Genomic DNA, 144,179 nt, shown 5'->3' with positions numbered 1-144,179 from the left:
TGCAAAGGGTAACATTTTCTTCTTTTTTACAGCTGAGTAGAATTTCATTGTGTAAATGTTCCATGGTTGTTTTATCCACTCATCTACTGATGGGCACTTGGGCTGCTTTCAAATCTTGGCGATTGTAAATAACACAGCACTATTTTAAAAAGGGTCACTATATCAAAGGAACATTATGGCCTAATGCCAGGTGACCAAAGTAATTTGCAGAACTATTGTAACTATGAAACATTTCCAATTACAATGAATGATGACCGTAGTAGCAAATGACATGCCGATGAGCAGTAAGATATGTTTTTTCTTAAAATCTATTTTAAGTCCTATTGTAATACAGCAAATATTCAGGTTAATTTCCTGGGTGCATTTCTGAAAACTTCTTTTTTAATATTACAGAATGTATGTGACTTTGCCAAAATTGGTCCATGGTGGAGAATGTGGCCCTTCAAAACTAAAATTTTAAAAAAATGACATAATACCTACAATGTCACATAGATGTCTAATCTAGTAACTATTTTTGTAGAAATAAAAGATACTAGAGCAAGTAAATGTTGAAACCATCAAAATGAATTTTCCATCTATGAGAGGTATATGTGTGATACTTTTTCAACAAATTATTATATTCTAGAGAGTTTGAGTCCCTCATTACTGCAAATAAAATTAAGATTTTATGTTAATTGACCTGATTTACATAAAACATACCAAACAACTTCATTTTTTTGGAATTATTATCATCTCTTCTCCACCCTCACACCTCCACTCCCACACCTATACCCATGGCATCTCCAACTTAATTCTGTGATGTGCCTAATCATCCAAACAAAACTGGGTGGGGTTTTCTTCAGCAAAGTTCTTAGAAAAAAAAAGAAGAAGCTTACGAATAGCTTTGCATTTGTTGAGAGTGAAGAAATATCCCCTGAAATCAGAACTTTGAATTTTTTTTAAAAAAAATTGGCATTAGGGATGGGAAAGTACTTTCTTTTTCTTATTCTGGTATAAAATGCACTACAGCTTACCCTGCAACAAAAATATTTAGCTCCCCTCCCTATCAAAAAAATACCATCAAAATGGCAGAAAAGATATAAGAATAAGATAAATGAAGAAGGATGCCATCAATGGAACAGAAATTTCTAGGAATTCCTAAAAGACAGAAATCCGATGCACTTTTGTTGATGACGCACTTAGTACAGAGAAGGCACAAACCTAGACAGGTGTAGCGGGGAGAGAAGACATTTATAGAGCTGTTTTTCCTAATGGTGCCCTGGGTGAACCTGTAGGTCCAGGTTCAGAGACTCTCTGGGCAGGATTAGGTGCAGTCACAACAAGGTCATGAAAGAACCCGGCTCCAGGTAGTCACCTCATCTCACCTGCCCACCATCCCAAGAGACCAAACATGCAATGGACAATGGCCCAACTGCATTTTAAAAAAGAATTCTGACCCCAACCTGCAGCAACCTGCCCAAGATACCAACCCCCTTACTGACAGAAACTAGCCCAGGAAGCCAACCAGCTGGAAGTCAGAGTTGGAGGAGGTGGTACTGCTCTCTAGAAGTAGTCCAGGAAACTAAAACAGTAAGTTCTGTAACAAGTTGGCCTCAAAGGGCAAGGACTTAAATATAGCTGACAGCTTCCCTAATTTTTGTCCCAACTTTTAACTTAGGGCCAACCAGAGAAAATCAAATACACACCCCCAACCAATCACATAAGACACCCCACTTCTAGTTAGCCCACCTACAGCATCTCCACTCCAACAGCCCCCAACCAGGACACACCTGGAGGCTTTTCTTTTTTCCATGATTAGGCTTTCCTACTCCCCTCCCTGCCGTAAGTCCTGCCAAACCACGTGCGAGAGAGCCTATCTTACAGCTCTGAATAAATAACCTTTGCTTTTCTCATTGGGTTGGTCTTTGTTTATTTCCACAACCCAAAAACAGATCTCCAAGATAAGTGGGTACTTGCTTCACAGAGCTCCCACCCAGGGGGTTAAGAGTTGCAGATGGAAATGCAAGTTAACTTCCAACTCTACTACCTGCCCAGTGGGAATGAAAACATAGGTTGCTTCCTCCAATAATGGATTGCAGAGAAGTCTTTCTCTGGCAACTGTGAGGGCCTCATCCCGCCTGCTTACTATCCACGAAAGACTCATGAAGAAAGATGCTGCTGGCTGTCTGCCCGGCCTGCCCATCACCCACACAGTCCCAGAATCGGCCCTCCCATTGAGACCGTTGCATGGTTTGCAGTTTCCCTTTAAATACACTTCAGCCTGGGCAGTGTGGTGTGTGTGTGAAGCATGAACACTTGAGCATAGCTTACTTGACACTTGACGTGTATTTTACTTTCTCTAATCAAGACTACACTCTCCTTAAGTAGTTAGCTCCTATTTGAAGCCCTTGAATCAGAAGACGCCCTCACTCCAGATGCTACTCATACAGGCTTCAACTATTTCCATCTACATTGTAAGGATCGTTCATCAGCATAAGAGCTCCCGGAATTAATTCTGTGTTGTTAAAATGAATACTCAAGTTGTGGAATTTGCCTAGAAATACTGCACAGGAACGTTTGCCCTTGCGCGGGCTGGGATACGGGAACCTGAGGAGGGCAGCTGCCTATCCCCGTCACAACTCCTACTCCGGGGCTCCAGATAAGACCCGGTCACACCAGTTCATAAAAGTCACCTGCTCTGACTACATGAGCTAACTTCTACGGCCACGATATGGTCACAGTTAGTGACCCTTCGTGCTAGGGAGTCACTGAGCTTTTAAAAACAGATTGCACAGCTGTTGCTGCGCTGGCTCTCTACAGGCTGTTCGTGTGGCACAGTTCAGCCTAAGCCTTGCTTTCAAGGTAACGTGTACTGATAGGTTGTGTGGTGATCCTCTGACTCTCTCCTAGAGTAGTCTCCACTCCCTGGAGACCCTGGCATCTCCCCAAAAGGACCATCTCAAATGGGCAGGTTGGCTTAGGCCAGTTTAAATCAAGAGGAAAGGCTTGTTTTGGAAACATATCTACAAAATGTCTGAGAAAATCTTTGCCATTTATCCATATTAATCAACAACTTTCTAAATTTCTGAAAATTAATACATAACCAAAGTCATCAAGCGGCTGAAGAAAACCCATAGGATTCTTTTAGCATTTACCGTGAGCATTAAATCAGACAACATGGATGTAATGTTTAGTATCTGTCATTGGATGAGTTCTCTAAGTAGTATTTATTACTTTTAATAATTAAATGTAATGTCTATGAAATAGTCAACAGAGACCTTAAATTTTTTATTTACTCAATAATTCTCACATAAATGCAACAAATTTTTAAAAATTCCTGCTATATACTAGGTACTGGGGTGGGGGCAGGGTATAGCAATGAACAACAGCAAGACCCTGCCCTGTAGAAGTTTACATCTTAGGGTGGAGACACACTACCAACAAATAAATACACCATCCTCCAAATTAGCATAGAGCTGCTTCAGGGATGAACATAAAGGGACAAGGTAATTAGCATGTTTGGGAGAGGCCTTCCTGTGGGGTCTCTGTGAAGGATGTGAGGGAGCACACCATGGCAGCATCTGGGGGAGGAGCACTTCGGGTGGATAAAACAGCATGTGCAAAGGCTCTGAAGTGAGATAAACTCAGACTGTTCAGAAAGAGCTAGAGGGCCAGTGAGGCCCAGGCACAGTGTGGGAGAAGGGACCCAGAAGGAAAGGAGTGAGATCATCTGCTATCAGTTTTTATAGGGCCTGGAGGCCATGGCAAGGTGCTTGAATCGTGGCCTAAATATGATGAGAGGACATTGAAGAGTTAGAACAGAGAAAGGCCATGAGCTGGTTTACATGTTTGAAAGACCCACTCAAAGACACTTCAGAGGTCCAAGGAGAGAAGACGGCAGTTTGACCTGGGGTCTTGGCCCTGGAGGAGGTTTTAAAAAGTCAGATCAGGGATGTGTTTCAATGGTAGAGCTGATGAGTTGTTCATGGACTGGATTTGCGATGTAAGACAAAAAGAGAAATTAAAGACGTCTCTAAGACTTTGGACCTGAGCAATGGGATGAGAGGTGGGTGTCATTTAGGAAGATGGGACAAGACCAAAGTAGAACTTGGGGTAGGACAGGAGGCTGCATGGTAATCCCAACCCCAGGCTTGGATGTGTCGCAGGGTTCTCTGCCATTAGTATAAAGGTCTCGACCAAAGAAAAGCGGCCATTCAGATTTAACAAGAGTAGGATTCAGAAAAAGAGACCATGAGGAGGTGAAATGACCAGAGAACTGGACCCTCTGAGGCAGAGACCTAGGACTGAGGCAGAACCATCCGGTAGCAGCTCCACTGTGCTTTGGATGAGGAGGAGCATGGGTTATTATGTAACCGCACCGTGTGTTCACTGTAACTTACAAAATATGTATCTGACTGGGGCACAGATGGCATGATGGCAGCATCCCCGCCCTCCTCCCCATGACCTTCTGAGGAGGACTCTGCCGGCCTGCTGTACTCCTGGGCCTTTTTGATGTTCATCAAGAAAATCAATGAAGAGAAGATTTGGCAGGAGCTAGAAAAGAGAGGCAAATTTACACGGGGAAGGGCAGGAGCCTGCAGAGCTAATCTGAGAGTGAAGAAAGGAGAGAAGGTGGCTGATGGGAGGAAAGAAGCAGCGCGGGACTGTCACGGGATCCTCCGTGAATTTCCGACCCAAGACGGCGTGGAATGCCGAGCTCTCTTCTATATTCTAGAAGTTCCTCGTGAGTACATGCTTCATTTCCAAATGCATTTCTCAGTTTTTATGTGTTCATAGTTATCTTTTTCCAATTTTGTCACCATAATAAATTGGGTTTATAGAAAAATGTAAAAATTCAAAATAAAATTAGTGCTTATAGAAAAAGAGGCAACCTGAAATGACCCTCAATGGAATATATTTAGGACACCAAATAATTTACAGTGATGAAAATAAAACTTCAGTAAACTTTTAGACTTTACAGTCTGTTCTGCTATTGTAGGGCTATTGGAACAAACAAATGGGAAATACCTTGGTAATTAAGGATGTTCTTATAAAATAATCAAGAAGCTTTCAGTCAGGCTTGCCTTACAAGGAAAGTAATAATAACACCTAATATTCATTGAGCACAGATTATTGCAAAGACCCAGAAAGCTGTAAGTAATTTGCCAAGTCACCCAAGCAGGAAATGGCGCGGCGTGAAAGCCAGTGTTCTTAGTCAGTACACCAAACTGTGAGATTTGTTCCGGAAGTACAGGAAACCCTCTCTTTCCATCCTTGCCCATTTGAATAAAATCTATAAAGCAGACCAATGCAAAAGGAAAAACAAATCCTTCACCATCGATCAACCAGAACTTCCCTTGTCAGACACTACAGCACCCTAACCACTAGATGGCACTGTTGGCTCAGAGAAGCTGACCGGCTCCCCACGAAGGACCCTTACAGAAAATTCTGGCACAGAGGCAATGAAACGTAGCTCTTTACAGCTTTTCCAGAGATGATTTTTGCTTTTGTCTACATAGTGACACTGTTCCTCTATTCTTTTATAATTTCTCTCTGACCTTTAGGCATTAAATTGAGATTTGGAGCAGAGGAAATGCTAGGAAACGTAAGGTTTCACAAGGTTTCTGAGTAACAGTTTGGTTGGACGCCCTTGAAGACAGACACAGGACATGCAGGAGAACAGAAATTAAGTATGTTTCTATGTCATTTCAAAACTTAAAACGTTCCTTTTTATCTTCATTTACTTGAAAATAGGAGCAAAACACATTTTGCCTATTACGGAAGAACTATCAAGTCATAGAATTTAAGTACAAGAAGGTAATTAAAATTTAAATTCTTCATTATATTACAGACTCACTCAGGTGAAACACCGTGAAATGACATAAATAAGATCATTTAACAGAAAATTCCTTAAATCATTTGTCCTACGTAATATAAAAGTTTTTGTAAATATTTACTTGCCTCATTTACATTGCGAGGTACTTGATTGCGTTACTGATTGCATTATTCAACCTATGTTTTCCACTAGCAGTAGCAAAAACCCCTTTTGTAATGCATTCCTGTCAACGTTGCCCTAAGTGCTGAGTATTGCAGGGAGTCGCTGTGCCAGAACTGAAGGAAACTTCTCCAAGCAGCTGTGTTTCAGGGTTCAAGTACTAACTTATATGGAATTACCTGCTGCTAATGTCAATCATGAACAAGTTTACACAACAAATACCTTACTTCACTTAGGACTGATTTCTTTTTAGCTGGCTGTACCTATTTTGAGGTTAATTGTTCTAGGGTTCTCATGACCTATGTTGGTACCACCAAATGATAAACTTGTTGAGTGACTTATCAATGTCTAATATATATGATAATAACCAGTGATTCATCTTCCAAAGTAGGTGATGGAGAACTTAGGAGTGGGTGTGAACTTAATTTGTTCATTCACTACTTCATTCAATAAATGTTTCCAGGCACCCAGATACTAAGTCTAGAGGGTTGGGAAAAAAGCTATTATTAAACCTCTGCCATTGAAGGACTTGCATTCTAAGTAGATTATAATGAAAGCTAATGCTTAAATTAACTTTAAGACACACTTGCTGTTATAGTAAAATTATACCGACTGCCTAAAGCAAACTCTTTAAGTCTTCACAATAAATTTCGGAAGTTAGTACTTATTTACATCAAGTGAACAGTGAGTTGGCTTAGTATCTGGACAGCAGGCATTATGACCTCAGAAATGAGTTTAGCCCTGGCTGGTGTGGCTCAGTGGATTGAATGTCAAAGGGTTGGCAGTTCGATTCCCAGTCAGGGCACATGGCTGGGTTGCAGGCCAGGTCCCCAGTAGGGGGCGTTTGACAGGCAACCACACATTGATGTTTCTCTCTCTTTCTCCCTCCCTTCCCCTCTCTCTAAAAATAAATAATAAAATAAAACCTAAAAAATTGGGGGGAAAAATAAATGGGTGTAAAATTTCCTTTTCAGTTGTCAAGAAATACCAAGTGGGTAATTACAAATTATCTGTGGCTTAGATCAAACTGATTTATGTCAAAGAAAATTTATTGAACATCCAGTATGTCCAGATACTATGCTATAAATTAGTAAAGAAAAGTAAAATTAGTCCCAGCCCATAAGGAACATATACTCTGGTGGTATCATTGTATTTATTTTTATTCCCCAGTTTAATATTCCATCTACTGAGGAGACACTGACACATCCTCTCTCGGCTTCTTATTAAAATTCTTAGAAAAAGTGAAATATATATGTAAAACAACTCTCTTCTCCATACCCATGTTCCTTTTAGTACCTTTTTTCTTATATCCTTTTAGGGCCTGCAACTGGAGGGATACAATTGGACAAGAAGGAGGGACGTCCTTGAATCTGGGGACATGGGCTTTCCTTCACTAAAGTGTTACAAAGAGAGAGTGCCAGCTCTGGGGGGCATCATTTTTCAGAATGAAGCTGAAGTCGTCATTGGTAAAGATGCAGCAGCCGCGACTACTCCCCAGGCAAGGGGGATGCTTGGTCCTTTTTGTAATTTGGAGACTGTGTATGTTTTTGTCTGTGCTCAGGCGTGAATGCAGAATAGATTTGTTTTTGTCTACTCTGTCACAGTCACGGTCAGAGATGGCCTTGTCTGGTAATAATGTCCTGTGAAACTGTTCCTATTCAACAGAAAAGGGCAAAACTTAGCTGTGATTTGCAACCGTGAGCGCTAGCACGCCCAAGACCTAAGTGATAGTACCAGGCCAGCTCCCTGCCACCAGGGCGCTGCTTTCCTCATCCTCGGCCTACCATTTTGATCAAAGGTAGATGAAATTAGGTCACAGGACATGAACTTGTGATTTCCAGATCCTCTCTATGGCCAAAGTTCTGCTAATTAGGCAGTTTTGCAGGGAACACAGTCCTTATTTCTATATTTGAACTATTTTAAGTCTTCAAATTTAGCTCTTACATAACTCTCCTTTGAGCAGTGTGAAGTTCTTTTTCATTAAAAAAAAAAAAAAGGACAACTTTACCCTAGTTTAAGAATTGCTGGTAGAAAGTCGAAGTAAAAAGTATACTTTCAAAATCTATGAAGTATTCAATTCCTGTTTTACAGAGAGAGAAAGGCTGATTCCACTCCTCAGAGAGTGAAGGGCCAAGGGCGGTGCTTGCATGTCCCTTGGATACATGGAGCTTTCCAAAGCTCCATTATTTTTGTTTTATTGAGAAGTTCTGACTTACTGTGATGGTGAGAATTATTTCTCTTGAGTGTTCAGGAAGCGTAAAGGAGTAGATGCTGGGTTTGGTCATTGCTGAGAAACTTTTAAATCAAAGCTGTGTGAAGATCAGTAACCAAAGGATATATAAATCTACTCTAAATTGGGATGAGGGAAAGAGTTTTGTTTTTGTTTTCTTTATGAAGTGATGAATATACTACTTCATCATGTTTCAACAGTAGACTGGACAAAAATATAATATCTGACAGAAATTCTCTGCTTTGATCATGAGATGTATCAACATCGAATAATGGCAAAATTTAATAATTAAAGAACGTTCATAATCAAGATATTGCTTCTCAAATAAAGTCATCATTTTGTTGAATTGTACTTAGTATTCCCTTAAAATAGGTACCTCGGTTGAACTTTATTAAACTCCAAACGTCACTTTTATTGTATTCCTTTCATATTGTTGCTGATCAAAAACCTGGTATCACTTCAGCGAGACGTAGAATGATGGCTTGTCTGTTTAATTAAAACCCCTTCCTCCACTTCCTCTTCCCCACTCCTGTGAGGAAATTTTGTAAAAGAATTTTGAGAAGTCAGACTGCTTTTCAGTCTTCAACTATGTGCTTCTGTGGCTAATAAATTTAAATTCAAAAGAACAAAGCAAGAGTCTGTAAATCCTAACCTTAATCTCCCCCTCCCCTTCTGAGCAAACCTTAAATATTTTATCAGCATTTGGTCTACGATTCCATTGTTAATAGATTCATTTCACCATTGAGAAAAATAATACATAAATACAATAAATGCAATAGAGATGGTTAATATTCTACAGTTAGAGTCTTAAAATCATAATATAGTCAAACTGTTAACATAAGCAGACTTGGGCTTTCTGGTCTGGATATCGAGAATAACGCTGGATAGTATGATGTAGCTGAAAGACCCACCCTTGGTCAGATTGGGTTTTATTCTTCACGGGCTCTATGGATTTAAATAATGTTTCACATACCCAAGTTCCTCGTCTATGGAGGCAAAAAGATAGCTCGTGAGGATCCAGTGAGAAAGTAGATGCCAGACATTAAATATTAAATATTATTTTAATTCTTTTCTTCTTAATTTATATCAGTGTGGATTACTTATGCGAACTCTATAACAGAAAACATTTATACAGTACTCATTGCACCAGGCACCGAGAAACATAACATAGTTCATCAAAGTGGGCAAAGATTATATAAAGGAAGGGAACAGAAAGGCCCCTTAATTCTCCTTTTTTCATCCGTCCCTTTCAGATCTTCTATCTGCCTCACTGTCTTTTTGCCTTAACTTCCCTGGGTTCTCATTCTTTGCCCTTTCAGACTGAGCCTCCCCTACACGATCCCAACGTGGGTTCTGTGGAGCTCCTGCATCTCGGCCTTCAACTCAGCCTCTAATAAAGTGGTTCTTAAATTTTGGACCAGTTAACTTTTTTTTAAAAATAAGGTTGACTGTAATAAAGCTGCCCAATTTTTAGTTCAAATGAAAATTTTTTTAAAGCTACTGCTATTATCACCACCATTCATGTTTTATGAAGGATATTTTAAGACCAAAGAATATAATATCAGAGTAAAGAACAGTCCTTTAAAATTAGTGACTTTACCTTCATGAAAAACTCTCTGGATGGTTTTTATTTTGTTTTAGTCTGATTAAAAGTGGGGTGCAGAGGCTGACTTTAAAAGTAACTTTCTGCTTTTCTTTCTCTCCTTTTCTACCTCCTCTTTTTTTCTCCTCCTCCTTTATTCTTTTCCTTCACTGTTATCAAAACATAACTGCCTTTTGTTATATTTCTTGAAAGACGACCTAGTGACAGGAATTAATTAAAAAAGTCAAAGTCATGGTGAAAAATAGCTGATGTTATGCCTTCTTTAAAAATGTTTTTACCTACTTTTTGGCTCAAATAATAAAGATGTTACATATGCTCCCGAAACTCAATTTCAGAGGTAGACTTGCAAGTTCCACGATGTACTTAAGAACCCAGCATCTCTCCCCTTCTTCCTCTAACGGAGTAAATCTGGCTCCCCTGCGAGTTCACAAGACGTGGCCAACACAACCTGGGTAACCTGTTTCCTCACCCATGTCCAGGAAGAAAGCCTGCCCACGGTTTATATATAGTTGTATTTTGATTCTGGCTTTTTGATTCTTCCTTTCAAAGCGGACTGTTTTGAAAGTCATGTTGAATCAGACTACCTTCCAGCAGGCAGCTGCCTGTACGAACAGAAGGTCCACTTTGAAGGGGACCATTAAGAATTGACTATTTTACAAACGGCCAGAGTCCCATCTTTCCAAAAAAATCTTCTTTCTCTTAACACTTAGAATTACTGAAGCTCTAGGACTAAATCTTTAATGACACATGAGCAGAAGAAAGAATTATACTTTTTTATCTTTCTCCTCCTTTATCAATGCTGAATTTTAAACCAACCCACTAAAAATGCCTATTATTTAAATTGCAAATGCTACTTTAACAAGGTGAGCAGGATAACTTTGGGAATATTTATTTGCATTTTATTGTTTATTCATTAGGAAACCTGATGAGTGAGAGTTGTGTTTCCCCGTTTCACACCCTGAGAAACCAGATGCTGACTGTGTGCTCGCTCCATCACTTCCTGGATACTGCTCTTGCAGAAAGAGAATGGAAAGCGCTCAGAGTAAGTCCTCCCTAACTGAACTGTTGTGACAACTTTGAACCTCAGCATCAGACCCAGTGGTTCCTTGGCCTTGAGACTGATGGGATTACCTCTTTAGGCTGCTCTCCTGTACAGGGTTCCTTCCAGATCCATCAGTTACAATCCTCACTATGCACTTGGTCTATGGTATGCTCCAGTATTCTAAGGTACACCACCTGCCCCCATCACGGCCCTCTTTCTCTTCCTGTGTTCGCACGTGGCTTCAGCTTAGTCTTTTAGCTTTGGCTTTATAAGTATGGCTCACAAACATCCCCAAACACTAGGAAACACTCATCAAGCTTTCCAAGGCTGTCTCTGAAGCCCTTCCCACTAGGCTTGAGTAAAGAGGAAGCAGCCCTCTCCTTGTCCCAATGAAAAGAGCCTCAGCTTGCCAGTATTTTTTCAAAGGAACTCTGTCTTCAACCTCAACCTCTTCGGCCCTTTGGTGGATGTTAGGTTAAGATGTTAGGATAGGTCAGGAAAACAGCTCCTTTGCAGCACCTCCTTTGGGGATGTGAGAACATTTCCACCTATTATTTTCTAAATTCTTTTTTTGAAGATTTTATTTGTTTCTTTAGAGAGAGGGGAAGGGAGGGAGAAAGGGAGTGAAACATCAATGTGGGAGAGAAACATCGATTGGTTGTCTCTCACACACCCCCAACTGGGGACCTGGCCAGCAACCAGGCATGTACCCTGACCTGGAACTGAACCGGTAACCTTTCGGTTTGCAGGCCAGCACTCAATCCACTGAACCACACCAGCCAGGGCCCCACCTAGTACTTTCAACTCAACCTTTTGAGGCTATAGTCAAAATTGAGAGTGAAAGTGTTCCTTATTATAAACACTTTGTACAAACACAAAAAGTAGGGTTCCTAGTACTCTATTATTTCAAATCCAGAGTCCTTTTAAAGTAAAGGGGTTAGTTGTCTGGTTCTACATGTTGGGCAAGTGTGTGTATTACAAATAAAGAAATGCAGAGGGGACAGCAGCCCCACCAGGCCATGAGTAGATTAGAGATTTTGATTGATATCTGAAATCCAGACAGAAGACTGGGGTGTACTGTGTTGAATGACAAGGCAGGCCATCCAGCACCTTCGAACAAGGCAGCTGTCCCCTTTGTAAGCTCCAGGGCGTGGGAGGCTGGTATGTGTTTCTGCAGAACTGGAGGTAGTGGCAGCTTTCCCATCTATCTTCCCTCACCTCACACTTAATAAACAACCAGCTACTGTTGTCTTTAGTCCTAGGGAGAAAAACACAGACATGTGGTCGCTGAAGAAAAAGAGTGACCTATTGCACTGTGGTTTGGGCTCCAAGCGTGAACACTGTCACATCAGAGTAAAGCCTTAGTCTTTTTGGTCAAGAACCACTAGACCATCGCTCAAGAGATGCGGTGCACACCAGAGGCTCCATGTGGTAGGTGGGGAGGACCCTGGTTTCTCACATCCTCTGGAGAGACATGCTTGATCTGGGAGCAGCTGAACACATGCTGGGCTAGGCTGGGCTCCCACAGAGAGATCCTGATTTCTGTTGCTCTTTACTAAAGTGGGTATGACAGTGGAAAATAAACATCTGGCCCGGAGTACTCAGAGTTCTGAGCTTGGGTGCCATCCATTTATTAAGGAACCCCCTGGAAAATGCCAGCTGTCCACATCTGAAAAAACTTGAGGGGTCCTGCTACCATGAGAAGTTAAATCTGGGTACCAGCCTTCCCAGTGGAGGCAGGCAGAGTACTTGATTACATAGAAAATTTCAGGCTCTGCCGTTGAGAGGCGTGAACCATCAGTCTCAGCTAGCTTGTTGCCAGGTAACCAAGAGCAATTTTCCAAAAGTAATCTCCAAAGAGAAGGACCAAGAGGAATAAACAGAATGACTAATTATGGAGAAATCAAAGTTTGCCCAGGGAACCCAAGAGAATTAAAAAATAGAAGATATTGTGCCCACCACACTCCCACAATAACATCTGCCTATCTACCTGCCTTTAGAGTAGCAGAGTTGTCAAAGCAGACTCACTTGAATAATAGATCTCATCCAGCACCAAACTTTACTGATAATTCAAAGACTACAAGCCCTGGCTGGTGTGGCTCATTGGCTTGAGTACCTGCCTGCAAACCAAAAGGTCACTGGTTCGATTCCAGGTCAGGGCACATACCTGGGTCAGCAGGCCAGGTCCCCAGTAAGGGGCGCAGGAGAGGCAACCACACATTAATGTTTCTCTCTCTCTCTCTTTCTCCCTTCCCCTCTCTCTAACAATAAATAAATAAAACATTTATAAAAAAAAAAAAAGACTACAGGAAGAACCAGGTACAGATGTGGCATCTTTTTGGAAGTAGCCCAAATTGGTCAAACTCATTGCTTTTTAAAAATGTCTCTTTCACCCTCATTAGAGTGTATTTTGTTCTGAGATTAGCAATTGGGTTTTGAGCAATGTACATGTTTGTTCCTAGCCAGTCATGCTGCATAACCCCACCAAATCCAGGCTTAGCTACAGCAAGCAACCTTGACCTGATCCTTTTTTTTGTTCCTCAGGTTTAAGTTCTGCTGAAGTCGATCCTCAGTACTTTTCTTTCCAAAAGGGTAAATAGTATAAAATATTCTGAGGTATGCATGTCTGAAAATGCCTTTATTTTGCTTTCAGGTTGGAGTAATGGTGTGGGTTGTTATATAACTCGAGGTTGTCTTCTCTCTCTCCTCAAGTTCAACTGTCCCCCTCCCGTGTCTCCTCCATGAGGCCATATTCCTGCTATTAACCTTTTGCTTCCCAACGACCAACCTTCGTCTTTTTATAAGCTGTCTGTGCCCCTTTCCACTGTGCATCAGATCCTGTTGTCCTTTATCTATTAAACAGTTGTTCCGGCTTTGTCCATTTTCTCTCCTGAATCGCTGCATCTTTTCCTCTTCTTTCCCAGATCTCTACCACAGCACAGAAACACATGATGGTGTTACAGAACCCCAAGCCTATGCAGTTCTGACACAGTCGTGAGCGGTCCTAATACCCACCGCCAAGAAGCAGGAGTCCCAATGCCAGAGTTTAGTGAAAAGGAAAGGAATTTTTTACTTAAAAGTTATACATATTTATAGTGATCTGGCAGAATTCTGCCTTTAAATCCCACTCCCTTCAAAACACCCACAAACACACAAGCCTGCCCCCTTCTGCCAAACGAGGCCAGCTTCAGAATGTGCCAGTCAGAGACACTGTCTTCCAGAAAAACAGAAGTCCGTGGCTCAGCATTCCACATCACAGTTCAGCATTCAGGTATCCCCCATTAATCCGCGCTTGGCTGGATAGGTCCCGAGATTTCCAGCACCATCAGCCATATCCCCGAGTTCTCCAACTCTTCATCCAAAACCACGTGGCACCTCCTTACACACCAGACCTCATGGCAGGCTGATGGGGCCCTTCTGCACCCTTTCAAACTGCATGGCAGAGAGAAAGCCTCATGGCTGCCACGCCTAATTTAAATCTTGGCCTGGAGCTCTTGGCGTGACCCTGTTTCTGACTCCTCCCATGGTGGATTACTCATTCTTTGTACAGCTCACTTTCTTTCAGCTGCCATGTTCAGTCCAGGCAGGCGTGGCCCGGTGACTTGACCTGCCTTCCTGCCTCTCTGTGCAAGCACTGCAAACCCTCCCCACACACCACGAGTCAAAGTCAAGCCCATCTCCCTGGCCCGAGCGGCAGCACAGCTTTGTAACACACTAAGCCAGCCAAGTTGCCCTAGACATGCAAGGCACCTCTCAGTCATCGTCCTCTGCTTCCCTCATCCCCCCAGGGAGGTTTGTGGGGAATATCCTCTGAACCCTGAACTCCCTTATAATGGAACCAAAATCCTGCCACCCTGAATCCGACCTTTGGTATATTGACTTTAAGCTGTTTATCAATAAACAAAAGACTCAGAAGGAAACTTTGATCCTCCCCTCTGTCCTGCCCAAGAGATTCAGACAGAGAAACCTGCTTCAGGAAGGAGAATTTAAAATGTTGCTTTAGCCTAATTGAGTTAAGGAGAGTAAACAAGAGGGCTTCAGGCAGGCCTCTCCCAGCTAGATACTCCCTGTGGCCCACTGTTCGTAACTTGCTCAGCAAGGATTTTCTTGCCTTATGTGTTCTACTCTTTCTCAACTATCTGTAAATCATCCATTCTCACTTCTGAAATCTAATACCCACCCCCTCTTCTTCTTAGTCCAAAATGTTGCCTCACTGTCTCTGGAATTTTTATGGAATTATCACTCCTATGTTTATTTCCCATGTGCATGTATTAAACCTTTATTTTCTCCTGTTAATTGGGTTATTAGCCCAGCCAGAAAAACGTAGAAGGTGGGAGGAACAGTATTAATATTTTTTAGCCCCCACACATGTAGTAACTTTTCACATGTCCAATAATCTCTCCCCTGATCCTGCATCCTTGCCCAAAGCCTATCCCATTCACTCTGGTTCTCTTCATTAAAAAATTCCTACAGTATGTCAACTATTTTTCAATAAAACTGGAAAAAATTAATTAATTCAAAAAATCCATGCCTCCAGAGCATTGTCTCTAGTTTCTGACTCTGGTTTGCCTCTTCCCATTCTCTTTTCAACCCACTCCAGAAGCCTCCTACCCCTATCCTTCTGTTGTCCGTGGAAATCAGGCTCTTTCTGAGATCATGAGGAAAGTGTTTCAAGGACCCAAGCAAGGGAGACTGCTGGGCGGCAAGATGGTTTATTCTTGTGGAAGGCTGCCTCGGGGTTTCCAGTGTCCCATCTCCCCCCCCCCTCCTGCCATGAAAAACGTTCAATTGTGCCTTCAGCGAGACCGAAACAAGAGCCAATGTGCAGAGTTTCTGCTTCTCATTAAAGCGTGTAGTCCTTTCAGAGCCCAGGCCATCTGCTGCGGGCCCCAGTGTCTGATAGGCCCACATCGCCATGTGCTCCTGGGCGAGAGAAAATTAGTGAAAAAATGGGGTGAGTAGGGGCCACTAGAGAGAGACAAATAGAGATAGATAGAGAGAGAGAGAGAGAGATCAGAAATCAAGCTTCTTTTCCCCCTGGGATTATATTTGCTTGGGTTTGGGATGGAACAGGTGATTTTTCAAAATGACCAATTGACTTCCCAAGCTTTTGTGGACTTTTTGGTGGGCCCACCCCCTCGTTAGACTGACAGGCCTCTATAGCCAAGCACTGCCCCCTGCACCCCCCAACAATCCAGTACTGGAGGGAGGAAAAGATGAGTGTTAATTCCCTCAGTGGAGCAATGCTGTGATCCCCTGGGGTGTGAAGCTATAGCTTCCTGGTGAAGGAAACAGGCTTATGCTCCCCAGTTTATTAAATTCAATGTCCAGTTCTTTGCTCTCTTTATTAATAACTAGCTAACTACCTACAATGACAATTCCACTAAAAATGTTCTTGCCAAGGTCACAATGTTCCCGGGTTGTTAAATAAAATGGAAGGGGGGGTGGCGGATATCATCAGTTCTCATCTTTCTTGACTCATTAACAAATAAAATATAGTTTTAACACGTGTTGACCATTTCCTCTTCTTTGAAACACATCCTTCTTTAGACATTCAGAACATCACAATATTGTGATTTTGTTCCTACTTCATTGACCTCTTATTGTCAGGAAGAACAGGCAAATAAAGGAGAAGGAATCTTCCAGAGCACAGATTAAAGAAAAAAATATTTAAAAATGAAAATGTGTATAAAGAGTAGGGGGTGATTAAGGGAACTGGGATGCAACAGACAGATGCTAGGGCAGCCCCTCATGATCCCCACCTCCTGAGGTTCATTCTCTGCTGTAATCCCCACCCCTCTAGGGTGGGCTGAACTTGGGATTTCTTCTAGTGAACTGACAACAGCAAAGGTGATGAGACGTCACTTTTGTGATTTTGTTACATTATATAAGATCCTTTCTTGCTCAAAACAAGTGCTAGGGATTTTCTCTCCCCAGCTGGCTTAAATAAAGAGAACAGCCATGCTGGGAAGTCCATGTGGCAAGTAGCTGAGGGTGGCTTCTAGAGCAGAGAGTAGCTTCTAGCCAACTACCAATAAACCAGGGGTTCTCAGTCCCTCAGTTGAAAGGAAATGAATTCTGCCCCAGAATTGAAGATATTGAATATATTGAAAATATATTCTTCCCCAGGCAATCTCCAGATGAGACTGCAGACCAGTTGATACCTTGAGTGTAGCCTTTTGAGACCCTGAGCAGAAGGCTCAACTAAACTGTGCCGATTCATGACCCGTGGAAACACATGTACTAATGTGTTTTGGCTTTAAACTGCTTTTTGTGGTAATCCATTATCAGCAATAGATAACTGATACAGGAAAGGTCAACCTCAAATCTGCTCAATGGGAGTTCCAGAAATAGAAACTAGAGAAAATAAAGATGAGGAAATAATAAATACAAGAATACAAGAATACTTCTAAAATGCAAAGAAACTTAACAACTCAAACTGAAAACTGCTAAGAGTGATTGATTAATAGATGGGGAGAAAAATATTCATATAAAGATAAAAATTATAGAGCACCAGATTTTGAGAGAGGGGAAAGAATACCACAATATCTCTAAAGGGAATGAAAAAATTGGTGGCCATCCTATTGCTGGATGGCTTCAAAGTTCTAAGAACAGTTGTTTTAACCCAGAGTTATATACCAACCCACACCATTACTCCAACATGAAGGAAAAATAAAGCTATTCTCAGATATGCGTGGCTCAGAAGGTTTTTTACTGTTTATACTTCTGGAAAAATATTGAGAGTATATTTTAGGAAAACTTAAGACATTAATTCAAGGAAGAAAGTATGAGGTCAAGGGAGAGGAAACTAACCCGTGATCAAGATTATGCAGCGAACCTAGAAAGCAACTTGTTCGGATTAAAACAAGAAGTAAACGTTCAGTGGATTTGCCTTGACAAATATCATTAAGAAGCTAGATTACCTTAGTGAGAAGGTAAAGGTATATGCTTCTTTTATGAAAATACAAAGGCAATTAGAAACTAAAAGAAAAAATAGACATCTATGAGAAAGTCAAGTTTCAAATGTGAAGCACTCTAAAATGTGGCGTAATTTTGAGCATTTGCTAGAGTATAAAACAATACATTATTTGATTTTAGCATTTGGACATATTTTTCTTCTGGTGTTACAGCTCTTAGCGACACGAGTACATTTCTTTCTTTATGTATCCGATCACATTACTTCATTTCATTCTATGGTAAACAATTACATTCATAATCATCTTATTGTAAATGAGGTATAGTAAATACTGGTTGTTAAAAATGATCTATAGACAAAGAATGAATAAGTTAATAGAGGTAGAGGCACTAAAAACCTAAATGCTATAAATATTGAGAATTAAAATTAAGTTTAGTTTTAAAAGTTGGGAGGTGCTGTAGTGACAATCGGAGGCACAGGGAAAAATCCAATAGACGACTTAAAAATAGCTGTAATGAATTGGAAAGAGACAAGAGGACTGGCGGGTTGGTGAAGTGAAGGAGCCAGCAGAAGTGAAATTCATCTGCTCTTTGCTCATTACCTTTTTGTGTGAGAGGGACAGCCTGGGGCATCTCTTTCTAATTTCCACAAGGACTGGGTCAGGGAGAGGAGTGGCCTCTCTGGGTGAACCTAGACTCAATCCATTCCTCAGATTCTGCCAGCCTTGCCCCGAAATGTTCAGATAGTGTGAATGCGTTTGTGTGTGTGTGTGTGTGTGTGTGTGTGTGTGTAGGGTGAGGAGCAGGTGTTGCTCCTCTAGGTGTGGAAATCACAAAAGCCGCCATTCCCTTCCCAGTTCTGGAGGGGGGCCTCTGGAAAACCTTCCTCCTTTACAGTTGCTGGGATCTTTTCAACTCACTCCACTTGCTCTTCCTCTTAGGCAGCTTAATTCTTCTCAATCAGCCCAGGCACAGGCAAGACAAAAGCCAGGAGGAGGGGTGTTTCTGGGTGCCTGGCAACCGCCACTTCCTGCAGTGCCACACAAAAGCCCACGGCTGCTGGAAACACAAAGGCTTGGCTATCTTCTGGGATAGGGGAGGTAAACACACCCTTGCAGCAAGATTGAAACACAAACAGATATTTTCAAAGAATGATCTTACATCATTCTATTCTCCCTCCTGCCACCCCACACGATGTTGAAGTCTCTGAAAACTATTTCCTACCCTGTGGCCGCTCCAAGAGAACCAGGTCTAAGTTTCCCAGGATGTTCGTTCCCCCACCAAAGCAGCTTACCAGTGAGAGAAGGATCTTCCCCAGATGTCCTCAGTTTTACAGGCAGGGCAGCCTGTGAGGCAACTCCCCAACTCACATGTAGCCAGGCTTAGAATTTTCTTAATCTGCTGAAGCTTGGATTATTGCCCTCAAGTCTGGGGAATCAGTGTTTGGCTTAAAGGAAGCTGGGGAAGATGAGAGTCAATTTTTGACAAAAATAGATCTGATTTGGAGTTAGGGGACGGTGCCTTCATCTTCTTCACTACTCCCCAGTTTGTTAAGTTCAATGTCTAATTCCCTTTGCTCTCTTTCTTATTAATAACTAGTTCACTACCTACAGTGACAATGTAGAGTAACAGAGACAACTAAAGGAGGCCACTCAGCCTAATTTCTTATTGTTCAGAGTGTTTCCACTACCTGAACCCTCCCCAGTTCTCCATGGTCACCCATCACCGTGACCACCATGAGTTTCCTCTACACCATAAGGAAAGCAAAGATAAGGCCTCTGGCTTCCCTAAATCCTCAGTGGCTTGCTCTGAATCTTCCCACCATGAGGTACAGCAGGGCCCCCTGTCTTCACCGGAGCCACTGAGGGCCTCCTCCACATTACAATAGCTTCACTTGTGTTCCAGGACACCCCTTCAAGGACCAAGTAAGAACTATGTCTCTTTGATGGGGTACCAGACCAGAGGGTACTCTCTGTGCCTCAGCATCCAGCTCCCAGGAGGCCTGAGGAAGGATGCTCAAACCAAGCCCCCCAAAGCCTGCAGGGGGGTCATTAAGGCTTTTGGCTGTGGTGGTAAATTCCCATTTATCACAGCAGGCAGGATATGGGCCACTGAAGTCAATCCACTCATTCCTTGCCATCTCAGCAAAGATCTCTGGGTCCAAGTATGACCCCAAAGCAGCAAAATCGCCTCAATCAAAAGCCATGGGGATTGTAAATAGGAATCCACAGTAATCATTGTAGACCAGTGACCGGGGTCCTCTTCAACATTGTGATCTCCACACCATTTACCCAGTCTGGGAAAGAAAGAACCTGCAAATAACAGAGAATTTTTTTTTTTTTTTTTTGCCAACTGGGGCTTATATAGCAGATTTATAGAAATTCAAGAAATGTGGCATTTCCTATACACCGTGATGTAGAACAAAATTCATAACAACTACATGTGAGAAATAGTTCCAGAACTTATTTGAATTCTTGTACAATCTGTGGCTGATTACAACCCAAACAATGGGGCATCATTGATTTTTTTGACCAGGCTTTGACCCTTTTGGAGAATGGATCAGCAAGGCTACATGAGGACTTTCATAAGTCACTGTTGATTTGGGGAAAACCAGTGAATTTTGAAATAATCTGGTTAAAAAATAAAACACAAACTATAAAATGCTTCAAAACTCCTGGGCAGACACTAAGCTAGATGATCCACAAAAATATCACAAAGAGAACACAAAGCCAGCCTTGGCTGAGTTGTGGAAGAGATTTATTTTGCCACGTACTCCAGGAGATCATCATGAAAAGGAACGGCACAGATGGAGTTCTTTAAGGCCGATATCTCAGATTCTGGATTTCTTCTAAAAATTAATCTTTTCCAGGAACACAAGAGCAGCCCCAGTGTCCCCCAACCTGGCCATGCTGCCTGAGCCTCAGGCTAAGCTGTTGGAACTGGTGGTGGAAGAAGCCTGTGATGGGAATCAATCAGAGAAGGAGGGCTGTAGATACAGGCTGAGGGAAGTGGGAATTTGCAGTAGATGGTGCCCCAGTCACAGATATCAGAAATAATGTCAGAAATAATGTGAACTATTGACGTTAAGGCCAGAAATAACTTCAATGGATGAAATATCCCAAGTGTACCAGTTTTTAGGGCTGCTGTAATGAAGGACCACAACTGAGTGGCTCACACAACAGAATTTATTGTGTCAGCTCTGGATGCTAGAAGTCTGACATGACTGTTCTTCCTTTGTTCAGGCCTCTTGCCCAGCTTCTGGTCATCCCTGGCTGTGACGGCATAATTCCAATCTTTACATGATGTTTTCCTTGTGTGTGTCTGTGTCCAAATGTCCTCTTTTTATAAAGACACCAGTTTTGTTATACTAGGGGTCCACCCTACTCCAGTATGACCTCTTCTTAACTAATTACATCTGTGAAGATTCTACTTCCAATAAGGTCACATTCTTAGGTCCTGGGGGTTGGGACTTTAATATATTGATTTGGGGGAGTGGGCACAAGAGGGACTTTGCTCAGAATCTTCAGACATTGTGCCAAGGAGCCAGAGAGCCATTGTGCCGGAGGCCCTGGCACCACTCTGGGGCCCTCTGGAGGAGGCAATTGGGATCCCTAACAATTGGGCATCACAAAACCCTCTGCCTCTTCGCTGAGTTCTCAAAGCCCCACTTGGGGAGGGTTGCTTTTGACTCTTCAGCCCTGTACTGAATTGAATATTGTCCCATCCTTCCCCAAATGTATGCCCTTCCTGCATCCTCAGGATGTGATGTTATTTGGAAGTAGGGTTTTTGCAGATGTAACTATTAAAGATGATGCCATATTGCAGCTGGGTGGGTCCTAATCCTATATTACTGGCATCCTTATAAGAAGAGCAGAAAAGATGCAGGCATAAAAGGAGAACACCGAGTGACAACGAAGGAAAAGGTTGATGTGATGCGTGTCCTAGTCGAGGAATGCTGAAATTGGCCGGGAACCACCAGACACTAGAAAAGGCAAGAAGAGTTCTCCCCTGGAGTCTTTAGAGACAGCATGCCAACATGGTCTCAGATTTCTAGCTTCCAGAAAAATAAGAGAATAAATTTCTATAGTTTTAATATACCCAATTTGTGATACTTTATTAACAGCAACGCTCAGAAACTAATTTCTGTAAATTCTAATCAGAATTTATAGAGTAGAGAGAAGTCAGCCTCCAGGCCCTCAGAGAGCTGCTGCTTCCCTCTCAGTCTCTGTCCTCAACTATAGCACAGACCACTGCCTCAGCTCCCCATGATGTAGCTGTGACCAGCTGCAAACTTTGGCCAAATCTGTAGACAATGTAGTCACCAAGAACAGCTCAGAGACACGGGACTGGCCTTAACTCCACTGCTAGCCATCCACCTGCCTCTGGATGCAGAAGCCAACTCCCCTCCATCCCTGGGCCTCCAGTGGGAGTTCTCGGAGCACCTCCATGCCTCTGTAGCCACACAGGAGCTTCATTTCTGTACTGTGACTTTTTCCTTAATTAAAGCCAGCCTTGTCCAGTCTCCTAGGCCCCTGACCCACTTGCCTCCTTTCAGCCAGACCCTGCTACCTTTGCACCTGCTGCAGGCCCACTCCCTTCCTTGATCATTAGACCCTTAGGACAGATTCTGGTCAGCATCAAACAGTCTTAGGAACAAAGCCTACAGTCTGTTGATGACAGAAATAGAGTTTTGGTTAAAGTAAAGATAACGTCTTGACTTCCGTGGTGTTTTAGCCCCGGGCTCACGAAAGGGGAATGACCCTACTGACCACAACCTCATGAAACCAGACAGAATGACGCCATGGCTGATATCAGGACCTGATACAATGGTCAACTAAATATTTGCTACCCTGACCGCCACAAGCCAGTACAGTCTACACACCACCTCCCTTAGTTACCGTGCGCCAGGTTGTAGTGCACCAGCTCGCCTGTGTCTCTGGGCCTGGCACCATTTCCTTCAATAAACCTTAACTTGTTATGCTGCAAACTCCTGTTCGCGTTCCCTCAGGCTTTGATGCACAGGGGCAGACGAACACCCTTTAGTTTAGTAACACCTCTCTTCCCTGCACCTGTCTTCCCCAAAGTCCAAGAGAAAGAACATTTCCTTCCCACCTCGCCCAATCTCATCCCTGACCTCAAAGTTTTTGTTTTTGGTTTCTAGGTCTGTTCTTTCTCAGGATGGTTGTGGGAATTTCCACGTGCTTCCTGGAGTTGCATCCCCATTCTAAAGGAGTTAGCCTTCGTTTTTGGCCTCAGAAAAACAATGGCATCAGCATTGACGTGGTTCCCCAGGCCAGAAGGATTTAGTCTGGCACTATGGCACCGGCAAGGCATTCAGAGGCCAGTTGAGATTGAACTTGGTTAAATGTAGTACCATTGCTTTTATTTTTTTAGACTTTTTTTAAATAATAAGTTTAGATTCACAGTAAAATTGAGCAGAAAGTGCAGAGATTTTCTTTTTAAAAAATGTTATGGTTTTTCATGTTTTAAGGTTTTATTTATTTATTTTTAGAGAGAGGAGAAAGGAGGGAGAAAGAGAGGGAGAAAAACATCAATGTATGGTTGCCTCTCATGTGGCCCCCAGTGGGGATGTAATAGGGTGCAGCCAAGAGGGGGCCCCAAATAGGGATTTGTAATGGGGTCCAGAACTCAAGGTGTCCAGGAAATATTAGAAAAATATATGTAGGATGTCCTCACTGCCACACGCCTGAGCTGGGGGAAGGGACGCATGGAGCAGGGCCATTCAGAGCTGTTTTGTATATCAACAGCTGTGCAGCTAACCTCTGACATGGCCATTTAACATAGATATAACCTTTAACTGGTTTCACAGATATGTTAAATAGCTGTGGCCAGGCTTTGAGCCAGGGAGATAGGAGTGACTTCTACCCAAGATGTAACTGGGAGGCAACTCCCCCTGGTTACAGCACCTTCGTGAGAGCTTGGAGAAGATTGGCTCCATGCCATGGAGCCATGCCTGCCCAGACTTACTATGGCAGCCCAATAAAGCTGGAAGAATAGGGAATGCTAGCAGGTGTAACTGATTGTAGGGGGAGTCAGAAATGGGGCTGCAGGGGAAGACTGGCGCTGGGATTTAAACCCAGGAGTGGCAGCCACACGGAGGGAGAGGACCACACAGCTTTGGTAGAATAAGAGGAGAGGATCACATGGCTTTGGTGCCAGGAGCCTGAATCACAGACTTCTACTTCTTTTCCTGAGATGCAGTACCCCAGACTGGGCAGAGGGAGAAGGAAGGACTGTGTGCATCTGTGGGTATTCTAAAGGACTTTAGTATTTGAATGAAGATATTAAGTCATTACTCTAAGTCCATATAACTTTTAGATAAATAATTCCTTTCCTTTTCACCAATCTCTGGCATTAAGAGATGTCTTTCATCTGGTGGCAGGCAAGGTGAACCTAGTAGGTGGGGGGACCCCCAGAGAAAAGGGGGAGTCCTTTCAGTAATAGTATATCATTCACCACCCCCCCCAGTCCTGTTCTGTAACAGGGACCTGGCCCACAATCCAGGCATGTGCCCTGACTGGGAATCGAACTGGCGACCCTTTGGTTCACAGCCTGTGCTCAATCCACTGAGCTACACCAGCCAGGGCAGAAAGTACAGAGATTTTCTACATTCTCCCTGCTTTCACCGTCACATTCCTCACCCCAGTAGTCCATTTATTACAGCGGATGAAACTACACTGACTCATCATAATCAGAGTTCATCGTTTACATTAAGGTTCACTCTTGGTATTGTACATTCTATAGTCTTTGACAAATGTCTAAAGACAGGTAGCCACCGTTATAGTACCACACAGAGCAGTTTCACTGTCCTGAAACTCCTCCATGCTCTACATATTTATTCCTCCCTTCCCTCAGCCCTTGACAGCACCTGATCTTTGTATTGTCTCCATGGTTCTGCCTTTTCCAAAATGCCATTAAAGTTGGAGTCATCCAGAACATAGTCTTTTTATATTGGATTATTTTGCTGAGTATATGCATTTAGGATTCTTCTATGTCTTTTCATGACTTGACAGCTCTAGGTGCTTTTGTAACCATCTTCTAATGTGAGATAGGTGTTGGGCCTGCCTGCTCTTCATGCAAACTTCAAGTCTCAAGTTCCAGCTCATGCCAATCCCCACCCTTCTTTCCATCCACCATCGATCTACTTTCAGCAGTGAGAAGAATGTCACAGGAGATGCACATTAATGAGTTTAAATATTTCCTGCTGGAAAATATTATTCAACTGTTTGGTGTGACACGGAAGCCTAGTATGATATGTGACAGACATTATCCACAGGCTGAATCTATAGTTCCTTATTTTTAATGAATATAGTTAAAGAATATAGACATTATTGAGTACTCTGGAAAATATTGACTTTGTAACTATGTAAATTTATGGCAAAACATTTAGATGTCAGCTTTAAAATGTGTGAAGAGGTAGAGGAGTTTTCAAGAGTTTTTCAAAAATTTAAGAGGTACTTGAGCAAAAATGTCTGAGGGCCACCAGCCAGAAGCAGAGGCGTGAAGGAGCAAAGTCAGTTTCGTATTTCACACATCAGTTGCCCTGCAGGGCGTCACCGTTCAGCAACTCAACACACTCATTCCCCACAATAAGGCGGAAAACATTTCATCTGTTCCTGCCCTATGTTGCCGAAGGCAGGGTGCAATACATACTAGAATAATGATTAAAAGAAAATTTCCTTTAGAAGGTTCATCAAAAAATTTACTCATCATTCAATTTCCTGACCATAGCAAATATGGCCATTCTAGACATTTTTAATTGTTTGCTATGGTGTTTAAATATTTTAGTGTGTAGAGGAGGAAATAGGAAGTACCTGAGAAAATAAGGCAAAAGAAAATTATATTTAGCAGGGCATGATGTTAATCTTTGTCCTTTTCCTTACCTGCCGCTTGACCTTGGACTTGTCCTTTGTGAGGGACGAAGCAGGGTGGAAGTTGAGTCCGCAGGGCCCATGGCACAGCAGCCCCACATCAGCGTCAGCAGCACAAGGAATTTGGAGTTAACAAATGTTTTTTAAAATAATTTTAATAATAAAAGGTAATACAAAGTGAATAATTCTACTATATAATAGTTAACTGTTTCCTTTGTAGACCAGTTTTCTTACTCAATAATGCTTATGCATCAGAAAAAAACACTCCTTCTATGCCTGAAACTAATATAAAATCATATTGAATCTCAACTGTAATTGAAAAATTAAATAAATAAATAAAATTATTTTTAGAAAAAGAAAAAACTCTCCTGAGCCCTAGAAAGCCTCATGCTCAGGATGATAACACTTTTACGCCTGAAGAAGTCCATTAGATTTTTTCCAAGAGCAAATACCCTTCCATGCCCAGGGTAGCTTCAAGTGGTAAATTCTCAAATCTCAGTCTAACACAATGAAATGAGAATTTCAGAGACAGTGAAAATTATACTAACCATAGAAGAGCATTTATGACTGAAAAACAAATGTCCTTACTAAATAGCATTTGGGATCTGGAAAACTGTGAAAAGATGGTCATTGGATGTAATAGAAGAAAGAAGTTTCAACTGAAGGCTTCAGTCTTTGAGATCCATATTTAGAAAGGGAGGATATGAAAGTCAAGGGGAGGTCAGGCACAGGTGCAGTGAATGAAGTCAGGCAGTCTGGAAGAGTCTCCGGTTCTTCCACAGAAGTGCCTCGTACACTGTTCTATCCCTGTCACCTTGTATTGTACGAGGCACACAGTAAATGTGCCACAGATATGTGTATGGATGGATGGATGAGTTTTTGAATCAATGTCCATATTCCCTTTACTCCAAGGCCCAAGGACACCTGGCCAGGTATAGATGCAGCACAAACAAGTAGCTAACCAGAGCCACAAAAACTGAACAGAAGAGTTGACAAAAGCAATGCCCAGGATTGACGGGGTGCTTTGCTCTGTCTTTTCCCAGTAGACACTGACAGCCACCTAACTGCCATCTCAGCCCCTTGCAGCTGGAAACCTGCTCTTCCTTCCATCTATCAAAAGGGGGCAGCAGAGAAGAGCAAATTCAGGTTTGAGGCCTGCTATGAGCAAAGCCACCCATTCCACAAATGCTTTCATGCAGATTTTCCAAACTGTGCCTTCCTAAAAGTGAATGAAAAATAATTTTTTTGGTGGAGAAATGAATGATCTAAAATTAATGAAGTTATGAGAAGCGTATATTAAAGTTATTAAGTGTCTATACTGAAAATTTTCTTATAAATTAAAATGTTTTGGGTGACTCAAGAACAGCATACAATGTGGAGAATTTCTCAAACTTTTTAATAATGAAGGAGCCCTCAAATGTTTTAATTTCTCAAAATGCCTACTAACATTTCAAGGGACATCAAAGCTCTGTAGAAGACGAAGTAGGAAGTGCAGTTCTAGCAATTTTTTTCCCTTCTCAATGCCTTCAGGTGTCAGCTGTATTTGCCAATGAGGAGGGAAGGATTGCAACATTGACCTCTACCACTCTGTGAGTAATCTCTTGTAGTGAGCGAGAGCAGAGCTAACTCTTTGGCCAACTTGACAACCCAATATGGAGTCATTGTCAGCCATGACAGTTCTGTCAAATGCTATGTCAAGACTGAGGTAATGGGATATAGTGGGATTGCCTTTAGGAGGGGCCCAGGGAACACCCAAAGCCACAAGTCTGGACACTGGGGCAAAGATTCCATCTGTAGACCAATGTGAGTGGGACCCTCACGCCTTGGGGGCTCTAAGAACTCAGAGGTCCGTCCACCCAATACTTGAGCTTGGCTGTACCATGGGCCACGCTTGGAGCCCTGGCAGATTTTCACTCCACCAGACACTTGCCGCCACCGTAGACCCCTGGCTTGAGACCAAGGCCCACCTCTCTACCTGTGGATGCAGCCCGTGACCAGGATTTTGTGCCGGCAAAAGCTTGCTTCTTACTAAGCTTGCTTCTGTCAGGTAAGCCCCGCTCTCTGTGTGTAACCTGTGTGGGACTGTATTGGCTTATTGTGGAGGTCTCCCCTAATAAACCTGGCATTGTGGAAAGACACAAATGTGTGGGGTGATTTCTTTCAGGGAAGTTCCCTTGCTCACAACACTTCTCTAAAGATGGAGGTTGAAAAATAGAGATGGAACCCCCATCCTTTATACTTGGCACTTTCTCTTCTCACCTTCTCTCCTGGTAGGTAAGGCCAGCCTCCAAGTTTTCATCTGACAGTTAACAATCTGACCACAGGCCTCCAGCCGGGTAAGCGGCTCTGTGAAATGTTGAGTCAGGTCATGCCTTTGTGAAGGCTGGAGATCCGTGGACCTTTCTGGTTTATCACCACTGTATCAGTTGCCAGTCTACTGGCATATGCTGCTTCCATTCCCATTTAGGAAGAGAAAGCGTGATTGACTGGATAAACAAATAGCCTGAGCATTAACTTGATTCTCTTCTACGGTCACTATTGCTGTCCCGTTGATAAAAAAATTATATTTACACAGCACCTTAAAATTTTTTAAATGCTTTCAAATACTTTTCTGATTTCTTTTTCTTAACTACAATCCTTTGAGAGAGTTTATGTTAGGGAAAGTTTGGACTCTGGCCAACACTAGCCAAAAATGAACTTGTTGCATGTCTTTGAAGTATTTTGTAGAACTGAAGGAAAAAATAAGAAGAACAAAGTCTTGGGAAGAATCAGGCAAGTTCTGGAGAAATAAGTAATAGGAACTAGTGGGCGGTCTTTTCTGGGTTTTGCCATGGGCAAGGACTGACTTTTCCAGCCAGGCTCAGCCTTCTGTCGCCCCTCAAGACTCACATTCCAGAGACAGGACATTTGAATGTCATGGCAGGCGGTTACAAGCCTGCCCCTTGGTTAAGGGATGGTCCACCGTAAAACAGCATGTAATTTCCCGAAAGGCAATTGTAAGAACATTGCCAAATGAAGGGAGCTTGGCTGCTTGGCTAAAAAGTAAAAATAAAAATTTGGAGCTTTAGGCAAAACAAGTGTCTATCTCCCTATCTTAGAGTTGAGGAAATGGAGGGATGATTTGAATCGTCCAAAGTCATGTGGAGGACAAACAGGAAATCCAATGTTAGAATGTATGTTGTCTTACTCTTGAACCAGTATTTTTTCTATTATTACCTTATATGCTATAGTCCTTTGGATGCAGCAGCAACAAAAGCTATCATTTATTGAGGATCACTGTGGTCAGATACTATTCTAAGTACTTAATTCACTTATTCCTCATAAGAACCATATGAGATAGGTGCAATTATTATCCCATTTTAGAGATGAGGAAAGGAGGCATAAAGAGTTTCCAGAGCTAGTAAGTGGTACAGTCCAATTAAAACCAAAAGTAGTCCTAGAATCTATTTTCAAAATCATGTGAACAACACAAGATCAATTTAAAGTTTTATTGCTTACACCCTCTCCTCTAAGTCTTTCTCTGCTCTTTGTTTCAGCAAATATTTTGTGTGCACCGCAAGCTTTCAGACCCCATGCTAGACTCGAGGGGGTGCAGTGCACACGGGGTCACCACGTGCCCTCGCTGGCTTTACATGTCGTGGGGAGAGCAGGTTAGTAAATCATTACCATGCTCTGTGCTAGCCCCACATCAGTGCTGCACTCTAGGCCATGGGCACTTGGCCCAAACTGGGGAAACAGAAGTCAGAGAAGCCTGAAGCACCAGGCAGAGGGGGATGGGTAGGGAGGGCAAAGGGATGGAAAAGATCCTACCACCCAATCCCTCAGGGTGAGTGTAAAACACAGCCAGGCCTCCGAAACAAACAAAAAGACCTTTCTCAAGGGGCCATAGAGTTCCACCTCTCTGCCTCACTGTGATTTTCTATTCTCCTGCGCTCTTTAGGCCCGGCTTTCTCTAATTTTGCACATCTCCTTTGTTCCCTCCACCATAACTCCGGCCCTGACTGCAGGCCTCAACTTGTATGTTCTATAAACCCAGCCATTCACTATTATGGTGGATACAGTGGAGTGGCCCTCTCTACCTCCATTCCACCCTCCTTCTCATAGGGAGATCAGAAAGCTACATTTCCCAGACTTCCTTGCAGTTTAGTGCTAAACCTCAGTTAGATGCATCTGCATGAAGGTACATGTAATGGGGAGGCTATTTCCTTGGCCTCTTCGGAGGGGTTCTGCCAGCCTATGGGATCAGGCACTGACTGAGCTGTGAGGGAAGCAGCCCCTAACTGAACTTGGAGGAAAAGATCCGTAGGAGAGGATGCTGGTCTATCCCGTTGGCTTCCTGACCGTGAGCGTCGTGGTGTAGTTGGTTAGCTATCCTGGGGGTGATGTTGGGGCAACAGGCGGTGGGGCTGCTCATGTCAGGAAGCAGCAGGAGATGGGTCTGGAGTGGGCATCTTGACCCAGGTTGTGCAGGGAATCTTAGGCCACATTAAGGAATTTAGACCCAGCTTAAGAATAATTGGAAGCTGGTGAAGGGTTTAAAACAGCTGGAAACCATTTAAGGGACTAGAGTTTTTAAAAAATCTTCTTGGCTGCAGTATGGAAAGGGGGCTTCAGGAAGCCAGAATGCAAACAGGGAGCCCTGTCAGAGGCTTTTGTACATGTCCACGTGGGAGGGGGACATGGCCTGAAGTCAGCACGTGGCAGTGGGGATGAAGGGAGTAGATCGGGGAGATTTTTAGTGAGCACAGCCATCTGGAAAGAACTCTGTTTCCATAACATATTCAGGGCCAGATCCAAGTTCTGCAGGGCCCAAGTTTATAAAAATTAAGGGGGCTGTGTCCTATTTTAACAAAGAAGAACACAAAATTAAGAATGAAACTAAGTATTTACTTGGATAAACCACAAATGTTAAAAGCTGCCAAGTATTATAAAATCACACAATCCAAGATGGCCTGATACATCCCTGTAATATTTTCCCCCTCTCCTCTTTATACACAATGTTGTTGTTTGTGTGTGTGCGTGTGACATTATTTTCTACAGAGAGACTAGAAGGAACCCAGTCTGTCTTCTAGCATGGCCCTCCTCCATGGCCCACATACTCTGGGCTCCGGCAGCCTTGGGAGAGATTCACATTGAGAGCCAACCTCTAGACCTGTGCCTTTTTATCCTCGTTCTCCTCGTGCTACGTGAGTGATGATGTGGAATATGTGTGTCACGTGTTGGCACATACATAGCGGGAGAATTCCTGGAAGACTTTCCTTTACCGGATGAACTAGCAACAGTTAACTACACACTGAAGTGCCTGTGAGCCATCTAAATGAAGCCCAAACCAAATATTTTTCCAACTTAACTGCTGCTAAACTGGATCCCAAACATTCCACGGCCACTCCCATGTCACCTGACACAAGGAAAATGTGACAGCGAAGATGTCAGTGTCAGGGTGCAAAGAGTTAGTGTTCTTAACTGATTGCAGTTTACTATTTGACTTTTGCAAACCTTACCAAAGTGCATGACCCCATGCCTGCATTGCCGGGCCCCTCCCAGGGCCTGGCAAGGGCCCGTGTGAGTGCGGGGCCCTGGAGCTGAAACCTTGTTAGCTTTGTGATTCATCTGCCTCTGCGCATGTGAAACAGAATTCAGCTAGATAAGTTCAGAAGCCAGATCCAACTTGGGAGACTTGGCAGTCAAAAATAATATCCAAAATCCTTCTCGGAGCTGGTCCGGCCACCACTGGGCACAGCCGTGAACGCTGGACATGCAAGATAGCCATAACCACTGCCACCATCATTGCTAGAATGAGGCTTGCCTGTCCTGCCAGTTTGTGCTGCAGCTTTGGGTGCACCCTCCGGGGCGTGTGATCTGCTTGGCAGAGCTTGGTCCTAGGTGTAAAGAAAGCCAGAAAAGGTCTCTTTTCCAGCTTCTGTGTGGAGACAGTCAGTCTCCTATGCAGTGCCCTCATCACTGACCAGCAAATTGGGAGACAGGTAATGAAGGTCGACCAGAGCTCCCAAGCTGATAGAGGCTGCCGTGGTCACACAGCTCGGAGCAACTTTCCCGTGGAATAAAAGGAAGGATAGGCTCAGTCATTGAGTAACTTTTTGGGGATTGCCTCCATTCAAAGAGCGTGGTGATAGTACTAAAGATTTAAAAATTAGACATGATTTATTTGGAAAAATTAGCCGATCAGACAGAGAATGGTGTTCGTGTAATGTGGTTAAGCAAGCAGAAGCAGGCTTAGACCAACCAACAGATCAGACAGTGCCATTTAAAGGAAAAGTGTAACGTGAACAGCCCTATGAGTTGGCCACATACATCTCTGAGCAAATTAGAAAAAGCTGCTCCCTCTTCATGATTTTTGCCATTATTTCCTGGAAAATCTGTTTTATAAACAAACACACCTCTGCTGTCTGTGAGCTGGGGATGGCCCACCCTCAGTTGTGCGGTGTATAAACTAGACGTATATGGCAGCCCTAAATTTGGAGAACTTTTTTTCGGATTTATATTTAGATGTATAATATTATAACAACATTAAACAACATTTTTTAAGAAAATGATTTTTATGTGTCATTAGGATTAGTCTAAATTCCTTAATGTGACCTAAGATTACTATTCTAACGTATTAGCTATTTTCAGATTTTCCAAGTTCCCTTCTAAGTCTTTACCAATAGGCACATAGATTTTTTTAAAGATTTTATTTACTTACTTTTAGAGAGAGGAGAAGGGAAGAAGAAAGAGAGGGAAAGAAATATCAATGCACGTGAGATACATTGATCGGTTGCTTCTTGCATGTCCCTAAATGGGGACCTGGCCCACAACCCAGGCTTGTGCCCTGACTGGGAATCGAACTAGTGACCCCTCAGTTTGCAGGCTGGTTGCCAGTCCACTGAGCCACACCAGCCAGGGCTGCACATAGATTTAAAAAAGTTATTCTAATGGTAGTCAGCATGCAATTTTCCACTCTTATTTTCCCATTTAAAATGATAGAAATAGCATGTTTTTATATTGCTATCTTTTAATGATTTATCATATAATTTTACAGCAAGTGGTCATATCAATGAATTTAAGAATACTTCAATCTGAGGAGCTTTAATCAATGTTATGATTGGTATTATGAGAAATAAAGTTAATTTTAGAGAAAAAGAAAACTTAGAAAAAGGAGTTAGTTAGATAGTATAAATAGGTGAAATAATTCCAAAAATCATAAAATGATGAATGTTTTATTAGAATATGGTTAATAAAGAGCTGAATTTATATCTGGATATTTTTTTGGCCTAAAGGCCATACTTCCCCATTTGTGTTTACACTGTAATGAACCATTTTCGGAAAAAACTCCCGAGGTACATTTTACATAACACAGTGCAATGGGATGCACCACAGAGAAGCAACAGGGAGCAGTGGAGAACATGTGGATTTTGGAATCAAATGGACTTACACCGCTGTGCTTTGAAATGTTATGTTCTGCAAAATGACTTGTACAAGAATGCTTATAACAGCTTTATTTATAATAGCCCAAACAAAACAGCCCAGGTGTCCCCCACTAGGAAAATGGATAAACAACTGTGGTATAGTTGCCCGTGGAATACTATTTAGATATATGCAGAATGGATTACTAATACAAACAAAACCACGGATGAGTAAAATTATGCTCAGAAGTACCAACTCTGATTCCAGTATATGAAGAGCTAGAGCAGGCGGAGGTGGCCCACGTGGAAACCCATCAGAACACTGGTGTTTCTAGAGGTTGAGGTGGAAATTTACTCAGAAGAGACATAAAGGAGCTTTCTGAATGATGGTCATGTTCTGTAACTTAATAGGGACTTGGATTATACACACATGTGTACTTTTCTGAACTCACATAATGGTGCCCTTTGGGTCTGTGCACTTCATTGTATGGAACATGTCTCAAAAGATAAAAAGGGACCTCAACAGATATCCAGCCCCCAGTGATGATACACACCCCGAAGCATTTCCGCTTACTTTGCCAGGCACGAGCAGTACGACGGATCGATGGACGGCTAGAGGAGTGGGTACACCGGGAGCTGGGCAAAGAGCACGCACAGTGAAATGTTGATTATAGAATCTAGGTGTTCCTTATGATTGAAATTTTCACGTTAAAACATCGGATAGTGGTTTTTGATCTGAGACATGTGCCATAAATGTTTACATCTCAGTTTCTACAAAATGGAGGTCACGGTATTTACTTCACAAAGTTGAAAAGTGTCAGGAAAAAAGTGCCACCAAGGTAGGCCTGGTTATAAATGTCCACGTGCTGTGTGATGTTGCTTGCCTACTCTTTCATGCCCTCTTACCTGTCTGGTCAGTTTATAAGTGACAACATGTAATTTTTTACTTTAAAACAAAAACGCACTATGTGTATGATCCTGTGGGATGGTTGGATGGCGTCTCCACTCTGTGGTGGTGACCACTGGGACAACGCACTGCTCCATTCAAGGGGCTGTTCACCTGGGACTGCAGTTTCTAAGACAGCTACCCTCACGTGCCTGGGGCCTCAGCTGGGTTGGGGTTCTGGAGGCTGGAAGTCCAAGCTCAGCGTCACAGGGTGGTTAGGTCCTGGCTTACAAATGGTCACGTGCTTGCTGTGTCCTTGCATGGCCTTTCCTCCGTGTGTGTACACGGAGTCAAAGAGATTGCTCTCACTCTTCTTATACAGCCCTGCACATTGGTGTTTGTTAAATGAGTAAGAACAAAATGGTTCTGCTTCTGTGGTACAAATCATGTTGCCAGGCAAAATCTTCCCGGAGCAAATGCTCATTATGCCATGCACTTACTGGTTTGCACGCTTCCATCACTGCCAGGGATGGAAAGTCACTGCCAGGAGTCACCGTCAGGAATGGAAAGCTCAGAGACTAACTTGGTAAGGTTTGGCCTCAAACCTAAGAAGACCTCCCCATAGGTGCTCCCCATAGCCTTGTTCCTCCCTATGATATGTATGTTTGGATTTGACAGCATTGCCTGTGAACAAGTGGTCAAGATGGTATGTAGCAAAATTAGTGGTGCTATGTGGGGTGCACTGTCTGTCTGCTGATTATACATTGTTCGGATGGAACAACAGTTTTTAATGATGGTGGTGGCTCAAACTCCATGGAGGAGGGACAGCCTGTGGTGACACTTATTTTAAAGAGATTGACAGAAAGGAGGGAGAAAGGAAAAAGCGTTATATGCAATCTGCATGTGGGTTTTGCTATTAAAAAACTGAAGAGTTATTCAGCTGATTAAAAGCTCCATTGTGAGTGCTCGTTTACTTACATATTTATTGAGGGTCTACTACATGCCTGGCATTGTGCTCGGAGATGAGGATACAGAGATGGACTAGTGCACGAGACCGGCACGTGCCTGTCCTCTTGGAGCTTATATCCTGGTAATACTAAAGTTAGTTGGTTTATAGGGATTGTGACTGGACAGGGGACCTGGCCCTAAGAAGGTCTGCATAGGGCCGGTCTGTAGTGTGTGGGTTCTGGACTTTGTTCAGGGAAAATTCCACAACACGAGTTTAGGCGATTTTGAGAGTATGTTTATTGAAGCTGGGAACACTAAAACAAAGAAAGTAGGAGAAGCAACAAGAGAGCCTAGGCAGGGCTGCTTTAGCTCTCTAGAAACCTTACAGAACACACATGAGTCTAGGAGGGGGTTCTTTAGCTCTCTAGAGACCTTACAGAACAGACATGAGTCTAGGAGGGGGTTCTTTAGCTCTCTAGAGACCTTACAGAACAGACATGAGCCTAGGTGGGGTTGCTTTAGCTCTCTAGAAACCTTACAGAACAGACATGAGTCTAGGAGGGGGTTCTTTAGCTCTCTAGAGACCTTACAGAACAGACATGAGCCTTGGTGGGGCTGCTTTAGCTAACTGGGAAGTCAGAGAAAAGGGGGTCTTGGAGACAGGTTCAGGGGGTTAGGCTGGGACAAGCTGCTGCTGCCCATTGCTCCTCTGGTTGCAAGTCTCATGGGGACCCTGATAGTTTAAGGGACAATTCACTCTAAAAGAAGATTCAGGTGAGTGTGACCCTTTGGAGAGTGTGCCAGCTTCCTTGTCTCTAGGGGTTTTATCTCTTTTTCCAAAGGTAGGGATTTTAGGGGGGGTCTGGGAAGATCTCAGTAGAATATTCATCAGCTTTTCCAAGGTCATGTTGTCTACTGATTGGTCAGCACTAGGATAGGGGGGTCTTAGCCTCATGACAAGTGATACACCAGTGGAGGAAAAGCCACAGGGCGGTGGACAAGGTCTGGCTGACCTTCTGTACCTGGCTGTGAATTGCTTGGCCAGTTTGTTCAGCTATGTGTCTCAGTTTCCCCATTCCACTTGCCAAGAAATTTTCCTAGCTTTTTACTAACCTGCCTCAGGATCAGTTTTTTAGCAAACAAATATTCGCTTTGTATTTACTCTCTGCCAGGCACTTGGATATCATAATAAACCAAACACAGAGAGTACACATGCTCATGAATGTTACTATCTAGAAGATTAGGTAGATGTAATAAAATCACTGTGTGTAACTATAATAAGTACATTAGAAGCATGCACAATACTGTGGAGGGTACTTAAGCAAATTTAGGCAGGAGAATATTCCCTTCTAGGCTGAGTAAAAGTAGTTTTATTCCTAAACTTTTTTTCTGAGTTCAGAAAGTCAGCACAGACCAGAGACTGGGATCTCTGTGGGCCCTGCCGAGCCAACAATGGAATGTCAACAGAATTTGATGTCGCAGGGAGCACTGCGGCCAGTCGCACTGTGTGCTTAGAAACCTTTTCTTTTCTCGTGCGTTTAAGCCTTGGGAGTCCCAGTATGGCTGGGCTATAGGCAGCCAAGCGAGAATTGCTGAATTGCTTTTAGCCAGTATAAGAAATCTGGAATCAGGTTTATCTTGTGCCTAGTCAAAGACTACACAAAACACCCCAACACTTCCATGGTGCCAAACAGCTGCCGGAGAAGCAGAGCCTGGGATTAAAAACAAAGCAGTCATACAATGGATTCTTGCAAGAACATGCCCCCCTCCGCTGAGGTCATTGGTTCAGAACAGAAAGGAGGTAGAAGTCAAGAAAATATGGAGACCTGATGAGAAATATGTGTCTGACAAATAAAAACGGCTGCTTTTACAATCGTAGCACATCCTGGGTGTAAATAAAAACTAACGCATCATTACACTGCACATTCCCGAGTTCGGACAAGCTGATTTGTGCAGTTCTGAACTACTCACCTCTTCATCAGGAGGGGGCTGGGCTATGTTTGGAGACTTTCAGTTTTCAGCGCTATTAGCAGACGCACAATAGGTACGTAATAAGTACTAGTTGAATTATTACAGGTTTGTTTTCATTGGCTACCTGATTCCCTGAAGGATAACAGACATAGAGAAATATCTAATGATCACCAAACAATGTACGAATGATAAATTAATTTAAAGCTGTGTTATGATTCAGCCAAAATACTGAAGGTGAGTCCCATGTGGGTTAGCTTCTGCCTCTATAAGCACAAACTTGTCCACAGGAATGACTAGTCTGAAAGCCATAATGCATGGGAGGGTTAAGATAGGCTGAAAGCAAAGCAAGCCAAGAAAATCGGAGAAGGATAAGGTTGGGAATTTAGGCTCTAAGACAGCTATGGCATTGGACACCTGCTTCACAGTCTCAGCTCCACCACCGACTGGCTGGGAGATGCTGGGCAAGATCCTCAGCCTTCATTTCCTCTTCTGTAATAGGGACTTCTGCCTCACAGGCTTTCCTCAAAAGAATCAACTGAGTTCATGCCCTTATCACTATTTCTGGCACATAATAAGGTGCTCCATAAATTTTAGTTTTCACTCCTAATGGTTTTCTAAAATAATTCTAATTTCTGCTCAAGATTTTTCAATAAATATGATTTGCTGAATACATAGCCAAAGGCAACTGTCAGAACTCTGTAAAACCTTTTATATAAATACACTCAAATATCAGAATAAAAATTATTTTCTCATGGCCTGATTTTGTTTCAGGTAATGGGACCGTCACGCCCACACCAAGGGGCATGTAGTCTGGCCTCCCTGAACTGGAAATGCTTGCCTCCGAGAACCAGGCCATCACACAACCTGGAGGAAGACTTGGGGTGGGCTCCTTCCTTACAGATAACTGAGCACCAACAAACTGGATTACTTTGCTGTGATCCCAGGGTATAAGAAGTCCACAGAATCTCTGTGTTCTGAGTGTGTCCCTGTGCTTGGTCTCAGGCCTTGGTTTGTCTGGCAGGCCTTGGAGAGTGAGTACGTAAAGCATTCACCTGGAGTAAAATCAGGTTGAAACAATAAAGATGTTTTATGCTTTGTATAAACTAGTGAGTGTCACGAGTCTTGGCATAATAGTCTTGCTGAAAATTTGACACACTTTCCCTTCTGGTATGTGTTGGCATAAATTGTTCCTCTCTCTGCAAGATTAACTGATACCATCTGTGAGTATTCTGGGCCCTCACTCTCAGCCTACGTTTGAATCTGCCTGTTTCTTTTCCGTGCCTCTTTTCAAGGGTGCAGGACTCAAGCGTTAATGGCCAAATGTAGAGTCGGAGCTCGGTTTCTTCCCAAGCCTTTTAACCCCCAGCGCCCAGCCCTGCGTCCGAAGGCACAAACAGTCCTCGGAGACAGGGCCCTCCCACTGCCTGTGATAGGCTGCTTGGAATAGCAACAGCCTGTGTCACCGAAAAGGGCAAAGCCTTCGGAAATAGAAACAAAGTTGATCACAAATCACATTGGCTTTGCCTGAAGTTTTTTTTTTCACCTTCTTAAGCATGCGACCATGGGGAAAGTGACCACTGTTGCCACGGGGGGAGTGGTTTGGTGCGGAGGCAAAGGCTGTAACTTCTACCATGGTACCTGTTGAAAATACAGAGGGCCGCGGTCGCCTGAATCCGCAGGGGAGACCAGCCGAGACTGATGGCAGCGACAGAGCCAGCGGCCGCCGGCATCCTCCCTGGGCCAGAGGTAAAGTGAGGCAGATGGGCTCCAGTGACCCGCTAGAGAAGCAAGCGGAACTCGCGCGCGCCCGCCCGTGTGTGTGTGTGTGTGTGTGTGTGTGTGTGTGTGTGAGAGAGAGAGAGAGAGAGAGAGAGAGAGAGAGAGAGAGAGAGAGAGAGAGAGAGCATGCTAGGTGCACGGGGAGGAGGAGGCGGGATCTGGTGGGAGGAGTGATAGGAGCTATAATGCGAAGATTGAAGTCTCGCAGTTGCTAAGCGGGGTCCCATCGATGGTGCTGACAATGTGAGGAGTGAATCCTTTTTTCACTTTGGCACGATTGACCCGGTAAGATAATCACATGTGTGAACACACACGAGCCCACAGGGGCACACACACACGTTTTCATTTGTTGTCACACATAGGCAACCTGTAACAGCTGGACATTGTAACAGCCACTTTTAAAATCAGGTGAAGTAGGCTTCATAAAATGATTAGTTACATAATCAATGAACACAGCTCTGTTTGTAAGCTCCCAGCATCTGTTTGTAATGAATTGGAGCTTTATTCTGTTTGGAGCCTAAAACCCTGGCTTCCTTGCTCCTAGTTCTTTAAAACCAGCCTTTTGAACTGAGGTTTAGTACTTCTTCTCTGAGAGGTGAAATTCAGAAGTTTTTAATTCATCTCCGTTATGTTGCTACACCAAACACTTTCTTCACTTCCACGTTTACAGTTCCCACCAACGCATTGCATGGTTTCAGTTGCCTCTATCTATTCATTCAGTTTGTTCTCAAAAGAATAGAGATGAATGGTAATAGAAATGAAGTCAAACACAAATAATTCTCTCCTTCCTATGGCTTTTCTCAACTCTGCTCCCCACAACTATGTAATTCATTCCCAGGCCATATATTGGAATTTCATGAAAAGTCCAAAACACCAAATGATACCAAAGGCATTCACCTTGGAATGGACCTGTCTGCTTCCTTTTGCATTGGGGGTTTGTCTGACCTTGGAATTCAGTCCGTGACCTCTCTCCTGGAGGCACCGAGTGGTATGTCCTGGGGAGCTGAGACGCTTTCATTCTTCCCTGCCCTGCTCCTTACTCAGCCCTCTCTTGATTTCCCACTTCCACTTAAGAGTGAATATTACCTGGGGTCTTCTTTCAATACAGCCTAGGCCTGTCTTAAGCAGACCTTTCTCTAAGCGTGTTCTGTGGCTTCCGAGTCTAAGAGCAGGCGAGGGAATCTTGTACTTGGGGGTAAACAGAAAGAGTTACAAGGTTCGTGCGAAACTTCTCAGGATTGAGCTGAAGGACAAGCTGAGGCAGTGACATCAACAAAAAAAGGTGAACTAAAATAGTGTCAGTGATAATGGCACAAAGAGGATGAAGAGAAACTTTTTCCTGGAGGGAGCTTCACTGTAACAACTAAAAATTGACTATTTAATTTTGATACGGCTTTGAAAGCACAGTGGACTCTGAGTAGGTTAAACCACCCAAGTTCACAGTTATCACGAGGGAAAATAAGGTGTGTATATTTGCAAAGGTTAAATACATGCATAGAATTTAAAGTGCAACCGTTTGTGTTGAAAAGAAATTATAAATGAATAAATACTCTAAATTGTCTTTTAAATGAAACTTCATTATATAGAAGAGGGAGCCTAAATGTTTCTCTAAAAGTTTAAGTGAATACAGCTTTGATTTGTGCTATGTATAGTTTATATTCAGATGAATATAAACCTTTTATTATTACTACTTTTGTAATTCTTCTAAGTTGTGAACATCTCTTGGTACCCAAAGGCAATTATATATACATATGTATATAATGAACGCATAGTACAGACTCACTACGGTTTTCACAACTTACTTAACTTCAGCTATTGGAATTATATTTTAATCTGTTTTATGAGATGCTGAGACTTAATGAAATAATATTGACAAATACTCCTTTTGACTTCTTTGTATTTTAAAATTCCCACAGTTTCATTCAGCATATGGAAAATATGCTTAATAATGATCATACTATTCCTGCATTTGAGGTAGCAAGTCTTTCTCTAATCCTAGATGGAACAATGAAAGCACAAAGAGGAATGAGTTTTATAGTCCAAGACGAGGTAATTAAATCATCTGAGGTACGGAAAAAGGAAGTGGAAGCTCTGGCTCTGTGACTGCACCCCGATGCTGTCACATGCAGTAGGGTTAGTGGTTCCTCCTCCGCCGACGCCTCGGAACCGGGCAGGAGTGCTTTGTTACAGTGACTGGAAGCTAATGAAGTGAAATTCACTTTCAAAAATCAACTCCAAGTGGGTGTATTTTTAGTGAATTTTTCAGTATTCATAGACATTTTTTAAAGATTTTATTTATTTATTTTTAGAGAGAGGGGAAGGAAAGGAGAAAGAAAGGGAGAGAAACATAAATTTGTGGTTGCCTCTCGTGCACCCCCTACTGGGGACCTGGCCCACAACCCAGGCATGTGACCTGAGCAGGAATTGAACCGGCAACCCTTTGGTTCACAGACCAGCACTCAATCCAGGAAGCCACCAGCCAGGCCAACGACTTGTTATAATTGACTCGAAAAGGCATTGTTGAGCTCAATTGAAATCCTGGTGCCTAGAGCCAACAACAGATGTAGGTGAAGTGAGAAATGTGGTGTCCTGGCACATCTCACCCAAAAATGACAGGAGGCCAGAAAATGTGTGATTGGCCCAAGTTCATGCAGTGGCTGGAGCAAAGCTGACCCTAGCCACCTCTGGCCCAGGCCAAATGCCTGCTCCTCTAGTCAGACGCTGGGTCTCCCAGGCGCTTCAAATTTCATGACTCAAACAACTGTCTCGGGAGGCGATTCCTTAAGCCCCTGTACACCCCACGAGCACTGCTTTTTCCCCTTGGATTTGCCCTGAAGGTCAGAAACCAAGGACAGCATTCATTGCATGAGTACAGGGTCTCAGCACTGCAGGTCCAGCTGCCGGGCGCACTGGAACCCAGTCACCAGGACCGGGCTCGCTGACCCAGCAGAAGGAGCTGCACTGCATGCTCTCTAACACCCTTCTAAATCTCAGATGCCACAGCCTGACATTAAATAAATGCACACCTCCGCTAATCGCATAAATACTCTGAGGCCTTCTCAAATATGTTTAAAGTTGTGAACTTTTTACAAACTGGAGCAGGGTAGGTAGGTGGTCAATCCATAAGACAGGTGGCCATGGCCCGCTCTAGTAGAAAGAGAGGAGGTGGAGAAAGGAAGGCCCTGTGTCCTGGCTGCCTCTGCTCCCTCCCATTCATTATAGCCCTGAGCAGGCAGGCTCCTGGTTGGGGATCCCACTGAGCAAACCGCAGGCCCACCAGTACCCTGGTTAAGCAGACATGTTGTTTTTTTTTTTGGTTGGGGCATATTTACTGTTTCCCCACCGAGCACTGGGATCCCAGATTTAGCCTAACCTTGCCTCTTCTCTCAGGCTTCCTTGGGCAGCCCGAGGGAAAGTCTACTTGTAAGAGAGATGGAGGAGAAGTTGTCCCCAACTTCTTATCCCCAGGGAAGAGAAAGTCAGGCCAACCAGCTTGACCTAATAACAGAACATTATGTCAGAGGAGCAATTCCAACAACAGACCAGTCACTTTGGAAGCACAAAGTGCTTCCATTCCCAATTCTGCAGGCTTTCCATATATTAAAAGTGAAGTGACAAAATCCATGCCAAAAATGATTGTGTTTTAAAAACTTGTATTGAACACATCAATGTCTGATCACAACAAAAACAAGTTGTGTGTAGCTCGACATTCCCAAGGATGTGACCAGATTTGTAGACATGTGAACTTATGAGGGACTTAGGGACTCTTTTACATGGAAATAAGACCAGATTTAAAGTGAACCATCTCCCCCTCTCACTTTAGTCACTTACCTCTTGTTGACTGTACACTTAGCCTCACTTGGAAATCACCTCAAAAATCTAAACTGGAGGCATTTCATGATAAAGCCTGGGCAAATGGCTTCTCCAACATCCAGGAAGGGAGAAGGCTCTAAGCAAACATGGCAGCAGCTGCTTCAGGAAATTTCTGGGTGGTGTTGGGCTCACTCAGATCCTAAAGAGCTCTTGTTCCCCTTTAAGATCATGTCACCAAAAAGGGCAGAGAGGTTGCTACTTGCCACAGACTACCTCTTGGCTGCCACGGCAGGAGCAGACACACATTGGTGGGAACTTGTGGTGGCAGATCCTGACACACGTGGACAAAGGCAGGCTTGGCTGGCTAGCTCAGTTGGTTAGAGCATCATCTGGTTATGCCAAGGTTGCAGGTTCGACCCTTGGTCAGGGCACATACAAGAAACAACCAATGAATGCATAAATAGTGGAACAACTAAGTAATGCTCTCTCTCTCTCTCTCTCTCTTTCTCTCCCCACCCCTTCCTCTGTCTCTCTCGAATCAATAAATAAAACTTAAAAAAATTATTTAAAAATACCGTAGTACCCCAGTACTCATTGCTAATTCATTCTGGAACTCGTGACGAGTGCCGACACCGATGAGCACCAGACGATGAAGCAGTTTCTCTTGCGGGAGGTGTTGTGACTTGTACAAGTTCTAGCAAGGGCGACGAGTCCCGAGCAAGGGCCACGTGCTGACACTTTTTTTTTCTCATTAAAATTCAATGAGTACAGGGTTTGATGAGTTCTGAAGCCAACGAGTACCGAGGTATGACTGTGTTTTAATTAAAAACAAAAACAGACAAACAACAACAACAAAAAAACATGGACAAAGGCAGGCCAAGGAGCCGCAAGAAGTGCTGCTGCCCTAGATTGGCTGAAGTTAGCTTGCAGACGTTAGTTGGTGGCTGAGGACTGGTTTTACAGTCGATGTCTATTCTGATAGGTCAGTGCCCCTGTTCGAGTTAATTATTTTAAATATTACTCTCTCTCAGTAAGATTATCAGCAGCGGCTGAGGCCTGGAGATCCCAAGAACACACCTTATGGTAGCTGATAAGACCCTACTGTGAGCCCTTGAGACGTATTCTTTGCGAATTCTCGAGGGGTAACTTTCTAGTGCTCTAGATCTTAGAGTAGTTGGCAAAAAATAGAATTAAAAATGCAATGAATACCCCCTGGAGTTGCCTGAAGAAACTTCAATTTACATGTATATGTCAACGGCAAATCGGCCAGTTAAAAGTGCATTTTTAATTGCTGTAGATGTATGGCATGATATTTTTCACTCCGGAAGAGTTAGCTCTTTAACCTGGATTTGTAGGCAGCACTTTCTCAACAGGAGGAACCCGAGAACTATTTAGCCTCTGGGTTGAAAAAGTTCTGAGAGCTCCAAACCTCCCTCCATCGGAGTGCAATTAACTTGGGCTTCTAGCAGCTGAAGCGGCTATGACTCAGATTTTATAAGCACAAACTGGTTCTATAAGATTCCAGTTGGAATCTTAAGGTGAGTGGAATTCAGGCTCCTAGTTCAGTTTTGTTTCTCCAAGAGGCTGAGTTATTGATTAAAATAAGGAAATGACCAGGTCCCCGGTGAGGGGCATGTGAGAGGCAACCACATGTTGATGTTTCTTTCCCTCTCTTTCTCCCTCCCTTCCCCTCTCTCTAAAAATAAACATAAAAATAAAATCCTTAAAATAAGGAAATGAAAACCCTGTAAAAGGACACCAACTTATGGTGGTGAGAAAGAGGAAAAGTGGGAATGGGCTTATTTCCAAGGAGTTATTCCCTCTTACCTTTCTAAGTTCTGGCTGGACCAATAATCAAATTAACATGAAAAAGATTAGCAGGAGAAAATGACCAAATGTATTATGTACGTACACACAGGGGCCCCGCAAGAATATGAGACCGGAGGACAGAGGAGGCAGTTGAAGCTTGCATGTCATCTTCAGCTGAGGAGGACAAGGGATGTGGTGGTGGGGACATCGTGGGGCAGGAAGGTGATTCACATGGAGAACAAAGCAAATGTTTGGTAAACAACTGTTTGCTGGGCCACATTTAACAATGGGACACAGAGGAGACTCTGGTCAAAGGGGCCTTTGCTAGGCTCCTCTCTGTCTGCCGCACTAGTTCATCTGAAACTGTAGTTGTTCATAATGGTAGCTCACTTCCTGAACCAGGTCCTTTCTCTAAATTCTTTTAGGTAGTTGGGGGAAGGGCAAAGATTTTTTCCCTGAATCTTTATTTTCTTAAAAGTAACCAGCTTAAAATAATCAACATTCCAAAAGGCATACTTTGGGGTGTCAAACCCTTCTTCCCCTCAGACCAAAGACCAGATAAGAATGATTTCCCATCCGATCTTCCCTCAAAAAGTAGCCAATCTCAGTTAAAGGCATAAAACCTGAATTTTCCCCCAAATACTTCCCAGCTGAAACTTTGAGTCAAATATATCACCTTTATAGTAAATCGTAAATTAATATGGATCTTTTTTTCTATTTTATTGTGGCTCAATGGCATCATTTTCCTTCCTATGTCACAGCACACTCATTGACGCATTTGCTAACTGGCTAGGCCTCAGTGATAGACAATTTCTTCTATACAATTTTAGTAGAAGTAATAATAAGACTAGGGCAATTTATTACATTATTCTAATTTTAGGAGGTTTCATTCTTCTTGAACAATGACTCACTTTATACTGTTTTGCCAAAATACCAGGGAGAAAAATGCTGTCTTTCATTTAACTTATAGGAGTGTTTTTCCTTAAGTAAATCAAGCAGAATTTACCTTTAAACTGTTAAATTTTGTTTCCCTTGGAAGTAATTGTTTCTCAGAAGCACTTGTGACTCAGGTCTGCCTGGCATTGTTAGGCTCCGGGACTATTCACTATGCATTATTTTATCCAAAATGTTTTGCTCCTGCACACACCTGTCACCGCAACTTAGGGAAGCTGGAGTCAGGACCCATGTGCATGTTAATTTTGTAACCTGCCTGAAATGGCATCTCAGAGGTGCAAGACTCTTGGTATCTCAGCCCCCCGTGTGCGAGGCTTTTTAAGAAAGTTGCCATGAAAATCAATTTAATTTGTACAGCGAGAGAACTTTCCCAAACTAATGAAACATTTCACTTCCATCGGAAACAAACTGCAGAAACCCCAAGACAAAATCACTGGAAAAATGTTTCATGCTGTAGACCCAATTGCATAGGTACTACCAAAAACAAAGGAATTCAAGAATTTATAAAAAGATACAATTTTAATGGTGGAAACAAGGTACATTTTACTTTCTTTGCTATCAGTAAGAGAGACTGTTTCATAGTTTTAATTCCGTGTTATGGAGATTTTACCCATCATTCAGAGTAAACGGACTTTTGTTGAATGATTGTGGGCCAGGAACGTCTATTACTACTTTCACTTCTTATCTTTTCAACACTCCAATGAGGTAATATTACTCCCAGTTCACAGATAAGGAAACTGAGGCAGAGAGAGCAACAGCTAATGTTTACTAAGCATTTACTACCACGCACCAGGGGCTCCTCTATCTCGTTTATTATTGTAACAACTTTATAAAGTAGGTGATACTATTACCTTTAGTTTAGGAATGAGGACACAGAGGAATAGAAAGGTTAACAGGCACATCGAAGTCTTGCTGGAAGCTAATCAGGCACCCTGATCCCAGACTGTACCTTCACCGGTAAGCCCAGGTGCTTCCCAGAGAGGAGTGAAGTGACTTGCTCCAGGTAGCACAGGTGTTAGGTAGCAGCACAGAAATCCAAACCTCAGAATTGTCCCTCCAACTGGGGTTTTGCCCACCTGACCAGGCGTCCAGCACCGATGTCTGCTTCCTGCTCTGTTCTGTAATCTGATCTGTGAGCCTGGGTCCCCAGTTACACCCCTTTCAGAAATGTATTGCATTGTATTTTAGCTCGTTTCCTAATTTTACATGTAACATGTCTTTCTCTATAGATTGTAAGTTCCCAGGGATAATATGTATTCTTGGATCTATCAAAGCTCTGAGCCAACTGCCAATGTTCGGAATGTCCTGTGCAATTGATGCCTTTTCTCTGCATTCCCATCAGGGATCTTATGCATGTGGCACAAGTGCCACCATCTCATGCCACCAAATCCAGATGTAACCTAGAAAATGCCTCAACACACTGCTCACAATAACCACCCTAGGGATTGCACTGCCCACCCAGCTGAACCTGTCTGCCACCTGTGCCCAACACAGTGCTGGCACATCTTACACGCTGAATTGTTAAACGAGTAAATGAGTGAAGAAGTGTTGGCTGAGCTGAACGAAGGAGCATTTTAACTCAGTAATACTTACTGAGAGGCGCAGTGCTGGATATTTCAGGGTGCAAAAACAACGCAAGGCGTTATTCATGTCTATAGATTTTACCAACTCATCAGAAAGGTAAGAATCTAAATAATTACAAGATAATTATTTAACAAATTTTGAGGGTCTACTAGGACTCAAACATGAGTGTAGACCCTGGGTCTAAAGATGAACAAGAGACTTCCATGCAGTGCAGATGCATATTAGCAACGGGTGGAGAGACAGGAGAGATCAGGACACCTGAGCAGAGGGGGCAGCCAGACACATGATAATATGGGAGCTCAGTGGGTTTCAAAGGACCCTGCAAGACAGTGTTGCTAAGCCAAGTGAGGAAAGTATAACTGAGGCCCATAGGCTTACAGAGAGCATTCTAAGCAGAGGAATCAGCTGTGTGCAAGTTTGGGGCAGAGAGAATGGCATGTCTAGGGAACTCCAAATATTTTTTGTGTGATGAAAACACAGAGTTCAAAGGAGGGAAAGAAGATGACAGCAAGATCTGAAGATGTAAGCAGGGACAGTCGCATGAACCTTTGTGTGCTAAGCGCCATGAGAGGAGGAATTCTTAGAAAGAGACCATATCAGTTTAAGAAAATCAAGAAAGTTTCTGAAAGCGTTGGTAGCGTTGGCAGAATTAGGGGGTCTTGGAAAATCTCACATGCATGTCTCCAAATCTTCCCACTTTATGGGCTCATCATTCTTTTACTGTTCAAATAAAAATAACTCCAGTCCGCTGGAAGGTTAAACTCACATACCTCCTTGGTCCCCACTCATCCTGCTGTCTACAAACACACTCCGTATACCTCAGGAGATTTGTGGTTCTTCTGATGGCTTCTCGCACCGACTTCCAGTTCCCGCTGGATTCCTGCCATTCCCACAACTAGTCTTCACTCTGTTCCAATCTATATGTGGACTGCAGCCCCTTTCCCCTCAGGTACTGAAATCCCATTCTCCCAAGCTCTTTGTAGCTTTTTACTGATGATCTGACGAGAGCTCAGTGCAATTAAGTATCAGCTGGGCCCGTTCCTGAAACCATCTCGCCACACCCACCATAGGGAACTTCTTGTAAACCAACTCGAAAATAGCCACAGACCTCTTGCCCTGTTTTTCCTTGGGGTTCTCTCCCCATCCCCCTCCCTGGACCCTAACTTGACAACCTATTCTGACCTTTTCTCTTATTTCTGGGCCTTTTTAGATATTTATTCTCTCTCTCTCTCCTCCACCCCCATACACACACACTTGTCAAAATTCTGCCTTTGTATTGTATAACACATCTTGGCTCTTTCTCTCTCCCTCTTTCCCATAGTCAGCCTGTATATTAACAACATGGCCCATGGGATTCTCCCCTAACACTCCAGTGGCCATCCAAGCATTTATTTTTAGTAAATAAAGTGCTCTTCCTAAGAGCTTTGGAGACAGGATTTACAAAATTATTTTCTTCCCATTTTATTTCCCTACCTAAAATATTTAAAAAGGACTAGGAGTGACTCTCAACTGTTGTTTGAGTACACAGCCTCCCTTTTTAAATAGAAAGACAAATTCAAATTCTCACATAATAGTCTTCGCATAATATTTATTGATTAGAAAATATAAAATGACAGAAAGCTACTTTGCGTTCACTAGCACTTTGAATTTTTAGAAACTATCACATTTACATGTTTAAAATCTTCAAGTACAGATATGTATGTTACTTGCTACTTTTCCATCAGTCAATAATCATTGATGGGATGAAGATCCTTTTAAAAACCTTGTCGATTTCACAATGTCCATAGCTCCCCACGTCTCACACACATTCAGAATCTTCATCCTAGAGGTTATGTCTCCAGGTAAGGCAGCTGCCACTTTGTTCTCCAGATTCACCATTTTTAACTGTCCATTGAAAGTCCTCGTAAAAACATGGAAAGAAATGAAAAAAATTTCAACAGCAGTAAAGTCAGACATATTTGCTGAGTTTAGACTTACCCTTAAATAAAATGCAAACGTGGCTGTAGCGTATAAAAGAGGGCAGTGAAATGTTAGGTTGCTACAAACTCTCACTGTGTATCCCTCACTGAAAGAATTTTCATCAACCAGACCTGGCTGCTGTGGCTCCGTGGACTGAGTGCCAGCCTGTGACCAAATGGCTGACGCTGAGGGTTTGATTCTGTCAGGGCACATGCCTGGGTTTCGGGCCAGGTCCCCAGTAGGGGGCATGTGACAGGCAACCACACATTGATGTTTCTCTCCCTCTCTTTCTCCCTCCCTTCTCCTCTCTAAAAAGAATAAATAATAAACTCCTAAAAAAGAAAACGAATTTTCACCAACCAGAAAAAGAGAAGATGCCTCCTCAGCTCCTAGGATCTTTGAGAGTGTCGGAAGTTTTCACTCCACAGTGCAATTCTTTCCATCCTATCTTGTCATTACTACTTCTCCTTCTTTATCTCTTCAGGGGCTACAACTTCTAAGATTTCAGCAACGTTGGGCTAAATAGGAAAAACAATTTGGGGACAGGAAACCAGTGTAGGAAGGGACAAAGACCGGAGGAGCCACTGAAGTGGTACATTCTGAAAGCTGTAGATTTGTATACACTGATTTTGACAAGCAAAGACTCACAGGCTGTTTTAAATAATGCAGAAATAATATTCCTTATTTATAGTCAGGGAACCAAAAAAATTCTTTCTTGGTCCAATGGAGCCACACTAGAAAAATAACGTGTGGACATCAGAAACCTGGCTAGCAACTGTGCACGTCGATTGCTCCTCTGGGTCTAACTGAGAGGTGTTAGCCACTGCAGCTGGGTGGCTAGAATGAGGTCAGACGCTGCCAACCTACTAGCTGTGGGAACACCCTTCTGATTTTCTGCCTTTCCTACGTGGGGAACTAAAAGATTCCGATATTATCCGTCTCTTACAGCCCAGTTTGACCACAGATCCCATGGATTCTGATGGTCAATGAGACATTAGGATAACTTTGTAGTGGAAGAAAAAAGTTTTCCTCAATTGTCTTAGGGTCCCATGCTGGATCTGAAAATGAAACTGACAAAGACAGATTAACAGGTGAAAAGACTCCAAGTTGATTTATTGCAACTTTTATGAGATATGGGAATCTTCATAAGGAAATGAAGACCCAAAGCAATCGTTAAACCTGAGTATCTGTATGCCAGATTTGGTGCAGAAATACGATAGGTTAGGGAGTATGAGATAAGCATAGTAAACTAGGGAAACTTCGCAAGGCTTGCTTGCTTGGATTCCTCTTCGTATCTTTTTGAATATCAGGAAGTTCCTTTTCTGCTGGTGTAGGCAGGGCACTTGTCGCAGCGTGTTATGACCTGCTTTAGGGGGAGGAGTGAGGGGAAGGCCAGGGGGACCCTCCTGCTTCTGCCATTTTCTTAAACTCCTTCACCTTAAAATATTCGGTAGGCCAAGGTGCCCTATTTTGGAGCAGCGTGTCCTGAACCTCATCATCTTCCAAGGGGCTTCTGGAAATTTTCTCTCCTGATAAAAGCAAAGAGGTCTTGCCCTAAGCCTTCTTTCACTGCCTCTTGCCTTTGAATGTGGTTGTGAGTGAATCTTACGCTTGATGCTATGGCAGCCTCCTTGCACATGGGATGCCACGTCTGGGCAAAAGCCCACCTTCGGAGGATGCAGGAGAATGGGTAGCATTCTTGGAGACACCAAACTCAACTTGGTCTTTTGCTAATTAAACAAGAAGAGCCACAATGTTTTAAACCCTTGTTTGTCAAGCTGGGGGTTGCTTGCAGTCAAATATCATCCCGGATTTGTGGGGACTGGGTAAAGGGAATGCAGCAGATCTGGTCATTGGGAGGCATGTTTTAAATACAAAGGCAATGCATGTAGTTTAAGATTGCTTTCTACAGGAAATATAAATTCTGTAAAACAACTGATTCCTGTTTTCTATAATTTTTTTTTAAATTGACTTTGAAAAAAGACATGTAGGACAACATCAAATGATAAGAGTAAACTGAGGTGAAGCTGGAGCTAGCTTAGAACAAAGACGTGAAGAGACCCATATAAGACAGCAAAGAGTGTGAGGGAGCTAAAAATGCAAGAGAAGATTTATTATCTGAAGTCAGTGATGTGGAAGCTAAATATGGGAAGTTATTCTAGTTGCACATTAAAATGACACAGCTAGAGATAAGAGAAGAAATGAATATATGTAACTAACACATAAATAATTTTTCTTAAATAAGTTGAGAGAAAAAATACACCAAAATACTAGAAAAAATCTTTTTTGAGTAGAACTTAATTAGCTGGAGAAAAACATAGAAAAAACAAGCACTTTTATCCTTGTTGAAGTTTCAAATTGAAGGACAGAAAGAAGAAAGAGTGGAAGGAAACAAAAGCATAAAAGTTATAATCAGGCAGAAAAGGATAGTTAAAAACAAAGCAAGATGCGGGGAAGTGCTAATATGCAAATTTAAACAACACCCCCAGTTTTAAGCCCTGCTAGCCAATAAAATTTGGAGAAAATTAGTTCCAGGAAGGTGTGTCTATGAAAGTAATACTAAATTAAAGCTAGGATTGGAAAAATAAAAAAGAAAGAAAGCAAAGTTTCTTTTTCTTTTTTTTTTTTTTTTTTGGTCAGAGAAAGGTCAAACAATAGTAGGTACAGAGAGAGGTCAAACTTTCTGCTGGTCCGAGTCTCACTGCATGCTCAGGAAAGAATTGGCCTGCAGGGGAGGGCGGAGAGTGGTTCAGTAGAGGCTCGTGCCCAATATTTACTGCCACACAGGATACCACACACGGTCCAGGGACAAGAGGCAGCATCTGGGACCTTTGCCAGCTGTTGGAAACACCACGCCATCTCTCCCTGAGATGTGCCCTCTGGGAGGTGGTGTGAGGGAGCTTTCTGGTTGAGCCAGTACCCTCCTCCTTCCTGTGGCATCTAACCGCTGCTACTGAGCTCTTGTGTCAGGTACAGTGTAGCTGCCTCCGCCTCCGCCCCTGTCCCCCCACCCCGCCCCCTGCAGACACTTCTGCTGTCAAGGAACTCCCAACCTAAGTCAGGAAACAGATGTAACTAAGTATGATCCGAGGTGTGATAAGGCCATGCGTGCAAAGGCGAGAGAGAGGAGAGGTTAATGCTAACCAAGAAGAGGGAGCCTGGAACGGTTTTGCAGAGGAAGGGATATTTCATCTGGATCTTCAAAGATAAATCGGGTCTCCCTAGACTCTGAAGTAAGGGGAAGGACATACCGTGAGGGGCAACAATGTGAAGAGAAGCACAAGTCTGGAAAAGTGCACAGCATTTCCCAGAAAGAGCATGTGGTCTGAGTGGGCTGGAGAAAAAGGGTACCTGGAGACTGCAGGAGGCCTGAAACCAGGCCCACTGAAGGGGGTCTGCTAAGCGCTGAGCCTGGGCTCAGGCCCTGGGCTGAGGTTTAATAAAATATAAATATATGAGTGACAATTAAACGTTTTACGATCCATGCAATGCTTTTCCTGTTAACAGACTAATAATAATAGTGCTGAAAGCTTTATAGAAATGCTAACAATGTGCTGTTTAAATGCTAAGCATTTATGTAAACATAAAGTTCCATATACTAACCATTACGTGATACTAGATATCAACCTTAGTCTGCTCACAAAACTGTGTGTAGAAGGAGACCCAGAATCAGTATTCTGGAGTGCCATTATCATTCATTTATTTATTCATTCACTCAACAAATTTATTGACTATTTACCTTGTGTCAAAAACTAGAGGTGAGAATACGTTTATAAGGCAGAGTTCTTGGCTTCAGGAAACGTTTGGTCTGATGGGAGGACAAGCGGGTAAATGAATGAATGTCTTAAAAAGTGACAAATGCCCTAAAAACACACAGTTCATGCACAGGGGAAGCACAGAAGGGCTGGGGCTGGAGCAGCAGAATAAGGTTGAGCAAGGTGGTTGTCACAGAGGAGGTGGCACTTGAGATGACTCTTGAAAGGTGGGTCACTGTTTAGGGAGAAGGAGCTGAGAAAGGGGAAACCACAGCTGCAAGGACATTTGGGACTTCTGCAAGTGTTTTTCAAGCAAAACAAGAAATGGGGGGGGGTGCAGTTTAGAATTTGTGAAGCATTCACAGTCGGTCAAGCTGTGTAATTACCTGGCTGCCTGCCAAAACACAAGACAAAAAACCAAACCTGGTGTGCATGCCTTTCATTCTGTTGTAGGATGTAGTCAGAGGGCCAGTATTTACTGTGTGTGCATTATGTACATACGCTATAATAGGCAGAGGGCAGAAAGGAAAGAAAAGAAAGCAGGCAGAAACGCAAATATTGTGGGAAAACTGAGCGTTTCAGTGCGTGCCGGTTACTCGTGGTTTCCTCCGAGCACCGTGAGCAGACAATGCTGCTATTGTTGCGGCTGCGCTCTCCTGGCCTGTGGGGGCTGCCTATCCTTTGTGCCCTCACTGAGGGTCTCAGGGCTCCTGTTTGCATGAAGCCTCCTGGCTGTGACCCCATCTTTGCTAGGAACGGTTTTACTTTACTACCTTATAAAGAATCCTCACTGCATCATCAGACTGGGGGGCTTCCAGCAGAGCAACAGCACAGGCAGCAGGCAGGACCCAACAGCCTGTGGGGACCAGTTGACAGTCTGCAGACATCTGCCGCTCCTGTGATATCCACTGAAGGCTGAGGATTTCTCATGGCACATTTGGAGAACATGGGGATGTCAAGGAACGACCCCTGCAAAGCAAGGCCATGAGCAAAATGACTAAAAAGGCCAAACTTCATCAGGAACACTAAGTGCAGACTGGTTGACTTCAGGGCTGGCTGTTTTGTTTTCTTCTGAAAAGGCACTAATTATGATTCCTCACCCTGTTCTCTCCTTTAGCACTGGCTACTTTTCCTCAGTCCACCCGGCCGCCCCAAACTCTGCCATCGTATTGAGGCCAGTAGAAACCCCACTCTCCTGCCACACTCGTTGTGTTTCCTCCTGTTCCCTAACAGATTTGTCGGAAAAGTTCTCTCTACTTCTGGCATCCGTAGGATAACATCTCACTTCTATCATCAACCAAAAAGTAGACACAGGAAGAAGCCCATTCTTTATGTCTCATTTTTATGTGGTAAAATAGCACCAGGAAAATTATCTGTGACTGAAGTTGAGGGCAGAGGAAAAAACTTTCCTCTACTCTCCAGATTGTTTTTTCTGGTCTAATAATCAAACAGACATGACACAGAGAAAACAATCAAATTTGGTTAGACATATATACATGGGAACCCCGCATACAGGAGAGTCAGAGATCCCACAGGCATGAAAGATTCCGAGCTACAGAGGGAAACTGAGGTATATGTGACCTGAAATAGGGAGGAGGGAAAGCACTTCGGGGCGTCAGAAGGCAATTGCAGGGAGAGATCGTGTTCAATAATTAATAGGTGGCCCTACCATACAGGCAGACAAAAAGTTATTCCTGGTGATGCCTCTTATCATGGGCCAAACTCCCAATTTAAAATTTTCTATGTAGTTAAGGGGAGGCGCAGTTTCTCTTGAGCCTGCAGGATCTTGGCTGCCTCTGGCTCAAAGTAATCCGCATACCACTGAGACACCTCTTGGGGCAGCTCACGCTGAATCGCTGCCAAGTCCCGCGGTGTCACAGAGCTGCGATCTGGGGAGCTTTAGGTTCTAGGCTTCCACACTGGGTTGGAATTCAGCACTGCAGGTGGGCAGCTTGAGGACTGGAATAGAAATTCAGCAGTAACAACTAGTAGTCATGAGCTGAGTGGGGCCACTAGTACCGGGCAGCAGTCCTTGAAACATGCAACAGGGCGGAGGTACTCCTTCAAGCAAAACTCAGACAATGATGGCCTTCGCTTAATTCTGAAGCGTAAAACCCATGTTGCTAATGCCTCCCCATCATCTGACAGTAGGGTCATAGAAGGTCCTATGATAACGTTTTAAGCTTTTGAAAATAAATTCCCTAGATAGATTAGATAGGTAGGTAATGTAATATATAATTTTTTTTTAATTTTAACTTTGTAAAAAAAATTCTGTTAACTAGTTCTTACAGAAATTATTTATTACATCTCTGAAGAATTATACTCAGCACTAGCTGCTGGGTGGCAGCGGGGACACGGACACACAGGGATGGTGCCCAGACCCTTTGCACACATCCCCGTGTGTCTGTGTCCTGTCCTGGGAGGCCTGGCTAAAAGAGTTGGACGTACAAAGTGAAGTCCAGAAAGCAGAAGCAAGAGCTGGGTCCTTCTTCTCTTGGGAGGTGTTTCTTCTACACTACAGGAAGCTGGCTCGCCCCACCCCTTACCCCAACTCCTTCCTAACCGGCCACACCAGACTCTCTCCAAAGTAGCTGAATACAGCATGGAAGGAAGGCATGCTGGTATTTCATGGGGGTTTTCCTCTTGCAGGGAAGCATTCATTCCCCTCTTACAAAAGGGGAAAACTAGGAAGGGAAGGGGACAAAGTGGCAAGGACAATGTCCTGCTACTCAAGCAGTTCTGGCACCTATGCCCCCACGTCCTTGACTCAGCATGTCCACGCTGTCCTCTGTCACTCCAAATCCCCTTGTGTGGTGCCTCAGTCCATCTGCCTACCGAGCGGTTCATTCTCCAAGTCATTCATTTCTCCAATCTGAATATCAAAGACCAATAGCTAAAATACGCATGCTAATTGACACATTGCACATAAATAAAATGAAGAGTGACAAGTAAAGATATAAAACAATAAATAATATTCTTATCCAAATGTAAGAATTTGACCCGATTCTCCTTGTCCTTGAGGGATTTGTTGAGGGTTTTAAAATCACATAGAAAAAAGAATATGTGGAAACCAAGGACATAAGTGAATTTATAAGAGAATACTATAAAGTCATTTTTTGTGTGAAAAATTAAAGCAGTACATAATAAATAATAGATCATAGAGACTCACGAGAATGTTAAGCTTCTTGGGGGGCAAGGGCCACCTCTGCTTTGTTTCATTGATATATGTGTACCCCCAAGCACCGAAGACAATGCCTGCCATGTAATGCTGCAAGTGTTTACTTGTTTTCATGGACAAGTTGCTGCTTTAATCTCAATTCAGTGGTTTGTGTTTGAAGTGCTCATAAACTACTTTTATTATGGATTATTGCATTCTTATTTGCTCCTCCATCTAAATATTTAATTCCTTTAAATTTGGTTTTTGGAGCCTCCCACTTTCCTATATCCCCTGGGATCCTGGAGATACAAAGGACCTTGGATATTCATGGCGGGAAGAGATTTAGATCAGCTTTATTTGACCTGCTTCTTCCACTAGAGCTAAACAGCACTTTTAACTGCGCCCCCTATGCCCTGCTTCAGCAGGGTTAGATGGTCTTAGCTCAGCCCATGATCATTGTGTCCAAGCACATGTTTCTACTGCTTTCACATACATCTCATTTCTGCTTCTCCATCTCCTTTACGGTTACCTCCTCTTCTAAACATTGGTGTACCCTAGGTCGAAGTTCTAGTCCTGCTTCTCCTTTTCCATTATTCTGTCTCTCTAAGTGATCTCATGCATTCCCAGGGCTTTAAATACCAAATACGTGCTCCTGAATCCCAGATACATATCTCTAGCTTTGACCTGCTCTTAGCTGTAAAGTTGTATGCTCAGTGCCTTACTTGGGTAAAGGAAGCAAAACATTTTTGTAAGTCTAAAATGGAACTTCTGATTTCCACTGCTCCTTTCACCCCCATTCATAGCCTCTTCCCAATCTCCCAGTATATCACCCAACCAACTACTCAAACCATGGAGAAATCTTGGGTTCTGACCCACTTCTTTATCCTCCAACTTCAGTTCATGAGCAAGTATAGTTATTCTTTTTAACTCCAAATTAACTCTTGAATCTACATGCCTTCAGTTCCACTCCACACCCAAGTCTAAGCTAGCATCATCTCTTGTCGAGACTAAGGCAACATGTTACTCCCTGCTACCCATCTTTGCCCTTGAAGAACTCATCTGCACACAGCAGCAAAACACTCAGGAGTATCATGCTCTGTTACCAGTTGGTGGGCATTGACCCCATTATACTTGGAATAAAATAAAAAGTTGTCACTGTGACCTGCCAGGTCTGCATGAGAGGCACCTCTGCACGTATGCACCTTCACTGATGCCCCCTCCCACCCACCTCTCAGCTCATGCTACGCCCCACACATGAGGTTCTGGCTGCCTGACAGGTTTGAAACATGACCTCAGGCTTTGGAACCTGCTGTTTCCTGTACCTCCAATGTTTTTCCCTCAACTACCTTTTGTTTTGTTTTGCTTCTGTTTTGACAAGTTTCAAACATAACAAACGCCTGTGTATCTAACATCAAAAATTAATAACTGTTAACATTTTGCCACAGCCTTTAGGTTTTAACAGTATACTATTAAAATAGAAGTCCAGTAATGGGTATTGTTGGTTCCCTCCCCTGCATCCATTTCTCCCTTCTTTCTTTCTGATGCAGCCTTGACTTGTTAAGGCACCTCCTCTACCCACGTCTCCACCCCACACTCTCATGCAAAAGCCAGAAGTGGCCCAGTTGTGACCAAGGAGACAAGGAGGAAGGTTTCCTGGGAGCTGTGGTTCCTTTTCTCTGGAGGTACACAGTGGGAAGCTGGTAGGACTTCTTGAGGCCCCTACCCTCTCAATCCTGCCCTATTTGCCTTTACAAAATCAGTTGGGACCAGAGGAGCCAGGCTATCTGAATTTCTGATCCAACGCCAAGGCTGGAGCTAAACAGTGTTCTTGTTTGTTCAGTCTTCATCATCTTTCATCTGCTTATCTTACATAACTGTTGGCTGAAAACATGAAACAACACCAACGTTGCAATAGAAGGAAACGACTTCCTAATGTCACCGCCCTTCTCCCAAAAATGAAAGAAAAAGGATGTTTTTCTCTTATAGGTAACCATTGTTTTTGTTAGCATGCTATTTTACTGTGCTTATGTGCGTGCTTACACTCAGTGCCGTGAAGAACTCACACAAGGTCAAGTCTCTGTTCACACATACAATGTTTAAAATAACAGGTCAGAACTGACCCCTCTGTTTCTCCTCTCTGCTTGTAGGTTGCGGCATGTTTACTCTCCTGTCATCTGTCACAGCTGCTGTCAGTGGCCTCCTGGTGGGCTATGAACTTGGGATCATCTCCGGGGCTCTTCTTCAGATAAGAACCTTATTAGCCCTGACCTGCCATGAGCAGGAAATGGTCGTGAGCTCCCTCCTCATTGGGGCCCTACTTGCCTCTCTCCTGGGAGGGGTTTTAATTGACAGGTATGGAAGAAGGGCTGCCATCATCTTGTCGTCCTGCCTGCTTGGACTTGGAAGCCTGGTCTTGATATTCAGTTTGTCTTACACGGTTCTTATAGTGGGACGCATTGCTATAGGGGTTTCCATTTCACTCTCGGCAATTGCCACTTGTGTTTACATTGCCGAGATTGCCCCACAACACAGAAGGGGTCTTCTTGTGTCACTGAATGAGTTGATGATTGTCACTGGCATTCTTTTTGCCTACATTTCAAATTATGCATTTGCCAGTGTTTCCCATGGCTGGAAGTACATGTTCGGACTTGTCATTCCCTTGGGAGTTTTGCAAGCAATTGGAATGTACTTTCTTCCTCCAAGTCCCCGGTTTCTGGTGATGAAAGGACAGGAGGAAGCTGCTGGCAAGGTTCTGGGAAGGTTGAGAGCCATCTCAGATACCACAGAGGAACTCACTCTGATAAAATCTTCCCTGAAAGATGAATATCAGTATAGCTTTTGGGATCTGTTTCGCTCGAAGGACAATATGAGGACCCGAATAATGATAGGCCTAACACTGGTATTTTTTGTACAAATCACTGGCCAGCCAAACATATTATTTTATGCATCAACTGTTTTGAAGTCTGTTGGCTTCCAAAGCAATGAGGCAGCTAGCCTCGCCTCCACGGGCATTGGGGTTGTCAAGGTCTTTAGCACCATCCCGGCCACACTGCTGGTAGACCACGTCGGGGGCAAAACCTTCCTCTGTGTCGGCACTTCTGTGATGGCAGCCTCATTGGTGACCATGGGCATCGTGAATCTCAACATCCACATGAACTTCACCAATATCTGCAGAAGCCATAGTCTTACCAACCAATCTTTGGATGAGACTGTGTTTTATGGCCCAAGCAACTTGTCGGCCAGCAATGAAACTCTCAGAGAGCCCTTTAAGAAGATCACTTCCCACAGCAGAAGCTCAGTAACACCCACAAGAAATGACATGGGTAAGACAGGGGAGATGACCTCACCATTCTCACTAAATGCTGGACTAAGCCAGACTGAATACCAGATCATCACAGACCCTGAGGAAGTCCCACCTTTTCTGAAATGGCTATCCTTAGCCAGCTTGCTTGTTTATGTTGCTGCTTTTTCAATTGGTCTAGGAACGAGTAAGTATTTTATTTTTTAGTCCTTCCCTCTCACCCCTTATAAGTGTTAGTGAATTGCTTCTGACCAGGGAGAGCATCTCATCGCTAGAGTATTTTGTATGCAGAACTGCTAGAAGCAGGACAGGGATAATTGGGCCCCTGATGTTTCTACTAATGCAGAAAGTATGCCTGGCTTACACCGCCTTTGTGAAATGTGCAGGGCCAGCACTCACCCGAAGGGTAAGTTTGCCATTAGCTATCACATGAGGATACTTTAACACTAACCGATTGGAGGTGAACCAGACCTTGAAAGATATTTATTGCCCAAGAGGATATATTGTTTTATGAAAGCAGACTTACTGGGATAACATTATTTTTACATATCATTCCTGAATTTCTGCATAAGTGAAGGGAAAAAAATCAAGATTTTCTTAAAGACACAATAGTGGATGCATTCTAGTAATAATGAAGAAGAAGGGAATTAGGAGCTGGGAAGGAGGATCCATTATTTCTTTAAGTGTATTTTGTCACTAGAGTAACCTCCCAGGGCACTCTCCTCTATTAAGCAGGAGAATGGGAGTCATGTTACTCCTATTAAATGGAGTCCAAACAATTTACAGAGAGATAGCTACAAGGGTGTTCTATTTTACGTGGCCAGTCCACTCCAGTGACAATGTTTAAACCCTTCTCTGGAGCAAACTCTCTAGGGTTTGCTAGAATAGCTTGTTTGTTGAAGTTCCCTCATCTTTTTGCCTCAGCCTGAAAGTCTAAACCTCTCTGTAGAGAAGTTGTAAAAGGTCTTTTGTACATCTCACTAGAAAATGAAGTGCTTAATCTGTGTCATCCTCAGCTCCCTCTCTCTCTCTCTCTCTCTCTCTCAGGCTCTCTCTGTTTCTCTCTCTCTCTCAGTCTCTGTCTCTCTCTCCCACCTACACACACACACAGCTGGTATTAAAACCTTTGTGAACAAAGATCAAGGACCGAGCAAACTTGCTCAAATACAGGGACAGGTTGGAAGTTGGGAATAATAGCGAGACACAGGCTGTGTTGAAGAAAAAGGAATCACATGGATAAGTGTGGGTTTCTGGTGCCAGGAACTGGATGATGTTTCTGGGAAGAAAGTCATTTTAGGGCTGTGTTAGTGATCCACTGTTAACTCATTAAATATTTATTCAAGTAATAACCAAGAACTATGCTAAATGCTGGGGAAACAGCAATAAACAAGGCAGATAATGTCCTTGTCTTGAAGGAGATTATACACTCCTGTGTCTGCCTCTTTCTGGCCAGCAACCGGCACATGTGGCCTGCTTAATCTCAGTTAATCAATAACGGGACTTGCACAAGGCCGATATGGCCTCTCTTCCACCTCTAATTCTTCATCTTTCAGTCTACTCCCACTTCTGACAGCAGTCTCTAGATACTGATTCATTCAAATGCCAGAGCGAGGGAGGGAATCTGAGCAACTCTGCTGTTTGCTGTGCCAAGTGATAGGCCTGATCAGCAACGGCAAGACGGGGCCACACGGTCCAGAACATCGGTGATCAGAAGCTTGTCCTTCCTCTGGCACTTTAAGTAGAACGATTTCCCCATAAGGGACTGTGCAGGGGCAGACAGAGGAAATGTCTCAGATCTCTGATTTGTTCCTGAACCCTGACCCTGCTGTTTAAAGACTTAACAATGATAAATGCCATTAATGAACAGTTTCCTGGAAGTAGGTTTCTACCGTTATTTCAGGATTTAGTGATCTTGGGTTTGTACCGGTGAGACATTTGTCTTAAGTTATTACTGGTTATCACAAATCACCAATACTAGCTGGTTTAGACAACAAATGCTTATTTCTCACAGTCTGGAGGCTGGGGAGTCCGAGACCCAGGGCTGACAGATTCTGTTTCCTGGTTTGTAGATGCCACCTTCTTGCTGTGTCCTCACAGGGTAAAGAAGAGAGAAAGGAAAGGGGTGGGGGAGGGAAGGCTCTGAGGGCACTAACCCCATCATGAGGGCTTCACTCTGTGCCACACCAATTACCTCCTCAAATCCCTGTCTCCACATGCCGTCACCTTGGGGGTGGAGGTTTCGACACCCAGGGGGCATAGACATGAAGCCCGCACTATACTTGTATGGTTACTCTGATGTATAAAGCTAATGACATCTGAGCAAGGGCGTTACATTTTTATTTTCAGAGACTGTTTCAACTCTATGAGAAGGGTAAGATATGAGTGCTATCTTGTAGCCAGGAATAACTTGACCTTGTTTGTGAATTTTTCTATATTAATAAGTACAAGAAATGTTACTCTTTTGATAAAATTCAGGTAGTAGGTTATTGTTTCATTGATTTTCAATTCCAACACCTTTTTGCCGATATATTCATTATAAAACTAAAAGTATTTCCTTTTCATATCAATTTTCTTGATCTAATCATTTGAAATATCAAGCATCAACTAAGAATCTAAGAAAAGCTTAACAAAAAGAAAAGAATTTCCTGTTTGCCTTAATGCAGAGAAACTTGCAGGGTGGCAGAGAACGTGACATAGCGCATGTTATAATATGAGAAACATTGATCTGTAACTTCCAGAACCAACTTGTTCATGGTGAGAGTTTTCCGAAGCTCGTGCTGCCCTTCTCTCATTAGTTTTTGGGTAACTTTGAAAAACATAGCAAACCACTAATGACAAAGTCACTAACGTCGTTTGATACATTATTGTATTAGAGCAAGAGTTCCCTTTTTCAGAAAATGCAATCTGATTTTGAAGAAAAAATTATTGGAGGCTGTTTATTTATCCTTTATAATTACTTGAAAATTATTCTATGTGATTCTTTAAAATAAAATGTAAGCTTTAGATTCAATTAATATTTATGGATACCTATTATGTCAAACACTGGTTTAGAAAGTTTTTCCATACTTGGGAGGACTTCGTTTTCCTTTCACAAGCGTGTGACAGAGAGGTGTTCCCCAAGTTTTACAAACGATAGCACTGACTCTCAGAGAAGTAGAATGACTCGCTCGAAAGAATGACAACAATCAGCAGACTAAGAGAATATTAGGCAGTCTCGTGTTGGTCTTGAAGTAAAGGTTAATTATTTTTAGTTCGGTCTTCTCCACGAGGATGCATTCGATGTAAGAATGAATGAAAATAGTGTATTGCTGTCCATCACATGAGTCTATTAAATGGGCCTCCCTGCATTTTACTCAAGATAGAGATCGTCTTTCTTTCTGAAGCTCTGCTAGGTGAGTAGGTGTGTACTTTTTATAAGGCTAAGCTACAGGATAAAAAACAAGGATAGTGATAAGAATACAGAAGTATTTGTTGTGCATTTACTTGAATAAGTGAACTTGGGTAAAATAATGTTCAAACGCGTGTATTGGTTAGAATTCAAACTCAGCTACAACAAAGACCAAAACACAGTGGCTTAAGCAAAATAAGAGTTTCTTTCTGCCTCTCACTTTAACAACTAAAACGGAGTAGTTCTGGGTGCTTTGGAGGCTCCCAGAGTCAGGAACCTAAATTCTTCAGATAATATGTCCGCATCTCATTGTAGCTACTCTTTCAACATTGGTTCTCAGTCTGTTGTGATGGCTATTTAAAAATATGAATATGTGTTTTAAAATTTCATGACCCTTTTCTGACAGCTGATAGTGCCTTGAGAATAAGTGAAGTGCACAACGTGCGGTCAATTACAGCCAGGCCGGCTGTAGAAAGGCCTGGATAATAAGACACTGTGAGCAATTCTGTCAGGAAGCAGAAGCACTGTGAGACAGGGTAAGGAATTTCTTACAGGAATTAGACCTAAGGCAATTGCGGGAGACGCTGAGAAAGCAAAGGTTTAGAAGGGATGATTAGAGGGAAAGGAGAAAGGCACCCGTCAGGGCCACGAAAGGAAGCTGGTGAAGATACGGAAGGAAGCCTGCAGCAGCTTCTGCATCCCGCTTCAGCCTGAAGCCTCTGCAGGTCAGCAGGGCAGGCAGGAGGAAAAGCTCGGCTCCCAGCAGGGAAGCAGAGACAGCAGACCTTGCTAGGACAAATTGGATCCGTGAGCAGAAAGTGGAGCCCACATCTGTCGCTCAGTGCATCTGTCCGATGATGCAGCCGCCTGTAGAAACACCAGTGTCCTTCTCCAGCACAGCCCTGACGAGGTGGCTGTCACAGTAGTTGGGGAAGCTGGAGATCTGGTCGCACTAGCTGCTGCCCCACACCAGCATGGAGAGCCAGCAGGTCACAACCCTGTGCACAAGCTGCAGTGCCATCTAGGGCCCTGCACCAATCCCACCAAGCATAAGGCTGAGGTGTCACGTGGGCCTTCCAAGTCTCCTGCAAATTTCTCTTCCTGCCAACCTGAACCCAGGACTATACAGGGAAGGGGATTCTGGGAAAAGTAGTTCCAGCTTAGCTAAATTGACAGAATAGGAAACTGCCAGAGTAAACAAGGAAAGGAATATTTCAGAGGTCAAGGGCCCTGCATTCTGTCTTCAATTGCTGTGAGAGACATGTATTTCTTTTCATGAAAAGATTAATTTTTTAAATACATAGCTAGATTACATTCCATCTATTTCTCAAAAAAGAGGTCATTTCATTAATGTCTTTTGGCTTTTGTTTCTTTAGCTATAAAACCAAAAAACACTCTTCTGCCAATGCATCATAGAAGAGTTCATACTTGTTTTCGTTTTCAAATTTTTAAAATTTTAATTTATTTTTAGAGAGAGGGGAAGGGAGGGAGAAAGAAATGGAGAGAAACACTGATCAGCTGCCTCTTGCAGTTCCCCAGCCGAGGACCCCGCCCATAACCCAGGCAAATGCCTGACCAAGAATCTAAACGGCAACATTCTGGTTCACAGGCTGGCACCCCATCCAATGAGCCTCGCCAGCCAGGGCTCACATTTATTTTCTCAGGAACGTTCATTATCTCCCTTGAGCTGATGACTCACTTATCTCCAGTTCTATCATCTCACATGACTTCTAGTTCCTTTTTCCGAAAGAGTACTGGCCTTTCCATTTTGATGCTTCACTCTCAGCCACACACAAGAAGCCCAATCCTGAATTCTTATCCCCTCCTACCCGGGGAACTTCCCTTTCTGTTTCTTGTGGCAATCACTATGCCAGCCAGTCAGGTTTGATGCCCTAGGACCTTTTCCCAATCCAGTCAATGACCAAATGCTCTTGGATTTTGCCTCACAAATGGCTGCTGTTTTTATCTTTTCCTTCCCATTTCTGCCATCATCGCTTATCCCTTATGGCCATTGTTAGATTGCTAGGAGATTGTCCCTGTAGTTCTTTGCCGTTCCAGGCCTTTCTCATGCCCACTTATCCTCCACACCAGTGTTCCTTAAATACCGTTTTTCTTCTGTCGCCAATGTTCACATACCTTCCATGGTATCCTACTTTCTACCACAGCAGAGAAGTCAAAAGCTTTGCAAAATGAAAAGGAGATAGGAATTATCTAGTACAACATTTTCTTTTTATCAGAAAGAGACAAAAAACACCAGGACATTGAGATCACACAGATTTAGAAATAAACCCCCAGGGGTCAGAAGCCTATTTCCATGCTCTCTCTGCTACTGTATCACCCACCTCTGAGGGGAAAATTTCATGGTTTTCAAGATCCTCCATCATCTTACCCAACTATACTGGGGCTTTTACACCCCTCCAAGGGGCACCGTTTACACTGTAGTTCTGGAGCTGTGCTCCAGGGCCACCATTCCTACAGAGGTACATACAGGCTCCACATACATTACAAAATGAATGATGCTCCCTGGTGTCATGCGATGAGCCAATACTTCACCACTCTGGGCTTCTTCCTTTCCCACTACTTTGCACTTCCTCTACTCTACCCAAATCCTTCCTATCTTTAAAGCTCAATGAAATTCTTCTTTCCTCTAGGAATTTATTTCTTAGAAATCTGTATTTGTAAGAACTATTAGTTATGTATAGGGTAGAGTAGGTCAGTTCTGGCTATAAGAAGGCTGAATTTAAAATCAGAACACTTGGGTTCTAATCCCAGGTCTTCTATCTACTGATTGTGTGATCTTTGAGTCATTGATCTTCTTGAAGGTGTTTCTAATCTATGAATCAGACATAATAATACCTATCTTATCTCACAGAGAGAGCATTCTGTGAGCTATTGCATGTATGTTTTGGATGCTAAAGAGTATAATATAAATGGAAGTTACAGTGTAATGAATACATGGTATAATGCACAGTGTAATGTAATGTAGTCCTCACTGATACAGTGTGTTGCTTCTGTATGTTTGTTTTGGTTTATTAGCCAGCCTATGGTCATTAGATTATAAACTCTTTGAAGAAAGAAATGACATATTTTTTCTTCTCTCCCTCTAAGTGAGCACTGCATAAATCTGACTGAAAACCATGCAGGAACACCGTTGTGTTTCTAAGGATGGGGAGGAAGGACTTTAAAAATAAGAGGCAGATAAAGGAAAAACCTAAAGTGTGCTTCTTCACACGTGTCAAGCTATCTATGGGGCGGACTAAGCAGCACATAAGTTAGAACTGCTAGGCTGCCAGGGGAACTCGTGTTTCTGCCAAACACCATCCCGAGTTTTTCTGCAGCATAACGTGTCACGTGGGCGTGATTCTAAAGATCTCTTTCTGGTTTTGTTCATAAGAAAAGATGCAGGGGAATCAGTAGTGCTTGGAAACAAGCAGTGAGAGGCATTTAGAGCTTTTCATTGTTAAGTCATAATTACTTGGGAATTTCATACACAGGGAACCTCAAAGTAGTCCCAGATTTTTCTTTTTTTTTTTTTTGGACACCTCTGTTTTGTTTGGTTTTATTTTTGCAACAACACAGTGAAGAGAGTCCCTTTGAAAATTTCTTAGACCAACGCCAATACTAGTGAGACAGAGAATCTCAGGACTGAAGGAAGTTTGGGTATGGGAAAGGGGGGTAACCCTTCATCTTGTGGGTTTCTCCAACTCGTAATTGCCGTTTCCCAGGACGCAGCCGGGGTGGGGGGGGGGGGGGGGGCGTCACGCCCAAGCCTGGGAAGCTCGCCGCGCTCGAAGCAGAATGAGCAGTTGTTTCCCACCTGTCTGGGTTTACTGATTCTCCTCAAGCTTTTAGCAGGGATCCGAATAATTGTCCTTTTTCTTATTGCCAAGAGTCAGTCATTTTTGTCCATTTTCATGTTGTAGTTTCTTTTTCTTTTCTAAAGAAAGCTTAGCACAGGAATTCCAATTCAATTACCAAAATTATATTCTAGGGCATGGGTACAAATTGCAAAAAAAAACAGTTGCGTTTAAAGAAGATTTTTAGTAGGAGCAAGATTTTCATACCAGATCTTGAATGCATTCTGAAGCTTATTAACCCAATGTGATTATTGCTCAGGTATTTTATTTAGAGAGCTGATTGCTTGTAATAAAGCAAATCCTTCCTGTAAATAGAGGTATAAAAGAAAAGGCACTTGCTGTTCTAAAGTAAAACTGAAAGCAAGATTACACCATTTTCATTAAACCTTCTCAAATATGGGTTGGCTTAGAACAACATTCCTTACTTGTATTAAATCTACCATAATTCCTTCTGCCAAAGGAGTGTTTGTATTTTTAGGTTAAAGTCTTATGTCCTACATTATTTTACTTTGTGGTGCCCTATTTCCCTAACTGTAAAAGAACAGGGCTGCCCCAGAATCTGGAACTCAGAAGGAGAGACAAATTGGATACCAAGTAATCTCATATATTGTTTTCTATGCGTTTATGATGTTATTCTAAGAAGGAATCCACACGCTTCCGCAGCCTGCTGAAGGGGTTCATGGCCCAAAGAGGTGATGAACCTCTTCTCTGCATTTTTCTGTGACTAATACTAAAATTCTTCCATCAAATCAAATCAGGACATATACTCCATTGTTTTTATTGGAGATTATTATTAAACAGTTTGTTTTTCATATCTGATCTTCCACTTCAAAATATGTTCAGAGTATTAACCTTACTCCCCTCAGTTTTGGGGGTGGTCTCGATCACCATTTTAGCTACTTTTAAAGACGGACTATTTTTCTAAGGCGGTTCAGGCTTCTGAGCGAGCACAGGAGCCCTGTCGCTGTGGGGGCTCCGAGCCGCCTGCGGGTTTCCTTCTACTCGCGTCTTTTTTTTTTTTTTTTTTTTTTTTTTTTTTTTTTTTGTTATGCAATTACAGTTGTATGCCTTTTCTCCCCATCCCTCTACCCCACCCCAGGTGAACCCACCTCCCTCCCCCCTCTCCACCCTCCCCCTTGGTTTTGTCCATGTGTCCTTTATAGTAGTTCCTGTAATACCCTCTTCCCACTATCCCCGCCCCCACCCCCCACCCCCGCCCTGGCTATTGTTAGATTGTTCTTAACTTCAATGTCTCTGGTTATATTTTGTTTGCTTTTTTCTTCTATTGCTTATGTTCCAGTTAAAGGTGAGATCATATGGTACTTGTCCCTCACTTCCTGGCTTATTTCACTTAGCATAATGCTCTCCAGTTTCATCCATGCTGTTGCAAAGGGTATAAGCTCCTTCTTTCTCTCTGCTGCGTAGAATTCCATTGTGTAAATATACCATAGTTTTTGGATCCCAGATAAAGACACAACGAAGAAAGAAAACTTCAGGCCAATATCGCTGATGAACATAGACGCTAAAATTCTCAACAAAATATTAGCAAACCGCATCCAGCAATATATTAAAAAGATCATCCACCATGACCAAGTGGGATTCATCCCAGGGATGCAAGGATGGTACAATATTCGCAAATCAATAAACATAATACATCACATCAACAACAGCAAAGACAAAAATCACATGATCATATCAATAGATGCGGAAAAAGCATTTGATAAGATACAGCACCCATTTCTGATAAAAACACTCAGCAAAGTGGGAATAAAGGGAGCAGTCCTCAACATAATTAAGGCCATATATGAGAGACCTACAGCCAACATCACACTCAATGGACAAAAACTTAGAGCTTTCCCACTAAGATCAGGAACTAGACAAGGATGCCCTCTCTCACCACTCTACTCGCGTCTTAAAGGTGAAGCAGAGATCAGCAGGAGCACAAGGCATAGAGTTACTATCTCATGAGTTCATTTGAGGTGACACTTACATAGAAACCCAGCCCTTCTTAAAATAGTCACTGTAACTTAGAAAAATGTGTCTGGCTGTTCTGTTTGCAACAATTACCAGGACTTTTAAAAAATCCACAAATTCCTATGTCTGTAAATTAATTAACCTCCTCTTCTGTGTCATGATTCAAGTGTTTTCATTATGAGCAAATACAAGGAACTTGTCCAAGGTCACATGTTAAGTTCAGTTATGAGTCTATGGCTGCCACCCTTTAACTACCTTTGTATTCACACATTCAAACAGAACCTTAGGCTGGAAACCGAAAGGCAGGTGACACCCAATCACCTCTCCCAATCTTTTCTGCCAAATAAGCAGGAGTTCCAGCAAGAAATCATCTTGGAGGGACAAACGAGAAGAGAGAGAGACTTGGGACTCATTGATTCAGTCACTCAACCAGCGCCTGTGTCTTGCTTACCCACGAGGTAGCGGGCGTGGCGCCACATGCTGGAGAGTCAGGGATGGCTGAGCGAGATCCACGCCCGGCCCTCACGGAACTAGTGTGCAGACAGGCGATAAGCAAGAACAGGAAGACACGCACAATACCACTTCAGGAGAGAGGAGCATTAAAATTTAGGTGGAGGTAAGAGTGACAAAGAGAAATGAAGAAGGATAAATGAAAGAGCTTGCTTGGAGAAGGGTTATCTCAGATAGGTTGGCCACAAAAGGCCTTTCTGGGATGGTGGCATTTGGGCCACAGCTTGATGTGAAACCTTGGGAGGAAGTGTCTTAAGCAGGGAGAACAGCAGGTCAAATGGCCTTGAGGAGGACGTGAGTTGAAGGTTTGGGAGAACAGCCAAAAAGCCTATGGACGCTGTGTAACGTGGTGTTTGTATTAGGATGAGGCTTTGGCATCATTTTGTGTCCCAGCTCCACCAGGTAGGACTTTGGGCAGGCCACTTCATCTCCGTAGGCATCAGTTTTCCTGCCCAGAAAGTGGAGCAGTTCTGTCGGTCTCACTGTAGCTGTGGGGGTGAATGAAGCAATCTGCACCAAGAGTACCTAGTTTAGTGTCCAGGGTTCAGCATGGACTCAATACATGTAGCTCTTAGTGCTGCTAAGTATCTAGCTACGGCCAGACTGAGAAGGATAGTTCTGATAATGCCAGCATTGACCTCAGCAGGCATTTTGCTTAAGTCGTGCCGGGACACACAGGACTGCTTCATTAGCCTCATGCTGAATTACCGCGCCGTGGCCCTCCGCACCTTCCATTCTAGTTGGGTGGAGACTAAAAAAATATGTTCGGGGCTTGAAGTGTGGTGCAGTTCTGGATGACCAACAGTAAAGAAAGCTTCCTAGAAAGTCAGACAGGTTGTACAGAAAATCCCACGTCTTTGGTGATAGGTGAAATATGTGATGTTGCCTGAGGAGCATCCAAGGTCCACTCTTCTAAACGGGTACGACCCATCTTGACTCGGTGTCCCATTCTGCACAAAAACTGTCCTGTTCCCTGTTGTTTTCTAGGGCCTGCCGCAAGAGAGGGGCTCAATAACTGTTTGCCAGACGAGCCAAAAACATCTCAGAAAAAGAGAGATGTTTCTGGAACTCTCTCAGCTTCTGCGATGAAAGCTTTTTCTCTCTCTTGTCTGAGGTTGGGACATCCTGATGTCCTCTGGCGTGAATCTAGGGAATGCGACATAGATGGGGTTTGTGCAGAACCCTATGGACATTTGACCAACAATTACATCTGAGTAAAGTTACTCAGTTCAGAACTCAGGGCCATCTCCATGTCAACTGATGACCAAAGAAAGTTCACATTTTAAATGTACTAGAATTAAGGTCATTTAAAAATTTAACAGTGTTAGGCAACATATTCATTTCCAAACATCTCTTTGCTTTCTCCAAATAGGAGACTCAGCCCTTCCCTTGGGGAAAAAAATTGAGATTAGCTGTATCATGGGGTGGTTATTACTACCTTGGTTTAATAATTGAATGTTTTTAAACTTGACTTTTTGCCAAAAATAATTTAAGGTAATTCTTTCATGGTTTTACAAAGAAAAACATGTGAAAATATGAACCTGAAATTTGGGGGTTGTTTTTGCTTACTTAATTAGCATTAGAGCTTATAGAAATATTTGAGTGGATTATTTCAGGCTTAAGAGTCCCATTAAATTCCTCAGATATGAATGGGCAGTCCAAAGTTCATAATAGGAATAAAAGATGTTTGCAGAAAAATCACACCATAGCCACAAGTAATCAAAGTCTCAAGAACTGCAAATTGGATGGTACGTTAGCCCACTGGCCAGGTAGCAAGCTGGCCTGTCACAGTTTTATGGGTATTGGCAAAAGACTGCTTGACCAGAGACAAAGAACCATTTTATTGCTCCTTGCAGTAACAATAGCCAGGGGATCAGATTTGCACCACACCCTGCCCCAATATCCACAAGGCCACATGAAGAGGGTCAGATGACACCAACACACATGATGGGTTATTTTAGAGAAGAGGAACCCCAGGCTAGGGTACCCAAATATTTTATCATAGACAGTAAACCAGCTTGATTTATTTTCTGCAGGGAGACTTTATCTTTAATTGACTGGATACTAAACACACCTATGCTCCAGATAAGACACTACATGTGTCTTCAAAGGCTGTTCGTATAACAAACATCCTTGGAAAAGTAGCCTGGACAAAGATGGTCAGATATGCAGAGATGCAAGAGACCCACAGAGAATTATCTCTCACATCAACTGTCCTGAAAAGGCTGTTTTTCTGTTTTAAACAAGAAACTAGAAATTTTTAAGGTTCAAAGATTATAGAGCCTAGCTTTGTTTGGTTTGGTTTTACGGAGTTTAATCAGCCTTTTGGAAGATGGGTATCAATAGGAAGAAAAAGGCTCATTTGCCATAACACTTAAATTGAGGGTGTATACCTGAATAACTCTGGCTCTTCAAAAAGAAATTGTTCACATGACGTTTGCATAGTTAACGATTATGACAGTTCCAGGGATGTGGAACCGTAGGTTATAATTTAGAACTTTATTTAGCTACATATTGGGTTGAGAGGAAAGGAGTTTACAGATCAGAAGGACATCAAATGTTTCAAAAGAGATTTTAATATCCTTCATATTTCTCTCTAGACCCCAGGCCCCTGCTGTTGGAACCATCATAGTCAAAGGGTTTGTTAGTGTTCACCATCCTTTCCCACAGTTCTTGTGACCATTGCACACCTTTAGAGAAAAGGTGTGTTGCACGAATTATTCCTTGAACAGGAGAGTTTTGTTATCAAATGCAGCCATTACACAATCATGTTCACAGACGGGGTTTGTGTTAAGGGTAAGTGTCCACCTTTAAGATCTTGCCAATCTTTTCTTTTTTTCATTTAAAGCTTAGGTTTCAGTTATTACCAATATTCACACTGCTACTGTTCCTTTTTTTTTTAGTTAATTAAGTTAAAGATCATTTTCATTAAAGTGGTGAATTATTTGGTTCTCTGGAGTTACTCATTAAAATAATGCAAAATAAAAAAAGTAGTATCTGGATGGTTACACTCAATTTACGCCCAAACGAAAGAGGAAAAACCGAAAGGCATCATGTGCCTGTAGCTAATGAAACCCCACCTTCCTCTCTGGAGTTAGATGGTGAGGCAGCTGCACCTACAGAACCAGAGCCTAACACTGCAAGAGCGAGAGCACAGCTGCGCACGTGGTGGGATGATGCCATCAGCTCTGTCACCATCTGTTCACCTCATGCAGTGTCGAACGTTTGCTCCAGCCCAGCACACCCCTAGTCCTATGCTAAGGTTTTAACACTATCTTCATAAGCACAAGCACTTGCCCTGGCTGGTGTGGCTCAGTTGATTGAGCTCCAGCCTGTGGACCAAAGGGTGGCTGGTTCAATTCCCAGTCAGGGCACATGCCTGGGTTGCAGGCCAGGTCCCCAGTGGACGGGGGGGGTGTTTGAGAGGCAACCACACACTGACATTTCCCTCCCTCTCTCTCTTTCCCTACCCCTCTGTCTAAAAATAAATAAATAAAATCTTTTTAAAAAAGGAACCAGAAAACATAATACAGTCATTTAAAAATAATACACAAACTTAAGCATTCACTTTTTTTCCCCTTTACTATTTTCCAGAACACAAGGTTAAGAATTTTCCAAGGAACATTAAAAACTACAATACTTTCCTGATTGAAGTCCAAAGCATCAATTATGAAAAAAGCACAAAATAAAATGTTACAACTAAAGCATGACACTTATGTTCTATTTTAAACCCAAAATGCCCAATTTCTTGTAATTCTTGCTTTTCTTTTTCTTCTTTTCATTTTGAACTCTAGTTCAGTGGTCTGCCAATTAGGATATGCATACCCCCGGGGTTCACTGTACAAAGTATTCCTTTAACCATACTTCAATGAAAATCAATTTCAACTTCAAAAAATCTGTTCTTTAACATTTCTTTTTCTCCTCTCCTTAGTTACGTGGCTCCCTCTTAAAAGAAAGCACTGCTACCCATCAGAAACCTTGTGATACACGTCACACATTATCAAAACCTCAGAAAACTCATTAAAAAGACGATTAGAAAATTAGTGTAAGTATGGGGTGGGAAAATGCCTCTAATAACTAGATAATAATCCTTTCATAAGCCTAGATATTTTCAATAGTTTGCTTTCAATAAAACTGAAGGGTGACTTATTCAAGTTATCAGCTGATATTACAAATAACTTTTGTTGTTAATTGAAAAACTGATGACTCTACTATTATAAAATTTCTTCACTCTCCATCTATTTTCATTATTCTTCAGAACAATAAATTTCAACTATTTAGAGTAGATGCATTTAGAAATGTATCATGTTATTCTAGAAGCAAGCAACATTCACCCTGGAATGTCTTGGTTTGTTATTTAAGAAATGCAATGTTATATTCTTGAATGAAATATTTCTTCTACAAGGCCAGGAGTGAACAAAACTCAAAGAGACTGAGCCAAGAGAGAATACTAAACAATTAATTAATACATCAAAGCTCCCACATCCTTGTTGATGTTGAAGGTGGTGGCCTGTGGTGGAGTATACCCTTCAAGGAATGTAATGTTCCCACTCAGGGAACTTATGAGGCCAGAATCTCAACACCTGGTTGGCAGGGAGTGGGCATACGCCCTTTCAAGTGTGCGGGTAAGTGGCCCCTACCAGTGAGACAGAGGGAGGTGTGCTGCATGCTACTTGCACAGGCGATAGAAGCCGTAGGAGTTGGCTTCACTCAGACCAAGTGTAGGCCCCTTGCTCCGGGGCAAATCGAGTTGTTGAATGAATAAACATTCTGCAGCCTAAGCATAGAATTTCCTCCAAAGCCGGTAGGAATTTTCTGGTAAGAGTTTCAAGATCTCCATGAGAGTTTCAAACCTCCTGGGGCCACCACGCCAAGTGGGGCAGGAAGAGCTCAAACCAAAGGGAAATTGTGCCTGGAGAGCCGCAGGTTTGAATCCGAAAGCCTCAGTGGGAGCACTGCGGTGGGGCCCGGGAGGGGCAGGCAGGCATGGCAGCGCACAGGTGGTAGGGCTCAGTCATCTCCATGGACTGCTCCTGCGAATGCCCGTCCATGTCCTCCCCTGCACACAGAGACTGGGAGCATAGCTGTCCTTCGTGGTCTTTTTATGACACTCTGTGCAGCCAAACACCGCCTGCAGACTGCATCAGGGCTGGGTGAGTTCGGACTGGCAGCCTGATTTAACACAAAGTGAAATGTGAATTCCAGCATCTGTGCGCGGTTATCTCCCCACAAATCTAAAATATCCTCCATCTTCGCAGCACAGAGAAGGCCTTACAGGCAAGTGCCGACTCTGACATCTATAGAGAGGTACATTTCTGAAGTGGGTAGCCCTACCTCAGATGGGGTTGAAGGTAGATGATGGGGTTGAAGGTAGAATGATAGGGGTCAGGGAGAATTGTTTCAGGACCTGCTGAACTGCGGTGGCTGCGCTCCCTGTCGGTGTTCACTGCGTCTCTAACACTCTAGATTCCTCACGAGCAAAGGGCACATAGCATCATCTCCTGTGGGCCCTTCATCAGGGCAGGGGATAAACAGGACAGCCAGAGACAGCCAGCACGTCTTTACTATAGCACGTGGCAATAACTTGATTTTCCTTAGAGAAGGAATTAGGCCAGATCATTAGAGAAAACAGTGATTTGAAGAACTTTACTCTTGTCATTATAGAGAGCCAAATAGTCAGTCCTCAGGTGCCAGCATACCCCTTTGTGCTCCTTACTTACCAACTGAAACAAAGCTTCGGTGTTTCTTCTGTTTAGGGCACTCAATGTGCAGCCCAGGGCGCACGGAGGCGGTGAGATTCTGGCCCTGTCTCTCTCCTAAGTTTGCCTTGGAAAAGCTCTAACCCCCTCAGTAAGCTCTCTCTCGCTGCAAGCAGCATTTTGACTTTTACTTCATTCTCTCTGGATCTGAAAACCTGTGACTTTTTGGCTCTGAAACCATAGTTGAAATAACATTCTCCGTACTTCTGACTCGGCAGGCCCCATACCAGGAGGTGAACCATCCTTGTGGAACCCACTTCTCAGTTGCTGCAGCATCCAGTCCATTAGACAAATCCAGGCATCGATTCTTGAATCCTTTCTTCTAGAAGTAGAATTTAGAAAGAATTTAGAATCCTCTCTAAAAACAAACAGAAGCTTTTGGCAATGATACATTATCTTTGGAACGGTCACGTGCAAGGTTTGCCTGACAAATGTTCACGCGAGACCGAGGGAAACCTCTCGCTGAATTGTCAGTTATTGCTCGCGGCCTGGTCAGAGCTCCCAAGGACCGGCTCGGTGCTGCACTGACTAGAGGCCTGGGAGAGGTGGTCAGTGTGGACCCCGGGTGCTCTCAGGCAAGCCCTAGGCCGTTCAGACTGAGCACTTACTGCTGGTACTTTGTGGGTCCATCCCATCTTGCTGTGGGCGAGACCCACTGCTTTCCGTGACAGCAGGACCAACTCGTGCTCGTCCGAGGCTGGCATGGCAGTGACGGCCACAGCCATGATTTTCCCAAACCCCCACCACATGATTCCGAGAGGCCATCCTGGTGAAAGGTGGGGAAGGGGAAGAAGGGGTTTTGGAGGCGATGAGGTGGGGCTGGAAGTAGGTCACACAAACCTGTGCTAATTCCTCCATTAAAACAAAAAAACGAGTGTCCCTTCCTTCACCTCCTTTTTCCAGCTGCCAGAGCAAAAGGTGACCAGGACCCCTGCTCCACGCTGAGCCATGTGAACTGCCCACGGCAAGGAGAGACACGGGGGATTGCTCTGTGGCAGAGATTGTTTAGCTTCAAAAAGTTAGATTTACATAATTTTATCTTGTATTTGCCCAAGGACAGGTCATTACAAAGGCTTTACCAGAATTTTGCAGCTATCATTCTACTCAGAGACAGAGCCCCAGTCTTGCAAAGCTCAAAGCAAGGTTACCTCTAAGGACAGAGTCTGAAAGAACCTAACGAGGGACTTTGGGGCAGGAAGTGGAGGGGAGGGGTAAGCAATTTTGTTTCTGAATTCCCTATTGATTAGAACAATAATAACCATGTTCCTTTTCTTCCAGGCCCTAAAAGTAACCCTACGTAGATTCACTTGGAGAAGCTAATCAAGAAAAACGTGTTTTTTCCTGCCCTCTTCTATTACTTAATTGATATTTCTTACTTTAAGGCAGCAAATTTACTATGAGAGGATGTTTTCTCTGCAGAGAGTGACAGTGTGGTGAAGACATTGTTAAATTAGAAGCACAGCTCACTGCTTGATTCTGTCTTAGGTGGCCATGTGGTTGCCGGCCAGTGGGGTCTCTCCTGGCCTCTTGTTTCTGCCTCCTCTGGGCTAGGACAATGCAGCTGGTTGGTATATAAATGCTGGCTTTGCAACACAAGGTGACTTAGTTAGCTGTGAGCCAGGCTGGGGCAACTCCTAAATCCTCCTTTCCTCAGAATTAAACATGTTTGAACTCCACATTTATTATTCATTAACAAATATTCGTTGAGCCAGCATTGTGATTAAAAAGCATGAGTTCCAGAGACTGACTGCCAGGCTTAATGCCACCTCTGCCACTTAGAAACCCCGTGACCACATAGGAGCCCCGTGACCTTGGCTGACTATGAACTGCTTTATGCCTCAGTTTCCTCTTCTATAAAAGAGGGATGGTAATAGTTCTCGTCTTAGATTTTCTGAGGATCAAATGAGGTTTGTGAAGTGCTCAGCCCATTGTAGGAACTGGCAGCCAATCTATTAGACAAACTTGGTTTGATTGGCTGAGAGCAGGAGACAAGTTAATTTTCTCCTCTACTTTCTAATTCCATTGGCCAGGTCCTATAAGGTTCCCTGTCACGCTCAGATAATAAAAAGTTCTCTGATCAGTTTTCATGCCCAGAAGTGTTCCAGAAATTTGGGTGTTTAATCTGGTACACTAATCAAACCTCAGAGCTCTATTGAAATTAGAACTTGGCTATAACTAGCTTGCCCAGGCCAGGAAGCCCAAGTAGAAGTGAGAGTAGCCAGCTCCTTCTGCACACCCTCCTACTTTTACTTCCTACCTGCTCAGTAGCTATGATGTTGGATTTTTCCAAGGTCAGGGGCAAAGGAGATTCAAGAAAAGGGGCCAGAGGCAGAGCAGGTAGAGCTAGGGGCTGACACGGAGGTTCTGTGCTAGGTAGGTGGCCTCACCCACTGCCCCTCTCATTTGCATTTGTCAGACCCGTGTCACCTACAGCACTTTAAATCCCTGCCCCTGCTCTGGGGCCACTCTCAGGCTCTCTCAGGGTTTCTCACTTGGCTGGAGGTAAGGAGAAAGCACATGGCCCTGTTCTCCAACCACAAATCCTGCACACCCTGGGCGGAGAGCCGTGGGCTGCCCCTCAGTTTTGATGGCTTTTTGATCATTCTGTTGTTCCCCACCCCCTCTGCCTTTCCCTCTAGTGCCCTGGCTGGTGCTCAGTGAGATTTTTCCCGGTGGAATCAGGGGACAAGCCATGGCTTTAACTTCGAGCATGAACTGGGGCATCAACCTCCTCATCTCTCTGACGTTTTTGACGGTGACTGGTAAGGATGTGTCCTTTTCCTTGAGTGTCTTTGTGTTCTCAGTTAGGACTAATGTGAAGCACACTCACCTGGAAAACATTTCACTGCAGATATTTTCAAGCACGTTCCAAAGAAGAGGGAGTAGCAAGGAACCTGATGTACCTCCACCCAACTTAAAGTTGCCAACCTTAATTAATTTATAACCTCACCTGCTCTTCCTCCCACATTATTTTAAGACACATCTCAGACAGAATGCCATTTGTCCTAAAATTTCATCATGAATCTCTAAAAGATAAGACCTTTGAAAATGATAACCACGATATCATTATCAACTTAAAAATATTAATAAAAATCCTTGGTATCAATATACAGTCTATGCTTACATTCTTCAGAGTCTTATAATTACTTTTTATATTTTGTTTGTTTGAGTCACAATCCAAATATACAACTTACAATTGATGGATATGTCTCTTAAAATTTGTAGGTTCCATCTTCATTTCTCATCCCTCCTCCCTACTTTATACCTTTAATGAAGAAACTGGGTCATTCGTTTTGTAGTTTCCCCGGGGGGGAGGGGGGTGTTGCCAATTGTCGTCATATAGCACGACCTCTGTCCTTGGTGTTCTCTGCAAACTGCTGTCCAGATCTAGAGTTTTCAGATTTGGACTTTCTTGGTTGTTTGTTTGCAAACTCCTTCACAGGTGATGGTGTGTGTCCTGCCATCAGAGGCTCATCTTGTTTGCTTGCCTCCTGCTTTGCCCGCCGCTTCCTTCCAGGAGGCTCACTGTGAGGTCCATTATTTCCTCCCTTCCGAATTCTTATCTGAGCTGCTTCTCCGAGGAGAAATTTCTTCTGTAACTGTTAGAAGGAGTTTCTGATAACTAATAGTTTTTTTGCCTACCCTGACATATGGGGTCATATGAGAAAGGAAAGCTTTCTCCTCAGTTTTTGGTTTTTGAAATAATGAGGTGGCTCCCCAGCATCCTCCAAACTTGACCAAGGAGCTAAGGCTTCTTTCTTTCCTTTTTTCCTTTATACATAGATATACATATGTATAAAGGTTGCAAACAAAGAAACAAAATCCAAATCTCCTCAGGCCTCTAGATCCAGATAGTAGTTTACAGGAAGCGCAAAGGACAGAAAGTCAAGTGATATGACAACGCTCAGCAAACCCTGCCCGGGAGAGCTTCTAAACGACTGACCCAGTTCCTCCATTAAAACTACGAAGTGCGGGGGAGAGCGGGGAGGGGAGGAGAAATGGAGATAAAACCTTCAGATTTTAAGACACATACGAATCAACTGTAAGTTTTGTATTTGGGTCATGATCCAAAGTATAAAAAACTAATTATAACACCTTTGGAAAATGTGAATAATACGCATACATCATATGCAAATTTTCAAAAGTGGATGCACACTAAACAGTGTAGGTATCTATACATCTGTCTAGTGTTTCTGAATCTTGTCAGCCCCTTTTTTTAAGCACATCTACTTTGGAACTTTTGGAGTTGTTAAACAAACATGGTGTGAGTTTTTTATATAAAACTTTAAAATGTTTGTGCACTTCATACTTTTTTAGAAATAGGCCAAGATTCCCTCCCAAGCTGTTTTTCCAAATGAATGGCTGGTCATGGATCATACTGCACAATTTCTTAAATCCTCTCAAACAAGCAACAGCTGGCCTCGGTGAGCTCCAGGCCCGGCACTAGCAACAGCCAGCCTAGGTTCCCAATTTGGCTTCGCCTGGGAATCTCCAAGCCCAGCACAAGGAGCAGCCATCTCAGATTGCTTTATAGCTCATGTAGGGTGGCCCTGGGCAGAACACAGGTGGAGGCTGACCTTGGCCTGAACCACCCAGGGAACCCCAGGGCCAGTGCACCCAGTGGACAGCCACATACCATGTCGGAGCAGCACCACCCTGCCCCTGCACAGCTGATCCTCCACAGGGGTTGGAGGTTGGTGGGTAGTAGTCACAGCCAGTCCTTGCAGCTGACTGGCCTCGGTAAATCCCTCCCATTGACCTGCCAACAGCAACCAAGGCTCAACTACAAGAGGAGGGTATACTCAGTCCACATGAGGGGCATGCCTTGAGTACCCAGCTTGGGTGATAGGGGAGGCTGTGTCATTGGACCCCATAGGACACCTACTACATTAGACCACACTACCAAGAAAAGGAGTCAAAGCAGCTCCACCTAATATATAGAAAGAAATACAGGGAGGCTGCCAACATGTAGAGACAAACACGATCCAAATGAAAGGACAGATCAAAACTCCAGAAACAGAGTTGATCAAAATGGAGATGAGCAATCTATCAGATGCGGAGTTTAGAACACTGGTTATGAGGATGCTCAAGGAACTTGGTGAGGACCTCAGCAGCATAAAAAAGATCTAGTGAGAAACAAAGCATACAGTAACTGAAATAAAGAACAATTTACAGGGAAACAACAATAGAGTAGACAAAGCCGAGAATCAAATAAATGATTTGGAACATAAGGAAGCAAAAAACAACCAATTAGAACAATGAGAAGAAAAGAGAATCCCCCCCCCCAAAAAACAAGGATAGTGTAAGCAGCCTCTGGGACAAGTTTAAGCAAGCCAATATTTGCTTCTCATGCCTGCTAGAAGGAGAAGAGAGAGAGCAAGACATTGGAAATCTATTTGAAAAAATAATGAAAGAAAACTTCCCTAATTTGGTGAAGGAAATAGACATGCAAGTCCAGGAAGCACAGAGAGTCCCAAACAAGATGGATGCAAAGAGGCCCAGTCCAAATCACGCCAAAGATTAAAGATAAAGAGATAGGAGGTGGGTATGAGAGAATGGGTGAGAGGTGAGGGGATTAAGAAGTACAAATAGGTAGTTACAGAATAGCCGTGGGTATGTACAGTACAGTATAGGAAATGGAGCAGTCAAAGAACTTACACACATGACCATGGACACGAACAAGTGTGGAGGGATTGCCTGAGGGATTGGGGGGTGCTGGGTGGAGGGGAGCAAAGGGGGAAGAAAAATCAGGACAATTGTAATAGCATAGTCAATAAAATAAAATAAAATTAAATTAACAAATAGATAAATAAAAATTAATTTTCCAAGTAAAAGATAGAAGGCGGCAAGCCCTTGGACACCAACCTTTGTACTGCGAGTTCAGCTCTATCAGCAAACAGAGTGGTCCAGAGAGACAGACTTACTCTGCAGTGCTCACGACCGGCTGCAGCAGGCTCTGAGTACAGTGTTTGAAGAAGGCTGTTTAAATCTTTTAAGGATTGCATTTTGTTCACCAACTAAGTGCAAATGGATGACATGGGCATGTGACCTATTGCTACTGAGCTCAAGGGGTTCACCTCTTGGGTGTTCTATTCAAGAATGAGGCGTGTGAGACATATTTGTTGCAAGATAGTTTTACTTACTTGCAGCAAGTAAAGGAGACAGGGGATAGATATCCAAAGCTCCTGCCTCCTGGAAGGGGGGCTTAGCCATTGCTTATATACTCTATTTGGTCAGTTACATGTTGCTACACTTACTAGATTGGGTTCCTGTCCAGATTTTCCTCCTCACAGCTAGTCTGCAAAATACTGTGCTACATTTTAACATTAAGCAAGGATAGCACTTAGTAAAAATGACCCACACCTTGAATGAGCTTGATGTTAGGACAAACAAGAATGAGACACTCGTCCTAACATTATGACTTGTGAAGAACAGTTGTAAGACTTTAGAGTGTTTGACTCAGACAGAGGATGCTCGAGGAAGGGGAGGAAGCACACAGAGATATTGGAGTGCCGTCTTGCAGAAGGGATGGGGAGAGCTGATCGGGAAGACAAAGCAGAATCTCTGAACCCCAGTTCTGAAAGGTGGGCTTGCACTTAGAAATTAGTAAGGAATAGCTTTTTAACAGGCAGGGCTGGCTCACCGTGCAGAGAGAGTCTTTGTAAAGCGGTGAACCCCCTGTTACTGAAAGCACTCAAACAGATTAGGGGACAAGTTTGATGAGACCACCTTTTGGGCTTTTTGTTTGTTTGTTTTTTACTTTCTATATTCTGGTTTTATGCCCCAGAAGGGAAGAAGGACAAAGTCTACAAGCACTATTTATTAAGCATTCACTTGGGCAAAGCGTCAAGAAACATACAGAAGAATCCGTATAAATAAAACCCCAGAGAAGAGCCCCGCTATTCCTCCTTCCTGCTTTTCCCTGCACAACGGGCTGACCGGTGGTTAAAGTGCTTAGCTCCCTCCACACTGCATTTAAGGAACTGCCTCATATATAACTATTTGGTCAAGTTTTCCTGACCGACCCATCGTGATTTGTGGCTGCAGCTGTTAAGGGCTCCAGCCTGTGTGTGGTTAGTCTGAGCCTGTGTTCAGAAAGAGCCAGCTTCCTGCTCGCTACACCCTGCCACACTGGACCTTCTGCTGCTGAGCCAGGTCTGGCCCAATGCAAGTGTAGGGTCCAGTGCACAGGGGGCATCTCTCACCAATTAAGGTACCTTGACCTTGGTCAGTAACTACAAAGGGATGATGCCTTTGGCTAGAAGTGGTCAGAGGGAAAACTAGGCTGGCAACTGAGATCCATCCGGCTTCTTGCTGCTGCAACTGAGCAAGTGAATGTCTTTTCTTAGAACCATTATCACTTTTTTCTCTGAATCTAGGAAGAAGCATTGCAAATACACTAGCTACTAAATGATAAACTATTGCCAACATGAAATAACTTATTCAGTTCAAAATAAAGAAGGCCCTGGCTGGTGTGGCTCAGTTGGTTGGAGTGTTGTGCCACACACCAAAAGGTTAGGAGTTCGATTCCTGCTCAGGGCACATACCCAGGTTGCAGGTTCGATCCCCAGTCGGGATGCATATGGGTGACAACCAATCGACGTCTCTCTCCCTTTCTCCTCCATTCCTTCTCTCCCTTCCTCTATCTCAAAATCAATAAACATATTTAAAAATAAATAAATAATAAAACCAAGAGTTTGGCTACTTAAAAAAATCAATTAAAAAAATCAGAGTAAAGAAGGGTGAGTTTGTTCCAAGAAAGTCCATCTGTATCAATATGTCTTTAAAATGTCCACTAATAGAAACCAAACTGCTACAGCAGTGACTCCCAGAGAGGAATCGCGCAGCACAAGGAGAGAGAGCAGATATTTTACCTGCCGCCTTACATGTATCTGTGTTGTTTCAGGTTCTCTTTTTGCAAGGAGCAAAAAGAAAAGCATACTCACCAAAAAGATAGCATTGGATTTAAAGTGCATCAGTTACAAGACTGCTGTTTATTCTACCAGAGAGAGCTGGGGCAGTTTGTAAACATGAAACTTTCAGAGGCTGGCTATAGTTGCATTTGTACGGCTATTTCCCAGGATACTGAGTGTTTGAAAGTCCATGTTTTTATACATGCTCTAAGAAGGGGCCGTCCACAAGTGAGACCGAAGCAACACAAAACACACTCCTAACCAGTTTCTTTCACCCATTGCAGACCTCATCGGACTGCCATGGGTGTGCTTTGCCTACGCAATCATGAGTGTGGCGGCCCTGGTGTTTGTCACTGTGTTCATACCCGAGACGAAGGGGTGCTCTCTGGAACAAATATCAATGGAGCTGGCAAAAGCGTAAGTATGGTGCGCATTGCTCTCCGAACAGCGCTCCTTGGTCAGAGGTGCAGCTTTTATACACGACTAAATCATAATGATATTTGAATTTATTTTAGGATATTCCCTTTGGTTTGGATTGGAACCAACCGTACCTCAACTATAATTCCAGTTTGTCTGTCATGTATTCAGTTTGGGTGACTCAGTCAAGGAATTAGAATAATCAGTGCTTTTCACAAGTAAATTTTCAAATCTCTTTTTTTAACAATGATCAAAGAACCCCTCCCATCTCCCTAGCTTCCCCTCAACCCTGACACCAGGGGACTTTTGTTTAGGGTTCGGTGTAGGTCCTGGTATGTTAGGCTCACCCTGTTCTAGAACTGGGGCTTCAGTTCTTCATCTTTATCACACTTGCTGGTCTCTTTAGGGCCTCAACGCTTTTAGCGCTAGGGTTATCAGGGAAACTCAGGCTTAAATGTCTTACGATTATTCCAAATACGGCGCAAAGTAAGCTTAAGAAAGATGAAGAGTTTCTTGGGTGAATAGGCATTTAGAAAGCAGTTGAATACATTTCACATGGAAATGTTACTTTAACACTTTAACTCAGAAGAAGTAGGCTGCAGAAAACTCCTGCTCCTTTGGTGGCAGAACTCACGTTCTAAGTGCTGAAACAGGCCTGAAAGTGGGTGCTGCATGGGGGCCGAGAAGGAAGGAGAGCCTGTCACTCTTCCCAGGGTTCAGTCCCGAGACTTGCAAACGCGGACATCCTTGTTCTTGGGTTTAATAAAACGGGGGGAAACTGCGTATTTATAGTTTGTGACTCTCTTCTGAAGATACTTTCAGTCCACTAGAGACAAAGGCATGATTGTACAGAAACTGTGGGCACAGTGGCTCTTCAGCTTTTATCTGAAGGAATAGTAACCCTGAAATGTTGGTAGGCATATATATTTACAATATATATATATATTTGAAATATATATTTGATAGGCCAAACTGTTAATCGCAGTTTATCAGGGTGCACAGTAAGCAAGATTGTGGAAATTTTTTTACTTTTAAATGGTTAGCATTTTAGAAACATGCCATTTTAGTAAGCAGAAAAACTTCTCTCTTCATTCAAGCTGGAAGTTGAATGTCAAATTGTAGGGCTAATTTTTGATAAAGATAAGGCCCTGTTTTCAAAAAGTAAAACGAAACATTCATTTACAAAGAGAAATACCATGGTCAGGAAGGCAGTGGCCCTGTGGGTCACAGGCTGTGACTCCATCTCCAGTCTGTGCAGCGGGAGGAGGGAGAGGTCTGTGTTCAGATAGGTGAGACCCACGGGCTGTGCCTGGCACACTCCCTGCTCCACCACCTCAGCTGCTATTTATCTCGCCCTTTGTTGACAGTCTCCTAGGGGCTGTCCTAGGAAAGAACTGAAGGTACAGGAGAGAAAGAATCCATTGTTTCTTTCCTTTATTTAAGAGGCAGTCAAGAACACAGCCCATTGTAATGCACTGGGTCGGAAGGCACAAGAGAAGTACGTTGGAGGATTTCACCTGTAAAAGCTCCCTGAGAAAGAAAACGCCAGCGCAGTCTTGAGAGGGCCCCCTGGGCTAGGAGGAAGGTGGGGGAGGCAGAGGGGGGATCACACGAAGAGGCCCCCACACTCACGTGTGCAATGAAGAGGGTGGGTGCTGAGCTGGGGACTGAGACACGAGCCCAGAGCACAGGGCAGAGAGTGGTCAGGGAAGACCTCGTGGTCTTGGTAAAGAATTTGGATTTTACCCGGAAAGTAGAGTGACATGATTCGAACAGCTGGGCAGGGGAGAAAAGGAACCAGATTTCTGAAGGGCACTTTGGCAAAGTCTGGCAAATGGAAAGGGGAGATGCCGAAGGAGGGAGACTAAGAGGGTTTGGAGGAGTCAGACAGGAAGCTAAGGGGCTGCCTGGGGCGCAGGGATAGAACCTACACAGCTCGGAGCTGAGCTGGGAGAGGCAGCGGAGGGAGTGGGGAAACTGGGGTCTCTCTAGCTTACAGAACTAAGCCAGTATTCCATGCAACATTCATTAGAGTGAGACCCAGTGCAGGACAAAGAGCAGGTGTGGGAGGCAAGAGTCTGTGGCAGGGTTGGGGGCAGCACTGAGTTCAGTTTGTGCGGACCGTGTGTGAGCTGCCAGCAGAACACACCAGGGGAGGGAAAAGAAGGCAAGTGTTCGCTGGGAGCAGGAGTTGAGAAATGCCTACGGTGGAGAAATAGATTTGGTCTTCAACACACCTAAGGCAGGACTAGATCGCATTTTGTGGAGTCTAAGCTTTCGAAGGACCAGTTGCAGCAGAATATTACAAATTTTGAATGCAAAATCCACGTGACTCTGGGGCTTGGAAGGGGCTGTGCAGGCGAGGGGTCCTGGGCTGAAGTTTCACTGGTTTTATGGGGCCCCACCTTCTGCACATGCACTTTTGAGCCGCCCATCTACTCGGGGGGGGGGGGGGGGACAAAAGTTCTTTAAAAATAAAGGTTTGTTACAACCCTTGTGAGCAATGCTAGCTAAAAAACCGAGGCAGGGAGAAAGCACTAATGAGTTAATCGAAGGAAGCAACCCTGTTATCATTCCCTATCGCACTCTTTCTTATGAAGTTTAACTTCAAGGCAGAATGTTCTGGATGAGTTAAGAAACCTTTAGATCAATTTTTTTCACAGGAGGGCTGTCAGCATGTATCAAACAGCAAACCAAATGAAAATTTGAAAGGCAAAACTTAATTAAGGAAGGCCCATCTTTCTATCTAGTGGATCTGCAGAATAAGACATTCCCTAAGAACACGTGATCTAAAACGGAACAAAACAGTTCTGTCAAAGTATGGGGCAGGGAAGGAATCTGTCTAAATTAGTAGGACTCTGAAATAGGAAATGTTTTTGAAAGCATCATATGTCTGTTATTTTTGAGTCACGCAATCACTCAGTCTTAAATCCAGACCCTCTCCAAAGAAGTTATAAATTGCAAAGCAGGAGAGATCTAAAAACCAAGGTGTTGCCGACCCCTGGACAGACTACACAAGTTCTGGGAGGTTGGTATTGATGAACGAGACCAGATAAGGGCATTGGTGCAGAGAATTATAAAAGATGAGGTGGCAAAATAATCCCACACTTGAAACTCGCTCATAGCAGGAGGAGCAGTATCTGCTGGGTGTATCCATGTGGCGAAGCCCATTCCTGACGGCAGGCCGGAAACAAAGTTGCTTTCAAAAAAAATCTTGGCGAACTCCTATTTATGCAACACTAACTAGAGAGGCTGGGGCTTGTCTTGGCTTGAAGCAGCCAGTTGGCAATAGCTTTAGAAATGAAAATGTAAGCAGCCTGAATTGTATAGATTGATCAAAGTATGTATGAAATATGCATGTTAAACAAGCTCCCCTGGAAGGAAATGTCAGAGACAGAAATAACAATAAAATACATAATGGCACTGAAGTTATTGAACTATGGGAGTACATGTGGGGTGGCAGAAAGCCCAGGGAACTCGCGAGGACACGGAAGCTGAAGTGAATTTGAAGACTGCGTGGGAAGGACACCGCTGAGTTAAGGGAGTCTGTGAATTTAGGAGTTAAGAAAACAATGAATCAATTTTCATCACCAGGGAAATGTGTATATCCCAATGATTTGCTAAGGAGAATGGAAACTGTATCAACTTAACTTCAAATTTGATACTACCCATTGCTTAACATTTTCCTTTCTGGCATTGGAGTTGGGTCCTTTCACTGCTATTCCTACCAGCCTGAGAAAATAAGTGTTTTTCCAAGATTGTTAAGTTTCTTATAAAATAAACAGTGACTCAGCTGAGAGGTCAGGAAGGATTTCAGCAATAATGTAATTTGAAAGGGTTTTGTTTTAACTTCTGCCGTACAAGTTACAAACGCAAAACAGGAGTTGGCCACATGTGCTGTTTTCTCCAATTTAGGTGGAAACAGACAGCAACGAACAAGTTCTTGTTTTGTAAATATTTTAGTTCTGAGGCCTATTTCTCACTTTTAATAGTTAATTTTATGTTGCCTTTCCTTCCTTCCTCCATCCAAATTCATTTATTCAGTAAATATTTGCTGAGTATCCATTATGTGCTAGGCATCTTCCACGTGCTACAATTAATGGACAAAAATGCACAGATACAAATAGTAATTGGGGGCTACTTTTGATTGAATGAGCTGAGAAATTGCTCTGAGAGGTAATATTTAAGATAAAATCTGGGTGATAATCAAGAGCCAACTCTGCGAAGACAGGGAAAAGGAGATTTCGGGGAGAGGAGACAGTTAATGCAAAGGATAAACCGGAAACACTTAACCTGCTCTAGGAACCAAAAGAAATCTGCGGGCTGCAATCTCTGAGATTCAGTTAGAAAGTCGTTAGACTGCTGTGTAGGGGTTTATAAGCTGAGTGAGTTTGGATTCATTCTAAGTGTAATGGGAAGCTACTAAAATATTTTAAGCATAGGAATGACGTGATCCAATTTACATTTTAAGGATTACCATATGCACCTCTGCAGTCATGCAGAGGAACCTGGCTAAGAAAGCACACAGGGATAAGGCTGAGTCTCACTTCCCATTAAGAACACTGACTTCAAGTGGCCCTCGGTGCTGCCTGGCTATTACACGGGTCCTAGTCCATTAACCGCCTCTCTCCTGGACAACTGCTCAATAGCGCCTCTCTCTGGAAACCTCCCCATCTCCACAACCCTCCTCACCCTCTCTGATGGCCTTGCTCCTGGCAATGGACAGTCACAAGGGAACGTCCATAACCTCAGACATCAACCCCCACATTGGTATCTGTATCCAAATACACCACCATTTCTCCCTGTTCTTTCAGCTCCATCATTTCTATGTGAAGCCAAACCCTTCACCCCCTTCCTCTTCTCTAGGACGTTCTCCGATGATTCTCCTTGCTCATCCCTGCATCATCCCTATTTTACCTCTCTACTGGATCTCTACTTCTCATTAGCATAGAAACCTGGCAGGTTTTTGTCCTATCTTAAAAAAAAAAGGTCTTTTGATCCCATTTGCATGTACTTGCCGTGCTCCAGCTATATTGGTCTTTCCGAAAGTACAATACTTTACTGGCAGTTCTTCGCTTGGTTCCCTCCCCATCTTCATTCCAGTTTCAGATCAAATGTTACCACTTTAGAGATGCCCGCAGAATGATAGACAACCCCCTCCCCCACCGTGTCCTCTTTCCCCCTCCCCCCTTACCTTTCTCATTAGCATTTTCACCACTTGGAATCCTATGCTTATGTGCTACCCCCTCTATTAAAATGTAAGCTCCTTGAAATTTGAAAGCAGGAGTCTTTTTCTTCTCTACCCAAAGCACCTACCCTAGTACCAGGCACATCGTGGTCTGTTAACTTGTTAAATTCCTGAAAAAGATATTTGAACAGGGAGCAAGGTTCAAAGGTGAACTTCTCTCATTTTTAATAAATGTAAAATACTAGAGCCTATTTTCCTACCAAGGGGAATAATCCTATAGAAAAATTTGTTGATGCAGGAGTAAGGGAACAGTACAAGAATCAGATTATGTAGGTAGAAAGTTTAGAGGCATACTGGTAGAATTTGAGAAATGGAGGAAAATGAGAGGACCCGGGATGCTGCCTCCGTAGGCGCTAGGCAACACTATGCCTGGAATCCTCCTCCGTGTACAGGAACGCCCTGTTCTGAAAAGACGCCCCACACTCACCTGCTGCACGACTGACCCCTGTTCTGTGGTATAGTGAATTTTATGATACATCAAGACGCTGTAATTTTAAAAAATTGTTTTTGCATAGCTAAAACATTAAAGCCCAGAGGGATTTAAAAAAAATAATAGCCCGTGCACTTTTTAAAGTACTGTAAACCAAGAACGACATTTTCATTAGTGCCTCTTTCTCTTTCAGGAACTATGTGAAAAACAACATTTGTCTTATGAGTCATCACCAAGAGGAATTAGCGTCAGAACAACTCCAAAAAAGAAAAACCTCAAGAGCAGCTCTCGCAGTGTAGGGGACAGCCCGGACCTTGTAAATGCTGACGAGGTGCAAGAACACTCAGTGTGATGTCCTCCTACCCGTACACGTTGGCCACTCCCAGGTTTTGCCTTTAGTGTCGTGGAGCTAGTTTCAAAGGGACACTCTGAAATTATGAAGACCACCTTTAATCTTCACCCACAATAGGTAAATGAGGGGTAAGGTCCAAGCATCTATTACTTTGGGCAGGACACCAGGTTAAACAAAACAAAACGCTGTCTGTCTCAACACTTTCCACCTTTTCACAGAGCAGCTTTGAAAGACTGAGCTAGTGATGGGATCCCCTTTTGCCTTAAGATGCATCTGTATACAGACTAGTTGCAGCTTTATTATTCAGATGCTAAGTAGTCTAAACACAAGCTTATAGTTTGTCCCCCACCCCCCACCCCGAGACACTACTTGCACTGGGTCTTGTGTAAAAAAGAACCAGGACATACTGTGGACAATTGCATATATATTCTAGATTCAGAAAGGTTCTTGGCTCGGATTTTAGTGATAATTTCTAATTAGTTTAACAGGTACAAGGATTATGCATCTTTTTAAGGAACTATGAACTATAATGTAATACAAAATCTTTTATGAATGTCATTATTAGTATCATAAAATAATGTGAGAAGCAATTCTGCAATAGCTGAGAAAAATAAGCATCTTCCCATCCATTTAAAACATATGAATAGAAAGGACAACTTGAAATTCTTGGGACCATATTTATTTAGAAGTAGCTGTTTGTACAACATCAGGAGTCAGGCCATTCGGTTACTTAAGCAAATGTCTAAGCAATTCGATTCGACTTCTTAGGCAAGCTCACACAGTTCTCTTTGTAAGGCATTCATAACTTACAGTGACCCATAGTTCCCTGCAATCCTTCGCACTCCTCAGGATTATCACTACCTCAGGCTGGCACACAGGCAGGCTGCGACTGATGCTGACTTGCCGGTGACTGCAGACACTACAGATGACATTCGGACAGCAGGACAAGCCCCTCACTACGTTCTCCTCTCTGAAGAGACCGAGATCACCAGCTACACCAGAAACTTCGGTTTGACCCACGCAATCATGGGTTGCTCTCTTGGGCGTCTTTCAAGTTTCAGAAGTTGGTGAGGCATTTTACTAATCGAGTTTAGATAGGATAGAAAACTTACAATAAAGAATCTCAAACCACCTAAGTAGCAATTCAGTAAATTACTAATATATATTATAAACTATGGAAGACACTCAAAAAACTTAAAGGAACGAACCTAACTTGTAAATGAATACAAAAATATGATTCACGTGAAGAAGAGAGAATCCTGAGTCAAAAACAAAAACCCTTTCTATTTAGCTTGGAATTTTCCTACTGGCATGTAACACTGTCCCAAGTTGGATATAAGGGTACGTGATGCACCACGTTTGCTTGTAACAAAGAGGAAGACTGATAGAAGAAATAGTAAGCCCGTATTCTCAGATGCAGAACGACTGAAAGCCGTGGCTCTGAAATGCACTGTGTTGATGAACACTGGCCGGGGGTTATCAGAAAAGGAGACTAGAGATCTCAGTTCTGTGACGGTGCTCGTCATAGCAAATCAGAGCCTGCATTTCCCCCCTCTCGTTTGTTTCGGTAGGAGAAGTGTATTCTGTCGAAATTCACTTTAAGAAATTCACTATGAATCTTCATGAAATTATATTGAGATTAAAAAAAATTAAGATAATCAATGTAACTTTTTCCCTTTGCCAACTATCACAGAATGTAAGATATTTAACAAAATTACATGTTTTCTTTGAAGTTCAAACGCTATATATACTTTAGGTGTTTCTTAGTCATTCACTGTTAATGGGCAGGGAAGTGTTTCAAACCTATTAGGTTTATTACTAGTGATTTTCACTTCAGAATCTTAAAATGCTTTTTTCACTATTCTGAATCTACATGATTCTACCTTCAAACTAATTTTACCCAATACACTCCCAATCAGAGCTTTTTGGTTTTCAAAAATAAAAAGGGGAAATACTTATAATTTGTCTGTCTATATGCAGTTTTTATTTATAAAAGAATTTGCAGCACTTGTGAGAAGCCAGCAGAAGACATCGGTCACGCTCACTCCTCAGGAGCGTTGCTAGGCTTTGTGGGTCCTGCAGGACAGACGCCCTCCGCCCCGTGACGCCCGGACAGCAGCCCTGAAACCAGAGCCCGTCCGAAGAATGCCGTCGTCTTTCCGAGACAGCATTCCGATGAGCCACTCACTTATCGACCTAGTTTTCAAGTCACTCGAATACTGACAATGTTATGACCTCTGGGTATGTAGCTGGGCCACATAATCATGTTTTTCCCCTTGTCCACGTTTCTTTTTTGGGAATACAACAAAAGAAGAGGTCACTTAGTAATTACTGTTAATTAAAGTTAAGTGGAAAATCTCAAATTTTTAAGTGTTTCCAGAACTTACAACTTTTTCTTCAACTTTTATTCTTTTATGTGGTTACCTATCCTATTGGAACTTTAAATGAAACAAATAAACACAAATGTAAAAAGAGAAGTCTGAAAATCACAATTAAGTTTTTCACAACAAATATGAAAGTTAGCCTTTGCACCCCCCGCCCCCTGCCGCCCCAACCAAGCTTATGAGAGTGAAAAGCAGGGTAGGGGAAGGCATGAAGAGAAATATAAAACGATATGTATTGTTCAGTACAGTGCTTAAGCTAAGTTTTCAAGATTTTACGATATGGTAAAGAAAATGTACTAGAATATGGAGGTTAAGATACTGCAATTTGTCACAATGGTTTCAAACATTTTGGAAATTCAGGTTTTTGTGGACGATTGTGATGGAATATTGTCTCTACTGAGAAGCTAATGTAATTCTGGGCTCAGCTTCGTTTCCCAGGTGAAATCACTGCTGGTTGTGTGTTTAGTATAGATGTATAAACACACTGAGCACACTGGCAGCTTGATTCTGAATCACCGCTCCTGGGCTCCTGGGTGAGGCAGACAGCCACTGTTTCACACACGCTGTTTACTGTAACTTTAAGAGCAGCTATCCTCTGTACCGAATAGTCATTCTTTAGCTCCATTAAATAAGACACAGCAAGGGGAAAGACGGACCTTGCAAAATGGCTTTCAAGTTCAAGTTGAACTGTGGCACAGAGGCGGCTCGCAGACCATTTCCTGTTGAAACAGCACAACATACCAACTTTTGACAAGACTTCGTAGAGCCTGGTGCGCCAACCTAAGATGATTTCCTACAACTAGGGCTGAGTCTTCCCAGAACACCAAGGTGCATGGGAGGTCCGCCCCATCACAGCTTTCTTCTCGTATTCATCTTGTAGGCAAGAGGTTTCTTTTTTTAAAACTATAATTTTGTAGCTTTTAAAAGATATTTCACATTTTCTATCATATTAAATTAGCAACATAAAATACTATGCTTAATCTGTAAAGTTCTACTCTGGTTCCCTAGAATTTATATACATTTTTTTATTTCTAACCTGCAAGAAAAAAATCCTATTTGATATTTGGTAACAGAGCATTAAAAGATCCTATGTACATGTAGCATATATATTTACAAAACACACTTCAAAAAGAAGCCAACACACTTTAGCAAAAGTCTGAGCTTGCATAGATTAAAAAAAAAAGAATTAGGAATACAATTTTTATTAAAATAGAAAATGGGGAATAAAAGTTATAGAATGGATATGAAGAGAGACCTTTTCCAAACTTTTATTTGTGCACATTCAATTGAAAAAGATAACTTTTACAGGTTCTTTGGTGCCCATATTCAGCATACAAAAATGTAAAAGACTATTCACAAATGAAACACATTAGCTCAAACTGGAGAAAAATAACAACACAAGGATTCAAGGTAGTGCGCGCACCGTGACAGCTCTGCCTGCGGAGGCATGAGGGCTACTGCGAAAATAAATAGCACGTCCTTCTGTAAAAGCAGCAAGTCATGTCTTGTAAACTTCCTTCTTCTGTCACAGCGAAGTTTGAAACGAAATCCAAAGGGCCTGGAGCTTACACTGTAGCCGTGAAGGAATAAGAGAGTCTATTTCCTCAGTTACTGTTGGTCCAGTTTTCCTTTTGAGTCCAATGTGCAGCAGGTTTTAAAAGGTGCTCAGTTAGGGATTCTAACCAGTTAAGTGATGAATTATAAAATTTCTTTCCTGCTTTCAAACACAAACGGGTAAATCTGTTCCACGGCAGTAGCAACAGCCTTGACATTGGGCCCTGTAACAAACACAACGGAAGATGGGGTGGGTGAGAGGAGGCAAAGAGAGCACTAGGAAAAAGTTCATTTCTCACAACTAAAAATATCCAAGCAGTTTTGGGGTTATTGTTTTTAAAAAAATCTACACCCATAATTATACACAGAGTCGTAATAAAAATCAAGAGAATAATTTTTTCCAGACAATTAAAGGGAATCTGACATAAAAACGTTATTCATCTTGTTTCAGGGCACCAGTGTGAAAAGTGTGTACATAAAAAAAGCTGCAGACAAGGAGTGTGCACATGAAGGAGAATAAAAAGCACTATAAAATGCTTATTATTAAAGGAAGAAATGACAAATGGGCCTAGAGAAACTGGTATCCTTTTGGTCACTGTAGCCTGGGATGGTTAGGCTACAACCGAAGCTCACGGGGGTACCGAGGAACTCAGCAGAGGACAACAAAGCTGCTTCCAAAGTAACCCGAGGCTGTATACTCTACGTGGTCCGAAAATGCCCACAGAGTTACCACCAATCTGGTCCTCCCCCGCCCCCTCACAGCTCACTCAACAGAAAACAAAACAAGCTCAAGGAAATGAGGTGATGCTACATATTAATTAATCCATATAATGCTAGGAACAACTTTTCAAAAATGTAATCTTTCGTTTAAATAGCTTAAAAGAAACAAAGAAGTAGACAATAAAAAATATTTTCATAGTATTTTGAATAAAAATGCTTTCATTAACTACACATACCTCCTTACTAGAAGGATCCTAAAACCATACGTATGCACCCACTGTGAAATCTGACAGTACTGACCATGTCTTACGCTGGTCCACTCCTTCCTGACTCAGTTTACCCTCTCCAAATAGTGTAGTGCTTTGCCCATGGGAACCACAGAGTATGACTGAATTGTTACAACATTCCATAAAATATTCCAGATGTAAATATGTAATGCACACTAATTAACCAGGTCAATCGTCTTAGTTCGTTATTGAGTTGTTCAATTGTCTATTAACGCAATAAAGATAGATCTCACATATGCATCGTTTTGTTCTACACTTAGTTGAGAGATTTATCAGTGCACTTCGGAGCCCCTCAGAAGCCTGGGCTCCTTCTGAAGAGCAGAGACAGGTGAGAGGAGGGAACGGACAGGCCTGCTCCTCACCGCTGTGTCTTTAAGATTCAGGCACAGCCCTGGCTTTGGAAGTCTCTGAGGTAGTTGTGGAAACCCATGGGATGAGTCAAAACTAAAACTTACTTGTTGGGCATTTAATAATGTGAATAATTTTTATTCTCCTTCAAGGGCTGAGGGAATAAAAAGAAAAACTCCAGCACACCAAAGAAATGTCCCTTAACTCAACTGTGCCAAGAGTTGGGCCTCATTCCCAACTGATGTCTCTGCACAATTTATAACATAGTAGCTTTAAAAATCACCCCGCAAGGCTAATGCTACCCTTTGACATCTAGGCCTAGTAGGTCGTTTTGAAATGACCCCTTCCACATGCTTGACTTAACAGATACAACATAGTACACATTAACATGTACAAATAGATACCATTGTATTTATATATTTTGCTTATCTAAAACCTTCATCAAGTTCATAAAAATGGGTTTCTCTTGGGTATTTTAAATAAAAATATCATAAATTTAAGAAATACTATTATGGAAATATGTACTAGAATATTCCTAACAGCTGCAAACTGGCCACTATCCGAGTGCCTGAGCACCACGCACGCACCGGACACGGGCAGCGACGAGGAGGCGTGATCTACAGACCCACACAACGCGGGGACAGGTCTCCCCGGGAGGATGGCGAAGGAAAGACGACAGACACAAAATAGTACAGTATTAGATTTCAAACTAGTCTATAGAAGCAAGTAAAAGTAATCCACGGTGTTAAAAGTCAGAAGACTGACAGCCCTCGAAGGGCACAAGTTACTGAAGGGGACAAATCAGACATCATTTCTCCTTTGGCAGGGGTACCTCTTATTCAATAGATAAATGACAAGCTTGGTTTCACGATCGTAAAATACCTGTTACTGTAATACTTCCTGTTGAAAAGATCTGTAACGTAGCTCGTAGAGATTTTATCCGATAGCACACAGCAGGATGAAGTTCAGGTTCATAACTATACAAAAAAAGCCACAATGTAAATATTTATAGTGTGACAAGTAATTTGAAATTTGGCAAGTCACCCTGATTTTTTAAAGACCTACCTGGCATGAGGTCTGTTGTTCTTTGTGAACTCTGGCAAACGGATTTCAAATGGCATGTTACATACTGCTAAAACGTTAACAACCTTAAAATCTGTAAATATTACCTTTAGGAGAGAAGTAAAGCTCAATAAATTACTTTGAAACAAACAAAAAATCTGCTCATCACAGAAATTTTTAATGATTAAGTTTTAATTCTTAATATATAAGCAATTAGATAAAACAAATCTTAAGCTTGGCCCGAGGATTTCATCAGTAACACATGAAATGCCGTAATTAAGTAACTCAAAAGTGTCGCTAAGAAAATAAACAAAATCTGACTAGAGCAGCTCATCCGTGGTCTTTTGAGTCTTCTGTTTAGAGTTTAATTTTTTGATACTTTAAATGGGATATTTAGTCTACTGAGATAGGAGAGCAGACAGGAAAAAAATCAAAGCACAGTCCTCTCAAGAGTCAAAATGAGAAAGCTGTCACTTTAAAAGTCAATAAATAAATAGCTGAGCGCACACTGAACTTCAAAGATCAGACTCTGTCTTACATGCAGTAAGGTAAAACGGCAGTTCTGCGAGTTTAGTTAGATGCTTGTTTTCTTTAAGGGAACAGAGTGAAAGATAAAGTGATAAAATTGTGCTTTTAATTCATTGGGATTTCTCTCCACAATTCTAATTTTATGCTAAGACAAGAGGCTCTAAGGCTAAAAATAATGTCCTCTCAAGTTAATAACTTTAGCAACTCCTATCTGTATCTTGAATGGATTTATTTTATCACCTTTTCAAACATTCCTAGTAAAACCACAATTCTGGATAAATGTACCATTCTCCAACTCAGTACCCGCACAAGATACTTGTAGAAAGCCATAAGATCGTGCGATGTGGCCCCGCCATCAACTGGGCCTCCACACTGCCCCTCCTGGGGCACCCCGACCCCACCCCTCACAGACCCTTCAGTGCGTCCTCTCACCTCCCACCTTAGGAGACTGAAGCCATCAGAGGGAACCTCCTCCTCCCATCACTTCCCATTCAAACTGCAAACAGCCTAGGCTCACCTCTTTAGGGACTATGGCTCATCTTTACCTTTCTTTCACTTATTATTTGCAAGTGACCTAGCAGGTCCATAATATGTATTAATTTTATTCCAATTTTGCCTCTTCAAAATATCTGATGAGGGTAACCTGCCAGCAATGGTCACTGTACCAGTGGGAGGGCCGCTAGCTAAAGTGTACGTACCAACAGGTCCTGCAGCTCTCTGCTCACCCTCATGCTCATCCCACTCGAGACACGATTAGAAACATGTTTTTTGGGGGGTGGGGTGGGGCTGAGGTGGGGGGGGTGTCGAGGTTGTTTTAAAGTGAGAAGAGAGTTGAAAGGGTAGTTAACTTAAAGGAAAACAAGTCTGTGTCTCTCTATAAGAAACAATCTGAAAAAAGCCAGGATCCATTAACAATACCCACACGGACAAGTTCTGCTACTAAATTTTTACACTGAAGAACAGTATTAAAAAAACCTAGAAAATGGTCATGAGAGTAGTTTCTGTAGAGACTTCTTTAGTCTATTAAACTCAAAATTTTAACTATACAAAAATAAAATCTTGAATAGCTGCAGTTTGGATATTTTTGAAAATGTTACCTGAAAACCTAGTTTCTGCAGACAGCGGGCTAAACGTCTGGCACCAAATTTAGCTTCTTCTTCACTACAGTTTTAAGAGGAAAAAAAAAAAAGACTATCATTCAGGAAGTCAATTTTATACTGAGGAACATGACAAACTGTACATGTAATTTTGTTTCTATGTCTACAAATGCTCCTTCCACGAAGGGAAAATTAAAAACCCAAGTAAAATTTACCTTGTTGCTCCAGTGCAAATAATTTTTCCTGAGGACCAAATTGTAGCTGTAATTCTAGGTTTTCTAAGCTTCATTAATACTTTCTGGAAAAAAAAAAGGATTAATTTTTATATATGGTTCTGCTCTATGTGGCATTTTTAATGTTTAAATACTATTCCAACCTTACCCAAGATCAAAATAACTATTCTCTAAATCACCCACCAATTCTGAAATCAAATACCACATTGAACAAAAGAATGCATTAATCCAAAAAGACATTTAATTAGTTAAAAATACATGGTTTGTATAAATCTCTCCCTAATACCTGAAAGTGATGGACTACAAAGTATGTACATACTCCATCTCTCACTCCGCTCCAGTCCCATAACTGGAATTTATAGTTTGCACGGACCCTCAGATACGGCAAATCTGTTCACACCCCAGGAGTTTTGCAGTGTCTGAAACAGTGTTCCTTCTTATTTTCATTTCACGTGGGTCTCTCACCAGACGTCACTTCGGCAGAGGCTCCTTCCCCTACTGTTCCCCCAAACCCCCATCCGCTCATCACTCTGTAAGTTCCCCCCTGCTTCCTCTGCTTCATGGTACTCATCACTGCCTCATAGTGTCTCACAGCTGAACCACCTATTACATATTCATGTTCCATATGCACACTGTGAATGCAGGAGAAAAGCTGGAGCTAGGTGTAATTTCAGATTTCTTAGATATGACAGGCATTTAAAGCGATGGGTTTAAATAAAATTACCTACAGGGTGAGTATAAGTAGGTCAAGAACTAAGGTCCAAGATAATATGTGAATTTAAATTTTCATTGCAACTTTTCATTTATGGAATATTTATCATATGTCCATTATGTATAAGAAACATTTACTGAATAATGTAACACATGAATGAATGAGACAGTATCCTTAAAACACCTGTTACATTCTAAGGTCTTCCCTTTCTCTATCAGGTGCCACATCATCAAACTAGAAAGCTATTAAGTGTGGGGCTATAAAATTTAACAAACATCCAAGATAAAATTTGAACTAAAATACATTATAATATTCCAAACACAAGTAACTGCAAAACACTACACTGCATTTATTCTACATTTAATTGTCTTTCACCACCAACTTGCCCATCAACTCAGCCTTTTCAGTTAACCTTCCTAGGACAGATGACTTCCCTGCCATATGGTGTGTTAAAAGTTCCAAAGTACCGTTAGGCAATTTGATCTCTAAACATTTTAGCAGATATATTTATTCCTTTTAAAATGAAGATGGAATTGTTGATGAACTTGAAAATCTTTGTGTGTCATTGAAAATTTCAATTGAATTTAATTCATCTTTACTTAGTTTTTAGTACTGAGAACTAATAATAATTTACCTAGGTATACTGGCATCTAATTTTTAGAACTTATACAAAGCCTTCATATATATCCTTAATTTTCATAGAAAAATATAAGATATATATCTCATCACTCTTTGGTTTATAAAAGTCAAATGAACCCCCACTGTCATTTGTAATGTTAATCTCAAAACACTAAAGTTTAAAAGCAAGTTATCAGCTTTCATTCCAAATATTACAGGTTTAACATTTAGAATGCACAGATTAGGATATAAACCATATTTTTAGCAATTTGTTACTAAAAAATACCAACTATCCTGGTTAATTAAAGAGGGCTATGACAATAAAATTTACTACCATCCACCATCCATCCATCCATCTACCTACCTACGTATTTTAAGGCACTATTCAAACGTAATTATATTTGAGTAAGTATACACGAAAGTCAAGTCCTCTTCTTCAGTCAAAAGAAACTGAGAGAACAGCATAAAATTCTTTGCTAGGACGTGGACATAAGCATCTCGAAGAGCTGCTCTTCCATCAGAGCAGGGGCCACTTCTTCAGGGCTCACTGTTGCAGCCAGTGCAACCAGAACATGGCGAGACGCTCACAAACTACGTGGAGAATGAGCACATTTCACTACAGCATTCACAGCACTACATGAGTAGGCTCTGTAGCATACATACCAACATTCAGATACTTACTCCAACATCGCGCTTATAAATTACATTTGCTCCCTCCAAAGCAATCTTCCTTAAGTTCAAATGGCATCTTGTTCTAAAAACACAGACTACATTTGTAATTAGAATGTCCAATGCAACATCACTGTCTGCATCCATTGGGGTAGTTTAAAAACTTAGCTTCCCACCACGAAGATCACATCCTGAGAAATAAAACAAAATAAAGTAATTAAATGTAAATGTTCTCTGAAGTTTTTACAAATAGTCTTGAACACTAAAGTGAAAAAAGTAAATCTATATTATTTTTGAATGTTAAATCACGCCTTCCTTTTCCCACTAAAAATGCCATTTAGAAAAAGATAGCATGTCAAAAACATCTAACTTTCATTCTTTAAATTTTATAATTAACTTTTTATATGCCAGGAGGCTGCCAGTTTTTTCTCTTGCTACTTGCCTTTACAACCACTATGTTTCAGGTGTATCACAGGTAATTCTCCAAACACACCAAGTTCAAGGGATGAACTTCGTGGTTCCAATGTCTAACCATTAATGGTGCTATAACCTATCTCACACTTGCCAGAGCTATAAAAAGCATGACCTATTTTTCCTCTACTTCAAGTAGAATAATTGACTTAAGTTTAAAGGAAGCAGGAATATTATTTATAACATTAATACACACACTTTTCTCATTTACTAGTCCTTCATTCATTATCCACTTACTGAATACCTACCATACAGTAAGGATACTGGAGAAAGAAATGAGTAAGGCCCAGTCTTTTGTCCCCAAGGAGCTCACAGATCTGTGTGTGTGTGTAGGCAGGGGGAGCTCTAGCAAACAGCACAACACCATTTTTATCAAGATCACAATCTTCCAAAATACCTATCTTTTCAAAAATACTGATAGAAGAATTTCCATAAACAAACACAATGAGCCCTAGTTTGTACTAAGCGTAAGACCCACATTCCGGCCAAAAGAAAGATCTCTGACTGGGACTCCACATCTTAAACAAACAACTAACGATAATTCAGCTTATCTAATCCACAAAGAGAAAATCAGAAAATACTAACAGTACTATAATGATCTTTAAGATTCTTTGCAGCCACAAAATAACTAACTAGCATGCTTGGTAAGGATTCAGATTATTATGTGACTAAGAAAACGGAGATGCCAAGAGTCCAAGTAAAGAAAATTCAGTTTTGCTTTGCTGCCTTTCAGTGCCCTAGGACACGATGACAAACCAGACCCCAAGACTTCCAGGACCTACACAGGGTTATACTGCCTCTAATTCTGCGTACAGGTTGTACCTCAAGTTCACTGTATTTTCTCACTTTCATGCTCCTTCCAACCTGCTTATTTCCTTGTGTTTCTGTTCTTTGTGCGCGTTTAAGCAATCTCAACCGATTTTTATCTTTAAGGTGTGAAGCAGGGCTGGCAGTGGCCCTGATTAATAGCCATATAGGTAGATTAATAAGCAGAGGACAGAGGCAATTCTCAGCACTGATCTTATGCAGCAGGCTCAATGCCTGACTAGCCACTTACTAGTTATGAGAACTTAGGCAGGTTATGCAATCTGTCTGTGCCTTAGTTTTCTCATTTGTGATATGTAATAATAGAAGGTGCCTACGAGATGGTGTTATATGGATTATATGAAATGTATGAAAAAGTACTTAGCACGTGAATCTGGGAAATAACACAAAAATGACAGTGATTATGGATACAATAGGTCCAAATCAACATGAAGAACAGAGATCTCTAACCATCACTTCCCATGACTATATTATAACTGTGAAGTCGAGGCTCCTAGCTGCTCACCCCAACATCCATTCTGCCCTTCCTTCACAAGCAACGGAACCCAGACGCCTAGCTGCGTACACCGTGGCAGAAATAAAGTACTGTACTTTTCAGGTTCTTGGGCAATAGGTACAGCCAAAAAGCCACATGACTCTGTCTGGTCAATGAAAGGTAAAATGAAATGGTTTTGTGTCTTTTGGGAAGTCGGTTAAAAGGTGCTGTACTAAGCCGGCAAAACCCCCTTCTGCCTTTCTGCCCTTCTTCCTTCTTGCTGCCTGGGGTCAGGATGTGAGAGCTGGAGCTCAAGGAGCCATCCGGAACCATGAGACTATGAGGAAAGGATGGTAGAACAAAAATGGTTAAGGCAGAAGCAGCTTGAGTTCCTGATACCATGAAACTCCTTATTATCCCTGTACTTCCTAATCCAGATTTCACGTTAAGGCCCTCATGTTGAATTTCTGTTGTATGCAGCTAAACCTAATCCTAATTGACACACATCCCATGAGAATAAACTACAAAAAACACTCCTTAAAGAGAAATTACGTATCAAGAAACTATGTCAAATCTATTGCTTCACAAGGATTTTTTACATCAAACAGGCTAAAACAAACGGACTCAGATTTACTTCTCTGAGTAGTATTAAACTAGGGGACTGAGGGGAGAGTTCAAGGACAACATGTAGGGTAAAAGTATTGCAAGAAAGAAGGGGTAAAGCAAATCTTTGTGAATGCAAAGAAGCCTTGAAATTAATTCAAAATTTATGATTATTTTTGTAGTTCAGCAGCTCAAATTCTAAAAATGAGGTCACGGACATAGTTCATCATGAGTAGTGTTCATATTTTAGATTAGTAATGTGGCAAGCAGCCTCAGGAAATACTATTGCTTTAATAGGGTTTATGAAGTCAATACTTGTTTTTTTTTAAAGATCTTGTTTATTTATTTTTAGAAAGAGGAGAAGAAAGGGAGAGAGAGAGGGAGAGAAACATTGATCGAGTTGCCTCTTGAACGTCTCCACCTGGGGACCTGGTCCACAACCCAGGCATGTGGGTAGTCTTTCAGGTAGGGTGCCTTTAAAAGTACTGCCCTGGCTGGTGTGGCTCTGTGGATCGAGTCAGGCTGTGAACTGAAAGGTCACTGGTTTGATTCCCAGTCAGGGCACATGCCTGGATTGTGGACCATGTGCCCAATAGGGGGCGTGTGAGAGGCAACCACACATTGATGTTTCTCTCCCTCCCTTCCTCTCTCTCTAAAAATAAAATCTTAAAAAAAGAAAAGGAATGCATCTTGAGAAAAATTAAACTGAGCAAAGTATAAATAGGATTCTTCATTGTAATTCTGTTAATAACAGAGCAACTGTCTAACTTGAAGGGACTGGTTAAATAAAGATACAGCAGTTTTATGTAACAGACTCCTAAATAGATTGTACAAATTATAAAACTACACAAATGTAGACAGAGGTCCAAAATGTGGAAAAAATTATGTTTGATTAGAGTTCATTTTGGTGTATAGACCTATGCATGTACTTACATACTTATACAGCCAAGATGTTAACAATTATTCTATTCAGAGAGTTGGCATCTGAGTGACTTAAATTTTTTTTTTCTTCTCTTGTTTTGTAGTCTAGATTTTTCTTTAAAAAAAAAACAAATATTAGGTTTACTAAAAAAAAATAAAGTTAGTTCCGTTTTGATTTAAATGTAAATCATCAGTTATTTTCCCACTGCCCAATGCCTAATATTAAGACATGGTTTAATCAGGTGTTTTGTCCTGTTTCTGAAGTAAATACCTAGTGTGAGTTTAAATATAATCTTCTGAAAATAAAAAGCAAAGTTTAAAATTGCACCTTGCTAACTTCAGGAAATGTCACATTTCTAATTCCTGTTAAAAGACGTTGTAGAAGTTGAAGCAACTTCTTCCTCAATTCATGATTTTATAGACAAGAACATATTGTGTTCTTTAGTGATATTTAAAAACAGTACTTCAGCAACCTGCAACCTAAAACATCACCTGGAAAATACTGCCACCTGCTGGCTTTTAAGACAACTTGCACCCAAGGCTACTACATTTTAAAATTTCCACACCAGGATATTGAAACTGAAAGGCCACAGTAAACGATGTCATAAAAACGAGGCAAAAATTACTCTAAAATCTAACAAAAAGCTCCAAAAAACCAAAATAAAACTTAGAATACAGAAAAGTTGACTCTAGCTAAAGTGTACTGAAGTTGCATATGAAGATACTGAGGGAGGGGCCTAAAAGGTTTAACAAAATTACCATCAATGATTTAAGAAATGGCAGAAGGGACAGACTGGGAATAGACTAATTTGCAAACACAACATGAACCCACATGGCCTCCAGGGATCGTTCTTTTCTAAAAGTAAGACATGCCACCTAAGCCAGCTCTTCTCTATAAAGCCCCGAACTCGCAGACTCGGAAGCAGACATTTGTGCAGTGATCCCAACCCACTGTGGCACTTGACGGTCTCTCAACACGTGCGTGGCCACGATGGAGGCAACCGAACGTCTGCCTTTCGAGAGAGGGTGTCCTTTTGCACCTGTTTAATGAATACACCTTACTTCTTTTCTTTTCTGGAAATTGGTAACAGTATCACTGTACCTCCCAGGGTGCTTCTAAGGATTCAATTTAATCACCTATGTCAAGTACACAGCATACGACATGTTTGTTAAAAGGCAGCCGCTACTGTATGATAGCTTCACATGGTTGAATATTGTAACTGAACAGTATTCAGCGAATTGATACAAAGCTTGAGGAAAGTCACACTAACAGATGAGAAAACCAAGACCTTAACAGGTCAGGCGGGAGTCAGCAAAATACAGCAGCAAAAGGGCGAACGCCTGTTCTGTAAGGAAGGTTTTGCTGGAACAACCACGCTCGCGTGTCTCTGTCGGAAGGATGGCCCAGCTGAGCATTCCTGACAACGACCAAGCCACCCATGGTCTGAATGAGTCACTATCGGGGCTTTTACGAAAAAGTTTGCTGTTTCCTGGGCCCAATGAATCAATACCAATATGATAAAACTTAACACTGATTAATGTAAAGTTCACATTTTTATTAAAATGACCACAACATCTGTATATCATGGTCGTTCATCAGAACCCCAGTTTGAAGTGAACAGCTCTAAGAGATACAGATTCTGAATGAAAAAGATATTAGGGAATTACTGTTAATTCTGTTAGTGAAAGAGTGCTTATGTAGACAAATATGCTTATTTTTTCAGAGATCATTCAAGGGGGAATGTCATGTCTATAATTTATTTTAAAATGCAGTTATTTTTCACCGTCTGACCTTAGTAACACACAGATGTGGGTACAGTTTCAGGTGGCTCCCTTAGAATCTGGAGTCTTACCACAGCAAACAGACAACCTGAGATACCTATTCAGAACAGATTTGGCTAGTAAGGTGTAACTGTATTTTAGGACAAAAAATGCCATGTTACTGCTTCAATGCTTAACAATTGTTAAATCGAGGGGATGGATAACACGAGTGTTTGTTACACTACTCCCCCTACACATCTGTCTGAAAATTTCCATAATTGTATTGAATAAAAAGCTGTTTAAGACAAAGATTTTTCTTCACAATAGGTCACACTAAAACACAGAGTTTTAGTTATATTACTTTAAAGAAAACAAAATAAACAAACAAACAAAAACCAAACCCCAGGTTAGATAGGAGAGTCCAGGCAAAAGGAAGAAGTAGTCTCTAGAAACATCTAGAATATCCTGCCCTTATTATTTAAAGAGGGTACCACTGTTTAGAGGAAAGGAGGATGATATGGGATAGAAAAAGAATTGTTTGAGAAGAGTCTCAGGACATTTAGCACAAGAAAGGAAAGATAGCAGTTGTTCTCAAATATCTGAAAAAAAAAAAAAGGAAACATTTTTATTTTAAGAGATCACACAAAAGTAGGTTTCACAAAGCCACATCAAAAAACAAATACTTGCAAAGTAGTGGGTGCCACAGAAGTATAAAAAGAAGAAAGAAAGAAAGAAAGAAAAAGGAAAACAAAGGGTCAGGGAAGGCTAGATTATTAATCAACAGCTAGGAAAGTTACAGAACAAGTTTTCTGTTGGGTAGGAGATGAGACCAGATGGTTTCTGAGATCCCACCTAATTCCCAAATTCCTGAGTCCAACCCTTAGATGAAGCCCCACTATAGACAAATTTAGGGATTATGTACTACATTTCTATTTCAATTCTAGAGCTAGCATGTTAGTTTAGTTAAGTTAACATCCCAATTCTGAACGTCCCACTTCTCAACGCACACTTGGGTTCCAGGGCCAGCAGAGGAGGAAAGCCAGGCCCACTGAGGGGCAACGGCAGACAGTGGGCAGAACCGCACCGGCTCGCACCGGCTCCCACCTGTCCGGCAGGGTGGAGCTCTGTCAGGAGGACCTATTCTCGGGCATGGCCCACTGGCTTACACTTTAGGAACCAGTCCTCTGGGCTGGCATTTTTGTATTCTAACCACACGAAAAAAAAGTTACTAATAATATGCGTGGTCACAGAAATCCTTGTACTTCCCAAGGAAAGGACCATATATCATACCAACATATAAGACATGTAACAAACGCTTAAATAAAAGCCAAAGTATTTGATGTACAAAAAAAATCATCATTGTATTAGGGTAAACAGAAAGTTAAATCACATTTACTGCATGTCTGCAACTACTGATCTCTGACTCAATCTAAATACCGATCTGAAGACTGGTAAGCAGACAGCATTCATGTGAATGATTTGCATCAACATAAACTGTTGTAATTTTAAAAAGTCTGTATTAAGAAAACTACAAAAAATTTTATTGGAAACTGATTAACAATAATAACTGAGGTTGCTAGCAACTGTCACTTAAAAAAAATAGTAAAGAGGAGTGCCTTTTATGCTTCGGTCTACAAAAATATTTGTAATGATACCTAAAAGGGAGTGAAGAAAAATTTAAATGATGCTGATTTTCTGAATGACTGTTTAAGAAAAAATAAGTCAGTGGTTTAGACTCTCACGAAGAAGTTCCAGCTACAAAAAAAAGAAGTGTTCAGCAATTTAAGAATATATAATCTAATACCCACCCCATATCAAAAATGTTTACGCAGTAGCCTACTCAAGAATTCTGTGGCCCTGGCCAGGGAGCTCGGTGGGTTAGAGCGTCGTCCTGATGGGCCAAGGTTGCAGGTTCAATCCTGGGTCAGGGCACATGCAAGATCAACCAAGGAATGCATGAATCAGTGGAACAGCAAACTGATGTTCCTCATTCTCTAAACATCAGCAAATAAAAAAGAATCTCACTATTTCGGAATGTCCTACAATGGATCTGTAGGGGAAGAAAACGTGGGGGTCTAAGATGTGGGCCCTCACAGAAGACACGTGGCAGCTCTGAGCCGCTGCTGCCCTCACTTGCCCAGTGCAAACACCGCCATTTACACGCCGCGTGGCTGCTCCGAGGGGTTAGTGAGCACCTCACCAATTAAATATGCTCGATGAATGTATTAGTCAGAGCTAACAGTGGCATTAATTTTAATTAACGGGTAATTACAGATAACAAGACAAACAGTACACCTTACTGAATACAGACTCAAATTTGGGGATTCAAACTGAAAGATGTCAATTTTAGCATGTCCATTCCTTATGTGAAAGCAAAATTTTGGATAGATTTGGTATTTCACGTTGATGTCTTAATGTATGGCTTTTAAAAAAGGTAACATGTCATTTTCTGATTACCTAAGAAATACGCAAAGGGAAAAAGTCACCCATTACCCTGCCACGGTGATAATCAGTAAACTTTTTTTCTGTGCTTATACAGACACACGTTTCGAGTCTGCTAAATCCATGCACTTATCTGTGCGTACTAAACAAAACCGGGGCATGCGAATATACTGCCGTATCTGGTCAACAAGGAATTTTGTACAAATCTTTGACGACCTGCTATCAGTGAAAAACAGCAACACTGAACTGATTTTTCTTGCATGCTAAAGAGGGTGAACTTTTCAATTATTACTAACTAGTATTTATTGTGTTAACTGTCTCATTCCTTTGTTCATTTTCCTTCTGAGATTTCTTACTGATTTACACAGGCTCTTACATGTAAAGAACATTAATGTTTTGCCTGCCTATTCTATTCCTTCCACTAAAAATGATCTATCCCCACTGTACACCTGGCTCCTCCTACTTGTTCTATAGCTCAGCACCATCTTCTTCATCCAATCAATTCTCTAACAATAGACTGGAAATCTAAGCATTCAGTCTCATGAGAGGGGACGGGGATTCAGCAGTAAACGAGACCTGGTGGAAGGAACAGCAAGTGTTCTCAGCTTGGAGGTGAGTTAGAAGTACAAGCTGCTCAGGCCTTTAGGAGGGCCAGGAGGGCCAGGGGGGCCAGCACAGCTGGGGTGGGAAGGGTGAGGGGGAAATGGGCACAATACCAGGCTAGAGATGCGGGCAAGGGTCAAATCATACCTTCTAGGCCATGTTAAAACCTTCCATATTTATTCTGAGAGCACAATGAGCTAAAACAGAAGCAAAAGATGACATGATGTATTTGTTTTTAAAAATCTATCACTTCTGGAACAGGAGAATGGGCTGGAAGGCAGGAATGGGCAGCAAACTCAGTCAGAGTCCTCAGTGCAGCCGCGCTGGGAGAGATGGCAGTGGTGGGGCGACGACAGGGTGAAGGAAGGTGGGAAGAGGTAGAGAGAAGAGAGACATTTTCGGGAGACAGAGTGACTGACATGGGGAGGAGGGAGAGGGGGCTGGAGGAAGACTCCAGGTTTGTGGCCTAAGATACTATGTACCACACAGAAACCCAGAGGGAGGGGAGAGCAGGTTTACAGGGGAGATGGTAGAAAGAGGAGGGGTTAGGGATCTGTTTCAGACAGGCTGGCCTGAAACTTGCGAGGCATCCAAGAGGAGAGAGAGAAAAATCAGGTAAGAGTCCACTGCTCAGGACAGGTCAAGGTCTAGACTGGAGGTGAACATTCGGAAAACCTAGTATAGAAGGTAACTAAAACCACGATGGGTAAAATAAGAAATCAAAGGGACTAAGACATCTGATCCGCAAGACTGAGGCAGAGTAGCCCTCCTCTGAGTCCTACTACCACTGCATTTTTCTGCAACCTAGTGAAATTGCGTACTTATATATGTTTTCTTGGGAGGTAATAAGCTTCTTAGATGCACGATCAAAAATTACTGATTTCTGCCCTGGCCGGCATAGCTCAGTGGATTGAGTGTGGGCCTGAGAACCAAAGGGTTGTTGGTTTGATTCCCAGTAGAGGGCACATGCCTGGGTTGCAGGCCAGGTCCCCAGTAGGGGGCACAAGAGAGGCAACCACATACTGATGTTTCTCTCCCTCTCTTCCTCCTTCCCTTCCTCTCTCTAAAAATAAGTAAATGAAATCTAAAAAAAAAAATTAATGATTTCTGTGCCCTAGCCTTGGCATAGTTCCCAAGGTAGTAAGCACATTCAATACAGTGGCTGTAAAAGCTTAACTGTTAGCTTGAGCTGAAAAAGCGGTGTCTACACACACACACACACACACACACGTTTAAGAGCTCAGACTCTGGGGCAGCTTACTTGGGTTAAATCTAAACTCCACCATTTATCAGTCATGTGACCTTGGGTAAGTTACTTAACACCTCTGTGCCTCAATGTCCTTACTGTAAAATAAGGCAAATAACACCCCCTACCACAGAGTGTTGTGAAAATTGAAATTTTGTGCAAAGCATGTAGCACAGTACTTGCACATGGTACAAAGCATTCAAATTTAACTACTCCCATTGTTACTACTATTATTCTCCTTTCTTCCTTCAACCATAGTCAGAGAAATGTTAAAAAAAAAAGGATTTCCAGTTATTCATTGTGGTCTTCAAGCTTTGAAACTTAAAAACAGATCATATTCCTTCAGGTCTAAAAACAAGGGATAAAAGTAAGGAATACAATTTTGATGTATCTGGCAAATAAAATTAGTGTTTTTTAAAAAACAAAACTAAATTTAATAGTGAATTTTTAAAAAATCCCCACTAACAACAAAAACATTTCAAACAAACATAAATAGTTGTTGGTTTCTGTTTTAAAATGTAACAAACCTGTTTATTATGTCCTTTTCATTTAAAATGTAAGTTTGTCATGTTCGTTTCATTTCAAATATAAGGCATCAGTTTTCTCCACGGGTCTTACAAGTGTCCCTATTTCTCATATTATGGGTGATCATTTAAAAAGCTAGGAAGTTTCTCTTCTTCTAGAGAATCTTGATATGTGCCCCCGAGTTATCCATATGGAACTATAATTCATGAACCTAACTCAGCCATTATGCTGATGCTAATAAAACAGCATCATTTTGTAAAGGTTATTGTTTTCTTTGCAGGTATAAATGTTAATTCACCAGGCAGCTAGCAAACCAAATAAACCCTCTCTCAGCTTCTGTGCGGTGTCACGGCTGGCATGTATGAAGTTCGAACTTCCCTGTATTCTGACTTATTTCACAAGTGTGAATGCAGGGTTCAACCGTGAACTGCTGACAGCTCATCAGGAATTTAGTCAAAAGAAAGCACTGCAAGGTGGAAACACAACAGGCAAAATTTCCTGTTTGACAGTCTCCTTTCCACCGCTTTCATAGGTTCACCCTTCATGTAAAGTGCCTGCTAGTGCAGAAACCTGTGAAAGGTCTGTGTCACGCATGACTGTCAAGTGAAGAAAGGGAAGGCAAGTCTATGACATCAGCTTCTTAGAATAATAGTGCACAGAGTTCACACTGTTCTAGTTAAAAACAGTTTTTACTGTTTAGTAAAAAATGGAACATAAATAAAAGCAAAGAGGATTGCACAATAAATGCCTTTCCATATATACACATGATTAAGAACTTCTGGTTTTACTCAGAACTGGTCAGATTTTAATTGATTGAGGGCTGTGTCATTCAAAAAATGATAAATGATATGGAGAACTTGACTAAAGATCAGAGGAAAGCCATAAATTTTTTAAAACTGGAAACTAAGGTCCATGAGAAAAATTAAAGGACAAATGATTTAAAACTAGCACAATGGTAAACTGAGTAATTAAATAACATACAAGTAAAAGGAAGGATCCTGACACAGAACACACAACAAGCGTGATGAGGAAGTGTTAGGGTTGGAACATTGGTTCTTCACAAGATGACGACAAAACAGACAGACAGAAACCTATGAGGAGGCTCAACCCCCAAAGACATTTTTAACTAACCGTTGTAGGGTCCTGATTTTTAAAACATTTCCAAGTTGTTTCTAACGGGCACCTGGTTAAGAACCACTGGGCTGAAACTCCATACCATAATAGGTCACCAAAATAATGGAATGTTCCTTTCAGTAAGTAGGTCCTCAAAAAGGGGTATATTCTCTAATCAGGACTGTTTATCACAGAGTATTTCAAGATTTCTGTACTCTGTTTACCGTGCGTTTCCTTAACTCAGATTCATGCGCCAGATCATCACAAGCTGCCTTCTGCCTCTGCCTCTGCGTGGTGTACAACACTGTGAGTGAATGGCTCACTGCTGAATCCAATGTCACAGCTGAAACTCCCTCACCTGGGCCCCTCTGGGGCACACAGCACTGGGAACCCCGTTCTCAAAACCCTCCCTCTGGCTTCTGAGGCACCTTTCCTAGGTTCTCCTCCCATCTCAAATACTTTTCCATCTGCTCCTTAAATCAGAAGTTCTTAGCTGAATTCCACGACAGGCCTGTTTCAGCTCAACAACAGGTTCCACGGCCGAGGAGCCCCCTGCGATTATAAATGTACACACAAATTTGGGTGTATACCTGAGGAGGCCATTGTTTTCTCCATATTCTCAAATGAGTTTAAGGTCCCTGAAGTTGAAGATCACTGCCTTAAACCCCTTTCCTCATTAAGCTTTCGGGTTTCAACTGCTATACAGCAATGTGTGGCTCCCACCATCAACCCTGCCCTATGAGAGATCTGAAACCATATTCCTGTTTGGTATACTCATTAAATTAAACCAACACATCCAAAATTAATCAATCCCCTCAGAAATACTTGCTGTTTTAATTTGAGTTAATGGAGCCACCATCCAACACGCACACACATGAATCAGAAATTTCAGAGTCATCCTTCATCTCTCCTATACCCAGTTAACTTCTAACTTCTTTTCTGCATCCAGAGCATCAGTGTTTTATTTTAGGCTTTCCCATGTCACGACGGCTACAGCCTTCTAATGGAACGCTCTGCCACAATCTGGTCCATCTACCAAAGAGGCAACCAGAATCACCTTCCTAACGGTGCCACATACCACTTAACATGTCTTGGCTCTCTTACATGGACAAAATAGAATCTAACTTGTTTTGCTTGGAATGCAGCAAGCTTCACATTTCAAATGCACTTTTTGTGACCTTTTCTACTTCCAATACATTTTAGCAGTCTCAACTTTTTACCAACCCTCTTGTATTCAACAGCAGACCTTTCCTGATTTTATATCTGCCTAGGATGCCCTTCCCCATTCCTTCAACTAACAAATTATTACTCACAACTGAATTCATTCAGCATGCAACTAATGTGAAGCCAGCACGATGGCTAGACACTGGGAGTGGAGCTCAGAACAAAGTCGTAAGGTAAGGAGCCCTCATGGTAGTTGTATCCCAGGGACAGACAACAAATAGAGACACAAATTTAAATAGAGAACATACTCTATGTTAGAAAGGAATTAAGACGACTCAAGAGAAACTATAGGAGGAATGATCCAGGAAGGCCTCTCAATTTCCTCAGAAATGAGAAATTCTTAACATGAGCTCTTGAAGGGTAAGAAGCCCGCCACAGGCAAGGCTGGGAGGAAAGCCCCAAGCACAGGGCACAGCAGATACAAAGGTACTGATGTATTATGACTGCCCATCAGACTGTGGGCGCCACGGTCCTCGAAGAGCACTGTTTCATATAAATGTGGGTCTTTAAAACTTGGGTTAGTAACTGGCACTTGGTCATCAACTCAATACACAGTTGTGGATTAAATGAGTACTTTAAGAACTGTTAAAAGAAAACACTGTGAAGGTGGAGAAAGTGGGGACAGTGGACGTCTTTCCCTGCAGCAGTAAGAATCTCGGGGGCCCAAACCACTCCTCATCTCCAACAGTACCGTCACTTCCTCATTTCACTTTGTTATGTTGCGCTCAGTGCTCCTGCACCCGACACGTTATTACTGCGTTAGTTCAGACCCCCAAATCCTGAAGGGCGGCTGTGTTCCAGGAGCTTTTACAAATACAGAAATATAACACATCTCTGACATAAGGAAAGAATTACTTTAATTAAAACACATCTATAGGCCCTCAGCACTTCTGATATACATACTTCTCTTCTCCTCCCCTGAGAGTTATGACCTCCATTTCACCCCCGAGGCCCTAATTCATCCACATGCTAAATTCATTCCCTGACAGCTGCTTACGGACCAGCTACCCTGTCAGTCGCTTTAGGCCCAGCAACCATCCAGTGAAACAGGGTTTGGTGATAAAGCCACTATTCCTCTCTTCACAGAGTAGTGAGGGTGAGGATACAACACAAGACAAATTAAGTTACGAATATAGTTTAAGACACCTGAAAATCTTGCAACTTAACAGGCCAAAACCAAAAAGCCTAGAAAGAGTAAATTAAAAGTCACATATTCTTAATGTGCATACAAATTAACAGTTATCCAAGTAAATTTACCCTACACATTGAAGCAGAATTTTCAGGGTTACTGGCCAGCCAAGGGTCTTCTCTGCTATACTGACCTAAAGACTTACAATAGCAATATGCTGCTAAGAAAGTAAAAGTATTATTAATACAGCTTTTTGTCAGCTGTGAACTGTTAAGACATATCACACGCCCCTCATATCAGGCCCCCCCCCCCCCCCACCAAAAAAGAGTAGGGAATTGAGTTAAGAAATCTAATGTGTCTTTGAGATTAGCATTATGAAGTTTGTGTTGAGGACAGTGCAATGAATTGGTGACTGTGTCTTCAACGTGGTTGTGCCTGCCTCCTACAACCACCTAACCTGCCACCAGCAGAGATGCTGGGGGTGTGGTCAACCCATGAGCAAATATGGGATGCTCACTAGGTTGCACATGCACACGAATAACACCCAAGAAGGTCACTGTGGCCATAAGCAGGTAAAAAAAAAAAAAAAAAGGCTTTGTGGCTCAACAAAAGTATCTGGTAAACTAAAAAAAAGTAAGTTAATTCTTGTTTCACAAAAGCTTCAGGTTCACCACAAATCTTAGCTGACTGGGTGCAAACAACAACAGGTTCTGTAAATGCTGACCATACTCAAAAACCACATACCCATCTTCATTCCTCTTTGCACTTTTAGGTTACACATTTGCTTTACTAGCTTCATATCTCAAGGACAGTAACATCTGTTGCCTTTGTTGGAAGGAACAAAGGGAAACATTAACAATGTGTTAGATCTTTATCTCAAAACAGGCAGGCTTCATTATGGACAGCAATACTGAAACCTTGGGAGACCTGTTTTCCTGAAAATCCCCTAACACACTGTGTGTGAGAGAGCGAGTGCAAGAGAGAAATAGCCACAATCATTTCCTTGCTCATCTCGATATTTTTTAGATCCAGAACCCATGAAAACTATGATAATAATATTAACAATATTGTATCAATGCTAAATCTACTCTGGTCATTGTAGTTATTATTCGAAACAACAGTATCAACTAGACTTTACTTTCTTTAAATAGAAAAATAAAACCCACACCTCTAAATATAGGCATATTTGCCCATCTTCTTTTGCAAGGGGTATAAAAACCAACTAAGACAAACAAAAACAGCATTAACACAAAAAAAGGAATTATAAAACTTTACCCCTGTACATTTAAAGCAAAATATACTTTTAATAATATATTTTATATAAACTTCTACTGGATTGTCCAAAAAGTCCATTTAGTTTTTCCCATAAAATAAAAGACACATTTTTTAATTTTCACTAATAATTTTATTGATTTGGATATTTTGACTATGTTGGCTATTTCCTGCATGGTATAATGTTGATTGTTCTCAGTTATTGTCTTAATTTGATTGCTATCAACTTGAACTGGTCTACCTAACTGTGGAGCATCGTCCAGCAAGGAATCTCCAGCGTGAAACTTCACAAACCACATCTGACACGTTTCATCCGTCACAGCACCTTCTCCACACGCTGCACAAATCTTTTCTGCGTGTGTGTTTCAGTTTCGCTTGTACCTTTCTTGAAACAATAAAGCATAGTATGCCAAAAATGTCACTTATTTTCTTCCACCTTCAATATTAAAGTGGCTTGTCACAATACCATCTAACAAAACTGTTTCAATAGGTCAAAGACAGCTAAGCACTACTAGAGCCATCTTAAGGAAAAAACCAAACTTTTTGGACAACCTAATACATATTTAATAAAAATATTATTTCAACAAAAAAAACCTAAACCTTGGGTAGAAGCCAAAATAGGAAAAACAGTTTGCAATTCACTGTATTTAAGCACAAATATTTATTTTCTAGTAACAGTTTCAAATGCATATGTTAAAACTAAACTGTAACATTTGGGCTTGACTTTAAAGTTATAGCCACTTCAGTAGCACCTAAAAAAGCTGTAATCATCAAGTTAACTCCCCTGACTAGGTAGCCTCAGTATTTGGTGTTAGCCTTTTACCATAAGCAAGTAATTCTGCAATTTTATGCAGTCATTCTAGAGCCACTTGTATCGCTTGAGCAGGGCAGCAGTTTCAGCTACCGGTAAAGTTTACAAGGTAGCTACTATCTAGAACATTTATAGTGACACAGAAAACTCAAGTTAAATGGCTTTACAATGATACCACTAAGTTTCAAGTTCACCATCATTTAAGGTTATACAAGTAAAAAAAGTACTGTCTTCTAAAGAAAGACTAATTCTGCCAAATGAAACCACTGGAGTCTATTGCATTTATTCAGAAGTACCATACAGCTAAACAAGCAGTCAGGTCCACAGGGAAGTAGCATTTCAATGGTTTCAACCTGCAGTGCCAGACAAGGCTTTGTTGGCCTTCCTTTTCTAAGAAACAGAGAGGTCTTTTTTTACTTTGTCCATCTGCCATAAGTGATAACCAGATGCCTTTGTGACAATTCAAAATTAAAACAAAACTGCTCCCGCCTTCCAAAACTTAACAACGAGAGGTGAGTCCAACAGTCAGTGATCACAGAGAATTTCGATGCTTCAACTGAAAGCCTCCAAATGAAAGAAACGCAGCGTTCAAGTGGTCTTCTGGCTCGCCTACAGTGCACTACCAAGTACCACTGCTACTAGCGCCACCCGATGCTTTTCCCTCTGACCGTGCCGAGCACTGTTCTCAGTGCTTCGCACTCGGTGACTTGCTCTCGCCGCGGTGAGCAGCACAGCCACCATGCTGAATGAACACAGGCAGGCTGCATTCAGAGTCCCTTCTCTTCAACCCTATACTCACCCGAATCCTAAGAAGGTGTAACTAATCTTGATCAAAACCGTTCTGTCTCAGTGAAAATGCTTGTAATTTCTCAGAAGGAGGAAGTTTAATGCATTTAATTAATTAAAAAAGTTATTTCTTTTAAAGTTGTGAGTTAAAAGACAAAAGCCTACCATGGACCAGTGTCTACAGACAGATGTGAATGGCGCCAACCACAAGGCCCTAACTGCATCCGCACCTGTCCTGAGAACGCGCCGTCCTTTAGCACGCGGCGTGGTGTTCGGGGCTCTTGGTGCAAGAGCACCGCGCGGCTCAAGTGGCCCTGCAAACCTTTGTGCTGCATTTTTTTTTTCTGGTGAAATTTTAAAGTTTCATTATTAACTTCCACAGGAAGGCTGATTTGGCCTGTCCCACAACTCACCTTAGTGTTTTTTTTTTAAAACATTTTATATGATCCCTAGGAGCATGCTTCCAGTATAAAACTAGGTATTTGAAGCAAATTCTGTATTTTATCATCCTTTAGTCACAAGATAAAACCAGGTTTGCACAATTTCTGACATGATCCGATTCCTTTCGACTAATGACACACTTCCGGAATCTTGCTTTTTCACAATTACACACACACACACACCATCTCTCTTCTACATTAAAGGTTGATTGCGTCTATGTGGCTCGAAAGATGTTGGATACATATATACATTCACCCTTCTGAAATTTCCCAAACTGGGATCACGTGACGAGCAAACACGGTATCTACACAGTAAACCATGATTTTTATTGTTTGAATTGGTTAAAAAAGTAAAAATAAAAAAGCCCTAACCACGTTTAAGAAATTTTTGCTGCTTATAACTAGCAGCCAGAATGAAAAGTTGAAATTATAGGGATACAATATTAGACTACTAACAGATTAGATAACAGATAAAGGTTCCCCCATCCACTAGATTAGTCCCCTGCAGTAAAATAAAAATGTGCATCTTTCTAGTAACATTAGCCTTCCAGGTACGCACACCAGACATGGACACACAACGTGGTGGTGACGCCCAGTGCAGAACCCCAGGAGCCTTCTAACGCAGCAGGCAGGCACTCGGGAATCCACACACCGGAGACCACGGCACCAAGCAGTATGTGAGAAAGGACTTAAAATTCAGACTTGTGTCTGTCATATTTCGGTATCCATGCATGTCATTTCTCTGCTATCTACAAGCGCGCAAAAAGCACCAGAAGAAAAACATTTTTCACCCAGCTCTGCACACCTGATGTGGCATCAGGCATATAAAAGGTATAACGAATATGGGCGGAAACTGCAGGCAATCTTTATTCGTAATCCAAATGTCACAATACAGTTAAATTTTCAAGACACTACAGGTTTTGACTAAGAGACACTGTGGAAACATTCTACTGTCAACTCTTCTAAAATCAATGTCAATGTTATTTTTCACAGCAATAATAATTTCATCACACGGTCTATGATGCAACAGAAGGAAATCACCAGGTTATCGCAGGCCTCCTTCACCTAAAAACAGCGGTGATACACACTCAGCTGTATCATACCATAGTTGCTGATTTACAGGTAATGTGCCATGTCCGTAGGAAATGACACTCTACGAAAGTATTCAGCTGTGTATTTCGTATGTATTCATCCTACTTTATAACAAACTCTGTATTTGAATACATCCACAAAAATTTTCCAGATGAAGAAAAATGTGTGAGAACCACTTCACTTGTCCCCCTAAATCTGGCAAAGTGATCGGAAAAGGCTGATGTTAAAACTTTTTTAGACTAAGAATTATGAAAGTCTAAGGTTCAATTAAAAGCCCACAGCAGGCTCTATAAATCTTCTACCTTTAAAAAAGTGACTGGGTCTACAATGGCAGTGTTACTTCTGAACTTCTAAAATACTTTTTATTCTGCAAGTTCAAATATTGTTCCATGCCTTATTTCAATCCAATCTTTTAATCGTCAGCATAGGGCTCTTACCTGTTGTATTGCACAACCAACAGTCACTCAGAACGAACACAGAACACCTGACATGCCACTCCAATTCTCCAAATAAAGGGGAGGGGTACAGAAAGAAAACGCAACAGACAAAGTAACGTTAATGAAAAGGATATTTGGCCCAGGACATATAATGAAAACTCCCAAAGAAACAAAAATACTACAAATAGCATAAAAAGTCATTTTGATTAGGACACGATTAAGTCAGGAGAGGAAATAAGACACCACCAAATGTTGGGAATGTTGTGGCAGACAGCAGGGCAAGCAGAAACTGGACTGTTAATAAAGATGGAAGGCTTGACTCCCCACCCCCTCACAGCCCTCCCCCGCCTCAAACATGGAAGGAATAGAGGTAACAGCAACCAAGGTCTAGGTGAAGCGAGTGTGATGGCAGCCTTGGCACCGAGGATAAAATTCACTGTGTCTCATATGCATTATGAAAACCCTGGGGCTCAACATCCGACAGCCCCAAATGTGGCCGCCTGCTCGCATGTCCTTCACAGAACAGCTCTATCCTTCCTTCACTAACCTAAAGATAACAACCCTGAGTTTTTCTTCTTAGAGCATTAAAATGCAACTTTAAGTTTCCCAGTGTTTTATATATACTTCCCATCTTTTAAAAAAAGAAACTGCCCACCTCTTTGCACATGAAATTCCTTTAACAAGAGACATTGAATCTCCCAAGAAAAAGCCAGAGTGAAAAACTGTACTCCAGCATCAGTAGAACTCAAGAACACACAGCAGATCATCACAGTTTCTGAGGCTGGTTTTTGAGGGCAGAGAGTACAAAAAGAGAGGGCTGGGAATAGGGATGACACGTTTCTGTTTAAGAGAAGCCAGGCTTAGCAAAAAAGGTAAGGGACACACAGAAGCTGGGCGTGACCAAATTGCTTCTGTGATTTATCAGTTTTATTTTCATCTGCAATCATCAAGTTTATATAAAAAGCTTTGTTCCCACTGAACACAAAAGTGGCATTATTGCAGTATGTTTAGGTGGCCTTTTCAGCATGCCACAGGAAAACCTCATTTACTGACCTAGAACAGTTTTGAAAAGTATAAAAGCTTTAAGTAATTAGTGATGTAAGGCGTAAAGAGGTATCATAAACTGGTATTTAACTGGACATATAAAACTGAATAATCTTTTGAACAAGATAGTGATAAAAGCTTCTTCTCCATTTGAATGAACTGGCATTTTCTCAAACTTTCAAAGAGACTGCAGATTATAGCTGAACCTTTATCCTTATATTTCTTTCTTTTTCAATTTCCCCAGGGAATCTGCCATTGTTTCTTCACACAAAAAATCACACCAAGCTCGTTTCCTTTTCTCGAACCAATTTTAAGGCACTGTTCTCAATCTAAATACACAGGTCCATGCTGGGTAACTGCCAGCGTCGCTCTGGAACTGCAGGTGACAGATGCAGCCAGAGAGCTCACAGATGTGGCTGCAGTCTGAGCCTTATTGCAAAAAGCACCCTGTCACAGCTCGCAGATGCACATCTCGGCAGAAGGGAGTTTTAAAAACCGTCATTCCCAATTAAATTTACTTTGAGGATTCCTACTGGCTAATACCATTAAGCTCTTCTCCGGACTCTTGCCCCTGCTCAGTCCTACCCACAATTCATTTTATCTTCCTCAGTTTCTAGATCCTTCTTCATATTTTTGGTTAATAAAAAATAATAATAATAAGGCGGGGCTCTCGGCGAAGGTGATATCTGGAAGCCCTCCCGCTCCGGCAGAGGCTGCTCAAGTTTTAGGGGAAACAACAGACCGCTAGCATCTTTGCGCGATCCCTTTTCCCCTGGGTAAGGGCTCCACTGAGACAGACGGGGAAGCTCCCTTCTCCCGTCTTTCCCAGTGGTTGCTAACACGAAAAACAAAACCCCTCTTTTCTTATCCTATACCCCCGTCGGATAACGCTCCCAGGCAGTGATGCCCCACCCCCACCTCGTTATCCCTAACTAGATCCCCAAATGCCACCCGGTTCTAAGAACTGGACCCTCCCTAAGCTCGCGGACCAGTTTCCCCCACCTGAGCGCCTCTGCTCCACTCATCTGCCCCCGCACACCCCAGCCCCAGCACAGCCGCTGCTCCGCACACACCCGCCCAGCGCCCGGACGCCCCGCACTCAGGCCGCCCAGTCGCCCGCGCTCTCCCCCGCCCAGGGTCGCCTGCGGGGTTACCGTGGGAAGAGGGGGCGGCGGCAGAGGACGCGGCTGCAGCGTTGATGCCGGTTGCGTCGGACGCGAAAGAGAAGCTGGAGGACAAGGATGATGATGAGGCGGGCGCGCTCCCCAGTCTCCATGGAACTCCCGCCCCGGCCCGTTGCTAGGAGCCCCCGAGGCTCGGGCTCCGTCTTTCCCGCTTTGTTGTTCCGGGTACGGGCAACTGCTGCTTCCCCGCGACAATAAATAGACGAGACGCAGGGGAGCATAGAGACAGCGCGCGGAGGCTAGAGCATCAGTGCACAGAGTGCCTCGCTAGCCAGCCACTTCCGACTCTCACTGCTCTCGTAACTTTCCCCACTTCCGCTTCCTCCTTCCTAGTCACGAATTCAGGCCCCTCGGGCCGAGGGCGTGGCGGAGTGGGTAACGGGGTGGGGGAGGGCCGCGAAAGCGATACTGGGGCTGTAGACTTTGCTTGAGCCGGTTAAAAAGATTTTGGAAAAAACTTTTGTATCCTGTGTACGTTTTTAGCCGGTACCTAAATATGAGTATGTAGTTTCTAGCGTAAAGTATAATATAAATGGACTATTTTTGTCGAAACCGTGGAACTTTGTCGTTAGCTCAATTTATAGAAAAGCTCCACCGTTTAACATAATTAGCAAAGCTAGACCTTAACTAAATTTACTTTCCAAGGCATTTTCTGTCCTCCTTTGCTTTTTCAGTTAAAATAAACGCGTTAAATGACGACGTCGCGGTAAAGCTCTCGTTAAAGAATTCTAATCCTAGTCCTAAATTAGAGCACAGGCGTTGGTAGATCGGGGATGGATGGAGAGATTACACAAGTCGGTGGGAGGGATCGATGGATGAGCAGGGAGCTTAGGCCACACTTCTGTCGCCTGTCTCTTCGAGATTTCCTCACTTAATTTGGGTTCGCGGTCAGGACTCTGCCTCGGGAGTCGGGAGGCACTTCCGAGGCTTTTACGCCGCTGACCAGATGCAGGAAGGATGGGCGGTGGGAAGGGGCGGCTGCAGGCTGGGTCTGGGGTGCTGGGACTGGGGTGCTGAGCCCGGGAAGCGGCAGCTCTGGCTCACTGGCCGAAGGGCGCTCGCGTGGAAGCTGGGCGCCCGGGGACTGAGACCCCTCCCACGGCTCTGCGCCCCAGGAGCCCAGAAACGACCCCGGGACCCGAGGAGCGTACGCGCCGGTTCGAACAGCGGCACAGCAGTCGGAGTGCGCCCCGGGGACCCCTCACAGCTGCCTGCAGGAGCGAGACTGGATACCCGTCCGGGAGAACCGGGCAACGCAGAACCCAGAGCTCCCCCGCGGCTGGCGAGGGCCTCTGCTGCGGAGCTCGGCGGTCCACAGCCTCTGTCCCTGGATGAAGTCAGTGGGCAGCTCTGATTTAATAAAAGGCCACAAGGCGGCCTCAAGGGTTCCTGGCCTGTGGTGGATGTGAATCATAAATGAAAAATTATAATGTTACTCTCTTTTTGAAAAAGAGAAGACAGAGGCTGACTTCTGGGACACTTGGGTGTACAAAAACTATTTGGACGTTTCATTACTTGGGGAATCTCGGAGAATGTCTCTTGATGGTTTGCTTTCCACTCTTGAGTGTTCAGAAAAAATATCTGAGCAGTGAAAAGCTCTACAGAAGTATGAAATTTATATTTTGTTTCCATTTCTGTTCTAAATTAGTTTTCAAGTAACATTAAATAATTACAGTTTGTTTTAGATAGAGTGAAGAAAATGTACCAGAGGCAGGGTTAGAAAGTAACGTCTGTGTGGTAGTGGGGAGACAGCCTTTTAGAAGGCAACATTTCTCCCAAAAGGGGCGGGAGAGGGAGGGATGTGCACAGCATTCCAGCCAGAGGGAGCAGGGCACGCTCAGAATTTGCTGTGCTACAGTGTTATCGTAGACCAGGCATCGTGCTTAGAGCAAAGACAACATGAGATGAAGTTGGAGGGAAGTTATGGTCTTGAACCTTCCGTGCTTTGTAGACCCTAGCAGGGAGTTTGGATTTTCTTCTAGGTGCTAGGGGACTGCAGGGCTGTGCGCTGTACGGTAACATGGTCTGGTTTACCAAGGAATGGCAGGCCTGAGGCTCTGTTCCGGTGATTGCTGCCACTGCTGAAAAATCAATTTTACAGCAACAGCGACCCAGTTTCAGGTCTTTATGAGACAGTCTCCCTCTAGGGGACCTGCAAGTTACCTGGCATCCAGCAAGTCAATTACTTTGATCTCATAGATCAGTCAACAGTTTGTCTCACTGAAATAGTTTTAGAATTGGGTTTGGTTTTGCTGCAAGCACCATTCTCCATAGACTTATCGAATGCTTATACACTATCATTTTAGCCCATACACCCTTCCTCTGACCAGGGGATTCACAATGAAAGAAGTAAGACAGTGAGATAACGGCCATGGGCTCTGCTGCAGGTATAATGCGCTCCAGTATTCAGGTGCCAGGTAAGGAGAAAATGTACAGTGATGTTTTGAACCAAGACTCTCAACACAGAAATTGACATTTGGTCTGGGCGAATAGCGAGTCTCATCAGTTAGATCAGGGCTCCTTAAAATGTGGTGTAGGGACCAACGCCAGTCTGCAACATGTACCAATCAGCAAGAAAATAGGTATAGATGTTGAGAAGAGCATTCTGAAACTTTTAATAATTTGATATTACTGTGACAACTAAGCATGAAGTTTCATATTTATGAAAGCATGTGTCTGTGTTTGGTTGGTAACTAAAAAAAAGTTGATCCTTCGCCACAGATAGTTATGCCCACTAAGGCTCTGGCTTTAATGAACTTGGTTTCTTAAAGAATCGGTCTGTTGGAATGTGTTAGCTATTGTTTGCCTCTCTTAGTGCTACAAGAGGGACAGAGTGGCCTTTATGAGAGAGAGGCAGTGGTGTGGTGGTGTTTACACAGCATTGTTAGGAGCCTTTTCTGCCAGTGGTTTGGTTACCCACTACTGATAGGGGTCGGATGGGGGGGTATCTACTCTGTCAGCTGAAACAACCGAAGTTTCTGTCCCACATAAAGTCAATGCACTAGGAATGTGAAGATCCAGCAGAGAAAGCAGAGTCTGGAATGCCTCATTCCTCAGGACTCCTCAAATACCTTCTGCTGTGGCCCCTTACCATTGTGGCAGCTGAATGGTGTACAGCTTAGGGCACAGAGTCTGATGCTGTAACCCGGCTTAGTGACCCTGTTCTGTTGGCTCCCTTTGCCCTCAGATAAAGTCTATGGCAAAGATAATGCACTAAGATCTAGGGAGACTGACAGAGTTGCCAGGCCAGTTTTAAGAGATAGGAATCAGAAAGGCAGAGTCCAAATTCAAAGCTTATGTCACAGTGAGATTTCTGGTAATAAGCTAATTGATTTTCCCCAAATGACATTGACTGGCAGCCAAGTATAAGGTTTAAGGTATTGCCCGAAGTCCTCAGCCTGGCAAAAGGCATCTGCTGATTAGCTGTCTCAAAGACGATGTCCCAGCCTCTGTATCCGTAGCAAGTGGAATCCAGGTGTCAGGGCAGTCCCAGGCGAGTCCTTCTCACTGCTCCTCTGTGGCAGAGTCTTTGAGGGCAATAAACAAAGGAAGTCTTAGCACTTTGACCAAATATCTCATCTTTCTGCTGGAGAAGGGATGTCCTTACCTTATTACTCTTGTCCAACAGGATATGGTGTGTGCTCACAACCATTGTACATGGAACCCCCTTTTTGTCCTTTCTCATTGGTTTTTATTATGCCCCCCCCACTACATATTTGTGCATTGGGGAAAATCTCATTACTCATCATTTAGCTATATCTGGACCTGGTCGAGAGTGACTACACTCAGTGATCTGAATTTGGGCTGGATGTGACATTGAGTCTTTCCTCCTGCTGGGTATGGATTGAGTACATTTTCAATTACATACAAGGGAGTTGCTTTGTGTTAAGAGAAACTGTAGATAATGGCGAACACACACACACTGAACAGCAGAAGAGTGATATGTAAGGAACATTTATTGTATTGTTACCCTAGAACTGAACTTTTGGGAAGAGTGGTCTTCCCTCTTTTTTAGGAGAAATACTTCCACTCTTTGCCTACCTCCAGTCTCATGTGGGTCCAAATGGGAAGCGATGGGTAGAGAGGTGTGTTTCTGAGCTAAGCTGGAACAACTATATAGCACTTGTACCGGAACTGAATTACGGCTGTGAGTCCCAAATTCACTCCTTATGTCTGCTCTGTGAAGATGAATCTTGACCCTCTAAATATGCCTCTTTTGCTAGTATCACAATGTTAAACTTTATCAGTTAAAAGTAATGGAGAGACATTGATGTAGGATAGGGTTTTGCCTCTTGGTTTCAGGCTCCTGAAGCATGGAAGGCTTCTTCAGAATCCACCTCCTGCAGCACAGGTGGCTTCCCCAGCCCCATTCAGGGTGAAGAAAAATCTTCCAAGGAAGCATGATTCAAATAGTATATTTCTTTGCATACAACGTCTAGAGTGGGGGGTGACCAGAGTGGACAGTTGCTAATGGTTTTTCTGGATGGACAGGGACTTGGAAGAAATGGGATTGGAAGATTGGTGACAAGGAAGTGTGAGGAAGAGGTATATGGATAGATAGATTTCTCTGAGTGAGCACAAACTGTGAAGGTAATTCTGACCTGTTTGAATGTACACTAAAGGTATCCAGTGCAGAGGAGGACATTAATATTCAGGTGGACAAAATGGCACACTCTGTGGATGTCAGCCAGCCTCTCCCCCCAGCCACCCCTGTTCTTCTTCAGTGGTCCCATGAAGACAGTGACCATGGTACTCGAGATGCCCACTAGGAATTCACTCAGCAGCCTGGGGTTCTCCTTACCAAGGCTCGCTCTGCTGACACTGCTGCCAAAGGCCTAACTTGTCTAGAGCAAAGAACAACACTGAATCCCTGCTATGGCCCTGTTCCCCAAGGTGATGAAGCTCTTTCATCATTGAGGGGCAAAGATTCATCCTCATTAAAATGATCATATTCTGGAAATGGATCAGCCTTTACCGCTCATGCTTCTGCCAGCACCCACTCACTGTCTGTGAACTCACGGAATGGTTTGTTCACCACTGGTGCGTTCCACCAACACTGCACCTGATCATGACCTCATTTCACAGCAAAAGAAGGGCAGCAGTGAGTTTGTGTCTACGGAATGAACTGATCTTACCACATACACCACCGCTTGGAAGCAGCTGGCTTAACCGAGCAGTGAAATGACTTACTGCAGACTCAGTCAAGGCCCAGTTTGGAGGCCACAACCTGGACAAATAGGATTCTTTCTTATAGGATATATTCTGATCAGAAACCATTACATGGGACTCTCCTTCCATAGCTGGAATACATTTGGATCAAGGTCTGGCCGTGGGAGTGACTCTTCTCACAATTTCATCTAATAAGCCACTCAGAATTTTTCCTCCCTTACCTGGAAACCTGGACTGCTGCTGGCGTGGAAACTGTAGTCCCCATGGAGAGAATACTGCTTTCTCAGGAGATGCAACAATGGTTTCACTAACTGGGAAGGTGAGACTATCACCTGGCCATTTTGGGTTCCTTAGACCCATGAAAAGTAAAAACAAGGGGTAATCTACTGGTTGGACCCATTTTTTTCTTCTACAAGTATTTACTGCATAAGTAACTCATACAAATTAATAAAGAAATCATTAACATATTTATTTATATAAATGAAAGTATACAAAAAAGTTACAAGCAAATTATAGCAATTTTGGACTCTCTCATACTTACTAAATTAATGGTAACAAATAAAACCCCCACCCAAAGGTGTAAACTTTTAGGGAACTGATGTACTGGAACGGTGTAACTGACAGGGAAGTTGGCTTGCATGTACATGTGGGGGAAAGGAGAACAGACTGGAACCCAGGAGATTCCCTGGGGATCCTCTTGGCACTTCTATGTCTAATGGTTTGATGAAAAATTACAGTAGCCAGAAATAAAAGGGAGGGGGCTTGAGGACTCGGACCCTTTGGAAATGAAGGTTTGGGTCACCCCACTAATGGAAGCAGCAAGCTGAGGATCTGGCTGAGGGTGGGGGAAATGCAGATTGGGTAGAGGAACAGGAAAGCCATAGATATTAATTACAGTTTTGATTATTACTATTAATCACAGAAATGGGAACTTTAGCATCTCTGCATATTTTCTCTTGGTTTATATAATTTTCTTCCATTCTCTCCTCCCATTTTTATTCTATATTCAAGTTGTTGAAAATGCTATTGGTTTGTTAGAGCTGCCGTAACAAAGTACCACAAACTGGGTGGCTTAAAACAACAGAAAAGTGCTCTCTCACGGTTCTGGAAGCCAGTACTCGGAAACCAAGGTGTTGCCAGCATTGGCTGCTTTGGGAGTCTCTGGGGGACAATGTGTTCCAAGTTCTTCACGTAGCTTCTGGTGGCTACCTGGTAATCCTTGGCATTCCTTGGCTTCCGGCACATCACCCCAATCTCTTCCTCCACCCTCATGTCGTCTTCTCCGTGTGTCTCTGTGTTGCAAATTCCTATCTTCTTTCTAGTATAAGGACACCAGACGTAGATTAAGGGCTTTCTTTAAATCCAAGATGATCTTATCTCAAGATCCTTAATTTAATAACACCTGCAAAGACCCTATTTCCCAATAAGGTCACATTTACAGGTACTGGGGGCTAGGACTTAGACACAGATTCTGAGGTCACAACGCAACACACTGCAGAAGTTAGCTTTACAATTAATCTTTAGGCAACAGAATACTTAGAACTGTGACTGAATTTGAGGATAAGTTCATATAGCCAGCAATGGATACAATGACTCCTGGGACTCTGTGCCTCTTTGTTTTGGGGAAAAGGTGAGAGCTTCACTTGTAAGATGACAAGAGCATCCTACGATGTAGAAATACAGCATTGTTTGGTTGTAGAAAGGTGCATAGGGAGACTCAGCAGTCAGGCAGGTTCCTGTAGCACATGGAGCTGCTACAATGTGAGCCAGGAGCAACGCAGCAGCTACTCAAATGTCTGCCTCCAGCAGCACGTGCAGCTCCCAGTGCCCCACTCCTGCAGCCCATCCCCCAAACCTTCCCATTTTGTAGTTTCGCAGGAGTGTGCCTCCAGTGAGACAGCACCCTTTGAACTGCTTTCCCCACAGCGAGAGGACAGGTTTCCAGTGAATTCTGTCTGTCAAGGGTCATGGCAAATTCTTTGTTACTCAGAGTCATGGTGGTGACCTCTCCGACAAGGTCTGGAGTTCAGCCAACGGGTGGGGTCTCCCTGGCCGCTCCTTATACATGCTATCTCTAGATTTTTAAGAGTTTTCTTTATTTCTTTCTAGCCAATCCCTCAACACTCTAATCCTCTGTTATAGTTTTAAAAATTTATATTGTACTGTCTCTGCTCAAATTACTGTGTGGTGTATCTCTCCTGGTTGGACTCACCACCTCCACTTTCTCGGCTCCTGTGGTTGGTTGCGAAGAGGGTGTATAACCAAGTAGCTCAAAGAGTGTTCTACCCCAGGATTCAGTGAATTGCACCTGGGAAAAACAATTTCCCTCTCTGTTAGTGAAGCTGGGAAGGTGTGACTGGAGGGCAACAGACTGCTGTATCCTCGTCTGTAAGGGAGCGGACGATACTCAGCAGGAGATAACAATGCTGACACGGAGACAGATGCAGATGCAGAAGATGGAGACAAAAGAGAAGCACGTGTAACACTGCCTGCATGAAAGGATCAATGGTATATATAAGTCGGGTCTCCTCAGAAAATGTTAACCAGTCACTAGCTAATGAAAATGTTAATGAAATTAATCAGATTCTAAATTTCACCTGAAAAAGAAAATGCACAAATAACAGACAATTTTGTAAAGGAAGGATATTAAACTGCCAGATTTAAACACATTAAAAATCAGTAATAATTAATTCAGTATAGAATTAGGCAGAAATGGACAAAAATAGGAGTGGAAAAGAATAGAAAATATAGATCTTGTTTTTAAAGGAATCCAGTCAACGATAAGGGTGGCATTTCAACTGTGTTGGGAGAGGGTAATTGATCAATACACGGTGTTCAGATGGTTTACTATCCACCTGAGAAATATACATATATACACACATAGTCAGATTGTCATTTCAGAACAAAAATAAACCCATGTCGTTTCCACACGGGTTAAAGATCTCTACTGCCCCTTATTTTAGCTCCGTTTTGGAAGAGATCTTGTGATTTGTCCACTGTGTGGGTTTCAAAGATCCTCGGATCTGTTAGGTTATATCATCTCTATCCACATAATGTAAGTTTTTCCTACACAAATAATATACGAGCACATTTCTCTGTAGGGCCTCGGGCAATACAAGTATACACAAAATGCAGTTTCCTTTAATCCTGCTGCTTGTGTACCCCACTCCCCTCCTCAGAATTAACACTGTAGGGGACATCTAGTGTATGTGATTCGGAAATTCTCCACTGTTCTGGTATTCTGGTAGCACCTAACTTGTTTTTAGTGCTGCAGTGAATTAATTTTTATGTTTGCATGTCTTCTGTTAACTGAATTTTGAAAAGTTAAATAAATATGTGTTTTTTAGGTTACCTTCTTGAAACAAAAGTTCAACCAGTCATTTGATAAATAATTCACAGCTAAGATTTATAATATTTGGGAAATTCATACAATAAAAAGCATTTGAAAGTGTATCTCATTCTTTAGTGGCAGGGAACTTATTTACTTTATTTCAATTTTATCATGTATACCTAGCAACTCCGTTAAGCTGGGGGAGAGAGGTGGCAGCTGATGCAAGAAGAGTGTTCTTAGACTCGTATTGTTTGAAAGAGTTAAGGTGATTAATTTTAGATCTTGCTGAGTTGTTAAATAAGATTACTAGAAGACTACTACTATTATAAAGAGAATATAAAAGAGCATATAAATTCCCACCTGGCAGAAGGCATAAATTAAATAATAAAACAAATAAACAATTAAACAAATGTAAAGAAAGCCAAGAAAAGGAAAATAAAGAGAAAAAGTAGAACAAAAAAAGCATAAAGATAGTGGAAACAGCTTCTAAATTTCAAGTAAACATAATACATGTAAATAGATTAGGTTCATATGCAAAAAAAAAAAAATCCCCCAGAACCTATAATAATGATTCAAAATAATTTAACCTTACTCTGTGTATAAATATATTGAGTTCACTAGTTTAAAAAAAAATAAACAAACAGAACATAAATTGTCTCCAAAAGATTTTTTATATTTAAAGAACAGAAAGAATGAAAGTAAAGAAAGTGCAAAGGTTTCCAGAGAATATTAACATAAACACCAGTAGCTATATTAACATCAGGAAAATAAAAGCAAAAGTTAATTTATAAGACATTGACCATATTATATCAGAATAGACATGCCAATAAATCTTCTGAATTATTGATAAAGCAAATAAAAATTAATGTAGATATAGAAGATTTAACTAACACAATTAATAAGCTTTTTATTTACTTTAAAGGAAAAAACCTGAAAGTTCATAACCTCATCTAATTTGTGAAATTAGAGAAAGAATATCAGAAGAAATTTCAAGAAAGTAGAAAAATAGATGATGATCATAAAGACAAGAATTAATGAAATGGAAAGCACAGAGAGAAAGAGAGGATTATACTGATTTTTCAAGAGTAGATAACCCTTGCATGACTCTGACCAGAAAAACAATAGATAGAGCCCAAGTATAAATACTCAGGAATGAAAAAGGGACTCTTAATTTCAGGTATGGCAAAGACCAAAAAGATAAAAAGAGAACACCATGGATAACTTTATGTCAATAAGTTTGAACATGTTGAATAAATGCGGAACTCATTAAAAAATAACAGGAAAAATGACTCAGGAAGAGTGAAGTAGACATTGGGATCTGGTGGTTGACCAGTTCTCTTGCTGAAAACTAACAATGCTGGGAGAAGAAGTACTAGAAGGCTTCCTGTAAAGCAAATACTGAAAAGAGAATAAGAAACGATGGGATCAAATTTAAGAACAAAGAAGAACCAAGAAAGATAAATGAGTATTAGAAGGTGTTTTTGCTCTGTGCACACGGCAATCTTGAGAACTGGACCTTTGCAATTTGATGTCCTCTCGAGGTGAAAGGTGCATCAGTACCCCAGGGGCCGCACAGAGAAGAAGGTTGAAGAGAAGATTCTTCTGACGCTAAGGGAGGGACACAGAGGACTCTATCCTGAGCGTGAGAATGTACCTGAATTAAACAAGTTCTCCTGTGGTTGTTTCCATCACCTCAGTGGTCTCGGGAACTTCAAGCTTTGAATTTATATCAAAATGACCTCAGATTAATAGCATCTCTAGGTTGCCTAGAAGAAACACAGAAGTCGGTAAGGGGGTAGATTTCTGTCAGGTTTCAAATGCTTTCTACAAATAAGGTTTCAAATACTATTATCAGCACATATTAACAGGCACCTAAGGAAAGAAGACAACATGAGCAAGAACCAACAGACAACAGAAACAGAACCACAAATACTTAATACTTGAATTCAGAAAGTTACCATACACTAACAAGACAATTATGCTTACTATTTAATAAAATAAAAGATACACTTGGAATATCTGTAGGAAAAAAATGACATAGCAGAAATGAAAAAGGACAAGATGGACTGTCTAGAAATGAAAAATATAATAAGTTATTTTCATTGATGGCTTAAACAGCAGAGTAGACACAATGGAAAAGAGAATTGGTTGACTGTAAGTCTGAAAATTATTTTAAAAATGAAACAGACACACACAAAAATACAGAAGACAGGGTAAGAGACATAAATGACAGAGGAGAAAGGATGAATGTATATTTAATCAGCAAGCAAAAAGTGGAGGAGAGAGAAAATGGGGCAGAATGAAAATGGTAAGTCCACTTCACAAAAACACTTGGCAGTATGTTAAAAGTTTATTCTCTTTCTACCATACGATTCAGCCCGTGTACGGCTACATGTGAAAGCGCGTGTTTATACAAAGACTTGAATACATATGTTCATGCAGCTTTGCTTCTCACAGCCCCAAACAAGAGGCAAGGCAAATGCCCGCCAACAGAAGGAAGGGGAAACAGATGGTGGTGACTCCATCAAATGGAGCACTCAGAACTAACAAGGAATGGACCGTTGATACAGGCAATAACAGCACTGATGAATCATAGAATAGTCATGCTACATGAAAAAAAAGGCAAAACTGAGTCCATACTGTATGATTTTATTTGTATGAAATTCCAGGCAACACAACTGATGTACAGTGATAGAAACCAGATCAGTGCATCCCTAGGGATGAGGCAGAGGGGTGAGAATTATCTGCCATTTGTTGGGCATCTAGCAAGTGCCAGAAACTGCTCAACTTGTTACATTCATTACCTCAGTTAACCCTCAGAAGCAACCCCATTTCAAACAAGTGTTATCAAACTAAGATTTCTCACTTAAAAGTGCATTCAACTCAAATAGACCAAATATATATACAATATGGGCGAGACTCTCTCCAAACAGTGCTGGAGAAGACCTTTCAGATTCTCTGTGTCTTCTTTTTCAGACACGTAGATGAAAGCAGGTGGCAGGCTGCTGTCTCTGTGTTCAGTTATTTATTCTTCAGAGGAGTTACAATAGTGTTGGTCAGGTATTGGTTTCTTCCCCTTCCTGAAACTATGCTTTGTGTGGTTTTGCATTTCTCCTCCAAGAAGCTGTTAGAGTTCCGTCTGTTAGAAATTGCTTTTTCCTAGTTTTCCTCTGAGATGGTACTTTTCTATGTATAAGGATTGATTTTAGCACATTTTCTAGGTTAAGGAAATTAAACACTTACCGCAAGTCTTTTCTTGCCCATTTATAACTTCCGTCACAATCTTCCTTAATTAACTTTGTCCTGGAGACTCTCGGCCCTTCACGAGGTGCGCTGGGCTTGTCCTGCCTTTCGTTTGGAAAATGCTGGGAAATCCTCTCAATTCTAGCCCTCCCTTCCTCACTACTTCCCTCCTCTCTGCGTGTGCGTGTTTGGCTTGCTCCTGAAGGCTTTGTCGTACCACCCTGTTCCCACCGTCTAGTACAGTCCGGTTCAGTGTCAAGTCTGTTTCGGAATCCTACGTTAGAGCTTGAAGGGACTTTGGAGATAAATCAGTTTTCCAAATAAGGAAACAAAGGCCCACACTACTATTCCTGCTCGTTTCCTCCAGAGGGCGACTCTGCTTCCGTAGGTTTCTTCTGAAACCCGACACCTTTCAGTAAGGAGAATCTCTGCATGAATGAGACAGAAGAGGAAACGAGAAGCAAGGTTGCCACCCTGTGGCGTGATAATAGAACGGAAAGGAGCGGATTACACAAGGACGTGTGAGAACTGGGGAAAGCGTGCAAGGTGGACTTCCCTGAGTTAGAACAGCGATCACCAACTCGCATCAATAGGACCCCCTCAGAGAGAGTTACAATAATGTGGTGTCCTACACAGACGACATCAGTAGCTCCCCCCACAGCTTTTAGACTCAGCCCTGGAGCTGGAGCTGCCTCACCTCCTTGGAAGATAAAATTGGCAGACGTCCAGGATTGAGCCACGGATAATACGCCCCTTGGAATATGTATTTTTTATCTTAAAAATAGGTGTAGGTACACACAGTTTTATTTTATAAAACAGAATTAAGTAAAGTAATACATTATAGGGCATTAAATACTTAAAATTCTCTATGTTCCTACTTTTCACAATCAGATACCTTTGGTGTGGTAGTCATATTCTAGAAATGACATGAAACAATTTAATGAATGGGAAGTGAAGCAAATGTTTAAATATTAAGTAGGTTTTCTTTCTGTAGTTATGTAGGTTCTGCTCCAGTTTGAGTGTCACAGAAATGCACACAGAGATCTATTTTTAGTTAAACATAGTGGATGCTCAAGCGGACACACTCCTTGGGTCCCAGAGAGACCCCCTCGTGGATGCCATGCTTCCAGCCAGCACTGTCAGGGTAAGAAGCAAGACCGTGAAAATTAGTCGCCCCAAAATATTTACTGTGCCAGCCAGTATCCTCATCTGAGACTATTGCAAATTGCTCACATCAGGTTCCCCCAGGTTCCCCCAGGTGTGTGGTACTGCCCTTGGAATTAATGAGAATGGGCAAAGGGCACTGTGTCAGGAACGCTTCCCCTGCTGCTCTCATAGGGTTAAAAATAGTCTGCACTGTGTATGACAGCTTAATATTCTTAAAGGAGCCTAATAACCTCAAAGGAGCAATCTCATTTATTAAGTGAAAGAAGCTGAGAAGTACATTACCTTCATTTTATGTGTTTAAAACTTAAAATTCTAGAACATTTGAAATAAAGAAGGGGTGCAACCGATGGCATCTGGATGGCCTTACGGTGTGGTCATGAACTTGAGCTGTGACTCAGACCAGTTTAGATTCAAATTCCAGTGACACCACTTAGGCGATGGCTTCTGTCAAGGTATTTAACCTCTCCGGTCTTCAGTTTCCTCATCTGAAAAATGGGGTCGTTACACCTGCCCCGGGGTTGTGGGCAGGGTTACACAGAAAAAGGCAGGCAGAGCCCTTAGCACAGTGCCTAGCACTAGCTCAGCGCTCCGTGAATGGTAGGCTGAGAGAATTTCCCCAGGAGTGGAGATGTGTGTACGACTAGACTTCGGGTGTGCTCACACTGAAGCTACTGAATTTCATGGAGAAAATCGTAACTTCTCCTGCATTTTTAAGGCACTCATCTAAATATGTCATCCGTTCGGCAGCAGCTGATTGCCTGAAGGATTTCTCAGGGGCCCTTGTTGAGGCACCATGTTTGCAGCCTTGAACCTGACATTTCTTAGCACAGCACACACACACACACACTCACAAATTAATCTCTTGGCAAGGAAGTCAGGCTGAGTTAGTGAACAGAACACTTATTTTCCCAGGTTCAGATTTTTATACCAATCACTTACTGTGTGTTCTTAAGCTTCAGTTTCCTCATATGTTAAAATAAAAAGAAGTGTCATGCACTTACATATTGCTTAATATATAATATAGTGCATAGTACATTATCTTACATCAGGGAGATAATACATGTAAGTGTAGATCCCAGAGCAAGTGTCAACAATGGTTTTCGTTCCCCTGGGATTCTTTGATGTTGGTGGTGTCTGGAGAAAGCCTGGGATTTAGGTACCTGGGAAGTTGATTTACAAATCCATTTTGTCTGCTGAATAGGACAATAAGGACACAGGAAGATAAGGTTTTTGGCAGTGTTCCGGTTATCAATGCATTGCTCTCAGCTGCAAATCCTCTGCCCTGGAGCTCCCTTTTCTAAGCATCCCTTCTTTGCAGCTGGCACGGTGTTCAGCTTTGTCAGTAGAGGGCGCTGGAGGACCATCACAAGAGGAAAGGGGTACTCTTTCTAGTTCGCCTGTCGCGCTCCTTCCATCAGTGTCCTTCAGTGGGTTAGCTTCTGCAGGCCAGGCTCCTTCAGCCTGGGCGGCAGGCAGACAGCAGCGTCTGCTGGCTCATGAAACACAAGATCTCTTCTGGCGGCACCTCCTGTGGATGGCTTTCTCTTGCGAAATTCCTAGCCAGGCTTCCCAGTTTGCCAGTCCCTGCTTGCCTGGGTCCCAGAAGTGTTCCCTGTATGCTAGTCCCTACTCCAATTCCTTGCTTGCCAGCCTCTTCTGAGACCAGCTGTGGACCAGCTCTGGCCCAGGACAACCCAGGGATCTTCTCTGACAAGTGGACTTCTCCAGTAAGGCCTGGATCCGAGTTTTGTGAAGGGGGCTTCTCTCCCAAGTTTGTTCCCTCTGTGGGTAAGCTCCCTCAGCCCCAGGGTTCTCCCTTTCTAGCCAATCCTCTGCTGTGGTTAGTAACTTTTTAAACCAGCCTTTCCTTGTTCAGATTGCCGTATCATTTCTGCCCTGTGATTGGACTTGGACTCTCAAGGTGGGTCCTTCATCCAACGTCCATGAAAACTGAACTATTTTATTAAAAAAAAGTACCTTTCTGATGACAAAATTTCTTCTGTCCCTCATATTTTACTGGGAAACTATGAATACAGAACAGAGATTTTGCTTCTTTATGTCACCCGTGTCCCTTTTTTCAATCCATTCTTGGCTCAGATGTATAAATTTTGCTCAACAGGCAAGTCAGTATTGATGGGAACCTGCAGATCTTGTAGTTGGTTTAACTAGGTAGTTTTGTGCCATTTTACAACCTACCTTACACAGCGCTAATATTTTCAAGTTGAGGTGTTTGGGAAAGGCTTCGTGGAGGAGGTGGCATTTAAGTTGGATTTGGAAGGAAGGGTAGGATTTCACAGAACCGAAATATAGCCACAATCATGATATATTTCAGACATAAAGAGAAGATGGAGAGGCATACTTGCTCACCTGGAACCAATACATCGGATAGGGAAGATGTAGGAATAGAGTTGGGATGAAGGTCGAGTCAGATGATGAAAGGCCTTGAAAGCCAGGCAAGGAAACTGGGGGAGATACTGTGTTTTCAGGAAGAGTTGGTTTCATTGTAGTATAGATTCCACTGGCAAGTGATTCTAAGGCTGAATCAAAGACATTAGTGAGAAACTATTATATTAACCAATATAAACTATGTAAAGGAAGAATACACAATTTGGTGGATAATAAGAGAGGAAATCTTGATGGGTCTAGGTGCTCCGTTTGTGTATGGAAGAGAAACAGAGGGTCATAGGGAGAAAGAGTTAGTGTCAATTTTTCAACTTAGCTGGAATGCGCTGTGAGGAAAAGAAAGTCCTTATAATAAATATAACTGGTATGCTGATGTTTTCCACACACTTATTTACTTATTTATTTATCTATTCTCCTATTGTTCTTTTAAAAGTGTTCAGTGGGGAAAGTCTTTCTTATTCTTCTGAATGAAAATTTGGCAAGTCTTATAACTTTTTTGCTAGTTCTTAGATAGTACACAGTTCTAAATGTCATGGAATCACAATTCAGTAATTTGAATGTCCGATCAACCCATTAATAGAAACCCTGAGCCATATTATGTGTTGAACTTTAACTCCCCAGAGCAGGCCTACCTGAAGCCGGCAGTGGAAAAGGAAAACATAGTTGGTCTCCTCTCAGTGTCCTCTCCTTTCTTCTCTTCCTCTATCCGTTGCACTGCCAGTTTCTGACTCCCAAACTTGAAACAGGAAGCAGTGGGTTCAGAGACTGGTAAAAGATCTTTAAAAAACAGGGAACCATTCTAATGTGTTCTCGACCTGGCAAGTGTTTGGAGCCTAGCTTTCTCTTATGGACTCTGTCCTCTGTCCCAGGCAGATGCATCTCCACTTCTGGAGCCCCCTTGAGGCTCCATCTGTGGGTTTTACCTAACTGCTTGGGTCCCTCTGCCTCTCCAGGTGCTCTGCTTGGACCAGGTTCATGATGACCTCATGCCTGGCGTTTTCTCTCCTGTGGGGGACAAACTATCTATATGCAGCTCCCAGCACAGCATCCCACTCCTGGCTGTACCACAGAAGAAGTTAACCACCATGACCGCAGGAGGGAGCCACCCCTCCATCCTCAAAGGACAGACAAAGCTCTTGGAGTAGCTCTAGGGAATCTCTGCAGCTCCACGAGGTGGCAGGCTGCTTCTTTCCCCCTTGGGATTAGGGCTCAATGAAGCTCACACCTTAGCCCCATACCACATACAATACCATCCCCCCTAGGAGCAGTGGTTCAATATTTTCTAGCCCAGTGTTTACAGTGGCTTTATAGGACATAACTAGCAGAAATAAGGAGACTCAAATGTACTCACATTGCCCTAGGGTATCTCTTGTATGTTCTTTTTTAATTCCATTGTGTAGTAGCAACCCACTTTCCTTATTAACCAGGAAAAATCACTCCAGCCAATAGAGTAACCACTTCTTTGCCTGTTGATTCAGAGGCATGGGGACCCCACAGTAGCTGGATGAGAGTCTCAACTTCCAGTTTAACGGAGTCATGGTTGTGTCTCCAGGTGGAATCACTGTTCCCTTTGGAACTAAGACCTCTGGACCGGCAAAGTTTAAGGTCATGTGGACAGGTAGCAACATTTCGATAGTGAATCACGAGGAGTAATACTATGTGGGACCATTCCCATTTCCACCCTTTGATTCCTGGACCTGCAGATTCTGGCTATTGGACGCACAACATGCATTGAATGCTGTTTTAGCACATATACAGCCTCTCGGGGAGCATTTCTCCAGCCTGCCAAGGCGTTGCCACTTGGTGAGTGCTGTAACTGACTCTTCCAAACATTGCTCCACCCTTGCATCCAGGTGGCTGCTTCAGGATGGTGGGAAATATGGTAAGACCAGTGATGTCCGTGAGTATGGGCCCACTGATGCACTTCGTTAGCTGTGCTGTGAGCTTCTCGATCAGAAGCAATACTGTGGGAACCCATGACAGAGGATAAGGCATTTGTTATGTGTAGGTCTACTCTCGGACACAGACTGTATCTTCTGTCCACAGGTGGCATGTTTTCTTCATCTAGAAAACTTCAGCTCTGCTCTCAAGGCTTTTTTACTGATTGCATGCGACCCACCCAGTTTTTCCATGCAATCTTTTTTTACTTAAAGTTAACTGAATATGGATTTTAATTACATCCATAAAATACCTTTATGGCAACATCTGGATTAGTGACTGATTGAATAACTGGGGACTTTAGGCTAGCCAAGTTAATATTCCAGAAAGACCGTCACATCATGTAACATAATGTATGCATAGGTTCCAGGGATTTGAAGGTGGACATCTTTGGGAGGTCATTGTTCTGCTTCCTGCATATAGATAGTACAGGCGGGATAAAAATGAAAAATAAGTCCAGGCCTGTGTGCCTCAGTGGATTGAGTGCCAGCTTGAAAACCAAAGGGTCGCCGGTTCGATTCCCAATGAGGGCACGTGCCTGGGTTGCAGGCCAAGACCCCAGTAGGGGGCGTGTGAAAGGCAACCACACATTGATGTTTCTCTCTCTTTCTCCCCCTCTTCCCCTCTGTCTAAAAATAAATAAATAAAATCTTTAAAAAAATGAAAAATCAGTAAAAGAAGAATAAAATATGGATAACAGGGGTGAAAAAGCCAAGATGAGTCCTGTGGTGGAGCCAGCGCCCCAAACTGGCTGCATGACGCTGAGTATTTGCTATGAGCTTTCTCTGCATGATTTGCCTGTGGTCTCTCAAGCATCTGTGCAAAGGGACACTTTACCTTGCTCATAATATTAAGATGAGAAACAAACCAGTTGGCAGGAGAAGCACAACCATGCTTGGTGTTGTGGAACGGTAGTGGAATTGGCAAGCATACCTTGTTAGGTTCTCAATGACACCCTTACAATAAACACAGTAGCAACAGACAAAACAGCATTTTGTGTATTTGTATGTAACTGGCACAGTTGAGTAAATAAAGTCCTATCAATGGACAAACTGACATGGTCCACAGCTAACTCTTTGCTGCTCCCCTGTGTAACCAAGGGCAGGTTTTAGAGTATTTGTCAGTTAGGATGAATCGTGTATGCTTTTGGCTCTTCTCCATATCTACCGATTATCTCAACTTAAATTTACATACAATACACTGCTTTATGTTGTCGTTTAAGTACCACAAATTTGCTCTAACAGTCAGCTGACCTTGTCATGAGTAAGAAGTTGGATATGAATACATTACTAAATAGAAACCATCCCACTTTGTTGCATAAGTAATAGATGGTCCAGGAACAGGTACAAGTATATGTGGGAATTGTGTATGTGATAAAATGGACGTTTCAAATAAAGTCTAAGCAATAGTAATAATATTTTAGGAATAATTATTTAATAAAATATTTTGGGACAAATATCCACTTAGAAAAAATAAGTTAAATCTATTCTGTATAGAGTATTTAGAAATAAATTCCAAGTGGAACCAACATTTTGACATAAACAGCTGTAAATGTAATAGACAAATTTTAGATAATATTTTAATGATAATCCTATATAGTAAGTAAAGCCTTCTTAATAACATGTTGAAATTATCATATATCCCTGCTTATTTTGTGTTTATTTTGAGTGAACGGTGTCAAATATTCCATCATTGTGAATTTCCCCTTTTTGTTCTATCAATTTTTGCTTCAGTTCTTTGGTATATACACATTTAAGAATTTTATATTCTCTTGATGTATTTCTTTATCATTATATTAATGTCCCTCTCTCTCTGATAGTTTTCTGTGCTCTGAAATCTATTTTTATGTTATTAACATAGTCACCCCTGGTTAGTTTGCATAACTTATCCTTTCTCATTCTTTTACTTTCAACCTACCTACACTGTTATAATTTTGACGTGGATTTATGTGGACAACTTACAGTTGGGTCACATTCTTCAGTCCACTGTGGCAATCGCTATCCTGTAATTGGCATATTTAGATCATTTACATCTAATGTAATTATTAACGTGTTAGGACTTATAAGTCTTCTATTTTGGTTTTTGTTTGTTCATTCTGTTTTTGTTTTTTTCTTATGCTTTCCTGTGGGATACTTGAATATTTTTAGACTTTTGTTACCTACAGTGTCTTCGCTTTGTGTAGACATATCGGTGCTTTTCTATGCATTACTGTATGTGTACACAACACATCCCAATCTACGGGCGTCATCATTGTCCACTTCAAACCACATCTGACAATGTTTTAGCAAGTTTTGCTTCAACTGTCAAGCATAATTTAAAAAACTGCAAAGGAGAGTGAAAGTCCATTGTATTTACCGACATTTTGACTTCGCTTGTTTTTACTTTCTCCTTGATGTTCCAGGGTTCCATCTTTTATCATTTTTTTCTATTTAGAAACCTTCTTTAGCCATTTTTAGGTAGGTCTGCTAATGACAAATTCTCTTAGTTTTCCTTCATCTAAGGTTGTCTTAATTTCCCCTTTATTCCTGAAAGAAGTTTTTTTCTGGGTAAGGCATTCTGCTTTGACAATTTTAACTTTCAGCACCTAAAAACTAGGGGGGCGCCTCATTTTGACCTCTGTTGTTTCTAATGAGAAATCCACTGTCATTCAGGCTGTTTTATCCACATAGCTAAGGTACCGGTTTTCTTTGGCAGTTTTCAAGACTTCTTTTTTTGTCTTATGTTTTAAAAACTTTTAGTGGTTTGTCCTTAGTCAAACCTTGTCCTGGATTTCTTTTCTTTTTTTTTTTTTCTGTTTGAAGTTCACGTACCTTCTTGAATCTGTAGGTTTAAGGTCTCTTGCCAAATTTGGGAAATTTTCAGTGATTATATCTTTAGTACTTTTTCAGCCCTGTTCTCTTTTTTCTTTCCTTCCAGGACTCTGATTATACAAATATCAGATCTTTTTGTTATAATCCCAAAGGACCAAAGCACCTAATACAGTTTTTCAGTGTATTTTATCTTTTTTGTTCAGGGTAAGTAATTTCTGTCATCCTGTATTCCAGTTCACCAATTCTTTCCCTTGTGCCCTTCATTCTGCCATTGGGTCTATCCATGGAGCTTATTATTTTGGTTATTGCATTTTTTAGTTCTAAAATTTTCATTTAGTTCTTTATGCCTTCCTTCTCTTTCTTTTCTTGATCTTCTTCTTCCTCTTATTTTTCCCTTCTCCTTATAATTCTTGGTTGGGACTTTCTATTTATTTTCTGAGGCTTTATATTTTGACATTTGTTTCACTCATGTTTGTAATTGTTCAATGAAGTGATAATTCTAACATCTCTGTTACCTTAGTATTGGCATCTATTGATTATACTGTCTTTACATGTTTTATTTTTTAGAGCAGTTATAGGTTTGTGGGAATCTAAACTGAGAGGAGAGCACAAAGTTCCTGCATACCCCCTCTCCCCACTTCTGCACATCCATTATCAACACCTGACACCAGAGTGATACAACTGATGGGCCTACATCTCAACCATCCAGTGTCCATAGTTCACATTAGAGTTCCTTGTTGGCGTTACACGCTCTGTGGGTTTGAACAAATGTATAATGACATGTATCCGTCATCATAGTTTCATACAGAGTATTTTCACCACCTATTTATCCTTCCATGACCTTCCTCCAACCCCTGGTAACTACTGAAATTATATGTAGTCATGTCTTTTTAAAAAGCAAGCTGAAAAAATAACATTTATAATATATTCTGATTTTTTAAAGTAAAACATTGTTGAGTGGGGCTTTTCCTGTTGCTTAGAATTAGCCATTAAGGCAATAAGTGTGAACGAAGGGGCATTCTCCAGGAAGCTTAGACATTTGTACAATGACATTTCTATTAGGGCTTATGCACAACTGGCTGGATTAGCTCTGCTGTCTCCAGTCATTATCCCAGAGAATCCTGCCTTCCTCCCACTTCAACCATCACCACAGTGCTCCCTTACAGCCCTATGAACAGAAGGCCTGGAAATCACGGTAGGGTAAGGACAAGTCTTTAGAGTCAGATGCTGTTGGCTTATATGGATGCTCTGCTTATTTTCTTTGAATTCCCATGGAGAATCAGGTAAGGCAGAGGGGTCAGGCTAACTCCTTACAGACATTGAGAGTGCCTTAAAAACTATGGGAATTGCATCTTGCTCCCTAAAGGAGTTTGGAGGATCTTTTGCTTAAGTGGTTGATTCATCAATTTGCCCACGTACCGTTGTGAACATGGAAAAACAGAATTGGAGACAGAAGGCAGACAGATGAGAGCGAACCACAGGGCAAGGGGATGTCAGTGCCAAGAGGGCAGAGACTGAAGGGGTTGAGAAAGTTAGGCATGAAGATATAGAGACAAACCGCACTGCAGGCCACTGTGCAGAAGGGAGGCTTCACATCATCCTCTCCCCTCCTAGTGCAGCCCCTCCAGAAAAGAGCCTGCAGAAGAGCTTACCCTTGAGCCCAAGTGAGAGGACATATTTGGGCCCTTGCCAAACAAAGAGGTGATCCTGGGCAAGTGAGAAGCAACAACAAATAGAAGACCACAACAGTGGGGCGGGTAATAAAGAAGCATCCTCTCTCATCCTCCCTTTCAACCTCAACCACCAGAGAAATAGGTTCTTGAACAGGTGGAGGAATAGATAATCCAGACCCCTTCCCGTCACTCCAATTCACATTAGTGACTTGGCAGAGGAAACACAGAGCAAACCCACTGCAGGTCCCTGGAGCTAAGGGCCACGGCTAGTGGAGGAGATGAGATTTACATCAGCTATGAGGTTTGAGTTGTAAACTGAACAGTACTGAACTTGTCTCCTAATAACAAAGAGTTGGAAATGTGGTGGTATCTGCCTCAGGTATCACTGGGGATCTGTTTCCCACTAGGAAAAGGAGGTTCCGTGTAGCACAGTGTATATCTATACATGCATGTGTCTATGTTGGTCCATATGTGTACATTTTCTCTAAGCAAAGAAAGCTGTTTGGAAGGTTCTGTTCTCCATTATTAACAGTGATCACAAACCAGCATATATGAAGATGGAATTTATAACAATCAACACCTTTTTTAATTTAGGAAATAAAGAAGTTTCCTTTAGAAATACTGATGTAGTTCCAGCCAGATAAGGACATGTTCATAAGTTTCATACAGGTGAAAAGGCTTCACTGATGAGAATCAATCTTTCATGTTTGTACCTGACATATCCCAATGCTCTGAGCCCCTGGCATCCTGATTAGGAAGCTGTGGTCACAGGTTCAATGAATTCCTAGGGTGTGACTATGGAGTCATAGGACCATGTTCGGTGTCAGAATCTCTGGAAGACTGGTTGGGCGGGACAGAGCTGGGTTGAAGCGTGGGGACTGTCCTCTCCAGGTAATCAGGGCTGCGGTTGTTGGTCCCTTAAGCTAGTGTTGGCTCCTCTCACCTTCCTGCTCAGTGGACAGCTGTCACTCTTCTACTTGAAGCAGCTTCTTTGAGACAGTGACTCCTTCTCCTCCCTTGGGCTTCTGTCCCCCCTTCTGTTGACCTTGGGCAGTTTTCTAGTGTTCGTTCCACACCAATTGTAGGAAATCTCCTACTTTGGGTGACTTGCTCTTAGAAACAGGGTTATCACAGTGAAGCAATTTGCTCTCCCGGGACACTGTTCTCTCAGGCCTCAGTGGCTAGTTTAGGGGATGGTTGGGCCTAGGTCCTCACTCTCCATAGAGCAAATGCCCTTTTCAATGTTCATGCCCTGCTGCTGTAGTTTAGCCCATTCCACTCCACTCTTCTCACTGACGGTGGTCGTTTTCTTTCAACCTTCACAGTCCTCGCTCCACTCCAGATGACTTTGGAGACCTGAAGATCATCGGGTCTGTACATCTCTCAACTCCAACTTTAAAGAGAGCTCAAGTTATTTATTACAAGACTTCTGAGCTCCATGCAAACCAAGGAAAACAACGGGGCATCTGTTCTACATATACCTCCTTATTTCATAACAGTGAAGTTGATTGGGAAGCAAGGTGACAGAGCATTTAGGGAACCAGTAGAGGGTGGTGGTGCCTAACCCCAGTGGACTACATAGCCCAGCAGCTACCCAGCCCAAACACTACAAAGGGAAATAACTTGCCTTTCAGAGCAACCCTTAAACAATTTCCGGGGCAGAAACTCTCATCGTCTCTCAATAAAAACTGTGGAAATAAATAAGGAAAGTTACCAAAACTTGGACTGAGAGCAATGTGGAAAAATAACAAGATGTTTTTAATAAAGATTTATAAGAATAATATTCAGTGTTCATAAGGACTCATTCGAATGACCTTTCTTATACACTGCTGCTGAGAGCTTGAGTACAACCTTCCTGTCAAACAATTATGCAATATTACAATCACTTCCAGAAATCCATCCTAAAAATAATCTGGGAGGTAATCAAAGGTATCAGGATATATAAGGACAGTCAGTGTAGTATTACTTATCACAGGAAAACTATGAACAACTTAAATTCAAAAATAAATTATGCATCAAATTAAAAATTGCCCAGTCTTTAAAAAATTGCATTTCAAAAACTTGTATGATATGGCAAAAAGCTTACTTTATAAGATTAAGTAACAAAAAGTAGAATATAAACTATACATACAATATTAACTGTATTTTGTTGTGTTGCTTGCTATCTCTGGAAACCTTCACTTTCCACTTTCAGAGGTTATTTTTATATAAGAAACAAAGTTCAGAGAATTTGTTTTAATTTGGCAACAATTCATTTTTGAACTTTCCCATTTGGGGATAAAAGCCTTTCCTGTGAGTGATAAAGGGGAGAATTTTGTTTGTAAAGGTTCCTAAGGGTAGAATGTAAAGGCAAACATTTGGAAACAAGTCTACTTCCTCTCCCAACAGCTGCAAAGTTATAATAGTTTTTGTTTTCATAGTCTCTTTCAGCCCTTGCACAAGACCAAACATTATTTTTAAAAATTACATAGTTTAATCCAAAAGGGGTGATAATATGAATCAATGGAGAAGAGAGAAATTCATTCATTTCAACATCTCATTCTCTTCTACTGCTCAATGGTCAGACTTCCTTATGTGGCAAGAGAAAAAACACTTACATTTAAAATATACAGTTGCATTTAAATAGTGATCTGGGAAATTGCTGGTGGGGCATAAAATGAGAAGCAATTTGGCAGTATGTTGGAAGAAGCTAAAATTAATGCCACCCATTGGCCTAGAATTCTACTTCTGGAAGATGCAGGCAAAGACTCAAGGTGGGCATCTCAGTCCAAAGTGAAACAGTGCAAAATCAAGCACAATCTGAAAATTGTGGAATGATCATCTAGACTGTGGATAGAATCAATGAAATATGATAAAATATCAAACGTTTGAAGGTTTAGTAAGTCTTCCGAGAATGCCATGCCCTTGGGCCGTCCTCCTACATTTGCCCATCCAGCCGCTGGTGGAGATGAGTCCCGGATCAGGGTCAGAACAGTAACTAAACACGTATGAACATATAATTTACTT

At 42.3% G+C, this 144,179-nt stretch overlaps 2 protein-coding genes across 4 annotated transcripts; one reads left to right on the top strand and one right to left on the bottom strand.

The window, feature by feature from the left end:
- The first annotated feature begins 38,333 nt into the window (after window positions 1-38,333).
- SLC2A12 (solute carrier family 2 member 12) lies at window positions 38,334-89,955 on the top strand. Its single transcript, XM_024551883.4, is given in 6 exon segments — window positions 38,334-38,610; window positions 57,822-59,162; window positions 77,103-77,225; window positions 82,661-82,793; window positions 88,665-88,740; window positions 88,742-89,955. Coding segments are annotated over 6 exon segments (1,845 nt in total). The 5' UTR covers window positions 38,334-38,495; the 3' UTR covers window positions 88,799-89,955.
- Window positions 89,956-92,462: 2,507 nt separating this feature from the next.
- On the bottom strand, window positions 92,463-119,682 carry TBPL1 (TATA-box binding protein like 1). Of its 3 annotated transcripts, XM_045188799.2 has the most exons (8): window positions 119,410-119,543; window positions 102,343-102,445; window positions 99,048-99,226; window positions 97,019-97,101; window positions 96,804-96,867; window positions 95,182-95,285; window positions 94,999-95,093; window positions 92,463-92,985 (listed from the first exon to the last, which is right to left on the bottom strand). In XM_045188799.2, exons 3-8 carry the CDS (start codon window positions 99,180-99,182, stop codon window positions 92,906-92,908), a joined length of 561 nt encoding a protein of 186 aa, XP_045044734.2. In that variant the 5' UTR covers window positions 99,183-99,226; window positions 102,343-102,445; window positions 119,410-119,543; the 3' UTR covers window positions 92,463-92,905. The 3 variants fall into 3 exon arrangements, with proteins under 3 accessions (XP_045044734.2, XP_045044733.2, XP_024407650.2); XM_045188798.2 differs by lacking the exon at window positions 102,343-102,445 and having other exon boundaries at window positions 99,048-99,120; window positions 119,410-119,682; XM_024551882.4 differs by lacking the exon at window positions 102,343-102,445 and having other exon boundaries at window positions 119,410-119,639.
- Window positions 119,683-144,179: the final 24,497 nt, after the last annotated feature.

This window comes from Desmodus rotundus, chromosome 11, assembly GCF_022682495.2.
Source record: "Desmodus rotundus isolate HL8 chromosome 11, HLdesRot8A.1, whole genome shotgun sequence".
Taxonomy (NCBI): Eukaryota; Metazoa; Chordata; class Mammalia; order Chiroptera; family Phyllostomidae; genus Desmodus; species Desmodus rotundus.
Note: the sequence above shows the minus strand (reverse complement) of the source record. Positions and strands in the feature narration are given on the sequence as shown.

Bases quoted from the DNA above. Each gene is read 5' to 3' on its own strand.
- TBPL1 (XM_045188798.2), bottom strand. From the start codon at position 119,660: ATGCTCCCCTGCGTCTCGTCTATTTATTGTCGCGGGGAAGCAGCAGTT. The intron at 99,121-119,409 runs GTAACCCCGCAG...CTGTGTTTTTAG, and splicing joins CGCCGCCCCCTCTTCCCACG to AACAAGATGCCATTTGAACT. The intron at 92,986-94,998 runs GTATTTTACGAT...TGTTTGTTACAG, and splicing joins AGGAAGTATTACAGTAACAG to GGCCCAATGTCAAGGCTGTT.